The sequence below is a fragment of the Ailuropoda melanoleuca genome, chromosome 13 (genome assembly GCF_002007445.2).
Source record: "Ailuropoda melanoleuca isolate Jingjing chromosome 13, ASM200744v2, whole genome shotgun sequence".
NCBI lineage: Eukaryota > Metazoa > Chordata > Mammalia > Carnivora > Ursidae > Ailuropoda > Ailuropoda melanoleuca.
Genome location: NC_048230.1, coordinates 64,402,763 through 64,546,941, shown reverse-complemented (window position 1 = coordinate 64,546,941; position 144,179 = coordinate 64,402,763).

The window sequence follows — 144,179 nt, the reverse complement described above, 5'->3', positions numbered from 1 at the left end:
CCCAACTCCAAACACTCATAGACCACCTCCATAAATTTGCCACTTCTACATACTACCAGTACCATTAATTAATTAATTTTTCTAGAAATAAACTCAAATTTAAAAATTTTTATTTGTTCATAAAAGAAAATAATGAAAGATAAGTTTTAAAAACACATTAAATAGGGGCGCCTGGGTGGCACAGCGGTTAAGCGTCTGCCTTCGGCTCAGGGCGTGATCCCGGCGTTATGGGATCGAGCCCCACATCAGGCTCCTCTGCTATGAGCCTGCTTCTTCCTCTCCCACTCCCCCTGCTTGTGTTCCCTCTCTCGCTGGCTGTCTCTATCTCTGTCGCATAAATAAATAAAATATTTTTAAAAAACCACATTAAATAAACATGTAACTATTAATTGCTATTTGCCTGCCCATATGCTTTCTAAACTTCTATATTAACAGAAGCATGTTTTGGGTTTTTTTTTCCTCCAGAATAGCTATGGGCCCTGAAAGAAAACTACATTTAACAATCTCATTTGCAGTTAGGTTGGCCATAAATATGGTTCTGGTAACAAGATTATAAAGTTACTCAAAGGGGGCTCTGGGGAAACTCTTTAAAGTGGGGTGAGGCAGCTAGCATCTACCTTTGCCTGTCTTCTTTTTCCTTCCCTGAACATGGGCACAGGGTCACAGATGAAGTGGCCACCTTGGGTCAATGAGTCATCAAGCACAGAGGTTGAACGCTACACTCCAACGATGGCTCAGCAGAAATCCAGACAGAGTGGGGTCTCTGGTTACTGCGCAAGAAAGAATGAACTCCCACGTTATGGAAGCAACTTCTAAATCCGGTTTACTCTTACTAGAAGCTAATGCAGTTCTGATACAATTATTACTATTGGTCTACTTAAAACCCTTTCCTGCGCCCCCAGTGGTATGGTCGCCATACTTTAATGGACACCCTAATGCAATGCAATGCGTGGAAATTCTCTTCCCTGAGCACAAAGTTCATTTTCATGGTTGACTATGTCCCATGTGAATGTACATATAATCCACGTGAACGCATTATGTGTGAGCGGCACTTGTATGCTGTTACTGAAAAAGACTGAAATGGTTATGGAATGAATTCAAATTTGCTCAAATATAAATACTTACAACATTAGAGGGTCAGCCCATAACTAGCCGTAATGTTACTTTTCTGCGTGGGAACGTAGTCATACAGGCGTCCTTGCCTGTTGCTCTGTATCATAGTTACAGAGACTGCCTCTCTCTGAGCTTTAAGGAAGGTGATGTCTTTGGTTACTTAACCCCTTTCTTACTTTTAGAACAGGGAGTTTAGAACAAAGAAGACAAAAGAATAGTGATTTTTATGGTGAAAATTCCAAGCACACTATCTTTTTTCTTTGCCGTTCCAAACAGTGGACATCTAAGCATGTGAAGTCTTTGCTTAATGATAGGTAATGAAAATTCTTTGAAAGACACTGTAAATAATGATAACATAACATACATAACAACAGCAGCTACTATTGACTGAACTTGTTCGATATATTAAGTGTATACTCATTTAGTTTTCAAGCAACCCTAGGAGATCACTGTTGTTGTTATTAATATTATTATCTCTATTTTACATTTAAGGAAATCGAGTCTTAGAGAAATAAAATCCCTTGCCCAAGATCACACAGTGAGTAGCAGGAAGAAGAAGTAATATTATTCCCTGTGTGAAGCTAAAGCCAGAGCTTTTAACCAGGGCCATCACTGATGAATTTGACTGTAAAAATGTCCTGACATCTTTGTATGTTGGCTAATTTCTACGAATTATTTATACTTAAATTATTATAAAATATTGATGTTTATTCATATTTTATATTAATTCAATAAAACGCTTAATAAGCCCTTAATAACATGAACCAATTAACTTACTGACCCTGGGCAAGTTATTTATTTATATTTGTTTATATTTAATTAACACATATGGCCTTAACTATGTGCCAGGCACTGTACTAAGGACTCTACAAGTATTACCCATTTAATTCAGATTTCAATTCAATGTATTAAGTACTCTGCTTATACAAGAGGAAACTGAGGCATAGAGAGTTAAATAACATCCCCCAAATCGTGCAGCTAGTAACAGACTCAATGCCAATGCCCTCACCTGCAAAATGAGAAGATCACAGTGGTCAGTCTCCCCTGGCGTTCTACAAAGTATGAATTTTGAATTTCTGGTTTTATTAATGATTGATTGGTTGGTTGATCATAGGACTAATACACTGCTACAGAGTATAACTGGCTTTACCAGTCCTTTGTACCATGAATATTTTTTCCAGTTCAGAAAAAGGCAGCCCTTTTTCCCTCTATGTATTTCTAAAAGTTCAGCTTGTAATCCTTGAGGCTATAGCTGGCAAATAAGTTAAAAGAATCACTTCCCAAGGACAGACTTGTGACAAAGTGGTCTCTTCCCGGATACTGGAGAATACCCTCCTTGGCGTGTCTCTGTGACAAGCCAGCAAACATCTTTTGGCCCACAGGACACAAGACACAATAATACAAGTCAGATGGCCTAACACTTTGCCTACCATAACCTGAGCTAGAACCTGGCCCTTGGTCAGTTTTGGGACTTCAAGTGTCAATGTTTTAAGCACCTATCTTCAGGAAGATTGGCAGCTTCTCTGCATGTGGGCACTTATGAGTCATTTGCTGGCAGAGATGGTTTAGGACCCTCCCCTTGTATAGATATATCCCCCATCTGAACTCCCCAAATGGTAAGATGCTGTCCTATGGGGCAAACAATTGTGTTAGTCATTATTGATGTCTGCTTAGAGATCCCTGTAACTCTAACTGATGAACTCCCTGGCAGGCTCACGATGTTCCATTGTGTGAATTCACTCTGCCCGGGTTATTTAAGCAACACGTTATTGTGACAGGCGGTGCTGGCTCTTTACCTACTTCCTCCTACTTGACTGGTACTCTTCTATCTACTGGAGTTCTGGCTTCTAATGACTCACACTCACTGCCTCTTCTGGAGAATTTTCCTTGGCTAATGGGGCTGCCTTGTCCAGATGCCTAGGAAATTATACTCCTTTCCCTGGGGGTGCTCCATTGTCAATAACTGATGTCGTTTGTAGGACAGTCTAACTTCCTTTGCATGGGGGTGAGGATGGGAATAGGGGAAGAGCAGTGTGTATAATTCATCCTCCAGAATACTCTGTAGGATTAGAGTAAGGTGAGACTTCTGAATTCTCTCTTGTTTATCCCATTCCCTCACTGCCTTATAGGTTTCTCTGGAATGCAGTCTCTCAATAAATCACTTAACTCAAGGTTCTGAATCTATCAAAACAAGAGGACTAAGCCAAAGTTCATAGTGTTCTTGTCTTGAACTGCCGAGTTCCACCCCCTCTTGGATTAAATGTGGCCCATCTAAAATGGCAGAGCCCTTTGACTGCCTCCTGACTAAACACTTTAATTCTTTTCTTTTCCCTAATATCCCTTTCAAACAAGAGAAACTCCTTTCATTGAACATAAGTAGCCAGCACTGCCATTCCTGCAGAAGGAAGAACAGAAGTGCAATTCCAGAAGAGGAAATATTCTGCATTCACTGGAGAACCAGTGACCAATGGAGATGGTATGTATTTTAACCAGGAACGTGAACCAGAGAATAATCCACCCTATTTCACAGCAAGAGTCAATTCCAGAACGAGGAAATCAAGTAGGCTTTAATTGGAAGCTACTTGCTACATTTGAGAAGGAAGGTCAGATAGGGAGAAAATTGATTTCTGTGGTGGATAACACATTGTCCTAGATACCCCTGAACATGACATACATCATTCCTAAACACCCAAGGAATACATGGTACAAAAGGAAGTGACATAAGTGCATTCATTTAAAAACCAACCAAGAGGTTTCCTGCCTCTAATCATCTTGGGATCTAAAGATTTGGAACATTTAACTAAACTTTTCGAACTGAATGCTTTGCTGCTGTTTAGACATGAAAATTGTTTCCTATCATTTGTCAGCTTCACCATACATTTTATTTTATGAAAGAAGCAAAGTGATTATTAGCAGTTAGTCTGTTCTAAGTGGAAACAGAAGATGAGATAAAAAGAGATTCATGGAAGGTATTTGTCCCGTGTGTCTAAATGAAAGTAAGTTTCACCCTCAAAAAAGTCAAGGAAAGAATTTAATGTGCTGATGTTTTTAATATAATGAAATATGATTTGCTTATATGTGATCTTAAAATTGAGCTAATAAAAACTCTGTGGGCAAGGCTATCTCCTCAAGAAAGTAGCAAAATAAAAAGCAAATCATATTACAAATAAATTTAATTCTAATCACTTTCAAAAAATATTTACTAAGGGCTCACTCAAGGCCAAAAGGACATTGAAACAAACAAACAAACAAACAAACAAAAACAAAACAGGAAAACAGATGCAAAGAGTAGTGAACATGTTGCTAAGGGCACAGATCACTCTCTGTTGGAGAATATGAAGATGTCATGGAGGAAGCAACAGAGGATGCAGCCCATTCGGAATAGGTAGGATGGAGACAGGTATAAATAGATGTTAAAAGGAAGATACACCAGTGACAAGAAATAGCAGGGCCATATGTTCATAGGAAGGAAAGTGTAGATCAGGATCAAAGAAGAGGAAAAACATTTTATCTGGCACTTAGGGTACCATAGAGGAGTATAGAGAGAGAATCCTGAAAGGTATGTTAGAAGTATGCAAAAAATTATGGGATGTAGTGATTTGGTGAATGCCAGGATCTGTGAGTCCATGTCTGTTGCATTAGGATGAAGAGACCTTAAAGGTGGAACAGCAGGCAGTCATATAGCAATGATGTCCAGGGAACAAAGAAGGCATTAACACACAAGAAGACAGTGGAAGTTAAGAAACTGGAGTTCAAATAGAAAAAATCAGTGCTGCTGAGCATTACAGAAAGAATAAGGAAGGTGAAAGGCAAAGCAAAGTAATTGGATTTGGCAAATAGGAAGTCATTTGGTCAACCAAAAGCCTGTTCTTATTCTTTATTGTCATAGTTTGGGTTCCTCCAAAAGCTAACCTCAGCACCAGGGCATGAGTTTGGGAGGTGATCCCTCTGTAGGGACCCACAGAATGATCTAGAACTGCCCATGCAAGATGTAAACTTGAGGTATTTATCCAGTAACTTCAGCCCCTAATTGGTTGGGTGTTGTCCCTAGGAGCAATTAAATTCTCTCTACTATGAATTTCCCTGCTTAGGGAGAGTAAACTCCTATGGTCTTTTTCAGGTAGAGAAGCAGAGAAATTCAAGCACTTGAATTATGCAAGGAATCATCCATGGGAGTCTAAGGCAAACTTACAAATAGGGAAAAGGTTATAGGATTATAAATAGCAAGTGTCTATGAGGGCTAAGTACTTGTGGCTTCCATCTTCAAAGTCACCTCATAGTCCAAGATGGCTGCTAGAACTCAGCAATCACATCTACTTTGTGGGCATCAGGACACAAAAAAGAGCCAATTTTTAGAAAAGTCCACTTCATTTACTCACCCTTCTTATAAGTATTGCTTAACATCTCATCTGCCAGATCTTGGTCATATGACCAAATCCTGGTATAAGGGAGGCTGGGAAATGTAACATTTTAGTTGGACACATTATTGTTCCACATAAAAATATGATTTGGTTGTTAAGGAAGGAAGGGTGAATAGACGTTGGGTGGCAAGCCAGCAGTCCCTGTCATATCACTGAAAAGCATATTCAAGTAAGAGTTTTAATTTCCTTTTTATTTGTCAGTCTTGTGTCCCACCCACTAGATTTCTATTTCCTTGAAGATGGACTGGGCTAGGTTTACTTTGTTATTATTCACTATGACTCAGGCATTAGACTACTTTATCCCTTTTGGCTTTTCAAGTAAGGAACCAGTATCATTATTCCAATTAAAGGGAAGAGTGAGGATACCCAATAGCCAGTCATAATGAAAAGTTAGGAATTCTCAAGCCTCAATTTGGGGCTTCATCAAAGCAGCAGGTGGACCTAGAGATAGAAATCGTGGGTTATTTGACATATTTAATTTTTCAAAATAGTAGACAAATGCACTGCCCAGAACCTTTTAGAATAGAATCTCTTAATTTCCCATTATACACACCTCCACATACAAACCTACACCACTCCCCTTTGGCCTTAATCAGGTCGGAAGGTATTTGAAAAAATACCTTCCATGAATCTCTCTTCAATAGCAATGGACTTGAACTCAGTAAACAGGAGTTTGAGACTCCATTTTCTTGATTACCAGCAAGGAAGCATTGACAAGCCATTTACCATTTCCAAGCCTTAGTTCTCTCATTTTTAAAATGAGCGTAATCACACAGCAAGGGTTATTTGAAGGGAAGGAATACTTGAGAAGCTCCTGAATAGCTACTGTCATAGCAGACGATCAGAATATGAGGTTTAACCTGAATCTCTTCCCTTGTGTCCAAGACTAGAGAGGATTCTGACTTGATCTTTGGCTCTTTGGGCACTGGGGGATCACCATTGCCACCAATCATACTATGAGGACCCTGTGAGGATTCCTGTGGGCCTTTCATTAAGACCCTTGGGCATCTGGCCTTGACCTTCCCCAGAATGCAAAGGACGCCTCTAAATGACAGACCCCAGAGGGAGCATTTCTAAACGCTTCTTCCAAGCACAGGGAATCAATTCCTTCTCCTTGCATATTCTGAGAATTAGCAGAGAGCACATACATATTTCAGAGTTACTTCTTAATACAATTATAGTTCATTTAGCCAGCAATTACAGTAATAGAAAGATTGGCAACCACCACAAATCAGTTTTAAAGGAATTGATGGCCTGAACTGCTAAAAATTTATTTTGTCCAGCTCTCATGGTAGATATGGTAGGCCCACAATCCTACATGGGGAGTGCAGAGCGGATGAGACTGGGCTCTCCCAGTGAGGTAGGCTGACTAATCACAGTGGCCATTTTAGGTACTGACAAATAAGTCTTCCTGAAAGCCTTCACCTCCTATGGTTATTAACTGCACCAGTCAAGAGGTCTGAACACTTTGGTTTTAGGAAACTACCATGAAGAAACACATGTGCACAGAGCACTATAGTAAAATGGTGATTTTATTAAGGGGGTTGTGCCGTAGTGTGTAAGTAAGCCCCCTACCATTGTTGATCCCAAAATAAAGTTTCACCAGACTTCATGTAAGCCTTTGAAGCCAACTACTTCCAGCTATGTCTCCTTTTAAACTAAAATCCATGCCTCATTCATCTCTTAAGTACTTACTCCCAGATATCTAAATCCACATGGCATCTGGCTAGAAGATCTCAATACATTTTTGTTTCTTACAAATACACTTACAAAGAAAATGATTCTTTTAAACCAATAAAGCCTAAAAAACTAAAGACAAAAACCTAAAAATGAAAAGACAAAGTAGTGTCAGAAAAATGCAAGACTGAGCAGCATTTATAAGTAGACATGTCTGGGTAAAAGAGAAAGAAAGAAAGAGAGGAAGACAGAAAAAGAGAAGGAGGGAAGGAGGAGGGAAGAGGAGGGAGGAAGGGAGAAAGAGAGGGAGGGAGGGAAGGAGGGAGGAGGGAAGGAAAGAAAAAAAAGAAAAGAAATGAAAAGAAAAGAAAAGAAAAAGAAAAAAAGAAAAAGAAAAAAGTCCTTCCCTGTACTGAAAAAAATCAGTGCCTGCAGGTGAAAATACAGTCATAACAGACAAATTGATGAACTATAAAGAGAAAAAAGAATAATTTTTCCAGTCATTGAGGCAGAAAAATATACTCATATTTCACCAACTACCTCACTGCTCATCACACTTCACTGTTGCAACATCGGTCTTTCTGTCACCCCCCTACACAGTTCTTCCATAATATGGTCAGAGTGGGCTTTCTATATATGAATTTGACCATGTAGCCCCCTTTTATTTGAAGCTCTTCCCTGGTTCTCTCCATCCAGTGTGTCCCAAATCCCTGAGCAAGACATGGCCTAAACCTCTTGAAAATCTTCTGCAGTTACACAGGCAAGACATGGTGGTAGGACAAGTGGTGGCAATGAGGAAAAGGAAAGTGGTTGTATGATGAACATATTTTAAATGTAGAGTGAACAGTTTCCTGGTGGCCTGTATATGAGTCAGTCCTGAAGGCACCATCCACTGTGGGAGACAAGAGGGGCAGAGCAAAGAAGAGCAGAGATAATGGAAGTGAAGGCAATTCTGTTTTGTTCTAAGAATTCTACCAAAAATAAAAGGAACAGAGGCTGATGTCACTTCATGGACTATGGAACTGGAAAAACCAAAGACCCAGTGAGATAACAGAAAGAGGAGAGACCAAGACTGATGCTATGCCAGAGAAGGCGCTCCTATGTACAACCTCAGGTATCCAATGGATCAGGAAACAAGGGCTCATCCTGAGAAGGCATTTGGAAAGGAGTAGAGCTGACATACTTCAGTGTCTTAAAAATGTCTAGTACCTTTATCTTTAAGCATCAAGAAAAAAATTATAATTTCCAAGATTCTCAATATATTGGTAAAGGAATCCTCATAAGCTGGCCCACGTTCACCGTTGATACAAGAAGATGAACCTGGAAGCTGCAACTAATCAAAGCTGACGACCAGAACAGCTAAGTCAAGGCCTGGACCCCCTCATCAACCCAGCTTTCTGGACCCTGCTCCTCTCCCTTAGTCCCAGTATCCCTCACCAACATCATGCTCAAATTGCCGAGTCCAGCTGAGCCCTAGGCCATCTGGGTCTCCCCTACCCCACCTTCTTTGCAAACCTCCTCCAGCCCAAGCCTGGAGCTTCAAGGCAACTGCACTGCCAGTTACTTACCAGTTTCCCCTCTTTCACACACAAGCTCAATGGAGTCAATGCAGAGAACCGAATCCACCTTATTAGTCACCTCCTATCTTTGGCCCATGCATCTTACTGTCTCAGGTGGGAATCCCCTTCTCTTGTTCTTAGCTCTTTAGAGCTACATTCCCTGGGAAATCCTAGGTCAACTCAAACGTGAGGGAGACATTTAGATTGCTATAAAACTAAACTTCATTTTTCTTAAAGATTTTATTTATTTACTTGAGAGAGAGAGCAAGTGAGAGAGAGAACATGAGCAGGGGGAGAAGCAGAGGGAGAGGGAGAAGCAGACGCCCTGATGAGCAGGAACCCGATGTGGGGCTCAATCCCAGGACCCTGGGATCATGACCTGACCAGAAGGCAGACACTTAACAGACTAAGCCACCCAGGTGCCCTTCATCTTTAGGAGTAAAATTTAATTCCCAGTTGTCTGATCTGGTATTGTACAAACCTTATTACAACAAAGCTCCTTCAGGTCTGTGGGCCAGGAAACTCTACCTACATACATAGGTAATACATACATATTATACATAATATATGTATATAGTTTAATTATATGATTATTCCCATTAAATGAGACAATTTAGTCATGTTTGAAATAATGCAACATGAAAGAAATGAGAAACCATGGTTGTCATAGCATGGTACAACTGAAAAACAATAAGTTCCCAGATATTTTTAGTTTTTTAAAACAACACTATTTGCTGAGATTTCTTGACATTTGCCTTATGCAAGCCCTGAACTAACTTTATTATCTCCAGGAAATTTTATTTTTTTCTCACATCAATCCTTCAGGTTTGATAATATGATGTACATTTCACAGATGAGGATGCTAAGATTTCTCAAAAGTTGTGAGGATTCAGGCTGGAATCAAACATAGATTGAAGGGCAGATCCAGGGATCGTGAATAGTTTACTGTGATTATTATCTTCCAGTGAGTGTATTTAAAATATCTTCTTGGGGGTGCCTGCTGGCTCTGTTGGAAGAGTGTGTGACTTTTGATCTTGGGGTCATATATTCGAGCCCCATTTTGGGAGAAAAATTATTAAAAAAAATAAACTTCTAAAAATCAATCAATCAACCCATCAATCAATAAAACATTCTCTTGGGCCTGGACATATAATATTTGCATTGTATTTCCAAATTGAAGGTATTTAAATTTGGAACTCTACACAAAGGAGCCATTCAGAGTTGATCTGAATCTTTGATAAACTGTCTCTGAATGTGGTCTGAAAAATAAAGAATCTGAAAACCCCCTTCTTTCCAAAGACAGGAAGTGGTTCTAACAGGTTCTCCTTTTACAGAAGTATTTGTCTCCACAATCAGAGCTCTGTGATGGAAGCACACAATGGACCCAATGCCAATGGTCCTTCTAGGAGAAGAAAATGAGGACTAGGTTGCTCGTTTTACTGAAGAAGACAAAATCTTCAAATCCTCCTGCCTCCCCTCCGTAAGAAAACTACTTTGACAAAGAGATAAATGATGTATTGATAAGGAACCAGATTTCTGCTGCATAAGATTGACTTTGCATTGAAGTGTTGGTCCAGATAATTTTAGTGAACTTTTTTCATGACCTATTTATCCAAAGTTGAGATTTTGGGACCGTGTTTTGGTAGAGAAGCTTGTCTTAAAGATGGGTCACATGCTCAGAGACTCTGTCCTCCCTACTGCTAACACACTAGCCACTGCTATGTATTACCAGGGTAAGGACTTTTTAAATCCTTCTGCTGAGACCTTGCTGAGTGAAATGCTTGTTACTGAAATCCCTGGTAGGAGAACTCGATGGCCAAGCACCAAACCACAAACCGCTGTATCGCACTCTTTGAATGTGTTGAAAAGAGAATGCTCTTTGAAATATACTGAAAGGAGAAAGAAAACGGATATTTGGCACCACTGTCATCACAGAGCTTACCAGAAAGACATTTTAGCTTAGAGATGGGAGCTGTACCAACGTTCATTCATTCAGCAAACATTTTGAAGGCAATTTTACCAGCTGCTAATTCCTTATGTATCCTGGGTTTTCTGGAGCTTTTTCTGGGAAAAATTTCTGACTAATACCTATAATCATTGTTCCATGACCTCTCATTCACGCCTCAACTCCCATTCATCTGGCTTTTGCCATCACAGTGAAAAATAAGCTTTATGATTTGTGGTTGTTTACCCGGACAATCTCATTGCTTTTTGATAAATATTACCCTGATTTTGAGCTGAAAGATAGGCATCTTGAATAAAATGACTACATTTCCCATCCTTCATTGTAGTTAGGGAAAACCATGTGACTAATTTCTAGCCAGTGAGAGGTAAGCCGTGGTTTTGTGGTTGTTGTTGCTGTTGTTGCCCCGGAAGAACGTCTGGGAAGGTTGTATAGTCAGCTGACGCCTCTGAGAGTGTTTCATTGTGCCCTTTCACGCTTAGCCCACCTCCTGGTCTTTAGCAGACACTGTTGCTGGAAATTCAGCAACCGTCTTTGATACCAAGTTAACAGGAAGACTACGGTAACAATGGAGAAAGATAGGATTCTGGGTCCCTGATATGTAAGTCTGGAACAGGCAAACTACTTCAAAGTGAAAAAAGGCACATTAGTTGTTACCTGGATCTGGGGTAGTAAGTTTGAGTGAAAAAGGGCATGAGGAAACTTTTGAGGTTTATAAAAAAAGAAACACTGTATCTTAAGTGTGGTGATAGTTATTGGGGTGCATACATTTAACAAAATTCATTTAACTATATACTTAGAGATGGATGCATTTTATTTTACGTAAATTATACCCAAATATAGCTTGTTAATGAGAAACCTCACAGGAAATACTGTGCTTAATTTTTTAATATTAGAACTTTTCGTTTTAATTTGGGGCAAGAAAAGAATGGCCATGACCATCAGTATTTACTGGAATACCGGAGATCCTTTCAGTGGTAGAAAAGAAAAAAGCAATTAAAATGCAAGGCTCTTAAAGAAGAAACAAAATAATATTAATCATAGGTTTGATTGAAGTTGTACTATTAGGTACATTGACTGTTGTATTTTCTATAATTTGCAGTACTCTTATGATAATAATAAAAACCAAGGATGATACGTGAGATTGTAAGGATAGTCAATAGCAAGAAATAGATTGTTATCTAGTGCTTTCAGAGATGGCAGTTAAGAAACTATATGGACATTTTGACATCTGGCAAAAAAGTTCTTTGATAAAATATAGCACCTACTTCTGAAAAAGAAAAAAAAATCAATCAAACACAACGTATTTTAATAAAGTAGAAATATATAAAAACCCTTAACTTGTTCAAAGACATCATTTGAAAGTCAAAAGCACTCATCACATAATTTTAAATTTGTCATCCATTGTTATTAAAGGTAAATAAATTGTTATACAACAGTTGTCTTGAGATCCTAAACAGTGCAATGGAATAAGAATAACAATTAAAAAATATAAATATTTGTAGTGAAGGCATGATTCTAATTCTTTTAGGAAATTAGTACATTTTTTTTACATATATCCAAAGAAATCAGTCTTCGAGCTCTTCAAACTAAAAATACTGGAAACCATCTGCTATTATGTGATTACAAGGAAGTCAACTGTTTTCTGATATCCAAGCATTAACCAGTGAGAAATTTCAAATAGGAAAAAAAGTCCCATTTACAAGAAACCAACAGCACACAGGTGTGACATACAAAGAGAGCAAATAAGTTACAAAACACCTGAAAATAATGGAAATCATAACTGTTCAAGATTAAAGAGAAATATTTACTTTAACTGTTCATTGTCCCAATGTTTGTTGTGTATTAGGTGCTCAACAAATATCTAATGAATGAATGAATGTAAAAGAAACATCCGAATATACGTAGAGATTTAATTGGTCTTTCATTAGTAGACCCAATATTAAGTGACATGTATTATCTTCAAAACTATGTATAAATTCAATGCAATGAGATTCCACTGAATCTGTGAGCCATATGCAACTGAATATATGACAATGAGACATTTAAAGTCTGTTGATAATATATTAAGATTTTGATTCACACTTGGAAAAAAATGCCTTTTAGTGTGACATCAACTGACAGTAATGTTGCTTTGGATCTCTATTTTTGATATTCATAATGTGTTTATCATACTAATGATGTAATTAATTCCAATGAAAAAAATATACTTTTATTAGTTATTTTTTAATTAATGTATTAAATAGAATTCTGATGTAGGAAAAGAAATCCTAAAAAATAACTGAGATGCGTGGCTTCATTTTCTTTTTCATTATTTATTTTTTTTCTTTTTCATTATTTTCATAGGAAAGCCAATAGTGTTTCAACCTCAACTATAATATTGGTCATTGGCAGAGGAAAACCTTACTTTAGATTAATGATTTTCGATTCCAATTTTGCTAGTAGTAGTTTTTGTTAGTGTTTGTTACTAAATAATGGATTTTCTCTTTAATCAAGTATCTTTTGACATCTCCTAATAGGATATTTTTCTTCTATTTTCAGAAGGCAAAATGTCATTGTTTTCTGTTTTCTGTCAGTGCTTAAAGCAGAATTATATCAGCTTTATTAAATTAATTGAAAAGTCCATCTTGTATGGTTAAAATAATTTATATCATTTAGAAATTATCTGTTCCTTTCAAGTTTAAAATTCTTTATTAAAAACACAGTAGTGATTATACTAAAATCAGGTACAACTGAATTAAGGCAATGGAAACATTAAAAAGAAAATGCTGCCTATTTTATAAAAATAACAAATGTAATTCACAGTGATATGATAGTTATGAAATTTTATGTCCCAAATGATGTAGTATCAAACTATATAAAGCAAAACCTAAAAGCAATAAAATGAGATGATGGGAAATAAAATTACACTAACAAACTTAAATATAATATTCCATATATAAGAAATACCAAGTAGATGGAAATAATTTCACATACAAGAATATATCTAACATCACTATTTATGACAGTGATAAATTTAAAATGTATAATAGAAGAGTCCTAAAATCATTATGATAAATCAATAATACAGGATACTATGTGGTCTTTAAAAATCACATCCTAAATAACACTTAGAAATATGACAATATTACTGCAATATTGTTTCTAATTACAGTCTCTGAGAGATTCTAAAGCTACAGAAAATTATGAATGAAATGAACAGTACAAAGCCACCCAGAAATGATGAATATAACCATTTCTCACATAGGTCTCATTTTTACATGAATGGAGTACCACACACACATCACACACGCACATCACACACACCACATGCATCACACACGTCACACACATGAACACGCATCACAAGCATCTCACATACATCACACGCACACATGTCACACACATGTGCACACATCACACACATGCACACACACACACACACACACACAGAGTCTCTGTACCAGCTCCATTTTCTTCTTTCCTTCCATTCGGGTAAGAAGTCACCATTAAAATTTTAGTGTAGATCTTTTTAATCCATTTTATATATTCCAAATGCAAACACAACTCCAATGACACATAGTGTTTGAGGTTTTTATTCACATTAATGGTAGCACACTATAATAGTATCAACTATTAATTTTTTGTTTTTTATAATCACATTTCTGAAATCTAGTCACATGGGAATATAGTTCTAACTGTAGCTGTAAATTCATACAGAGATGGAATATTAATATTTTGTGCTTTTGCCTTGCACCACACTAAAATCACAGTATTTTGCTTTTATTCCTTTCTGTTAAAAGTCATCCTTGAACATATCTTTCTGTGCATGTGTTCCAGAATTCTCTAAGATATATACTTAGCAACAAAACTGCTAGTCTCTAAGGGATATCTGTTTTCCGTTTTCTACATACTGCCAAATTGTCTTTCAGAATGGTTGTACCAGCTCTCACAACAGAGTAAGAAAGGTCCCTTTCCTCACAGCCTAGTTAAATCCAAATGTGTCACACTCTCTGATTTTTCCCCCCACCTGAAAGGGAGTAAAATGTACTTCAGTGTTGCACTAATTTTCTTTTTACTAATTTCTAATAAATTTGTACACTTTCTAATATATTTTTGGTCCTAAAGCTCACAACTCAACACCCCAACCCCCATAATTGCAGGGACAACTCTCCCATTTTCTTATTAATTTAAAATTATCTTAGAAGTTCTTGGTATAGGGGCTCCTGGGTGGCTTAGCTGTTAAGCGTCTGCCTTCGGCTCAGGGCGTGATCCTGGCGTTCTGGGATCGAGCCCCACATCAGGCTCCTTTGCTGGGAGCCTGCTTCTTCCTCTCCCACTCCCCCTGCTTGTGTTCCCTCTCTCGCTGGCTGTCTCTCTCTGTCAAATAAATAAATAAAATCTTTAAAAAAAAAAAGTTCTTGGTATAGCATGGATCATTGTTTTTCTTTTATGTAACTAGGCAAATATTTTCTCCCACATAGTGGGGCTTTTGTTTTCTTTACTTTGTTTCTAGTTTTGTTTTTCAATCCATAAGTTTCTCACTTTGATGTAGTCAGATGTTTCGATGTAGTCAGGTCTACTCTTTTGTAGCTTATGCTTTCACTTGTAATGTTTAAGAGTTCCTTCCCTACCTTGATATTGTAAAGGCCTTCCCATCTAAAAGATTTAATTTAATTTTTTTTTTTTTTTTGCTTTTCACATGTGTTAGTTTCTGTGGAATAATATATTTTTTATTAACTATTTAAGTCATTTTATAATTAACCCAACCTATTGTACTGAATATTTCATTATTTTTCCAACTTGGTAATGATACCTTACTCATTTAAACATTGGGATATGATCATTTTATTTATTATAGTTTCATAATGTCTTGACAGCTGACCAAACCAATTTCCCCTCTGTTTTTCTTTTCTTTACTATTTTTAAGTCCAGAATTATCTTGATTTTATGAACATTATCTCATATAAATTTTAGAATTAGTATGTCACATTTCTTGTAATTTGAATTGGCATTGTACAGAACCTAGTGATTAAGACACAACTTATATTTGTTATGATTCCTTTTCTAAAGTATTCCATGATAATCTTACAAAGGTTATTTTCAAAGATGTATTTCTTCCTACATGTATAATTGATTTATTGTAATTAGAATGAGATTTTAAAAATGTATTTCCTTATTGTTTATTGCTGATATATAGAAATTTTTTTTATTTTTGAAATACGTATTTCCAGGTACCTTTCTGGACTACCTTAATACTTTTAAGAAAATATACATACCCCTGGGTTTTCAATGTAGATAATTATGTTCTGCAAATAATGAAAATATTTTTAAATTTTTTTCTTTTTGATCCTTTTATTTTTTGCTTATCTTATTACATGGGCTAGGAATTATATTAACATGTGGAGAAGAACTGGTGACAGTAGTCATTTATGTCTTTTTTCTGGTTTTATGGAAATGCTCTAAATGTCTATAATTACATGTACTAAAATCTGAAGTATTTAAGGTTAATATACTTTACCAGGTTAAGAAAATTTCTACTTCATTTTGTTAAACTACACAAACTCAGAAATGGAAACTGACTTTTTCTTTTGTTTCATTAGATCTATTCAAATAAATACATTTCTGATTTCCCTTAATCTACTAAAATATTGGGATAGTCTTTAATGCTGACCCATTATTACATATCTGAGATGTCCAAGTCTGGGATAAGCTCTATTTATGATTTTAAATGATAGCTATAATTTTAAACAAAATGGTGAATTTTGAATTGCAGAGACTTCTGTTGGGTGTTTTGTATGACTATTTATAAGCCTTATTGACCTATAATTTTGCCTTTCTGAACTGCCTATGCCTGAGTCTGATCAATGCCTTACTATTCTCTCAGAAAGAGTTTGAGCTTTTCTTGTTTTTCCATTTTCTGAAACAGTTTGTAAAAGAGAGGGATTATATTTTCCTTCAGTTGTAGAAAATTTGGGGGTCTAGTAGCTTCTAAATTTTATGATATAAATTTCAAATTTTATTATTAATTTAATGTCTTTATTGTTAAATTTTCAATAATGATTTTCTTTTTTCCTGATTCAATTTTGGAAATTTATTTTTTTGTATTTCCAATTTTATCTGTTTTCTCATTTGTTGCCATAAAGCTATTGTTATTATTTTAACCTCTCTTGACCTATAGTTATTTATTACTCTCCATTCCTTTTAATAGTTAATTTATGATTTCCTCCTATTTTTCTTGATTTGTGTTATTCTTCATGTCTTTTCTACAAAACTGTGGTTTTATTAATCATATCTAATATATGTGTATATTTAACATTTTGGTTCATATCTACTTTTCTATTTATTATTTCCTTCCTCAGCTTTATTTTCTATTTTGTTTAAAAAATCTTTTCTAGTACTTTTTTTAGTTGAATGCTTAATTCCTTAATTTTGAACATTCTTGTTTCTAAAAGAATTTCACTAAAGATCTATATTTCCCTTTAAAGATCAGTTTAGGGCCACCTGGGTGGCTCAGTCAGTTAAGGGTCTGCCTTTGGCTCGGGTCATGATTCCAGCCAGGATCACAGGATCAAGCCCCGCATCCAGCTCCCTGCTCAGTGCACTGAGTCTCCTTTCCCTCTCCCTCTGCCCTGCCCACCCCCCGCTTGTGTGCACGAGCTCTCTCTCTCTCTCTCTCTCTCAAATAAATAAATAAATAAAATCTTTTAAAAAATGTCAGTTTAGCTGCATCCCACAATTTTTGGTATGTAATAATTTCACTTTCACTAATTCCTAAATATTTCCCTAATTATGGCATTTCCTTTTATTTTTTTAAATTGGGGATGCCAATGCAAAGCCACTACAAAGTTAATGATATTTTGATCTTTCAATTCTCTCCATCAATTAATTCATGTCTATTTGCTTAGCCTACAAGTTCCCCAATGGCAGAAATTATCTTCTTTTTTTTTTAAAGATTTTATTTATTTATGCGACAGAGATAGAGACAGCCAGCAAGAGAGGGAACACAAGCAGGGAGAGTGGGAGAGGAAGAAGCAGGCTCATAGCGGAGGAGTCTGATATGGGGCTCGATCCCATAACACTGGGATCAAACCCTGAGCCAAAGGCAGATGCTTAACCGCCGTGCCACCCAGGTGCCGCAGAAATTATCTTCTTTTAATCCCCTACCTCAGGCCCTGGCAGAGTCCTGGGCAAACACCATAAAAACAGATAAATATGTGTCAATTCCTCAGAACCACTAATACATTGGTTCATTCATAAATATGCCCTCATTCATTTAATAGATATTTCTTGAATGTCTAAGAACGAGGTAATGGGAATGTTTTAAGGCATTTGGGTTGGTTTTACTGTCCTCTGAATATTGTTGTCATCTAGCACTCAAGGACATGAGTTCATCTGTTTAACAGGGGAACTGAGAGATCACTACACAAATGACATTTTTTCTATAATTACTTTTACTTAACCCTTCATTTTGTTATTTTGGCTACCTGTTGGCAGAATCAGAGTCCATTTATAAATTAATGATGCAATGTTGTGTTGGGGAGATTAAAAGAGAGGAGCAGCAGATCCTTTCAGACTTCCCTTTTGTTTAGGTATACATATTAAGACTATTTCATTTCGGTTGGGGTCTACTTTTTGCTCTTCTGCCATTAGGATGACCTAGAATGCTTTTCAAAACACTGCTGTCGGGACACAAACACAGATTAAAAGAGACAAAAATACAAGTCAGGTGTGGGCCTGGGCATCGATGTTTTGTCAAAGATTCCCAGAGATTCCCAAATCATTCTCAGTGTGCTCAGGGCTATAACAACCAGAACATATGTACTGTTTAACGTATTGTTTGTCTCCTTCTGCTCTTATTGTCTCCTCTTACTGTTAGGTTTTGTTGACCATTCTCAGGTGATTTCTGAGGGATTAAAACAGGGTAGAATTTGAAAGTTGGGTAACTGAATATACAGGCATTTGGTAAAGGGTTCTCATTTTGCTTTAAAGTAAGCATGTTTGTTATACACTGGCTTTGCACATGCTGGCTGTCTTTACACCTCTAAAGAGCTGGCCAATCTCAGGCCCTCCTCCATTATCAGAACAAAGCAGTGTCCTGGAACCTGAAAGCCTCCATAGTAGATAGCAGGTAAAATTACTATGGTGGATGTCTCTGGATGTCTCTGGAAGCTTCCAGAGACCTCATACACCAAAACTAGCTCTTCAATGCCTCCCTTGAGCACCTGGAATCCTGGAACTGTGGTCAGTCAGTGAAGATCAATACAAGAAGGACACTTTTTCATATTTCTGCTGTTTTCAGGACTGGAAAGAACCAAACTTAGAACCTTGGGTATTCATGAGTACCCTAACATGGGGCCAAATGGTGAGGCAAGAGCAGGGCTCTATTATCTTTGCTTTTTGGCCATCAAACCTTAGTAAATGAGCTTCTATGATACAGAAAATAAAATGCAATGACGTAATAGCTTCTTGTCATACTAGTTCAGCTCTAACTACTTTTATCAGTTGAAACAGCAGTAATAATAGTGTGCTGAATGTCCAGATTTTACAAAAAAAAAAAAAAAAAGTAGAAGCAGCTGGCACAGTCTGTAAGTCAGGGCCCTGTGCCTAAGTCACTATAGCAATCAATATACTTGTACTATTAGGGGTCCTCTTCCTTCAATGATGTTACTTCCTGCTGTATATCCTTTCTAATACACTGCCATATCTTTAAGTAATCTTACTTTCTCCTGACAATAGGCATTTCCATAACTCAAACCAACTGTCACAGAGAGGGTGCATTTTATTGAGAAAATTAATAAATTTTTGAAGAATCAAATTAGTGTTAACAAATGCAGAGCTTCACCCTGAAGGAATCATCTGGAAGGTGTTTCATTTCTCCCAAATGATAAATACAGTCTCTCTCTGGACTCACTTTTTGGAAAAATATATAAATGATATCTTTTGAGAATCAAATGAGGTCGATTAAAAATATTAGAACTGTACCTAAATAATTTGTTCTAGCTGTGATTAAAACCCTCAGTTGAATATTCTGTTCTTTTTCAAAAATAAAAACAGCATTTTCCTATAGAGATGTGGCAATTTGAGGAAATTCTCCCATGTAGCTAATGTAAACACATTCTGTGTCATTGTTGAGTCTAGAAGACTGGATTCCCCAAATTATCCCTCTTGTAGAAATTTATTTGTTAAGTAAACTGCAGTCCACGCCACTTCCTCAGCCTTGCCCAAAGAAACATATTGCCTGAACAATCAGAGAATTACAAACTTGAAAGGAAAATTAAAGTTCATCTAACTGAACCAACCGCCAACAGAAGCCACCCTTTCTTCTAAAAAGCATTCTTGCTTCCAAAGGACTGTTTTGCAAGTAGCAGTTTGGAGACATATATAAATCTGGTCTCATTTTAACTATGTTTGTTGGCATTATTTCTGCACCCAGAGTTCTTATTTTCTTTTTTTGTCTCTATATTTCAAGCAGGCTTTGATCTTTTATCAATGAACGTATTCCCAAGGGCAAGCAGGAAACATGCTCAAAGAAAAATATTACCAAAGATACATATCATTAGTGCACAAATGGATAATTTTCCCGTCTGTAACCATTATAATCCAGGGTTCTCAAACTTCATAAACTGAAGAACTTTAATTTTATCCACTGTCAAATCAAGCCTATCTGGCTGGAAAAATTTGAGGCTAAATTTTTAACCTTCTGCAACCCTCCCTGCCGTAATGAGTGGTGGTAACAGAAATTGGGTAACTAGGGGTGAGTTGAGGAGACAGAGCCTGATGAATTTAGAGACATTAGTTCTGAGAATGGGAAGTTGACTGATATCTAGCTGGGGACTTCCAGGTCTATTCTAAAATGCAGCTTTAATTGACCATTGCTGCTTTAGTTCACTCTGCATTGAGGACCACTCAACCCTTCTTCCTGTGAGATGAGTTTTCATAGAAAATGTCTGAGGTCATATCCTAACATATTATAATGTCCAATAAAAGTCTGAAGACTCCTCTCCTAGTTCATTTGGAGAACTTATATCTTAAACTTTGGATTTTAATAACAGGAGATAAACACATCAAATCTGACAAAAATATTCATTCCCAAAAGAAATTGCAAAGGATTCATGATCTTTATCTTCACTAGTTATTGAAATTCATATTTGTTTTGTCATTTGGGTATGGAGTTATTTGAACTAAGAATAATTTATTAATTTAAAGGATGCCAATTATCAGTTTTTAGAACATACCTACTCTATAATTTATTAACTTTGATGATTGATACATCTCCCCCAAACCTGCCTTAATAATGATTATTTAAGCCCAAACTCTGGCATTGTTAAAGGAAGGAGTAAAACATAATTTTTTAGTAATTATGCTTTCTTTAAAAAGACTATGCTCTTTCAAAAATATTTATTTTTTTAATTTAGTCGATGAAAAACCATATACAAGAGGTTCATCTCGATATTGTAAGAAGTTAGTATGTTTTTGTGTGTGGGTATGTGTACATCCTCAGTAACTATGGAAACAAACAAAATAGGTCCTAAAATTGGGGAAATCTTTGTTTTCCCAGCAGAGAAGGGAGGAGGAACTCACCCTAAATAAGGAAGCCACAAATGAAACAGTAAAGATATTTTGAAGAAGACCAAGACTGAGTCAGAAAGCTCAGAAAGCTAACTAAAACATTATAAATCATACACAATCATACATATAAATCATGTAATTAGAAAAGTGTATACAATCATGACTTTAATTTTCTAGGCTTTTAAGGAAACCAATTTTCCTCTTTGTTTTGTCCTCTAGGAAGCTCAGAACCAAACTGACAGCCCACCTACTGCAATTGCCAATACTTTATGATATACAGACTCAAGTGTGACTCCTACTCTAACCTTGCAATCCCTAACCCATACCTTCTATCTGTCCTAACTCATTGAGTTAATTATTGTGTTTTATTGTCTCCTTTTTAATAACCAACACAACAAATTTATTAAGAAAAAGTAAAGATTAAAAGTAAGTAAATAATGTCATAGGCCTTTATGTGCATCTAGCTAAATATAATCCATAGGACTTTCAATTTCAGTAGAAAAATGCACTTGCCTTCTCTGCACATACGTATATCCCCATAATATTACCTGCGGTTCCTTTCTAGTTTGAAGGGCTACCCGATCCATGTACTACTTTGATCTTAGGAAGGTATTTCATCTCCGAGGGTATCAATAGCCCCCGGCTCCCCTCTGAGGCCTACAACAAGCTGAGACAGGCAGAGCCTCAAGGTGGTTTGCCCAGAATAGACCCTGAGTGAAGGATGTGTATTTGGAAGTAGCTTCTTTGGAAGATGATCTCAAGAAGCACAGTGAGAGGGTGGGAAGGAAGAGAAGTCAGTCAACACATGGTTATAAATGAGTTGACTCCTACTAGGAGTAACTAAGACTCAACCTCGTAAAGTGATGTTTACAATATACCTGAGAGAGATCCTACCACAAGGCCAAGGTAGCTGGGCTGCTTTCCCATGAACTCTCACCTCTCATTGATTGAGGGCTGTTACAAAGGGTATAGACTCCCCAGCACTGGCACACTGCCCTGGGTGTGGGTTGAACCCACTCATGCATGCTCGCTGCAAGCTTGCAGGCATTTGCAGGGGAAGACTTTGGCAGGAGGAATGAGTACCCAGGGGACATGGGTGAGGCACCAATAAGGACTGCTAGAGAGAGCAAGACAAAGGACTACGGGCAAAGGTATCTTCAAGGGAATCCCTCTCATAATCCTCCCTTACATAATTTGGTAACTGGCACATAAGAACGTATTTCAAAGTCAAATGTAAATGCATCTTGGACCTGCCTCTGTGATATTTTACTGCTACCTCTTTTTAATACTGTGACTTTTGGAGAGCCAGCTACTATCAACAGTCTTGGCAACTATGGGTTCAAAGGAGAGCATCAGGAATGAACCTTGTGCTCAGCCCTCCTGCAGTTGTGTCTTTCAGGACCTGTTATGGGACACAGTCCGCCAAATTCCACCTCCTTCCCATGCATTGTAATGCTTGCAGTGATTGCCCAGACTTCTCCTGAGATAAACCCATGGCTAACTTTTCCTAAGTCCTTCTGTCCTGATCCTTTTACATCTCCAACAGTCAGCTTCTGTCAAACTTGTGGGAAATAAAGGATTTTACAGAGGCTGAGAAAAGATCAGAGGCACAAACCTAGTTAAAAATTCCAAAATCGATATTTAAAAAAAGGGATAAAACCCCCCAGGAAGCCCCCAGGTTGTCTAAGAAGTCCTCAGTTCAAAGCTAATAATTCAGGGATGAATCCGAGGATCTGAGTGTCAATAGGATCTTGGTTTGATAGGAAAAGAACGATCTTTTTAGGGTGCCATGGGACTATTTGACTTTATGACCGTTGTACAAGGTGAAAGTAAACCAAAGTGCTGGGGCCGATGGAAGAGCGGGCAGAGGAAAATCAGGCACCCTGTCTCCCTCCAACACCCACCTTTTAATTTTTCTGGAGGATAAAAAGCAAATGAGAGAATAAAGGTGTCAGCAGTTTATCCAAAGATTCCATTTTAATACATAGCTTATCTGGTAAAGTCAAAACGACCAACTGAATCAAGTAGTTTTATATCTGCATATCTTGACTGCCTATTTTGAGGATATTTCCATGTGGTCCTCAGGGTTCTGCAGAAAGAGTAAGCTTGGGGTGTGGTTTTTACGAAATCTTCTGAAACCTGGATTGCGTGTCTCTCCTAAACAAATGTCCTAGTAACTTCACCTGTAGAGTCTGCCTGTGTTTGTCTTGGGCCAGGCAAGGCAATCAGACTGTTACAGGACACTCGTGGTGGACACGCCTCTGTTGAGACAGCTCTGAATCCCAGAACCTCAGTCTCTCCACCATGCTAGCCCAGCTTGTAGAATGGATCCCGGACTCCATTTTCCAACCAAACTCTCCTGTTCTTCTGTAGGTCCAAAACCCCACCCTGAACATTTGCTTTTTTGTCTTTGCCTTCTAGGTCTTTTTCTCTGACTCCAAACCCCAAATCTGTGTCCAAATAGGAAACTTGCCCAGATATCAACATCAATATCTGGCTGACTTGGAGTTTTTCTGATATCAGAGCATTCCTGGAGACAATTCTCAGCACACTGGGGTGTCCTTGCTCACAGTCCTCCCCAGGTGTTGAATCTGGGCAAAGCAGGCTCTCACTCTCTAATTTGTCCAGACGGGACTAGCCAGCTTCCCCTTGTGGAGTAATCCTTGCAAACCAGTAGCCCAGAATTCTTGACTGGCTGTGTCCTTCAGGTTTCAGCAGACTTGATGCATCACCCCAGCTTGTTTATGCCAGAGCTCCTTATGATGGGGAGATGGGAGTCACTGGAAGGGCCCAGGCTATGGGTGGCAAGAACTTGGCACTCGTGACACTACTCCTTGTCTCCACACGGGGCTCCAAGCAGACTTTTCTAATCAATTGGTATGCATTTTAGTGTTGAGGCCAGATAAAGCCACAGGATTTTCTTACTTTATTATTTTATATAGCTAGTGCCAATAGATCACAGTTAAATGAAACCCACATTCCATTCCTCATGCAAGCCTTGCTGCTAAGGCAAGTACCTAGAAGAGGGGGACACAGTGAGATGACTCTGGGCTGAGTTTATGGGGAGGGACAAAGTCCCTGGGGACAGGAGAGAGGGAGAAAAAGTTAGTTGAACCACACTGAGGGCTCATGAGGAAGAGGATCTTTATAGTGGTGATGGCCCACTGGCACTTAAATTCTTGGTTTTGGCTGCACTCAATTCTTTAGCAGTCCTGGATCAGCAGACCAGGGTCAAAGAAAGCAGCTTGATGAATTGATCCAAATCTGGGAAGTCTTAGGATATCAATGTAAGGGGCTGGAAGGGCACATGTGGGTAGGAATCTCATCCCTTCCTACTGAGTATGGGATAACCAGACTGGCGCTGGTACTTCTCCTCTTGGTCATGATGGTGAGCAGAGCTTATTAAGAGTTCTATTCTTTTCAGAGAAGCCCTTTTATCAAGCAAAGAAGTGTCTCTCCTTTATTACATAGAGGAGAAACATTCTGGTGTATAACTAAAATTCAGACAAAATTGTTTTAATGCCACACTAACAAAGACCAAGTGGATCTTATGGTAATCGGCAAATCCACCACATTTGCAAAATTTTTCATATGAAGTCTACCTGATTACCCCAAGATCTTCTGCTCCTAAAGCTTTAGAAGGGTCAGTAATGTCCCAACACCAGAAGACTCTGTATTCTTCAGATCTTGAGGCAATATTGATCTTTTGGGGCATTTAGCAACAATCACAGTCCCAACATCTGCGTGGACTTAGAATAAAGTCAATGTCTTTCTTGGAGAAGAGAGACACACTCCACTCCTCATATTCATAACTTTACCCATGGGGTTGGGAAACACTCATCTTAATTTTGCCCCTTTCTCTACCCTTTATTATCACTCCTCCACCCAATAGGAAGAAGACCCTTTAAAATGTTCAGAGCTCACAATACTCTTTGGGTCATGTTTTCCAGCAGATGGTAATACAGTGCCTTAAAGATCCAAAGGCAGGGAAAATCTTCATCTTTGTACTTTCTACTTAGTGAATAGGCCTCAGAGGCTCTATGCTACCAGGCCCAGCTCTCTGCTTTGCCTGTGATTGGGTAAGACTGGCACAGACACGGAGGCTTAGCCATTTAGGATTCAGCAGGGGGAAGGAGGAGGTCCCATTTATGCCTCCTAGCCTAAGGAAAGTTTGTAAATTCATCTTTTTACAAAGAAACTCTGCATTGTAAGAGAGGGGAAGTTTTGAGCATTTGTCTAGCTTTAAAAAAACTGTAATCTGGTTCCCATTTTGCTTTTGATCCTTTGCCCCACTGCTGAGCTCCTTGCTGTAACCCTCCTTGTTGATGTACATGCTCGTTACCAGAATGGGGAGTTGTGGCTGAGCTGACCGAACCACGTCAGACACTCTTGGGTTCACCCAGCTCTAATTACAAAAAAAAAGAAAAAAAAAAGAGGCTCTGTCAATCTCAACCTTTGCCAAAAACAACAACAAAAACCCTAGCCATCATACACCATGGCAAATTCAGTATAGCAAGTTCAATCTTATGCGCTAAGCCCAATAAAAGTTATGGGCTATTTGGAGAGCTATGTTGAAAAAGAGTCTGATACCATACCAGAGATCAATGTGAAAGAATATAATTAATGAAAGACATGCTATGAATACAGGAAAAGGAGGTATTATCACCAGGGCTAAATATTTGTCATTTCAAGCCTAGAATACAAGCTTCCATGGGATGCAGCAAAAATATGGCCAGAAGCTAGATGTATCAGAAATAACATTTATTTCCCTTATTGCTCACAATAGGAGGTGATCACATGTCATTTTTTGCCTGAGACAGATGGGTTTACACTTGTAGTCCTCAGGTGACGGCACCTTCTCTAACTCTCAAGTTAAAGAAGAATCTGTCCCAGTTTGGACAGTACATGATATGGTCACCCTATGAGATTAGTTCTACTGTATTGTAAGTGTAAGCCCTAACATCTTAAGACTAGTAGGTAAGACTCCTCCTAACCTAGACGAATCTTGCTTATTATTCTCCTTTGTCTCAAAAAAAGCTATCTAAACTTGTCAAAAGTTGACCAAAAAATTCAAATATATGGATGCTAAACTTGGTATATACATATACAGAATAAAACCAGATTTTTTTCTAGATATTTTCACAGTACAGTTCAATATTTTATTGCACTGCAAGGTTCAAGAATGCAAGGCATTATGATTTTGGCACAGGATCCAGCATGAGAACACAAATAGCTGCTTTTACAGATGTGTGACTCAGGACATAACACTAAACTCCTAGCTTGTGTATGCAAGTGTCAAAATATCTGCAAAAACTTATGAAAACAACACCCAACTCAGAGTGTGCACATGCACACACACAAACTCACATTGTTTTAGCCAAACTATTGGTTTAACATTTATACCTGAAGCAATAAAACAGATGCATATAGAATCTATTTCTGAAACAAGTTCAGCAATGTCTCCTCCCAACTCCACTTTGAGGGCCCAGAATAAATGCCTTTTTCATGTTGCAGCTGAAGCCCCAGCCAATTCTGCAAATGGTCTTGGAAAATTGCCTTCAGAATTGACTGTCCCAGGGGAAGGTTTACTGGTAGAGGAAGCAGAGACACAGGAGGAGTTTTCTAGACCCAGAAAGAGACAGAGGCAGAGGTGAAAGGGTAACTTGGTACAGGTGGCTTCAATTTCTCTTTGACCAGTAGTCCTGTTCACTATTAACAGCAACGGTTTCCACTTGTGTGAACAATTGTGCATTAATTTGTTTTAACTGGCAAAATACACACAGTCCAGGGTCTATATCCCAGGCATTACACTGTAGGGAAGTTATTCCCATCAAGGAACAAAGATTTTCTATTTTGGAATCTGAACTCTATTGAATCTGACTCAACAAATATCTGAGGGCCTATTACGTAACACCTCCCACTCTTTGTATTTTATCGTGACCGCAAGAAGACTAAAATTCACCAAATCAAAATGTATAAAATAAGACAAAGTAGGTACCATGATCGGATTTAGTAACTAACAAATGACTCAGATGTGAGATCTTATTCAACTGACATAATCAGGAAAGAACAGAAGAAAACTCCATTTCATATTGACCCAAACAGATGGGTAGTTTTTAGTGGGAAGAGAGAGAGATTAGATTCTTGGAGAAATTCATCCAGCATAAGACAAGACACAGAAACAGAGGCTAAGAGGTTTGTATTGAGAGAGCAAGATTACTTCTCTGGATTAAGAAGATGATTTGGGGATATATATATATATAAGGTACCAGAAAATTATAACATTTTGATAAATTTGAGTCTAATCTACTTTTTAAATAAGTTGTCCAAAAGTCATGTAATATTTTTCTTATCAAAGTATAATATAAATAATTCTCTTTGTTGTAACAAGAATTTAAACAACTTGGCATTAAAATAGCAAATAACTCTTTGAAGAAAGAGAAGGCAAACACTGGAAAATGATGAGAAAGTGTGGTGCTAATTCAAGGTTATGGTCTAGAGCCAAAATTTCCTACCAGGAAAAATCACATCTACTGTGGTTTTACTGAATAAATAAAGAATGAAAAAGCATGGCCTAGGTATTTAAATAAAAGAAGTATACTGAAGCGGCTGGCTGGCTCAGTTGATAGAGCACACAACTCTTGATCTCGGGTCATGGGTTCCAGCCCCATGTTGGGCATAGAACTTACTTAAAATAAATAAAATTAAATTAAATTAAATTAAATTAAATAAATAAATAATGTGGGGATATTTTGGAAAAAAAGAAATTATACACATATATACATATGTAAAACAAAGCAAGGTAAAAGAAAGTAAGAAGAAACACCTAAAACTGAACACTAATGAATTAAAATGAAAACAAAGCAAACAAACCAAATATATATATATATATTCCCTACCTAAGAAAGAGAGGGAAAGAGAAGAAAACGGTGCAAATATATGAAATAAAATTGACAAGCTGTATAATGCCAGATATTTGATTAAATAAATTATAAGAATCTCATGAATCCCTAGATGCAAACAAATTTTAGTGTCAAAGAGTATTTTTCATGATTTTTCATATTGATTACCAGAATATGCTTAAGAAAATTTTAAGAGCCTAATCAGACCAATAACCCCGGGAAAATGATGGAAGGAGTGGGGATGGACTGGGAGGGTTAAAAATTCACCGAGGATCATTGTTTTCCATTGAGTAATTAGAAATTTCAGGGAAATAAAATACTTTTGATATAGAATTAGCCATACTCCATGAAATATGCAAAGAATCCTAATTAAATTTAATCATTTGGAGGAAATCGAATAATGATAAAAGATATAGAACAATCAAATAGGCATATAAAAAGCATTACACCCAATAGTTCAAGAATATACTTTCCCTTCACATACACTTGAACCATTTATAAAATCTGCCTGTGGGCTAGGTCACAGATGAAAGTTCTGTCCTACCTACATTGTTTTCCAATCGGCCTGCCCAGGGGTCATATCATCACCTCCAATAACCTATTAGCCTAGACTGAATTATCTATTACTGAATTCTTATAATTCCAAAATAAGAAGTTGGAAGCGTTGGAAGAGATCTGGAATATTATAAATATCTTATGTCCATCTAACTGACGGTTTCCTCTTGAACAAAACCAATCATAAGGTATTCTCATGTTATTGAACAGCATTAATTATTAAATAATTTTAATGATAATTCGAAATCTATCTCCACATATTCTCCTACCTTTAGCCTTAAAGCTGCCCCTGGGAAGAGCCAAGACATGGCTATCCTTCCTCCCGCATTCAGAGCTTGAGAAATGTTTAGTCAATATACACTGCCTGGATTTTCCCTCTTTCAAGCTAAAGGACTGCATTTCTTTGTGCAAGATTGTTATAGAATAGTGTCCTGTATTATAATTGGGCAGAATACTCCAATTCGGATTTGGAAGAAAACAAAGTTCCCCTTGCTTTTTCCTTCAGTCTCTTGCATTCTGGGAAGAGTTTGACAAGGAAGGACTGTCACTTTGGGGAAGTACCTTCTGCCCAAGTATACACTCTGGTTTGGACATCAGTGCAGGCAGTGAACTTTGGGTAAGCTCACAGGCTGTCTATGTGTATATTCATTCCTGAGGCTAGATGGAAGTATATCAGGAGAATAATTCTACTTAAGAAAAGAAAACTCTTAAACACTGGACATTTTATTTACTACGTGACCTTGGGCAAATCACCTGTTTCACATCTGTGTCAGCAGGTTTCTTTTGGTTATGTTACAGAAAACCCAACTCAAAATGGATTAAACTGGAAAGGGAATGCGTTGGCTGATTACAGCAAATATTTTATAATTAGTGACTTGCACATGGCCATAGCTATGAACTCAAGCAATATGGCAGCATTCTGGTCTCTCTCCCCTCCCTCTTTTGTCTCAGCTTTCCTTTCTATTGGCATATTATTGATGGTAAGATGGTTGTCATCACCTCCCCACTCACATTTGTTCTCTCAAATACCCCAAGGGAAAATGAAGTTCTTGTTTATTATCAGTTCCAACAGAGGTTCCAGGAAATCGTCTCATTAATACCCAATAAAGAGACTTATGACTAATTCTACAAACAACACAAAGGAACAAGATGGGGGGGGCACGGGTACTGTTGCCTCAAATATGTTATTGGAGAACATCCCTGAGATCCTGAATACCTCGATATCTAGACCATTATAGACACAGACCAGGGCTCCAGGACTCTCCTATCCAGGGTCTCAGCTTTCTCATCTGTAAATTAAAGGGGTTAAATGAGGTGATGTTAAGACCCAGCCTCCATGAGTCTGTGACACTGATTTTCTCAGAAGTCTTCGCTTTCAGTGGTTTTGTGTTTCTGGTTCATGCACACTCCCAAAGCCAAGACCCTATAAAATAAGCTGAAGCCCAAAGAATGGAGCCTGTCCCCAGTCACCTTGGAGGCCCACAGGAAAAGCCAAAACTTTATTCTATTTATTTTTTTTTTAATTTTCAGTTGGATAAACTCTTAACCTTTAGCAGTAGGGTATTGATTTTCCTGGCCTGGCTGCTGAACTCTGGTAACACAAGACTCCTGGTCCCTGGGGAACTGCCTTGCACGGCAAGCCTAAAATGTGGCTTGGGGCTGCACAAACCCAAGTGGGGCCTTCCATTTTCAGCAAAGACCAGGAAATTTCTGATGGTCTCCTACATTCCTTTGCTCAATACCAACCCCTCTTTCACCCACCAAAGATCAGGCAAATGACACATATAAATTGCTTGGGTCTGGCTGCCAACATTCCAAATGCCTCAGAGGAAATGTGACCACTCTGGGTGCCTAACTTAACTTTGAAAGGTCATGGGCAAATGTGGGCTATAAACATCCTGGTATTAAAACTGGTCTGCAACCCTTGTCCAGAACACCTAGTACTTAGACAGCTTTACTAAATCTGCATTGGTTTAGCTTTCCTGGATTTACAATTTAAGCCAGATGCTTGGGATATACGAGGGTATGGGCAGGGTGGCAGGATGTTACATGTAGGGTTCACATACATACTAGGTTGTCAAGGACGGTCGGTCATGATTTTATGCCCATTCTTCCTGATGCAGATGTTAATGGAATCATCTTTTATTCTTGAAAGTGCCATGGTTAGGGAGATAAATCATATGGTCATCCTAGATATAAAGGGCTTGCTCAATGTAGCACAGCTAATCTATTTCATACTGAAAATTCAGATCACCCAATTTCGGTACAGCGTTCCTTTCCCAAGCACTACCCTTGTCCCTCAAACCACATCTTACCAGCTTGAAGGCCCAACCTTCTATCTACAAATGCCTAAGATACAACCTTACGCCTTCCTGTCTCTAACTGAGAAGGTGAGGGCTTTCTCAAGGTTATGTCATTAGCACCTGAAAATCATTAGTTCTACTGAAATGAAAACATCCAAATTTTAGCACATGCTAATGATTTCCCTACTGTAATGGAACCTGATTTTTATCTTTCACCAGGAAATGTGATTGCTTGTTGGCAAAGGAAGGAAACCTGATGCTTTTGTTGAGGGCAAGGGGAAAAAAAAAATCCAGACCTTGGTTTTAGCATATAACTTCGGAAGAATGTAATCAGAATCCTGCATACATACAGGCATGCACACACATACACATACCCTCCCACACACACACCTGTTTTATCTCGGCAGCTGTGTACATAGGAGTTGCCAGAGGTGAATAATCCATTAATCTCCCTTAAGAAAATTAGCCAGTAAATTCAAACTAATCAGCTAGATTTGGGTTGAATCGAGAGAGCTGATTGTTGGATCATAGAGGCAAATTTAGAAAGAGGTATAGTAACGAAGCCACGGTGGATAGGTTGGAGACTCTTCAGTTCTACAAAGTTGCTACATACAGCTTTTTTGAGGGATGCCACTGACCTCTAGGAACAGGCTAAATGACCAATTTTTACTGTCCTTTGTATTCTGGGACCAATTCCAACACTGGGGAGAGGGGGTCCCCCACCAATAAGCAATTCTCCAGACACCAGCTGGGTGTTCTACAATTCAACTCAATTCTGTTACTATTTACCTAGAGATAGCATCAGAGTCCACATGTTAAGGGTTACCTCCCACAGGACTGCCCCCTTCTCCCTGTACTTCAGACCCCATTCACAATCCCAGGTTAATCACCTGTGCTTCTGACCAACTGGCTGTAAATCAGAGGTTCCCAAGACCTCCTCCTCAAGTCTGATAAATTTGCTAGAGTGGCTCACAGAACTCAGAGAAACATTTTACTTACCAGATCACTGGTTTATTATAAAAGGATATAACTTAGGAACTGCCAGATGCAAAAGATGTATAGCTAAGTATGGGGAAGGGGTGCCGAGGTTCCATGCCCTCTCCAGGAGCACTAATTTTCCCATGTCTCCCCATGTTTACCAGCCCCGAAGGTCTCCAAACCTTGGCCTCTTGGGTTTTTATGGATGCCTCATTACATAGACATGATTAATTAAATCACTGGCCATTGGGGTCCGATTCACCTGCCAGCCTCTCCCCTCCCTGGAGGTTGGGAGAGGAGGGGCAGGCTGGACTGAAAGTTCCAACCCTCTAATCACCTGGTTGGTTCCCAGCCCCAACCTTCAGCTCCCTAAGGGCTTTTCAAAAGTCACCGTATTAACATAACAGAGGCACCTTTATCACTCTTTTTTTTTTTTTTAAATAATACAGGCATAGTGAAGAGGAGGGCCATATGCACCCCAATGTTCATAGCAGCATTGTCCACAATAGCCAAATTGTGGAAGGAGCCGAGATGCCCTTTAACAGATGACTGGATTAAGAAGATGTGGTCCATATATACAATGGAATATTACTCAGCCATCAGAAAGAACGATTATACAACATTTGCAGCAACATGGACGGGACTGGAGGAGATTATGCTAAGTGAACCTTTATCACTCTTATCAAAGGAAATTCTGTGGGTTTTAGGAGCTCTGTACCAGAAAAGGATTGAAGACCAAATATATGTATTTCTTACTATAACTCACAGTATCACAACCTCAAAGACATTTGGTTTGCAGAGTACTATCAAATTCGTTGTCTTTGTTGTACATGCTGGTGGCTTTGAGGAACGGCACAGAGTGGAATGACTTCCCAACCAATCCCAGAGAGGACAGAAGGAGGAAAATCAAGCTCTGTCCTAAGGAAAAGAGATTTGGGTACCTAATATATGTCAGTCACTCATTCCTATTAAACAGATAGGAAAACTGAGTCAAAGAAGAAAAATGACAGCCCAAGATCTCCAGAGTAGTTATGATCAGATCCAGAAGGTTGCAGCCCTGTCCTACTACAGCCCACTCTCACTGAGAGCATTCTTCTTAGACTCTGTGCTACATCCAACCTACTAGCTCCCAGGCAGGTCCTAATGTATAAGAACATAGAATGAAATGGTACTGAATTCATTCAAGAGTCAGCACATCTGTGTATTAACTGCATGGCTTTGGGTAAGTCCTTTCAGCTTTCTGAGTCTCAGTTTCTTCATTTGTCAAATAGATAGAAATTATTCCTCCCTCATAGAGCCATTGTCAAGTTTGGATGAATCAGGACAACAACAAACACTCCTCGTACTTACTATGTGCCAAGCACTGTTCTGTGTACTTTACGTATAATAACTCATGGGACTTTCACAATATATCTACTACCAGATTTTTTTTCTTTTTCTTTTCTCTCTCTCTCTTTTAAAGCCAGTGACTGCTTTTGAGAGTTTTGAAAAGAAGATGAAATTCAGCCTTGCCTTTAGACATTCCAGGCTCCCAGCTCTGAGCTGTAGGAAGTGTGCCTGGGAAGAGGACCTGGTGGTCATCAACCCTCTCTCCACTACACCCTCAGGGCTGAGGAACATCTAGCCCTGTCATCTAACCCATCAACCACCCCACCCAGGGGCTGAGTGACACCCAGCCCTGTGCTCTAATTCAGCTTGCTGGAGCCCCTCCCTACCACCAACAATTTATAAAGAAGAAGATGAAGACATGGGGAATTTAAGTCAAGCAGCTATTTAATGACCCAAAGGGGAATCAAGCCTAGACAGTCTGATTTTGGAATCTATATTCCTCTTTTGCCTTTTCTACCTAGCACACTGGCATTCAGAAGATATCCAATAAATGCTCCTTCATCCACTGATATTCTTTTTTCATTCAGTATATTGAAACCCAGACCAGAACATATGTAATCTTGGACACTTAGCATCTACTCCTTTTTTGGAACTCGAGGTGAAGCAACTCTGTCCATGGGCCATGTTCCCTTCCCATCACCTGTGTTAGCAGGTATGGCTGTCAGTCTTTCTCTTGGAATCCTGGCATAGAATTTAGTAAAGCTACAGTGAACCAAAGAAAATGAAAAATCATCAAAATCTCATAGAGTCCTTTTGATGTAGGTTTCAGGCACTAAAAGATAGAAACGTGATAAGGCCTATCACAGGCTTGCAAACAGTAGGGGCTAAAATTATATTTGTTTAGATAAAATAAGACATACATAACTAATTCCATGGGGATCTTGGCTCTGGGATTATCTCCTTTCTGTCTCTATTCATTTAAAAAAATCTCCTCTTTTTTCTAGATACTCTCAGATTAGGGGATGGGGAAATACCTCTTATGGGGGGGAGGGTGTATCTGCTGCTAGTGGGCCCATCTCAAATATCACTGTGTAAGTTTTGCAGTTGGCCCAGCACTCATTAATAATCAACCCCAAGCAAAGAGGCAATAGCAAGAGCTCTTTTTTGGGAGGTGAGGTGGGGGCTGGGGGGATGGGGAGGGAGGTCTCTTTCCTCTGGTTTCCATCATGCCACATGAGATGGTTCCTAGTCCCTCCTAGCAGACACATCAACCTACAAGCTCAGCCAAAATCCTGGCCAAACAAAATCCACTTGAAACCTCCTCATACCAGCTATCCTGACTATAAGCAGAGTCCATCATAAGTATTCCCACTGCACAGAGATAGATGTACTGTATGTGTTACCTTGTAAGATCCTCACCACGATCCTGTAACTCAGATTGGGTCATTACCTCCCTTTTACAAGGGAAAACACTGAATCACAGGGTGACAGTAAATTGTTACAGGTGACACAGTGTAAATTGTGTGGCTGCGATGTGAGTTTAGGTCAAACCCAACCCACGCAGCTATCGCTAAATGAGGTATCTGCCATTTATCCCACTGCCATTTCTATGCATCCTATTTAAATGTAAATGTCTTTGCTACAAGACAAACCAGGGGTCAAAATGTGTCACATTTGCATCCTCTGTGACATAGTGGATGCAGAAGAACTTCAATGTCATAGGATCTTGTTTTGTGGGAAGGGAGATGGGGGTGGGAAAAAGAGCAGCAAAGAAACATGGAATCACCCTTGAATTTCTAACTTGACCGGAGCCAACCCTACTAAAGCTGGTGCCCACTGTTGAGGAATCAGACAGATGGAAGAGTATGCTGCCAATCACGAAGGTGAAGATTCCAGGATCCAAGGTTTTGGGTCTGTGTTTACTAGTGAGGGTAACTATTAGCCACATAGATTTTTGCATATTTTATTGTTGTGATACATCCAGTAAATGCAGAATACACATTTATATGAAGTGCAAATGGAACATCTAACAAAATGGAGCAGATGCTGGACCATAAAGAGTCAGTAAATTCCAAAGTACAGAAGTCACATCAAGTATGTTCTCTGACTATAGGAATTACACTAGAAATCAACCAAACAAAGAAGATAGCCAATAAAAATCCCAAAATGCTTGGACAAGAGGCATTTTTAAAAATTTAAAAATTTAGGTGTAACTTATGCACAATATAATTTATCCTTTTTGGCCTACATTTGCAAGTTTTGACAAATGCATACATGCAAGCATGGAAAGGTACCATAATCAAGATGTGGGACAGTTCCATCACTCCCAAAGCACACCCACCCATATCTTTTTGTAGACAACCTCTCCCTACAACCCTAACACTCATAACCACTGACCTGATTTCTATCTTGACAGTTTTGCACTTCAGATTTGGCTTAAGTCTGACATTTTGCCTTTGAGGTCCATCCATATTGTTGAGTATATCCATAGTAAGTTCCTTTTTGTTGGTAAATAGTATTCCCTTGTATGGATGTGGCAAAGTTTGTTTATCCATTCACTAACAAAAGAATGTTTCCAGTATTTATTTCCAGTATCTGGTAGTTGTGAATAAAATCAGTATGAACATTCCTATATAGAATTACTGGATCTTACCGTAGTGTATGTTTAACTTAATAAGAAGCTGCCAAATTCCCCAATGTTGCCTCTATTTTGCATTCCCACGAACCTTGTATGACAGCTCCCTTTGTTCTACATCTTCACCTATACGTGTTGTTACCAACTTTTCCTAAGGCCTTTCTAATAAGTATGTAGTTGTATCTGGTTGTGGTTTTAATTTGCATTTTAATTATTAACAGCCTTTTCGTGTCTTTTATTTTCACTATTACATCGTCTTTGGTGTAATGTTTATTAAAATATTTTGCCCTGGGGCGCCTGTGTGGCACAGCGGTTAAGCGTCTGCCTTCGGCTCAGGGTGTTATCAGGGGGTTGTGGGATCGAGCCCCACATCAGGATTCTCCACTATGAGTCTGCTTCTTCCTCTCCCACTCCCCCTGCTTGTGTTCCCTCTCTCGCTGGCTGTCTCTATCTCTGTCGAATAAACAAATAAAAATCTTTAAAAAAAATAAAATAAAATATTTTGCCTGTTTTTAAATTGAGTGTTTTTCCTTATTCCCGAGTTTTTTTTTCTAAGATTTTATTTATTTATTTGACAGAGAGAGACAGCCAGCTAGAGAGGGAACACAAGCAGGGGGAGTGGGAGAGGAAGAAGCAGGCTCCCAGCGGAGGAGCCTGGAATGCCAGGATCACGCCCTGAGCCGAAGGCAGACGCTTAATGACTGAGCCACCCAGGCGCTCCACCTTATTCCTGAGTTTTGAGAATCCTTTGTATAGTATGAATATCCTTTATTAAACATGTATTTTCCAATTTTTTTCCCAGATAAGTGGCTTATCTCACTTTGTTAACCAAAATGAGCAAAAACCTTTCATTTTGATGAAGTCCTTTTCATAAATTTTAAAAAAAATTGTTTTGTGATTGTCATGCCCCACTAAGAAATCACTGCCTACTACAAGGTTACAAAGAATTTTTTTAGTTTTCTTCATAATCTTACAAAATTATACTCCAAATTTCTCCTTTCCATTCTTTACACAATTGTTGTCACACATTTTACTTCTACAAATGATATGAAGACACAATACACTGCTAGCCCTTTCTACTTGAGACAGCCGATTATCCCTTTTTGTGTAAATCCAAATTTCGATTAGTATATTTCTTCTTCCTAAAGAACTTCTTAGCATTTCTTTTAGTGCAGTTTTGCTGATAATGGAGTCTTCCAATTTTTGTTTCTCTGAAAAAGTCTTTATTTTCCTTTATTATTGAATTTGGGGTGGGGGATGAACTGAGTGTATGAGTCTAGGTTGACAGTGGTTGTGTTTGGTTTTGTTTGGTTTTTCCTTCAGTCCTTTATGGATGTCATTTGATTTTCTTTTTGCTTGCATAACTTCTGATGATAATTCTTATATCTGTTCCTCCATATATAACAGATCCTTTGGTTTCGATTTTCTCTTTATCTTTGAATTTCAAAATTTTGAATGTTATGGTTTAAGGGTGTGTGAGTGTGTGTGGGGGGGTGCGCATGAGTACGCATACTACATATGTATGGGTTTCCTAACTTATTCTGCTTGGTATTCTCTAAAGACCTTGGATTTCTGGATTAGTGTCTTTTCCTTCTGTGATTTCAATTTCATCAATTACATATACGTTAGACAATAAGATATTATCCCATACTTATTGGATAATCTATTCTTTTTTGTTTATTTGTTTTGGCTTATTTCTCTTTGTGCTTTCATTTGAATAAACTGTTCAACAGCCATCGATGATGTCCATTTTCCCTTACATCGAGTTTCATTTATATAACTTCTACTGACCTATCTTTCAGTTCACTGTCTCTTTCCTTGACTGTGTCAAGTGCACTAATAAACTCATTAAAGCCATTCTTCATCTCTGCTCCCATGTTTTTTATTTCTAGCACGAAACCATCTTTCACTCTATTGAAATTCCTCACTATTCATGTAAGTTGTCCATTTTTTGCATTAGAGCCTTTGCTATAGTAATACTATTTATTTTATATTTCCAGTTATTCCAACATTTGGGTGATGTGTGAGTCTAGTTCTCTTGATTGTCAGTTAGATGAATACTGCAAGTCAAGCACCATAAGAATTTCATAGACGCAGGGACTGAGGCTTAAGGATATTAGATGAATAGTTCAGAATCTCAGAGATGAGGATGACACAATGAAGGACAACATTTCTTCTTCTTCAAAAAAAAAGATTTTTTTCTTTTAGAGAGAGAGAGAGAGAGAGCTAGCCATGAGAGGGGCAAGGGGAGACAGAGAAAAAGAATCTCAGGCAGACTCACCCCCACTGCAGAGCCCAATCTCACGACCCTGAGATCATGACCTTAGTGAAATCAAGAGTCAGACACTCAACCAACTGAGTCACCCAGGCACCCCAAAGGCAAATGTATCTCCGATGCCATCCTCTATCCACCATAATACGGACACAACAAAAAGTTGCTGAATAGATGATTAAATGACCTGAAACTACTGAACACGGAAAATCTGTCCAAAGTCTTATAATAGCGATTATCTCAGACAGTGATGCAAACCTTGGGACAGAGCTGTATGGGAAGCCATGAGGAGCTTATGCCCATGTTCTGATGTTGTTGAACTATTAGAAAACCAGGCAAGGAAGTGGACATTTAGTAGGTGGGTGCCACCGTGGCCAGTGTATGTCTATATCTTGATCACATCCCAAGCTTGCTCACCCAGAGCAAACAAAGGACAGAGTAACATTTTACATAAGTCATGTAGACCCCTAACTCACCCTGACTCTTCATTAAGAAAATGCCATTTGTTTTTTCACTGAATGATCCTTTGTAGCTTACAAAATAAGCCCTGTGATTTGTCTCTTTCCTTATTAAAACAAACAAAAACTGCAGCCCTGCACTATCCCACAGCCAGGGAAATGCTGGCTGCAGGCCAACACTCTGGCCCTGCAAATCCAGGCAGTGAAATGAGCTGGGATGGGGCCTGTGGGATTTTCCCAGCTCCAGGGGCACAGCTGTCCACAGATTCCTCATGGATCAAGGAATTTGGGGAGGGGCTGAGCACAATACAATCAATGCTCTTACAAATACCTTCTTCCCATTAAAGCCAGTAGACAGTGTAGAACATGGCAAAGCCTTTCACATAAGGTCCCAGGGCCTAGATCAGGCATTGAATCAGACACACCACCTGCCAGACAGGTAGAGTAGAGAAGAAACGTTAACCTCACGGGTGTCTGTGGTCCACATTAACTTCCCTGACCAGAGCATGTCCGCCTCTCCAGAACAGCCTTTGCGGTCGCATCTTTGTGGCCCGAATTCCATCAATGATCAGTCACTGGCCCCAGACTTGCTTCTTCAGTTTAGAAGACACTCTTCAAAGGGGGCTTCTCATACCAGAGTTCTCAAGCAAGTCTACATAAAAGCCTCCCAACCTTTGACCTAATAAATATTATTCCTGAGGAAATACTTCAAAAGAACAATATGCAAAGATGTTACTTAGAGCGTCCTACATTTATAACATTGGGGCCATGGCCTATCTATTTAATGGACTGTCATGCAGCTATTAATATAATTATGCCCCATATTTAAAGTTCCAGAAAAAAAAAGAAACTAGGAGTGAAAATATCAAAGTTTTAATATATGAGAATTTCACAGAGAAATAAAGGTCATAAGAATTCATATTGAAATGATACATTAAGAGTCTGGTGTAAAAGGAAAGGAATGTCCAAACCTAGGTACATTATTATGAAATCTCAAGCATTAAGAATAAAGAGGAGTTCCAAACTTTCACCAAGGTGTAGTTTCCTATAAAGGAGTAAGAATTAAGCTGACCTGAAACTTCTCATCGCCAATACTGGATGCTTAGGGCTATTTTATACTGTAGACATTAAGGCACAGGGTCTAGAGCCTATGAGTTTTTTTTAAGTTCTGTGAAATGTTTTATGGAAGGGAACTTTATTGTAGAGATAGACATTATATATCTACAACTATATATAATATGCATGAAGAAATGTATCATATATTCTAACATGTGATATTATATGTAATATACAATATGAATGATGTAATATATATAGATATTATATCCATATGTACTCTGTGTATGTTTAGAGACAGAGACTAAAATATATAAAAATAAAAATGAGAGATTAAATAAACACACATAAAATACAATATTATATCATTATATGATGGTACTTTGTATCAGGTTTCATACAATGAGAGTGGGACTTCCAACATCCAGAGTACCCAGGATCTACGAAAATTCTAAGTCTTACAGCTCTAACTCTAGAGTCTCTAACTCTAGTCCTAATAACCTAACAATTATGAGGGAAGTATCCCCCCCCCAGTAGATTTGTATCTCCAGCCAAACGATCAATTAATTGCAAGGATCTCATAAAATGATTTTTAGATGTGACAGGACTCAAAAATTTTAAGTTAATTTTAAGTTGCTGTTGGGATTTGAGTAGTGAAAATTAATTACACCTTTCACCTCTCCCCAAGTTAGTAGCTAATTAAGAAAGAGACACAAGAAGCTGAATGACATGTTTTAGAATTGTCTTTATTGCTGATAGTACTAAACTGGATCTACGTATGGCCATTGGGTCCCTTAATAAACTTTAGACGGATTTGAAATCTGGAGTTTAGGATCAATCCCCTGAGGGTTTTGGTGAGCAGATAGTCTTATTTGAGTCATGGCTCTGTCTCCCTTTTTGTAGAAAGGACTGCCATATATATTTTCAAAGCTGGGCTTGGACCCTGAGCCAGATGTGCTTATAGGTCCAGAATGCCAAACCAGTGTGGGCCAACTTGAAAGAGAAATCCTAGGACAGCTAAGCTCTAGGTATTGATGAGTTCTTTCTCTCTGCATCATTCACCACAAAGTCATAACTTCTTCACAAGCAACAAGAAAGTGAATGGGAAAGAGAGAAGCCAGGAGTATTTCCTCCATTCATATTCTGTGTCTCCTACTGCAGAGGTGATCCAAATGTAGTCCTCAAACTAGGAGCATCAGCATCACCTGCGAACTTGGCAAAAATGCATCTCAGGACCCACCCCAGACCTACCAATTCAAAGACTGGAGGTATGACCCAGCAATCTGTGTTTCCACAAGCCCTCCTGAGTGAGTCTGATGAGCAATCATATCTGAGAATCACTAGCTTGAAGCATGTAAGGGAAATTTGGGGTATGTATGTGTGTATGTATTATGCAGCCTTAAAAAAGGAAATCTTGCCTTTTGCAACAACATGGATAAACCTGGAGAACAGTATGTAAATTGAAATAAGTCAGACACACAAAGATAAATACTGCAATGATCTCACTTACATAAAGAATCTCAAAAAGCCGAATTCATAAAAGCAGTTAGTAGAACATTTGTTGCCAGGGTGGGGAAGTAGGGGAAATGGGGAAATGTTGGCTAAGGGGTGTATAGTTGCAATAATGTAGAATGAATAAGTCTAGAGATTTAATGTGTAACATGATGACTATAGTTAAAAGTCATTGAATACTGGAAATTTGCTCTGAGTAAATTTTGGCTGTTCTCATCACACAAAAAAGGTAACTATGTGAGAAGATATATCCATTAGCTTGACTATAGTAATCATTTAACTATGAATATGTGTATCAAATCATGTTATACAACTTAAATATATACAATTTTTATTTAAAAAAGAAAGAGAGAAAGATGGGGAAAGGCTGATTCTTGATGAGGTCTTCTGAGCAGCCACATCTTAAAGAGGCTTTGTCCATCCCATCTCTTCTCACTTTTTCCCGAGAAAGAATAAATTAACGCCATCTAACACAATGGTTTTCAGCCTTGACTGCTTGCTGGAATCACCAACGAAGCTTTGCAAATACTGATGTCTCAGTTCTACACCCATTGATTTGGATTTAATTTGTCTGGGATGTGTTGTGAGTAAAAGGATTTTTAAAAGCTCTTCATGACTTCTATAATGTATAGCCAAGATGGAAAAACCACTGGTTCATTAATTCTGAAAATCTGGTTTCCAGATAAGCAGCAGGGGCATCACCTGCAAACTTATTAAGAATGCAAGTTCACAGTTCCAACCTACATCTATCAAATCAAAAGCTCTGAGGGGACCCAGCCAGTGGTGTCTCAACAAGCCCTCTAGTTCATACTGATGCGTGCTCTGATTTAGAGAGATGGTTAATTGATAGTTACATTTAGAACCTCTGATACAGAGAGATGATTTGATAGCTTTAGTCACTAACAGGTTTTCTGCCAGTATCAGAAACTCATTACTATGAAAAGAGAAGTGGGTAAAACATCTTCAGCTCTTGCCATGCACTGGAGCTAGGAAAAGGTGAAGGGGCTGGTGGTGAGTTTCCTGCTACCCTGCCAAGATGAGGGAGTACAACTTAAACAAGTCTATTCTAATCCGGGGCCAACTTTTAAAGAAATCTCCCTTTCAGAGCAAAGTAAGCATCACTTTGGTAATGGTAATGAGAAAGCAGAGCTTAGAAGATAGCCAGTGGTGACACTGGACAACCTGGAGGAGGGCTATCCTCTGGCATATAAGATATAGAGGGATAAGGTGGTGCCTGCAGTGGGGACCAATTAGACCAGAGAGAGTTTACAAAACCCTCTTGCCTTCAGCTGGGAAAGACAAAAGATCAGTGTGGATGTGAACTCGGGCTTTGGTGTCGTTGTGCCATTACTTACTGTATCCTTTTCACCCTCCACCTGACAGACAGAGCATTACTTGCTAGGTAATAAGTAGCACATTAAAGGAAAATTATCGAAAAATGGGGAACACTCCCAAATTCATTCTACAAAGCCGGTATTATCCTGATACCAAGACTAGATAAGGATACCATAAGAAAAGAAAACTATAGACCAATATCTCTGATGATATAGATGCAAAAATTCTTACCAAGATATTAGTGATCAAATTCAAGAACACATGAAAAGGATTAAATACCATGATCAAGTGTGATTTATCCTTGGGATGCAAGGATGGTTCGACATGCACATGTCAATACATGTAATTTATCACATCAATAAAATGAAAGATAAAAACCACATGATCATTTCAATTGATGCAGAAAATGCATTTGATTAAACACAACATCCTTTCATGATAAAAAACCCTCAATAGATTGGGTATGGAAGGAACATACCTCAACATAATTAAGACCATATATGACAAACCTACAGCTAACATTTTACTCTATAAAGAAAAGTTGAAAGTGTTTCCTCTGAGATTAAGAACAAGACAAGGGTACCCACTTTTACCACTCCTATATAAAACAGTACTGGAAGTCCTAGCTAGAGCAATTAGGCAAGACAAAGAAGTAAATCTAACCAAATTGGGAAGAAGGAAGTAAAACTGTCACTAATCTGCTGACAATATGATCCTATATATAGAAAATTCCAAAGAGTCAATTAAAAAAAAAACTGTCAGAATTAATCAGTGATCTCAATAAGGTGGCAGTTTACAAAATCAACTTACAGAAATCAGTGGCATTCCTTTAAATTAATGATAAAGCATGAGAAAAAGAAATAAAGTAAACTATCCCAATCACAATAGCATCAAAAAAATAAAATACTTAGGAATAAACCGAACCAAGGAAGTGAAAGAGCTATACAATGAAAACTACGAGATTTTGCTTTGTAAAAACATTCAGGGTTCATGGATCCGAAGAATAAATACTGTTAAAATGACCATACTACTCAAAGCCATATACTGATTCAATGCAATCCCCATCAAAATACCAAAAACAATCCTCACAGAAAAGAAGAAACAATCTTAAAATTTGTGAGGGTCCACAAAAGCCCCCAAAGAGCCAAAACAATCCTGAGAAAAAAAGAACAAAGATGGAAGTATCACATGTCCCGATTTCAAAGTATACCACAAATCAATAGTAATGAAACAGTATGGTGCTGGCACAAAAACAGACGCATGGACCAGTGGAACAGAATAGAGCACCAAGAATTAAATCCCAGCATATAAGGTGAACTAATATTTGACAAGGGAGCCAAGAATACCCAATGAGGGAAAGATAGTCTTTTCCTGTGGTGCTGGGAAACTGGAGAAACACTTGCAGAAAAATGAAATTGGACCCCCATCTCATGCCACTCACAAAAAGTTAATTCAAAATGGGTAAAAAACTTAAACGGAAGATCTGTACCATAAAACTCCTAGAAAAAAACACAGAGGAGAAGCTCAATGATAGTGGTCTTGGCAATGATTTTTTTGGACATGATGCCAAAAGCACAAAAAACAAAAGTAAAAATCAATAAATAGGACCACATCAAACTTGAAAGCTGCCATACACCAAAAGAAACAATTAACAAAACGAAATGGCAGAATGCAAGAAAAATTTTGCAAACCATAGATCGGATAAGGGGTTAATATCCAAAACATATAAAGAACTAACACAACTTAATAACAACAGCAGCAAATCTGATTTATAAATTGGCAGAAGAACTAAATGGACATTCCTCCAAAAAGGACATGAAAATGGCCAAGAGGCACATGAAAAGATGCTCAACATCACTCATCATCAGGGAAATGCAAATCGAAACCACAATGAGCTACCACCTCCCACCTGTTAGAATGGCCATCATCAGAGAAGAGATGACAAGTGTTCGTCAGGAAACAGGGAAAAGGGAGCCTGCACACACTGTCAGTGGGAAAGCAAATTAGGCCAGTCACAGTGGAAAACAATATGGAAATTCCTCAAAGAGTTAAAAATAGATCTATCATACAATCCAACAATTCCACCTCCGGGTATATATCCAGGGGAAAAGGAAAACAGATTTCGATGAGATACATGCACACCCATTTTTATCACAGCATTATCCACAATAGCAAAGATATGAATACACCCAAATGCCCATCAACAGAGGAATGGATAAAAAAAAATGTGATCCATATACATACAATGGAATATTATTCAGTCATGAGAAAAAAAATGATATCCTGCCACTTGTGACATTATGATAAACCTGGAGCTCACTGTGCTAAGCAAGATAAGTCAGACCAAGAAAGACAAGTACTTTACGATATCACCTAAATATGGAATCTAAAAAAGTCAAACTTATAAAAAAAAAAAAAACCAAACAGGGTAAAATGGCAATTACCAGGGGATGGGGGATGGGCGATCAGACTGATGATGTTTAGGGGTACAAACTTATAAGGAGTATTAAATAAGCTAAGGGATCTAACGCACAGTATAATGAATGTAGACAATAATATTGTACTATATTGATGTAATGTGATAACTATTGCTTCAATGGCAGTCATATTACAATATATAAATGTATCCGAGTATCATGCTGTACTTAAATTTATAAAATGTAACATGTCAAATTCATTAAATTAAAAAAAGGAAAGGAGAGGCAGAATGTCATGGTAGAAGGATAATGTAGTGTCAAGCTGACCTGGGGTCAAATCCCAGGTCTGTCACTATTATCAATGCGGCCAATTTACGGAAGTCATCAAATTCAATTTGGTCACTTTAAGTGGAGGGTAATAAAATCTACCATCTTGATTTGTGTCGGGATTAGAAATAGTGCTTGGCATAAGGACTGGCAACTATCAGTCCCTTCATAAGCAGTAACTTCTATAATATAATTATTGCAATTATTTAGTGTTTTCTGTTCTGAGCACCCAATTTCACCGTGGGGCAGGGGGAGGGGACTCAAACCTCCCTCAAGCAATGCTGTGACACCAGCTGGGGGCCATATAATTCAACTTCAATTCTAATACTATCTACTCAGAGATAATGTCAGATTCCACAGGTTGAGGGCTAAATCCTACAGGACTGCCCCCCACTTCAGAAGCCTGTCACTAGTCCCAGGCTGTAACCTGTGCTTCTCACCTACCTATTACAAACTGGAGGTTCCAATGACCCCCTCCTTGGGTTTGATCAATTTGCTATGGTGGCTCACAGAACTCAGAGAAACATTTTACTCACTAGACTACTGGTTTATTAGAAGAGATATAACTGAGGAACAGCCAGATGGAAGTAACTGCACAGGGTCAGGTATATGGGAAGTAGTGTGGAGCTTCCATGCCCTCTCTCTCCAGGTGTGCCACTCTCCCCAATCTCCAGGTATTCGCCAACTTCGAAGCTCTCCAGACTCTCTCTCTTTGAGTTTCAGTGGATGCTTCCTTAGATAGGCATGAATGATTAAATCGTTGGCCATTGGCAATAGATCTCAATCTCCAGCCCCCCCTCAGTTCCCTAGAGGTTGGGAGTGGGGCTGAAAGTTCTAACCCTCTAATCACATAGTTGGTTTCCTAGGGAACCAGCCCCCATTCCCAGGGGCTTTCCAAAAGTCACCTCATTTGCATAATAAAATACACCTTTATTGCCCTCATCACGTAGGAAATTCCAAGAGTTTTCACTCCATGCCTGAAAGAGGCTGAAGACCAAATATGTATTTCTTATTATAAATCACAATACCACATTTAGCCACTTAGTTAACAAATAATTATTAGGTGCCTAACTATGTGCCAGGTTCTGGCAAAATCTCTAAAAATAAAATGGTGAAGGAAAGAAGACACAGCTATTTTCCTTGGACAGGGGTATGCTGTAGATGCCCCAAATATTAATCAAATAATCATCACACAGATAAATACAAGCGTATCCATAATAAGTGTTATACATGGCAGGGCTACAAACTATGAGTGCGGATGACAAGCAGTGTGGCCGAATCTGGGAGGAGGCAATCAGATACCACAGATTTCCTGAGAAGGTGCCATTTGAACTGATGTCTGAAGGATAAATGGAAGTTGGATAGGCATGGGGAAAGCAAATCAAAATTTTTCCAAACAGTGGTACAGCTTGTGCAAAGTCCTGTGGCACATAGGGACATCAAGGAACCAAAAACGATCAGTGGGTATTGAGTTCAGAAATCAAAGGAGGATGCAGTCCAAGATTAATTTGGAGAGAAAGGTAAGGGACCGAAATACAAAAGTTCAGTTTTTCTCTGTTGTTGTTATTGGTGGGGGTGGGGGTGGGGGTGTGTATGTGTATTTGCAGTGTGCTTGCTGGCTAAAAACATTCCATTGCCAATATCTGCTCCTGCCTTGAATTTTGTCAAGATTCACGTTCAGCCGCATACACTATGAAGACATGCTGCGGGGCATGAGGCTACCCTAGTGACACCCTGATATTGTCCTGTCTACAGCGCTGTGGGAAGCTCAAGTCTATCTGTGGAGCAAAGGTGTTGCCCCAGCGCGTGGGGTCCATGCCATGAAGTCATGCTCCTTTCTCATTTTCTGTCTCTTGACGAGTTTTGACAGTACACGTGGAGGTTGGATTAACATATCACTTTGTTAGCCGTTCTCTAGCTACGGCTGTGTCCTGGAAAATTCTGAATCTGGTACCAAGATGAATTAAACCTTGATTGTTTTCCATACAAAGTTCTGAAGGTATTTACACATTTGGCCCCTGGTCCTTCCAGTATCCACAGTGACTGGTACTGGTTGGTATGTTTCTTCCCTAGATCATTTTTATTGCCAGTGTCCGCTGTTGCTGGAAGACTTTCCAGGATCTTGCATGCATATGGCTTTTGATGGAAAAATGTCTCCCTTGGCACCTCCTCGTAGGAACCACATATATCAAAACCCAGCTCCCAGACCACCCTTCCAGCCAAACATTCATAAATGTCCAGGAGGGAAAGAAGTTATGCAGGAAGACTATATCTCTTAATAAAATCTTGAAAGAGTTTCCATTTCATTTCTCATAAATCCTCCGTAAGTGAGTGTCGTACAATACTTTCTTAAGAGGCAAAATTGCCTCCAAATCTTTTCCTGGATCACAACTACAGAATCATTTGTACCCATCCAACACATCATGATCCATTGTCGGCTTGACGGTAGAAGACACGATTTTTTATTTCATTTATTATATTATTATTCAAGTTCATTTTTAACAAATAGGCTTTCACTGAACACAACTTCTTCTTAATATAAAAGTCTAATAAAGTTTAGCATACATCTCACAACTTCCCCAGATAGGAGAACTTGTTTTAGGAGCCTCAGCTCTACGTTTTTATACTCTAGAAAGAGGTAGGAATTTGGGGGAGTTGGCATAGCATTGTGGGTAAGAGAGTAAACTCTGGAATTAAACAGACCCACGCAGGGTCAGATCCCAACATCTCTCTGTGACTTAGAGCAAGGAATTTAACTCTCTTGGCATGCTTTGTTCTCTCATCGATAGGATGGGAATAATAAGAGATCACTGCAAAAATTAAAAAGGATCGTGATCTAAAAGCCTAACGGAGTGCCTGGCACATCATATACACTCACTGAATTGTATTTTATTATGTCCTTATACCATCTAATCTAATAGCAGCTTCAGGCCCTCCTACTTAATTATAGTAAGAGTTGCTATTTTTTGAGCACCTACTATATGCTATGAACTGCCAAGCACTGTGAATTATCTTGTTAAATGGTATCAACAACTCTGTAAGATAGGTGTTATTATGACTGCCATTTCACAGGTGGGGAAACTGAGAGGCAGAGATATTAAGTCCCTTAGGCAGGTCACATGGCTGGCGAGCAGGAGAACTGCAGGATCTTTTAATGCCAGCTCTGTGCTATAGGGAAAGGCAGAGCAGTGAGGCTGCCCAAAGCTCCTCTGTTAAGAATGGAGCCCGAAGGACCTCCTTACGATGCTCTGCGATCCACCCACCCCCACCCAAGGGCATGCAGCACATCTCAGACATGGGAACTTGGTTTTGGTCACTACACCAGAGCTGCCTGTGGAGAGTCATCTCATGATCCAGTGACACATTGGAAAGTGCCTGAAATTTTGACTTGGTCAAATCTGCACTCCGATGGGCTAAAGAGGTACATGAACTAGGCTCAACTGTTTCAGGTGTTCTGACCACCAGTTTCTTGATGGAGAAAGAAATGGTAACCAGCTCTCGGGGACTTTTAGGGGAGGCTATACTGTATTGCAGTTGAAGCCATCAGCTTCTGGAATCTGACTGCCTGAGGCTCACCCTAGACCACACGTTAGCAGGTAGCTGTGTGACTCTTAAGAAGTTAATCGATCTTTCTCAGCCTCCGTTCCCTTGGCAGGTCAGTGACTCTCACTGATTCTAGAGAATCAATGGCATTGTTGCAATAACTTCAACAGAATAAATAGGATTGAAATGAGGGTCGGGAACCTATTTTGCTTCTTTTCCTTATGTGAGGAATTCTTCACTATGCCCCAGTTGCATGTTATCAGTCTCAAAGAATTTAATTTCACCAGCCAAAGCACATCGTTAGTTACATTAGTTAGTTATTAGCGGTCCTAAATGACAAATATGAGGTCATCCAAGGCTCCTGCATCACATTTGGCAGCCTCGGTTATGTGGTGGGAGTGCCAGGGGGTGGTGATGGAGAAGAACTGGCTTTTGGGTCCATGAAATCTGGCACAGCCCCACAAGTGAAGCAATTTGGGATTTAGTCTATGATACTTCTCAGAGAAACAAGAGCCTTACATTTATTCTCTCTGCAAACTTTCTCTGTAAAGGGACAGATAACACATGTTTTAGGCTTTGTGGACCGAGAGTGAATGTCTTCAATTCTTGGAATAGCTGTTCTTACCAAAGGGCCACCACCCAGCCTAACAAAAGGAGGCAGGAGGCTGGATTGAGTGGGTGGATGTAGTTTGCCAACCCCCATCTCCGAGTGCTAGGTGGGAGCATGCATTCTGGAGACAGACCACCCAGGTATGTGGTCTACATTTGTTAGTTTATAGCCAGGTGACCCTGGACAAGTTATTTCAACTCTTGGTGCCTTTGTTTCTCCATCTGCAGAAAGGGAATAAAGGCTTCCTGGGGATGCTAGGGGTTTAATGACTAGACACATGTGTAGCACTTAGAACAGTGTTTTCCATGCAGTAAGTGCTAAATATTTCCTGTTATTGTTACTATCATCCTCCAGTTTTTCCTGTTTCTCCTAGTTTTGCAAACGCATCTAGCATCAGTCATTCCTCATTTTGGAGCATTCTGTTTCTCCGTAGTCCTGTAAGTGGGTCTATCTATATGTGCCTCCGTTATTCTCTTGCATTCAAACCACCTGGGAAGCTTGCTACAAATGCAGATTCCTGGGCCTTGCCCCAGACTTGCTGAACCATGCCTTCTGGAGGTGGGTCCTGGGAATGAGCATTTAATATGCTTCACTGGTAGTTGTTCTCCTAAAGTAAAGTTTAGGGTTCACTGCCCTCAGAGTTTCCCACATCTTCCTTCTGATCAAGATGCCAGGCTGGAAGATGAATGGAAAGGAGGAATACCAACCACTGAGTTAACCTTAACTCTAATGCATTGGAAGACTTGCCTGAGGCTCAAAACCCTGTGGTTGAATACATACTTCCCAATTTCCTCCATGCCCAGGAGGGAAAGTAACTCATGTTAGGGAAAACCAAGCACCTTCCCTCTGTCCAGACTGTGGTTGGACCTGCATGCTAACTCCATGTAGAAAACGAACTTAGTTGAACCTTGTGGATTTGGAAGTCAGCATAAGAAAGACAACCCTAGAGTGGCCCAGGCCTTCTTCCAGAACAGTAGGTTTGGGAGACATACAAGCCCCTCTGGACTTCCAGAACCTTCACAGTGAAAAGCAAGTATACCCCAGGAAGCATCTGCTCAGGGAAATTTCCCTGAGGGTTTTACTTTTCTTAAGTGCAACAGTTGTCATTTGTTTTTCAATTTAGTCCATAAAGTAAACACATGGGGGTAGATGACTAGTTTCTGTTTTTCTAAGGTAAAACTTCAAAAGGCAGCAATTTGTATAAAATAAAATTTAAAAGCACTCTTCTATCCTCGGTCTCTCTCACCAAAAATAACCCTAATTATTATTTTCTTCTGTGTCCTTCTAGAAATGTCTTAAGCGTATGCACAGAAACTTGCTGGATGTGTTTGCTAGAAATACATTTTGCTTGCACTAATAGAGCCATACAATATTTACGCTAGGCTACTAGCTCTTTTGACTTAAATTATATTTTGGGCCAAATGTTCACTTTTAATTCCAAATATCCACTTCTATCACTTTAATCCTTTCCAATATGCCCATTTCCTTCTCCTTCCGTTCTGTTAGGGTAATTCCCTATATTGCTTAGAAATTAGACTAATGGAGGTCTTATTATCATCCAAGAAAGGATGAATGCCTATAGATAGAGATATATTTCTTAAAACACAATAAAATGCATAGGCGAAGCTCTCTGCCCACTCTCTAAATCAGTCTGATGTTTCCCTGGGCTTTATCAGCAAACACCATACTGTTTCCCACTGCTGTTTCCCTCTTGTTCTAGGGACAACTTCTAGAATAGGTGATGTGGCTATCGACCAAGAAGAGACAATGTGCTGGCTTAGAGATACACCCAGGCACCTTGTCACCTGGGGGCTTCCCAGCTCACGTTTGGCTGTTCATAATGAGATTTGAAAATCTAGGCAGGGTAGCAAAATATTGATTTGCTCACAAAATACACTCCGTCCTAAATGCCACCATTCATTCAGGGAGTCAGTAAGGTGATCATCTCCAGCGGAGAACAGGAGAACTTCAGAGGGCTGAGGACAAGCAAATGGAATCTGAATTTACTAAAAAAAAAAAAAAAAAAAAAAAAAAAAAAAAAAAAAAAAAAAAAAAAAAAAAAAAAAAAAAAAAANAATCAGACACTCACCCATGGACCAGACACCTACTATAGCTTATCAGAAAAAACTTGACAGGGGGCAAGCTAGAGGAAACCTTGTGAGCACTTAGTATACGAGGAACCAGCATGAAGTCACTGAGACGACGCCATCCTTTGATACCCCAATAACCACATTCCCTGTTTTGGTGCTGCTGCCAGATGGCAGACCAGGAAAATGCCACAAACATAGGGGATCAGGAGTTCAGCGACGGGTTTTACAAAAACCTTTATAAGTACAGGATGGCATTTCATTTAGCTTTGCTTGTTCTCAGAACGTCTGACTGGCCATAGGTCATTAGTGGTGCACCTCAAGATTTTCTGAGATGCTTCTGGGGCCACGTGGATGACACAGCCTCAAGGAGAAGGCTACTGAGGATTCCACTCCTAGGTGGGAACCTAACAGCGTCTGAGGTCGGCTGGAGCAACGCACTGCTGATTACAAAACGTGTGCTGGAACTGATATAAACCAGCAAAAATAAGCACGGGTCATTGTCAATGATGGAAAGACATGGAGACTTGGGGGGAAAGGAAAGAACAGCAGAGAGCCCTTCTGCTTCAGGAGGTGGCATGGCAGAAACAATTTCCCTCAGTGTCTTTGATCTCCTCGTGTCCTTAACTCGGCGTGCGCATCATAGCGAAGAAAGGAAAACCTCCAGGTACTGTAGAAGTGACACCATGCAGGCTCTTTAGGAATAGCAGCTGCTCAAAAGAGGGGACAGATTTTTTAAAAAAGGATTCTCATGGATTTTCAAAATGCCTTCACAAAGAGTAGTCCACACAACTGGACCCCAGAGAGTCAAGTGGGACTTTAGTATCTCCTAAAAATTTGACCTCTTGCCTCTCTTGAAATAATGTCTCTGAGTGAATGAGAAGGTGAGTGATGGAGTCATTCATTCAATCCACTCCACATACTATCTGCCTTGGACCCAGCCCTGTGACTTGTGCCGGGCAGATAAAAATGTGTGAGACATCTCTTAACTCAAAGAATCTCACCTCCAAGATGCCGTTTCCCAAGGAATGGTGCACAGATACCTTAAATCAGAGTTGTCCGAATGCTTGTGTTAAAAATACAGATTTCTGGGGGCGCCTGGGTGGCACAGCGGTTGAGCGTCTGCCTTCGGCTCAGGGCGTGATCCCGGCGTTACGGGATCGAGCCCCACATCAGGCTCCTCCACTATGAGCCTGCTTCTTCCTCTCCCACTCCCCCTGCTTGTGTTCCCTCTCTCGCTGGCTGTCTCTATCTCTGTCGCATAAATAAATGAAATCTTTAAAAAAAATACAGATTTCTGGAACCTACCCTTGATTTGCTAAATCTATATTTTAACAAGTCCCTTGGTCACAGTTACGAACAGGACGGTTAGCAACCACTGCTCTACAGATGTGTGAGAAGAATCTGGCTCTAAGTAGGAGAGTGAGTGCCCATAGACGGAGCTGGAGGAGGAATGTGTGTGCGCTCTAAGGCCACGAGGACATGCGGTGAGAGTCCAGTCACGAGCATCTGTGAATACACGCGGTGAGAGGGGATGCCTGGCCGTGAGCACAGTTACGCATTGTGCCCAATTACCTAATCAGATGAGAACAAAGGACCATACCCTGAGTTTCTGAAACTGATAAAGGCTCCCGCTCCATCCAGAGCTAGTTTGAGGATGAGAGGTATGAAGTAACCCGTCTCTACAGTTTCACCTGTGATCCACAGGGTAGAAAAGAAGGGAGCGTTTTTGAGACTATGGGTGTGCTATAGCAGCAACAGCAGTTTTGGAGGCACGTGGATCTTGTGTTTGGACGTAATGCTTACCACCTGCGTGCTCCTGGAGCCTTCATGTCCCCTTTGGTAGAACGGGGGTAGTAGCGCCAATACTTGGGGGCACTGTAGTTCCGGCGTTGCAGTGTGTGATGCGGCCCTGACGGCTGGATTCAGAAGACCCAAAGGAGGGCAAAGCCGCTCAGCTGGAGGGGTGAGATCCAGCAGGGGAGGATGGCTCTGAGGGTCCTGGGCACAAACTCAGGAATTCGCAGTGAAGGTGGCTGCATCTTTCTTCGTTCCTCTGATGAAAGCCTGGCTTTTCCCTGTCCCTTACAAGAGTGATGCATCAAATGATGGACTTCCTTAAGGGGTGCTCTGCTCCCTGTTAAGGTTCGAGAAGAAACTGGACAGCACAGACGTATGCCTCCTCCGCCAGCAGAACTTGGACTTTGGGCACCTGTCATCTCCCCACACGAGGATCCTGGTGTTGAGACCCTGGGATTCTGTAGTCTCCCAGTGTCTTATTTATCAGCTGAGGCATGACAACATGCAGAGTCTAGTTCTTGCCCACTGGCACCACTAAGAATAGCTCTTAGGAGTCGATCAGAGATTGCCAGGAGAAGGTCATACGGGCAAATGCGAGTTTACATCCAGCTCCCCTCCCCAGTGAATGTGCCACATCAGGTTGGAAGAGATGTGGTCCTCACCACAGGACCTTTCCCAAATGCACCCCAGAACAGGATGGGGGCAGCGCTCAGCTCTCCTTACCATGTTCCAACGGCTTCCTACCTACCAGGTTGCCATATGTTCAGGATCATTCTATTGCCAGATGTATGTCAAAGTTTTCCTTTTTAAAATGTAATTTTCCCCAGAATTTATTGGCATCCTACAACGCTGCTTCTTGGCTGCAGAAGCGGCTTTTCTGCCATTAGGGCCCAAAATAGAAACCACACGCAACCTTGACGGTAATCATGACCAAGGAGAGAGAACACACATCTATTTATAAGGCACCTGAAGGTGAGTTCTTCTTTGTGCTACTGCTTTGAAGATAAGGTCAACAAAGCTGGGAATATCAGCTTTATTGATGGTGTAACTTTATTAAAAATGGACACAATCACAAATATATAATAAATACCAAAACATTATATACTCTGGGTAAAGGTTATTACTTTGAGTTTTAAAGAATTCATGGTATTCATAAATGAAAGCTTTGTTGAGAAGCCTCTTATTTCGTTCTTTGTCTTTTCCTTCATTTTCTACTGTTAATGTCACCTGCAGGGTGAACCCTTAGCATCTCATGACTTTCTGTATGTGACAGTATCCAGACATGAGTTCATAGGGGTGAGTGTGCTGCACAGATAGATGGAAGAAGGACTCTAAAGAATTTTATCCAACGAAAGCACCAACATGTGTTTTTGGCATCCAGAAAGCACTTCTTGAAACAGAATTCACATTCATGTTTAAAATTTCATACTTATTTTCACTTGAAGAGTTCAGACAAATAATCGACATTTTTGTTTTACTTTTCATATCCGGGAAATTGGGATGGCAGCCTTAAGGGACCCATCAGGTAACAGTCAACCCAGCTCGGAGGACAAAGGTGTCCATATATCCCAGGATACTAATGTTCACGTCCACCTCACTGCTTCTCGAAGCTGACTCTTCTTTCTTTTCTGCTATCAGCCTGAGGTTGCCGCATTCCTGGATTGTTGCTACCTGGCTTATTTGTTCAAGTGGTTTTGGAAGGAAAAACATGCTGCCTATTCAAAAAATATACACTGTTGGGGCACCCTGGGGTAGCCACTGGAAAATGCACTATCCTGAGACACTATTAATACCAAACTTGAGGGCATTTAAGGAAGAACACATATATAGGGACATTTTGGACTTTAAGATAATGTCAGCCTTGTTCACACTTATGCTGTCTCTGCTGAGGATCTTGCCGGAGACTAATTCGGGGGCTCTATAGCAGGGTCTGCCTGCCAGCTGGTGTGGAGATGGAGTTTTCCCTCCTGAGTAATCAATTATCGTTTCCCAAGACGAGCCTGTGGAATGCTGCCAGCACAGTGGGTTGCAGAATCTTGGAGCTGGAACTCCTTCCCAGACGCAGAGGTCACCATGTACGTGTGGTGGTGATGAAACAGAGAGTCGGGGAGAAGAAACAGAGGCTACTGGCAGTAGGTCTCATGCAGGGAAAAGTTCTAGAACAGGGAACAATGATATACACATAAGTTGTTGTCAGCCCGAGATGCTGAAGATCACAGATGGATTTCTAGGGACCAGTGGAAAGAATAGATATTATGTATAATCCGCTCCAAAATTCCCTAACTAACAGACGACAGCTTTGGTGGAGAAACTCGCGGGGGGAAAACACTACATCACTGCAGAAAAATGCACAGGTAGCACCCCCAATCTTCCTTCAAGGGACTGACGGTAACCTTCTCGAGTAACATTCTAAGAAACTATAACGTGTTAACAAGTAATTATAAGCCAAGGTACTACACAATCCTGACAATCACTTGTTTTCTTTTTTGAGCACTTACCATGGGTCAAGTACTTTGCTAACACTTTGTGCATACAATTTCCATTACAGTTGATCCTCGAACAACACGGGGGTGAGAAGCACCAACCCCCGCCAGTGCAGTCGAAAATCCACATATTAACTTCTGACTCCCCCAAAACTTAACTAGTAATGGCCTGCTATTGCCCACGAGCCTTCCCAATGACACAGTCAGTTAACACATATATTGTGTGTTCTATGTATTATCTACTGTATTCTTACAGTAAAGCAAGCTGGAGAGAAGAAAATGTTATTTAAGAAATCATAAGGAAAATCCATGTAAAGGACTATACTGTGTTTATTGAAAAAAAAATCCACATGTAAGGGTGTCCACACAGTTCAAACCTATGTTGCTCAAGGGTCAACTGTAATTACTTTTGCAAAAGCTGCAATTACTAAAAAATATTTAAAAACCAGGTAGACACTATAAAGATCCCTACTTGATAGATGAAGAAACCGATATTCAGTGCCGCGCCAGAACGAGGTGGAGCTACTGAGGCACTTGCCTTGGGTGTGAAATTAAAGGGGACCCCCCCAAAAAAAACCCTAAGTTGTCAGGATTTTTAAAAATCAGAAGTAATGCAAAAAAAATTCACAATGAGCAAAACCTCACCATTTTTAAAAAGACAGGATCAGTATTGATTTTCCAGGCTCCAGTCTGGTGTGAGGCAATGCTGGTTCAGGGCACTGGTTAGAAGACTTTCCAAAGCTCACAAGTCAGTAAGTGGTGAATTTGGCCTAAGAGATTTGACTTTCCAGCTTGAACTTTTTAACCACTGTTTTCCAAGAGGGAAGGTCAAGTGTCTAGCCCTGCTGATGTGGGTCCTGGGCAGGAGCTGTCAGGGGAAGCTTCTCTTGCCCAGATCTGCAAGTGGGTTAAGACAGAGCAGATGTGCAAAGCTAAGAGAAAAGTGGCCACAGCCGAGTCCCACCCACTGAAGAGGAAAATCCAGCTGGCCTGGGGAAAGCCAGTTGTGAAACATCAAGACTGAAAGGCAATTGTGGGGAACAGAACAGCAGCTGAGGACGCAAATGGGAGTCAGGACTGGACACATCCCAGAGTTAAGCAAGGGCTTCTAGAAACCCCAAGAAAAATGATGTGCAGAGGAGCAAGCAGCTCCATGAAAGGGCCCAAGGATGGAGTAGATGGGCGTCTTAGACCAGAGAGCTTTGGCTCAAAATCACTCCAGATCAGCAGTCATAAAACCAGGCTTTTCAACTTAACAGCCACACCACACTTTCCTGCCTCCAGAGGAAGGGTGACTGCCTTATTCACTTACATGATTCTGCCCACACCCCTGCCCCCACAAATATGTGACCCCGGAAATGGGACAGGGTGGACTTTGGCCTATAAACACAGAAAGATTCCTTTCTGCTAAGCCTCTGAGAGCTTGGTCAGGGCATTTCACTAATTGAGGCTCCTGACCTACACGCCTTAAGCATCCATTGGTGTTCAACCAATAGCACTTGTCTTAAGAGGGGCCAACCTTATTGCTCTGAGTACAAGGGAAAGACCCAGCAAGGGGTTGCAGGTGGGGAGGGAGGGCTGGGGATGGATTTCCAATGGAGGAAATATGGGATTTCACTTACAAACTAATGGAATGCAAAAGCTGTTGGAATTCCATACCAGAGAACACCCCAAGGAGCCCCTCCCGAGCGTCCTCACATTACTGCCTGTTGTGGTAATATCCAGGTTAACACAAGAGATGTTTCCCCAGATACCCAGGTAATCTAAAAAACATGTCATTCTGATTTCAAGAGGGAATCACCTAATAGGCCTGGAGACGTGAGGCTCTAATTTTCTGCTTTTCTCACCAGTCTACTGACCTTCACAAAACAAGTGACTTCAGTGAGGAATATCTCCTTTTACTTTGCATCACCAGACTTCATAGCCCTCAACGCTACACGAAGCACAGAGGCCCCTCTCTCTCTCTCTCTCTCTCTGGCTCTGCCTCCCACATGAAAAAGCTTAGGCATGGAGCCAGCTCACTTGCTTGGCTATTGGCACCTTGAAATGGAAGTAAATCCCCAATCTTCTGATTTATTATTTCCTGTTCTTCAAAGAGAGGGGCAGGCAGCTATGCTTGAAGTATTTAGGCAGTTAGTCACCGTACAAATCCATCTCTTGTCTCACCCCCAATTCAGGGGAATAATATTTTTTTTTTCCCGGAGTTACATAAGGCATGATAGAAAGCATTTCTGAACCCTCTCTGCCTCAGGACCGATTTCTTGCGGTAAATCTCTAGAAAATCCTTCACAGTTTCTAAAATAAGTGCCCGGGCTCACAGCATGAGTGAGCTCTGGTTTTCTCGTGTGATAACCTTGCCACCACTTCCTCTCCTTCCATCATCCTCTGTCTTCAGTTCTAATGCAGGTCCATCCAAACCACAGGTGCAGCTGCACGTGTGTGTGTGTGTGTTTGTGTAGAGGTACGCTTATGTCCCAGGGATTTTCGACATTAAAGCTCAATGTTAAGTCAAAAACAAAAATGTCATGGGAATAAATGTGACAATTCCATAATTGGCCAAAGGACTGAGATGGTTACCAAGCAGAATCTCCCAAACACAAGCCCTGGCTGAACAAGGCAGGTGGTGAAGACATTAATCTCTTGGGGGTTTATCTATATCTGTGTTGGTGTATAAGTACATGTTGTCACTAAATGACCAGGAGAAGCAGGTAGGTAGGAACCAAGACCAGTTGGCACATCTGTAACTTAGCCCTGTTATGGCTGTGGGATGGAGGGTGATCATTCGATAAGGCTAAAGTGGTCTTTGTTCTTGGGGTAAATGCGTAATAGCTCTTGACTTCCACCAGATGTTCTGGGGCAGGAACCATGGCCCATCAGGCTGCAACAGTAGGAATGGCTAAACCTGGGCCCAAGCATTCTCCTTGCTACCTTTTCTCTTCTCCATTTGGGCCCTTAAACAATTCTGTGCTCCTGCTCAGCTCTGAATTCATTTATTTCCCATCAGCTCTTCTCTTGACTTGGCCTTCATCTCTGGATCTCAGAACCCAAAGCCACAATTCCAGGCTGGTGGCTCACAACTTAATTCTCTGCCCTTCATCTCAATATGACCAACTTTCAATTGCCATTTTGGCTGTCTGATCTGGCCTTAACTAAGATCTGCTTCTTGCTTCCAAGAATGCCAATTTCTGTCACAAAAGATCCAGTTGTCCCTCATCTATGGCTGTTCAGCCTGCAAGTACCCATATGGCTTAACAAGCACTAGGACAAGTTAAAGCAGACCCCCTGCCATACACATGCACACACACACACTGACTCTTGATCATAAATGGAACCCATCTGGACAGGGACTGGCTGGGGCACATGGCCTATTAATCCAGAGGTGCAGTCCCCAGGCTTGTGAGCCAACGTCTTCTAACCCTGGAAGTGGGATATCCAATTGTAGGCATATGGTTCATTTTTGACTCTAAGTCTGGGACAAATCAAATTCCAAAGCTATTGAGACCATGGGTTACCATTTGAACTTGATTCCAGGTCAAGTCCCTCTTGAACCTCTCTCTTCCTGCTCTGACCTTGACATCAGCCTCCTGAGAGATGGTGGTCACCTACTGCCTGGCCTCTAATCCTGATGGACAGTTTGAGATTCCAGGTACACTCCACTGTACTTATTATACCTCTGCCAGTAGCCTGGCTGCCTTTCTGGATGCCCCAGACCCTGTGTGTTAATTTGACTTCCCACTTCTGTTCTTGGATGTTACCAGTGTAGTCCTAAACCTGCTGAGGGCCGGTCATTATCAAGAAGTGACTTCTCTACAGCGGGTGGAGGGAGAGTCACATGTTCTCAGTCATGAAAGGACGAGAGAGAAAAACAAAGAAGATGTATTGGCACATGACCTGAGTGACCTGCCCTGAAACATCCTCCACACAACACATTTCCAGGAAAACGTTGTTGTTGTTGTTTTCAGTTGTTGGCCTTTAAACCAATGCCTCAGAGTGGCTCCTTCCACAGGTTTTAACTACTAAAGTACGCAATACCACTCCAGAATTTTTTTAAAAGAAAGAAAAAATATTTATCAAAGCAAAATATTAGTTCCCTTTGATCTTGTGTTATGTCTGAGGAATCAGTATGGGGTAAGGGACTCTGTTGAAACAGAGTGAAACATGCTCAAAATTTCACCAACAGAAGATGGAATTTTGCCAGGAGCTACTAATGATTGAGATGGCTTAGCATTTGTTATCTGATGGAGAGAGTTCCAGAGAAGATTTCCACTAAGCTGTGGGAACACTCCCTTTCTGCTCAGGCTACTTGCTAGGCTGTGGGATGAGGTGGCAAAGGACATAAAATGCAGGGAGGGGCTTGTCCCCATGGAGGCTGATGCCTTTCCCCGAAGTGTGAAGTCCAGTGGTTTCTCCAAGACAAGCAAACATGGGAGCCTGGATCAGGGTGCTCATCAGGGTGCAGACTAATCTGTAAAACCAGTGTTCCAAGAGGGGCAGAAGCTGAAATCATTTATTTATAATTAGAGATGCAACGGGCTGTGCAACTTGAAATTTCATGATTCAATGTTCTTAGTGAAAATGTTCAATAATAATTCAGAAAACAATCACAAGCTTGGGCAAGAAACATTTGAATTTATATCAGGTATCCTCTTCTCAAGCAAGACCAATGAAGGTCTTTTGGTAAGTCACCACTTTGAAGACTAAAATTTAACATAACCTTCAAACTCTCCCTTCAGGGCCCCCTCTGTCATTAGAGTTGGTCCTATTCAGGGCAAGAGACCCCGAGGCTAGGGTGGGGCTCAGGGAGGCAGGTCTGGCTTCTCTGGACTTCCTATCAGGACCACCTTTGAAGAATGTGCCCCCTGTGATTACAGAGTCTGGAAACGAATATAACAAGGAGAATTAGAGACCAACTCAATGTTTAGAAAGCATCTGGGGACTTTTGATCTAAAATTTTCATTGAAAACAAGAAATATGAACGCATGCTTACAATATGATGTTAAAAGGGGAAAAAAAGTCAGAATATCTATCTCCTGATTTCAAATAGAGAGGCAAGTAGATAGGACCAGGAGAGAATTTGCAAAGATGAAGACAGTTAATTTAGGGCTAAGACATTTAAGACATTATGAGGAAATGTTTTATCTACTGTCATTATGCATTGCTGTTTTACTGATTTTACATTTTTAAAAGTGGATCAAAAAACCATCCGTTGTATAGAACTGAGCTATCTTCAGTAGATTGGTTGAGAGGGAGCTGGGTGTGATCTTCAGCCATTCCCATCCCCCAAAATTTGTTAAGAAGAGTAAGTAAGTTAACAATACACAGCAATTGCCATTGCTTGGCACTGAGTGGGCCACCTTGTTGTTTTTATTGTCATTATTATTGGTAGAGCCCAAGGGGACATACCCATTAAGCTTCTCAACAGGATTTGGTGTCCCCAGGGGAAGTCAGCTTCACAGCTAGGATCTCCTCCTTTCATTAGGAAACTCCCATCCTAGTTAGCATAAGCCTACCCCAGTGAATTTTGACAAACTTGATCGGTCCTGTTGCTGCATGTGTGACAGGATATAGGAAATACATACTAAGTGCATTACTGAATGGCACTGTGAATGTACTAAAAAAGGAGAAAATATGCAGGAGATGCCCACCTTTGCCATTACATTTGTTAAAAATATCTGAAGGCGTTTTCTGTGTTCACTGACATCTGTGGTGTCTGCTATTCTGGAGGTCCATTGGACCAAAGCTAAGGGACATTTGCAGGCTTCATTTGACGTCTCTTCCAGGAGATTTTCCCATGTCAAAAGAGTCCTCAGTGGAAGGTCCAGCTTCATTGGTAAATATCCCCCATGCACCTTGCGCCTGCACTCTAGAAAGTAGCTATTAAAATAAGTATTTTGTTCTCCCTCACCCTCTCCAGAGGCCAAGTGTTCCAAGCTAGCAACCAGGAGGCGTCAGAGTGCAGTCTGTGTGAGAATAGAGTTTCCCGGTGCTGGGAACTGCCCCGGCAGGGGCTGGAGTCCATGCAAGATCCGCAAAGAAGCACAAGCCCAGGATCTCCCCAAGCCTTCCCATCACTAAGGTACACCTAGGATGCTGTGAATGCATTCAATCAGCGCCCTGATTCTGATGTCCTATGGGGGAATCTGCAGTGTGGGCTTCAAAACGGAAGCCTCATCAGCCTTCCACCAACACACCGTTACTGATCATGACGCATCGGATGGGCCCTAAGACCAACTGTGGCTGTGTTTATTTCATATTTCAACCCTCTGAACTCAAGTGTGCAGAGAACCCAGGCAGCTGACGGACGGACGTACGCACTTCTATCGCCCACACATGACCATCCTTATGTTCAGAATGTGTGTCAGTGGCCTGAGGGAAAATCCCCAGGACAAGAGTTGATCCCTCTTTTAAGAAATGTTTCTTCGCCAATATAACCGATATGCTTGAAAGCTTAGAAGACAATATTGTGTGAGAAAAACCTGAGCAACAGAGTCTGAGCCAGAGAGTGATTCACAAGACTCAGACTCAAGTATAAAATGTTTTAAGAACACCTTAAACAATTTATTGGGCAACTATTTCCCTTTTTATTTGCGCACAGGCATGACTATGGCAAAGATCTATACCTAAATAACTCTAAAAAGGGTATTTACACTAAATAAGAATTATTCTTTAAAAATAAAAATTGCCTAGTTTAAAAACAAGAAAAACTGTTTTTAAATAAAGGCTATTCTATTATTCACCTATAGAATATAGTCTGTTCTCAGGTTTAAGATCTCCATAGGTCAATGGTATGAAAACAAAACAAAACAATGTGTACATTACCCGTGGTTAAATATCCAGAAGACATCCAATTAGCCAATACAGTGGTCTTCCTATAAACAGCCCTACGACAGCCCTACATGTGATTCCATGGTCTGATGAGTTTTCTACCTGATTTGAGAGGAGTAACCTCCTCTGAAATGAATTTTGGAGCAACACAATTGGAATAAACCACTCACAAAAATTCACTCAAAGTGCACTTACTCAAAAAAAAAAAAAGGAAATAAGAAAATAGCATATTTATTGAACACATGCTAGACATTGTGCTAGGCATTTTGTATGTATTAGCTCATTCAATCCTCACAAGGAATTTGTGAGGCAGATATCAATCTCTGTAAATTACAGATGAAAAAATTGACTGGAAGAGTTTTCTACTTGCTCCAAGTTGCACAACTGTTAAAATACAAATATGGGGTTTGAACTCCAAACACTATGTTCTTTATTATATATTCTTAATACAAAGTATTGAATTATCCCTCAATCAATCTACGCCAAGAATCATCCCACACACAAACACACAAACTAAATTGCGAAACCCACAAACTAAGAGCAAGTAATGAAATGTTTATATAAGTCAAAAGAAATATTGAGCCAAGTAATCACTTATTTCATCAGCAAATGCATTAAAACATAAAATGATTGATGATGATGTAAAAGAAAGTGATCAGTGGACCTCAGGATCTTGACATTGTGTGATACATGAGCCCCGCTTGTTATGGAAAGTCCTGAAATTGTTTAACCTGTGTGAGTGAGGGGTGGAAGGTCATGCTTTTCAGGTTGGTGACAAATTTTTCTATTTAAGAGAAAAAACACCTCCATATATGTTGTACTCTCCTCCCTGACATAAGGTCAAAGTTCATGAGGAAGGAAACACTTTCATAGTGTGCTCATTTAACCTTGTTCTGATCATAAGTTCTCAGAACTTAAAATAAGCTTTAGGTACAATGGCTCCCATTTTAAACACCAGGTACAATGACTCCATCATGAGAAGCTGATCTCAATCTCAATGTTAGACCCACCAGGTAAGAGAAAGAGTTTGAACAGAGAAATCACTCTAATAAGTCATTCTATTTTAAGAAAAATATTAAAAATACTCAGCTTTGATGGCCTTCAACGAGGAAACATGAAACTAGAAAAAGTGAAATTATTAATATACAGCATAGGTAAGGATATGGCTAACCTTATATGTACCTGTGTTATATGAAGGGATATAAATCATATTCTTTATAAATATTGATATTAGGATTGAAATCCAGACTTCTTAGTCCTGCATCATCTCTGCCACAACAGACTGCGTCTCTGCAATACTGGAGAACCTTCTTTTGCAGAGGGACGAAGCCAATAGTTTACTATGTATTAAGTAAAAAAGCATAACAAACTCAGGCTTTGTTCAGACTGGTATAAACCAAAAGAAAAGGCAAATCTAAAAAGGAGGAAAAGTGGTATGGACCTAGGTGGATGCACATCACTGATGTTAGCTGGGAAACAGCTCAGGAGACCCAGAGACAGATCTATGACGCCAGGATCTTCTTTGCTGGTATCAGGTAGAAACAAACTTGTGTAGATAGATTGTCTAAGAAGGAGGTTGTAAAGAACCAGGCAGAGGGTCAGGGGATGGTTAAGTGGGCTTGGTGTCAAGAAATTCAGAAGGGAAATGGAATGCTGACCAGGGAACACATTCAGAAGTCCAACTGCAGGGTTTGGCCGGAAAAAAAAAAAAAAGGAAAACTTTAGAAAAAGACTGAGATAAGCCCACACATCTGCTTCCAGGCCAGTGGCAGATAGACTCACTCTAAACCTCTAGGTGCCCCTGTAAAGGTAAGCACCCTGTTGACCTGAGGTTGTAGTAAAAGGCTTCAGCTGTCCCAAGTAAGAAATAGGTTGTTAGACTATCCTGAATTAAGTTATCCTAAATATATATGTACCTTCTGGAATGCACCCCTCTGCCTTTTTGTCCTTGGCTGATCTCTGGTGTATTGGAGGAAGACCATACGATGCAAAAACAGAATGGGGGATTGCCAATGCTCTGTGTCTGAAGAAAGAAGGGAGACTTCCTCTTCCTTCAGATTCCTGCCACAGATATGCTAGTGTCTGGAATGTTGTTCTCTCTTTGGGTTATTGTCAATTTCCAAAGATCTCATCTATCTCTTACATAGCTGTTACTCTGCCCACCTCTCTTCCTATCAGATCCATCTTAACTTGAGATAATGTCTGAGAAGGACGACACCTTTTGCCAACATATATGATTCTCAGCTTCCACAAAAACAATTTATCACATGAGAAGAAACGGACAGGTAGGTTTTTAAAATAGAAGAGGAAACAGTTAGAAAGCATGAGAATCTAGAATGAGAGAGGGGAGAGAGAGAGAGAGAGAGACAGAGGGACAGGAAGAAGGGGAGGGAGAGGGGGAGAGAGAGGCCTATGTTATTTGGGGCATGTGAAGCTGCAGGAACAGTGGAAAAACAGTACAGCCTCTGTCCTTTCCAGAATGGCTGTTTGGTGCCAGGCACTGTGCCATCTGCTTTCTATGTAGCATCACATGAACAACCCTCTCAAGTAGTTGTGGTTTTCTTTATTTCAAAGATGAGGGACTTGATCTGAGAAGGGAACACTGGTTACTCAGTGAATGAGAAACAGATAAAGTTCTCACCAAGTTCTGTTTTCACTGTTCCAAAACCCTTTCCTTCTCCTCTGTTGGTCTCTTTCCAAAACATCCCCAAAGACTCACCCTGCCTCGTAGAATCACATATGATATCTCTGAAAGAAATGTATGATCTCTACAGCCCAACCCTCCCACTTTACAGATGGGAGGCCAAGGAAATCTTATGAGCCTCATGCACACTGAGCAAGGCCCGACGCTGGGCAAGAAACCAAGCCTAACCCCTTCACTTCCACTCTAGAGTGTTCTTACTGGGTCTCAAGGGAAGTGTCAAGACCACAACTGAGGGAAACTTACAGCCCATCCCATGGGTTTTTCATGGCATCCCCCTGCTATGGCATGCACGGATTAGACTGTGCACTTTGAGAACACTGCATCCAAACATTTTTTTAAGTTCTTTTGTTTTGCCACCTTTTTTTTTTAACACTGTACTCATTTGTAGAAACTATTATTTTCTATTTTGTTTTACTTCTGTCCTTATAATATTGGATAAATATTGAATTTACACAAACAGTGACAACAATATCCAAAGAAACCATTTGGCTCACTTCTGCTTCTGTTGTCTCCTTGCTTTAAAGTTTGTGTTTGCTCTAACCCACAAGTATTCTTGAACTCAAAAAAACCATTTTTTTTCAGCTTGAGAAGTTTGCTCATAAGTGCTCTGAATATGTTTACTGGGAAAAAAAATTTTAAGAAAAAATCATTGTTCAGATGTCATTCATGTCAATCATTTTTCTGCAACAGCAGGAGAGTAGAAATAATTGCAATAGTGTGCCCTGTACTTGAAGGATGTAAGGCGGGGGGAAAAAAATAGATTATTTCAACAAGAGTCTGGAAGTGCCCAGCATTTCCAAAGACCATCTTCTGCTCATCCATTTCTCCAGAAACACTAGTGACTATTCCTCCAACAATGTTTCCAATTACACAACACCCACATTCCTAGTAATCATTCCCTCCCATCATCACCATAAGCATACCCACACAATCCCACTCATTGCTCATTTCACCAACTCTCCTCATGCCAGACACCCATCCTTGCAGAAGGATCAGGCTGAATCAACAGTGCTTGAAGCAGCTGCAAAGCCAATTCTGTACAAGATCTGAACTGCATCAAGGCCAGTGGGTCACATGGGGTAACTCACCATGACCACATGAAATGTGAAATGTATTCCCGGTAACTTTCTCCCCACATAGGCTTCACCCATACAAACTACAAGGTCCTTGAGAAGAAATTACCAAGGAGTACAAAGAAAATAGCTAAGGGACTGATGGCTTTTATTGAGCCTTTGCCCCAGCTTGAGAAAGCTGACTTCCAGCCATCTAGAAGAATAAGCTCAAAACTTGTGCTGGAGGACCCTGTCACCTACCATAGCACTCACAGCTGTAAAAACTGTCTGACTACTAAGTCATTTTCTTGGTCGGCATTTTGCCCACCTACAAAAGAAGGGCTCACACCCTTTCCCTCTTTTCTCCATCTCCTTCATGTACCCAAGAACTTCCTGAAGATCAAAATCCTCGTCCTTATTTAGTTACTCTCTCCATACAAGAGAAGTGCTTTGTGGTGTTTGGGTAGGAATTGGGGAGAATTGATATTAGACTTCGCATTGGGGCTCATTTTTACATTTCATGACACTGGCTGCACGGGGATTTCAATAATCAGAACCTGTTACTTCTCTAACAGGACCAAGTACCAGCCAGTGATTTTTCACAGACATTTATAAAAATAATTTTCACAACACCCCATTGTAGAAATGAAGAAATTGCCTTGGAGATCTTACTAAGGCTTATATAAAGTCTTTAATCATCTACTTGTATGACGTTTACTATAAACATGAAGGTGCTCCACCCGGATCCCTCTTCAAGGAAAGACGAGCTGTCCAGCTGCACAGACTGCAGTCAACAGAGAGCTTCCTGCTGTCAGCTTCTTCAGCATCTGCTCTGCTGCAGGAAGCTGCCCTGTCCTGCAAGCCCCTTTCCCACGGCAGCGTGAATCCAGGGGACTGGGCAAGGTCAGAAAATAAAGACTTGGCCATTTTGGTCCAACAGCTTACACATTGATGGATAATATTCACTCCAGAACTCTCTGCTAGGTTTGCCAAGGCCTTGGCCAAGTCTACATGGCAGTTTGATTTCTACCTCTGCCCAATCCTGCTTTCCGTCTCTTCTTTCACAGGTGTTACTCTCTACTAAACATCTTGCATCCCAACTTCTATCTCTAGGTCCGCTTCTAGGTGACCCAATGGCTGACATCCACACAACTATTCAACCTCTTTCTCTTTATCCAGATCCAGCCTAGACTTTAGTACTGAGCAGGCCTGACAAGGAATATACAAACAGTGCGTAGGCGAATCCTTATCACATCCAGCTGCCGCCTGTGCTACCCCAGTGCCACTGCCCCAGACCCTTGGGGGCAGGCTTCTATCCCAGAAAGTGAAAGCCAGCTTTTCTGCCAGGTTTTCAGGGACTCTGCTCTACTGCATCCATGGCTTCTAAATTCAGGTTGTCTCAGACTGGATTTGTCAATATCAACTCTAAGATGGTGCTAATGATGGTCATTATCTTTTATTGGGTCTCAAACAAATGCCTGTTGAAAACTGTCCAGTGAACTTAGCAGTTCAAGGTGGTCATGTACAAGACAATACACTTTTGCAATTAAGCAGAGCAACATCCTGTCTGTGTTGCCTGATAGAACACTGTGTGAGTGAAACCAAACACATCACATGCACCACCATTGGTTTTATCCCTTGCTTTGAGGTTTGTCAAATGGCTACTAATAGCCAGACTCAATCCTTTACTGAGGATTCCACATCTCCCCTTTACCTTCTAGAGGAACTGGTCTTTTAATGGCAGATGTTCTTTGAATACGCCCTATGTGCATACTCTTAGAATACCAACTCCAGGCCTTGTTCCCTGTACTGTGACAGGAAGACATTGAATCTATAATGGAAAGTTTCCAGAAATGGCTGTGGTTGCCTAGTGACCAAGAAGGACTGGCCCAAAAGATGAAAATTGTCAAAAACTGGTCCAGATTACAACTCTGAAGGCAACATTTATGTTTGCTACATCTTTGCTGCATCTTTGCTGATAAGTTGGAGTCAGGTCCCCTTGTCTTCTCATCCAACTGGTAATCACTCGGCAATAAATGCCTCCCGAAGTTGTTCTCTGTAGCTCACTTTTTCTTCCCCCCACAGATAGAATATAGCTGAGGCCCATTCCCTGAGCATGATTTCCTATTTTCAAGTTTACTAATAACTACTGTCCAATGATTTATTCATTCATTGTTTCATTTCTTTAACAAATATTACTTCATAATCAACTTAGGTCCTCTGGTGGGGTTCTCTTAACTAAGCTCCCCTCCATAGGATTCCCACGCCACCCCTCCCATGAAAATTCTCCATCAGACTCAATAGATGTTTCACTTTCAATGTTCTTCCCTGTAGCATCTCTATTTCCCTAAGGACTACATTCACTTAGTTGCTCAGGCCAGACACGGGGTACTCATCCTTGATTGCTCCTTCTCTTCCATTATCCACATCTATCCATCCATTTATCCATATGAAGATCTTTCAGTTATAATGTTTAGATCTCTCTTAAGTCCATATCCTTTTCTCCAGCCCTGCAGGGACCACCCAGGGGCAAGCCACAATATCTCTCACTACTGCAATAAAATACATTCTGAAATGTTTGCTTCCTCTCCTGTCCTGCTCAACTCCTTTCTCCACCAAGTGAGCAGACAGAGGGAACAACTTAGAAGCTATAGCAATTTATATAACTTTGCTGCTTCATTCAGTTTGATAGCATCTAGTAGCACTTAAAGCAAAATCCAAAATCAGTGCAATGGTCTGTACAGTCGTGAGTAACCCAGTACTTGCCTCCCTCTCCTGTCCCTCCCTGCCCCCTTCACTTGCTCCTGTGCAGCCATAATGACCTTCTTCTAGTTTCTCAAACCAGCCAAGCACTTGCCAGCTTCCATGCCTCTGTGTTTGGTCTTCTGTCTACCTGCAATGTCCTTCCCCTGGATGCTTCTCATGTTTCAGATTTCTACCTACATGTCATTGCTTCAGAGAGCTTTCTCCAACCGTTACCTTATCCAGAACAGGCCACTGACCTCCACACCTGGCTATACTTTATTATAGTACCCATTACTTTCTTTCATAGAATTTCTTCCAATTCTTGATTAACAAATGTATTTTTGTTTCTTTAATCAAAGTCTGTTTCCTCCACCGGACCGTGAGTTCCAGGGTGCAAGCAGCACCTTTCTTATTCAATGCACATTCTTAGCACCTAGCACAGGGTCTCACCCATCACTTTTCGAATGAATGAACCTTCTTTCTCCTCAGACCCCGTTCTCCAGGTTTCCATCATACGTCATGGTGCTGCCCTCACATTTAATTCTCTCCCCCAGTCACTGCAATCCCATCTTCATAACGCTGATGTCACCAGTCCCTTTTCTCCATCCCCTACGCTATGGCCTTAATTCAGACACTTGTCATTCCACACTTGGACAATTACAATACTTTCCTAGCAGGTCTCCCTGGCTCTCCTTTCTCCCTCTCTATCGTCTATACCCTGTCAGAGTGACCTTTCCAATATGCAAATCACACCCAGGCTAAAAACCTTCAAACGGCTCCCTGTGGCCTATAGGATAAAGTTCAAACTTCTTAGCATGACATGCAAGCACTCTGTGATCTCACCCTGCCTTCTCCCATTCATCTCTCAGACCTCTCTGTCCACAGTTGCCAAACATTCTTTCCTTCCTTCCCACCTTCCAGCCGGTCCTACCTCCTACATGCCTCCTAATTCATTCATTTCCCTGCCTCTCCACAGTTACCAGGCTCACTTCCAGTGGCCTGGACGACCACATCCTTCTCTCCAATCGCACATCGCCCAACCAATCCATTTCCTAAATAGTAAAAGAGCTTTCACACACCCAATTTAATCATGGAAACATCTGCCAATTCTCCTCCTTGCTTAAAATCCACAGATAGAGGTTAACAGGTCCTGCAAGAAACAACTCCTGGGTATTCTTCCCACACTACCCTTCCTGCTCTCTCTGTACTCAGAGCCACTGTCATGGTCCTTCCTGCCACAGGGCCCTTGCTCCTCCTTTCCTCACCTGCCTGAAATACTTAGGGACACTTTCTCCCCATGGCTACTCCCCCTTCACCAATTTTCTTCCTAGACAATGCCAAGATTCCCTGAGTGTCCTCGTAAAGCTCACTGCAGTTTTCTTCAAAGCTCTTATCCACCCACGGAGGCTTGGGATATGGGAGAGAAACAGATTCTCCAAAAGGATACAATGAGTTCCAGACCATAAGTTTGGGGAAAGAGTAGGAAGATGAGGGTCACTGGATTCAAGACTCTAGAGGCTGTTCTTTTGGCTCTGGGTGCTTCGGGTTCCATGGAAGATGCTAAAGAGGTCTTTCAATCATTGTTATATATATTTTCCATAATTTCTAGGGGTTTGATATAGCAGAGGAAGGCCGCAGCATGTGCTCAATTCAAAGTGGAAGGGATTAAAATCATGGCATTTTTGTCCATTTGTTTAGATTTTTTTTTAAGTTTTCAGAATATCTTTCTTCATCTTTTTTTTTTTTTTGAGGGGAGAGGCCTATTAATCACAGGGATTTTTCATCAACTCCCCTAACCTATTCATTCAATAATCATTCATTCAGTCATTCAATAATGATGTATTCACTGAGCAAGCACTCACTGGACGCCATATTCTTTTCTAGCAGCAAGGAGGAGAATGGTCTCCACTTTGGCAGGTGCACGTGGATGAAGGAAAAACCACATTTGCATCCTAGGTTTCCAAGAGACTGGAAAGCAGGTAAAGATCAAGTTGTTCAAGGTCAGAGCAACAGGTAACAAGAGCCCTCTGAAGGGGAGGGTGAGGTAGGTACAGAAAGGCAGGGTCAAGAATCCCAGGTGCAGGACCATTCAGCTGGAGAGAGTCTCATGCTCCTTTAGCCAAGTCAGTGGTCAGAAAAGTATCTCTCTGAGGGCTTGGCAGGTTCCTCTAAACAAATGCATGAGATCAAGCCCCACCAGGCAGTGTCATTTGGCTCCAGATGAATACTGTATTCCTAGCAGAATTAAAGTTAGTGGCCAAGAATCCTGGGGACTGCAGCTATTGCTGAGAGGGAAAGCAGGCAAGGATTGGTCAGGAGTTTGGATCCCTGCAAAATTCAAAGAAGACAAAAGACTAGAGTCCCAGACAAGGACACTGGACAGAGTCCCAACGCTATGGATTTAGCCAGCAGGACAGGGATGTGTAACAGGAATGCGTAAGAAACATCCCCAAACTGGATCCATTATCATCTCTTGGTTCTAAGTACCAAATACAAGCAAACTCAGACTGGGTTGGACACCCAGCTCTAAGCAAATCTGGCTCCAACTGTGGCAAGGCGAGGTGGCAGATGAAAGAGCTGGGAAAACGAGGCTAACGTGGTGCCTGTCCCTCTGCCCCCTCGCCAGCCTGTCTTCCCGCAGGAGCCCCAGGGAGGACAATCATCTCTGTGAATCAGGGCCTACGGCCTCCATTTGTTAAGACCTTCCTTCTGTCCTTTTTAAATATCACTGTTAATACCCCCTTGTGGCACTGTCTTGGTCCTTTACCCTTTCATCCAGATATTATTAAAAACTAGTGTCAAAAATGGAATTCTCCAAAGGCCTTGTAAAAGTCAGCTGTGAGGCCAGCCGTACAGGAGCACAGCCCCATGATAGGGGTGAGCCACTGCCTAAGCTGTGATTTCTGCAGCTCACACTTTTCCTTTCCGACCCTATGACGGAAAACCTAGAAGTACCGCCCCTCCCATTCCCTCTACTGCACCCTTCCTGGGCTTGAAACCATTCTTAGAATTCCACTATTTCCCCCCAACCTTCTATAAGCTTCAAACTCACTCTTTCCATCTTTTAAACATAGTAACCTCCCAAAGTTCCTCCCCCACCAACCTCACCCCCCCCCAAACACACAAATACTCTTTTATACATTTTTGGAACATCAGGTGTGCATCCTGCCCTAGGACTCCAACGAGTGGCCCCTTTAAGATTCACTGAGATATTCTGGTACGCAGATCAGAACATTTTGAAGGAGCAGTTTTAATTCAGCAGTTTTGATGTGGAAGCAAAATCTATAAAATGGTATTATACAGCTAGGTAACGTGTTGTAACGCCATGAATTTAATCCACAGTAGCCAGGTACAAAAGATAATTACATTTATTTTACCCCCAATTAAATTAAACCTAGCTTCAATATGTTTAAAGGAAAAATCAATCTCTGTTATATTTAGTGACCCTCCCACCTCCCCAAGGTCATGAAGTAATGGTAATAATAGTAATTTTTATTGCAATTAATGAAATACGGTAAACACATGACACTCGCTACGTTTCAGGCACTATCCTAAGTGCTTTGTCTCACTTATCACAACAACCTGATGAAGGTAAGTACCAGAATGTTTATCCATTTTACAGATATTGAGGCACAAAAAACTTTCAGCCCAAGCCCACAAAGTAAACGGCAAAGGTGGCGTGAGACGCTTGTTCTAGAATCTGCTCTTACCAGCCATGGAGAACAAAAACCCTAGCCCTTAAAGATTATCTGGGAAAAGGAAGAAGGGCTTTACCCTTAATCCAAGGTGTCACCCATCATCAGTCTTACTCTCCTGTTCCATGGGGTAGCTTCTGACCTCTAGCCCCTCATGGGGTCCTCCCCCTGACCACAGGCTCAGCCAGAGTCTTGGTTAAAGGCTGTGGGTCTTGGTGTCCAGCTTCCCCTGTCTCCCACTGAAACTCCCAATCCAGGGCACCGTGGATAATTAGGGCGTGGGTCTTCAGCTCTCATGAAAATTCCCAGTGACCAACTTTTCCTTAATTCGCAAACTGACGCTAAGGCTACTCCCATCCTTGACTCAAAGCACCAGCCTCTAGAGTCTCACCCTCTGTGTCAATCCAGAACAAACTCCCTGCAGGAGCCTGAAACACAAAGACTATTTACTTCCTTCCTGCTAGAGTGGATTTGGGAGTGGGGGATGAGATCCCTCCTTCCTGAAGAAAATACCTGATTCACTCAACCACGGTGAACGTATTTTTTCCTTGTCTCTAAGACGGGGGAATGTGGGACAGTCCTCCTGGAGCCATACCACACCCCTCAGCCCCTCGCTGAACCCGACTCTCTTCCTTCCATTCTACCCCATCCCATCACTACTAAGCCTCCTGCACCCCACAAATTAAAGAATTGCAAAAAAAAAAAAAACTGCATTTGCATTTTGAAAATGGTAGATAAAGGGAAAGAATCAAGCATTATTTATTCTACTTTTTCTATATAAACTGCTCCTCCCGGTAACCAAATAGCTGAGGATGGGCTGTATCCCTATGGAGAAGTATTGCAAATAAATGCAGGTAGAGTGACAAAATATCACCGCTTTGTAAGCCCTAATGAATTAGAAGATCCAAACCATGACCGTGAATGGCTGCCAACATCATTCCTTCCTTCCCAACAAAACAAAAATGAAAACAACCAACAAGCCTGAATCTGATCAAGTGTCCAGGTCTGTGCTCTTCAGTACGGACGTCACTAGCCACAGGTGGCTAATCCTAATCGAGATGAGTTCTAAGCGTAAAATACACACACTAAATCTGTAAGATTTAGTACAAAAACCAAAATGTAAACTATCTCAATAATTATATTGAGTATACGTTGAAATGATAACATTTGGGGTATACTGGGTTAAATAAATATATTATTTAAAAAACGGGGCGGCACCTGGGTGGCTCAGTTGGTTAAGCATCTGTTTCAGCTCAGGTCATGATCTCAGAGTCCTGGAATCGAGCCCCACTTCGGGTTCCTTGCTTCTCCTTCTCCCTCTGCCCCTGCCCCCCATGCTCTCTCTCTATCTCAAATACATAAATAAAATCTTTAAAAAAGACTAAAACACAACAAAAAAATTCATCTGTAAACATTATCCCATGCCTTCCTTCTGTCTGAGCCTAGAGTCTATTTGGTTTTGGAAGCAAGAGCAACACTCAAAGTAAGAAATAAAGGCCAGAATTGGGGTAAAACTTGGCAACAGGTAAAATTCAGCATTGTAGTCAGGTTTGCTTTTTTCAAATGGTAATAATGTATCAAGTTCTATCCAAATTGCCCTGCTTCAAAATGGGAATATACAAACACCATGTGCTCAGGGTAGTATGACTAATAGGAGGAGGTGGAGACAAGGGGAGAAATCTTCAAGAAAGGCCCCATGGCAATAAGAAAAGGCCAATAGGGATGGTTTGGACTGTTCAGGTTGCATTGCCAAACAGGCCTTCTGTTAGCTCCCACTGCCTTTGGCCTTGAATTCCTTGTTGGAGTTTCCTCTTCCCATCTCCCAGCCGAGTTCTTGGGCTCTGCCTCATCCCCACCTCTGCGATGGAGAATGCTGATTGGGTATTTGTTCCAAGACAATTGCAAAACTCAGAAACGCCAGTGCAAATTATTACTTGGCATGAACGTCACACAAGCAGCTAAGCTCAGTGCTGGGCTACAGATCTCTGTCCCATTCTTAGCAGGGGGGGCATGGCACCGAGGGTGTGCTGCCGAATCTCCCAACCTGGCTCTGGATTCCTGTTCCATCACTTACCAGATTTTCCACATCAAGCTCTCCTAGATGTGTGCAGAGGGTGAGTAAATATAATATCTAGAGTACGCTCCACAGTCCCTGGCTCAGAGGTGATGTTGCTGTAATGCTCACAGAGCTTGAGTTCCCAGGACATTCATGGGCAGCAGCCCCTTCCAAGACCCTGGAAGGGGCCTTAGGAAGGAAGTGTCATTAATAATTTTATTCTCCTTCTTCAAGGGCTTAAAAAATTTACTTAAGCTCAGGTCCCACAAAACATGGACCTATCCCAACTCTGGCCCATTTTAGCTCTCAGCATATGTGTCCATCTATCCTGTCCTCACATATTCCTTTCCATCTTCTCCTAGTATCCTTCCTTGCTCTTCTACATGGTCAAATAGTACCTGCTCCTCCCATTTTCCATCTTTCCTAGCACCTGCTTATGTATGTGGCAGGCAGAATAATGGCCTCTCAGAGACGTCCATGGTCTAATCCCTGGAAACTGGGAATATGTCACCATGCATAGCAAAGGGGCTTTGTACACATGCGTGAGGTCTTAGACCTTGAGAGGGACCTTGAGGTGTAAGACTATCCTGGATTAACCAAGAGGACCCAATCTCATCACATGAGTCCTTTAAGAAGAAAATTTTCCTGGCTGAGGTCAAAAAGAGATATACCCTTGTTGGTTTTGAAGATGGAGGACAAGGGCACAAGCCAAGAAAGGAGGGCAAGCCATTAGAAGCTGGAGACTGGGTTCCCTTCTGAAGCCTCAGAAGGACCACAGCCCTGCTAATATATAAATGTTAGACCTGACCTCCTGAGCTATAAAATAATAAATTTATGTTTTTTAAAGTAGACAACTTCATGAATCAGTTATGGTGGTGATAGAAGACAAATACAATGCAAATATCTGTTTTCTGTTTCCTCCTGGTGCCTTGTCCCTTGTTTATCGATCTGTGCCTTCTAATAATTCTCTTTTCTCTTTGAGTCGCACAAGGTGGGAGCTGGGCTTACTCCCTTGCACCCACCCTCTTGACATGATTTGTAAGAGTCCTCCTCTGAGATGGGTTTGCCCGAATTCCAGTTTCATCGGTGGCACCCTTTAAAAATCTATTACCAAGAGGCAGCCCTGGTTTAGGGGACAACGCTGTACCATCAGTGAGAAGCTCAAAGGTTCAGTCTCCAACTTTCCATCTTCTACTCATGTGACCCTTGGTGACTTCACTAACCAGTCTGAGCCATGTTCTCCCTCCCAGAACAGGAGAACCTTGGGGCATTCCTTTCCATTGCCTTGATTGTGAGTCCTGTGAAGATACCTATCCTGCTAGTGAAAACAGACATTTTACAAGACTCTGAATTTAAAATCTGTTTTATCTTCTTTACGTCTTGCTTTATACCACAGTCTTAAGTGTGTTTGCCAGGCTGGAGTTGATGCTAACGGTGAGCAACGGGGATCGCTGCTTGTTTAGTGCAGCTATTTCCCTAGAAGCTCTGAAAAAGCTCTAATTCGAGTTTGACACCTCACCATCATGGTGACCTGAGGTTAGATAATGATACCCGTGTCACCAAGTTGTTTCAAAACGAAGTGGGATAAGTCATGGAAATTGTGGGGCCCGTACGTGGGAGGCTTCCGCTGATGGAATTCCAACTCGAGGAGTAAGCATGTCACTCTTTTGTCAGGAGCTTGAGTGTATTTGAATACTTACAGAATCACCTCTTGGCCTTTGCATTTGCAAACTGAATTATCCGAATCCTCTTAGTGGATCCTCTAAATGAGAGTCTATATGCAAAAGTGCTTTGGGAAGGTAACAAATGCTAGCTGTTACTGTAAATTCAATTTTCTAATTATCTACTCATCCTTGTAAATTTTTTCTTCCCAGAAGAGAAGTGCCCTGTTAGTGGAGTGTAGTATGAAATGATACGACCTGTTGGGAAGGAATCTAAATTTTCATTTTTGTCAACTGGGTTCTTCCCCCTGTGATATCTGAAGTCTGCGCCTGGAATGCTGCACGGAAAGCTTTAGGGAAAGGTGGAATGGAACTGGCTTTCCTTTCTGCCTCCCTAGACAATAAGGAGACAAACAGCAGTGAGTTGTGAGTGTTTCTTTCTTGTCTTTGAAGAGTCGGTCACTGTTGAAGAGTCTGTGCTGGGCAGCTGTGGGTTTTGACATCAGGCTGACTGAGATCAGACCACAGGACTACCTCTTGAATGATAACGGGAACACTGACTAACCACTCTAGAGGTAAACTTTCTTTAATATAACATAGGAATTATAATCAAACGATGGTGTAAGAGCAAAATGAAGTCATTTCTGTAAAGCAGGGTAGTATGGGGCCTTCACAGGGGTGCTCCATGGACATTATCTTCTTTATTCTTGATTTGACCTCTGTAATCAGATTACTCAAATGAACAAAGTATTTGCTAAGCACAGTGGAGACAGGGGTGAAGGGAGCACAGATTACACAATTCCTCCAGCCAGCACTACAATGAGTGCAATATCTGGGGGGAAACGAATGAGTAAAGCAACAATTATGATCTGCTTTCATAAATACTTGATTACTTGGATCAGAAAAATATTAAGCACCAAGAGAACACATAGGCAAGACACCTCGATCCCACGCGAGGTCTCCAAATGGATTCCTAAACGTTGTGTCTGAGTTGCCCAGAGAAGAGACACAGGGTTCAGGGAGGTTTGGATTCCAGGCACAGGGATCATATATGGGTGTCCAGGGACCAGACACAAGAAGGCAAGGTGCTTTCAGAAAACCCGAGATCTTCCTGTAAAACGGAGGATGGAAGGAATAAGTTAGGTGTGGATGGGTAGGTGATTTGGGGAAGGTAGTAAAAGGGAGGCTGCAGAGCTAGGGAGATCATGCATAATTATGAATTGTCATTAGAATGAGGCTTTTGGATTTATCTACATGGGAGGTACTGCACAATTGTATATATGAAACGACACAATTAGATGTTCTCTTTAGAAGGTCACGTTGGCTGCCCTGGAGGGTCGAGACTAGAGGCAGGGAGAGCAGGGAGGAGGCCATGGCATGAATCCATGAATCCAGGTGCAAAGTGGTGCTGGTTAAATTAAGGCAATGACAATAGCATTGGTAAGAAGCAAGTAGATTTGTGTGATAATAAAGCCAAATCAACAGGATTTGACAACTGGATGTCACCTATGTGGGAAGAAGTTGTCAGTGGCGATACTTGGGTTTCTCAGTTGGGCAACCGGGTGAAAGGTGATGATTTTTGCTGTGACACTTTAAGGACGAACAATAGAAAATGTCTGGTATATGAGCTTAGAAGAGGAGATTAGTAGAGCCGAGAACTGTAAAGAGAGAGAATTGGCTATGTCTCTGAAATATACCAACATTCAAGGCACTTTATGATAAAGGAACATCCAAATGAGGCTGTGAAGGAGTGGACGGAAGAATATGAGAAAAATCTGGGTGTGGGGGCTTTGGGAGCTTTTTAGTCACTAGTTCTATTTGCAAGCAACGGAATCCAACTCTAGTTGAAAAAAACAAAACAAAACAAAATAACTTATTGAAAAACCCCTGGATAACTTAGGGAATTACTGGGAAATCCTGAAACGTAGGCTGAGAAGCACAGAATGGGATTCAGATGCTGGGGAAGCCCCAAATCTGTATCGTACGAAAGCCCAGAACTCAAATTGCTGTAAAGAGGGTCGACATTAACAAATACTTTTGAAAGATCAAGAAAAGGAAGATCTGCTTTGGCACAAGACTCCTGCTGCTGCATTTGGTGGAGGCCAAAGCCACATTTCAAATGGTTGAACCCTGGGAGCGTCAGGCATAGACAACAGGTTCCCTATGCTTTACTTAAGTGTTGTGATGTTTGTGAGCACTTCTCCCCACTTCTATTCCTTTCGTGATTTGATTTGAGGTTTCATTTGTTGTATGCCCTGGGAGATGCTTTCCCAGGGAGAGGGAAGGGAACCAGCAGAGAGACCAGGGAATCTGATTCCTCTACAACAAACTATCATCAGGAAGAGCATCTATATACCAATTTCTCTCTGATGCTAGCATCATGATCCTTTTAGAAAATTAAGAATCACTTGGAGAAAAGACAAGTCGGTATTTCCCGCAAAACAGACACCACTCCCTGAAGAATAGCTTTTTCAATTTTGTTGTGCATTTGCTTCTCTTAAGGACTCGTGTTATAAACACACCTCTCTGTGCCCCAGTGCTGAAGATCTGATTTAGTAGCTGGTGGTGGTACCCCAGCACCTGTATTTTAACATCCCTTCCAGGTGGTAGGGATGCACAGGGAAGCGTGAGTGCCCCTCCCCTGTTGTGTGCAATGCAGATGTAGCAGGCTCTTTGACAAGGTGTGCCCAGAGAAATAAACATCTGTGAGGAAGCACCCTTTACTTCTGCCAGGCAGAACCAGGGTTACCTTTGCTCAGTAGCCTGACGTTCTGCTCTTGGCTATAAAGATGACCAACTTCCTTCACAGTTCTTCAGATGTATAAACGTTTCCCCACCTATGGCAAAGTTGGAGCAGGTCCATGGGATGTTACAGAGATGTGTAAACTTCCCCGGTTGTCTACAAAGTCCTGCAGGTGTGCTCAGCTTTCTCCAGGCATGGGCAAGGCCCCAGCTGGCCTCGCCCTTTCTCATCATAGGTTCACACACTTGGATTCGCACACCCATGAGCAAGGGTTCCCATTTGCCCTTGCTCTGTGGCCTACACACGCATTTCTCTGCCTGGTGTGTGTCCTCTCCTCCTGAAAACAGCTATCATTCTCACCAATGTTCTCCAGAAAGTTAAAGGGAACCAACCCTGCCTTGCCCTGTCTCCACTCCAAATTCATCACTGAATTTCCCTGAGGATACTGTTTCCAGATTGGTGTGTGCAAAAGCAAAAAGGGAGGCTCTGAAATAAAGAAAAATCCTTCCCTAACTGCACTGTCCTGCACCTGTTTGGGTTGGTCTCAACCTATAGCCAGTGAAAAATTAAAAGTCCTGACTGGGTCTGCGATGCCTCTATTTACTGGCTTGTAGAAAAAGCAGGACTGCTCATACTGCCACTAAATTAGGAGGGATTAGCCACTGATGGGGAAATTTTTCTTTAAAGAAGATCACAGGCCACTAATCTGGCAAGAGATTGGCAGCACTCTCTCCACCCCTCTGGCCTAGAGGGCCAGAGCTTCATTAAGAACCACATGGTTTGCCAGTGGCTGAAACAGATTGCCTTCTAAGTGGAGCAGGGGACAATCTAGGATTAGGGGAAAGAACAACTAAAATTAATACATGAGAATCAGAATGAATGGGTAAATCCTCAGTAGATTGGGATCTAATGTTAGAGCACAACTCCCCTGCCCCTAGGAGGGCACTTGGCTCCTTCGGTGAAATAGGCAAAGCTGAGCTCTCTCCAAGGAGAGAGAGAGGTTGTAGAGACGGGAGGACAGAAGAGGAATGCACTTGCCATCCTCAGCAGTGAACTACACAGTGTCACGGGACAAGGACAGAGCAGCCTCTTGTGAGCTTAAGAATCCACAGGAACAGTGACCCAGTTTAAATCACGGATGCCATTTGGTTTTTGTAGGCAGTGCCTTTTGCTTTCATCCCTGGATTTCAAAGCCACTCACAGCCATTAATTAGTTGTAAGCAATTCAGACCTGTCAACTTTTCACACCTAATCAAGGGCTGATGTATGTCACCCCAAGGGATCCGATCAATAATTCCTCTGCACTCTCCACCGCCCTTTACCCTTCTCCCAGGTCAGTCTTTATTGCAAGCCCGGCCCCTTTTTTTCTCTCACAGTATCTGATCCCTTTGCTCTGTGTCCACCCTTCTTGTTGTCTTCCCTCTCCCAAAGTTTCCCTTCTTTTCATTTCCCTAGATGAGTTAACCAGGGAATTTGCAAACCTAGGGATTTGAGGCCAGGGTACAGAAGTCAGTGAGCCCCGGGCTCTCACAACAAAAAGCCCAAATGAAGACGAGTTCATGATCAAGATTTTCTATTTCTCAAGGGAGGTGCCAGCCTGTGATGTAATGTGTGAATTCGACTCACCGGTCAGATGAACCATGGCCAGCCTGCAGGCCTCCATCATGGAGATGTCCATCCCTCTCTCTGGCAGGTCCCTGATTAGGAAGGGAGGTAACAAATACAGCTCTGTGTCTTTAAACTGGCTCAAGCCCTTCCCAGCCCCTCCATACAGGCAAAACTCCCTTCTATAGGGGTAAATCACTTAGAGCAGGCATGATAAATCTACCACACATTTGTTTTTTATTTTATTTTATTTATTTATTTTGTAATGATTTTTTTATTATATTATGTTAGTCACCATACAGTACATCCCCGGATTCCGATGTAAAGTTCGATGCTCGATGCTCCATTAGTTGCGCATAACACCCATGCAATACGTGCCCTCCTTACCACCCATCACCAGTCTATCCCATTCCCCCACCCCCCTCCCCTCTGAAGTCCTCAGTTTGTTTCTCATAGTCCATAGTCTCTCATGTTTCATTCCCCCTTCTGATTACCCCCCCTTTCTTTATCCCTTTCTTCCCCTACCGATCATCCTAGTTCTTATGTTCCATAGATGAGAGAAATCATATGATAATTCTGCTTGACTTATTTCACTTAGCATTATCTCCTCCAGTGCTGTCCATGTTGCAGCAAATGTTGAGAATTCATTCTTTCTGATAGCTGAGTAATATTCCATTGTATATATGGACCACAGCTTCTTAATCCAGTCATCTGTTGAAGGGCATCTCGCTTCCTTCCACGATTTGGCTATTGTGGACAATGCTGCTATGAACATTTGGGGTGCATATGGCCCTTCTCTTCACTACGTCTGTATCTTTGGGGTAAACACCCAGTAGTGCAATGGCTGGGTCATAGCTACCACACATGTTTTGTCACCACGCCCATGCAGGCATCACTAATGGAGTGTTGTACTTTCCCCCTGAAACAACCTCAGACCCAGAATTCCTCTCCAAAGGAAACGTGAACCTTCTTTGCCACCTCTTACCTGGACCCTCATATGTGGCTGCTCACCCAGCTCACAGCTCAGTCCCTTTCTTGATTTTAAGTTTAAACTGGATTATTTTTCATATCTTTTTACTGTAGTGTGTGCTATCTTTTAATGTCATGGGTAATACAAAATTCTAGCAGTCTGGTGTGCCTGGGTAGTTCAGTCAGTTAAGCATCTGCCTTCAGCTAAGCTCATGATCCCAGGATCCTAGGATTGAGCTCTGCATCGGGCTCCCTGCTCCATGAGGAGCCTGCTTCTCCTTCTCCCTCTGGCTGCACCTCCCCCTGCTTGTGTGCTCTCTCTCTCTGTCAAATAAATAAATAAAATCTTTTTTTAAAAAAATTCTAGCAGCTTTATAAGTCATGAAGCATAATCATGAAATGAATATCCATTAACTTACTAACCTAAAATAAGAACTGAATATGAGCAGTCATTTCTAGCAAAGGTTTCCCCCCTATTCCATACACTGCCTCCATCTCTGAATTAATGGTTATCCTGAATTTTGTATTTATCATACTCTTGCTGTTCAGCGCATTTTATATTTACTGTATGTATACAGGTTTCCCTGCTCTCCATAACTAGAACATTCCTACGAAAACTTGTAAACTGAAATGGCACACAGCGAAGAAGCAGTTGCCGTAATTTAAATGGAAAATTTTCTGAGCGTCCCAGACCCCACAATACCCTCTCTTAGGCTTTTCTGATACCTTTTGGCCACATCTTGCTGCTGAAGGCACAAAATAAATCGAGATAAAGCACAGATGCTCACAGACAAGCTCAGAGCTGGGCGGTGGAGGCTGAGAAGCTGCGTGCGGTTCCGGGGGAAGGCGCTGGGCGGCGCCACCCGGGCTGCTCTGCTGGGCCCCGGAGGAGAGGGTGCGGCTGCCTCTAGAGAGGCTCACTGCCAAACCAACGCCAAACCCATTCCCACTTGTCCCGCTTTTTCATAAAGGCAAAAATCCTGCCTCGATTTCTGGGCGGTAGCCGAAACAGTTACCGTATTAAAGTAGGTCTGTCGTAAAGTGGCGTAACGCAAACTTTGAAAAGCGGGGAGGTACCTGTAAACAATTTTATCGCCAGAGTGTATGGTCTTAAGCAATATTTACTTTAGGTTTGCTCTGTTTCTGAACTTTTAGGAATAATACACATGGTTTTGGGTATAGCAATGGTTCATATATTTTCACAGATGTGAACTATTCCATTATGTAAATGCAACTCAATTTTTTTTCCGGGTACTATTAATGCCATTAGGCCTTTGCTATCAGACCTGCTGTGATATTGCGATTTATAATAAGAAATGGATCTGTGATTCCTGGCTCACAGCTCCCAAAACCCTAGGAATTTCCTGAGTAGAGCAATAAAGTTGTCCCTTGTTATGTTAATGAGGTGACTTTCGAACCTCACCTAAGGTCGAGAGCTGGTTGCCAGGATAACAGACCACGCAATTAGAGGCCTGGAACTTTCCCTCCTCACCTCAACTTCAGACTGGAGAGGGGCTGTGGGTTGAACCAATAGCTAATGGCCAACAATTTAATCCACAGTGTGTATGTAATGAAGTCTCCATAAAAACCCGGAAGAATGAGGTTTGGAGAGCTTCTGGGTGGTTGAGCACATGGAGGGGGGCTGGGAGAGGGGTGTCCTAGGGAGGACATGGAAGCTTCGCCACCTTCCCTGTACCTTGCCGGGTCTAGCTCTGCCATCTGGCTGTCCTGAGTTGTATCCTTTTATAATAAACTGGGAATCTAGTGAGTAAAATGTTACTCTGGGTTCTATGAGCTGCTCTTGCAAATTAATCAAACCCAAGGAGGGGATCGTTGGAACCGCTCAATTTATAGCGGGTTGGTCAGAAGCACAGGCGGCAACATAGGCTTGGAACTGGCACCTGAAGTTAAGAAGGGGGAGAGACTTGTAGGACTGACCCTCAACCTGTAAGATCTGATGCTGTATCCAGGCACACAGGGTCAGAACTGAGTTGTCTTCTAGCTGGTGCCCAGAGATTACTTGGTGGTGTGAGGGAACTTCCCACCCACACACAGCGGAATTGGGTTCAGGAAACCAAAAGCCCTGCTATGAAAATTCTCAAACATTTTTTCATGGTTCAAATGTACAAGATTATTTTTAAGGTACATACTTCAGAATTTACCAGTATTTTTGCTTTTTTCATGCATTTTTATTTTGTACTATTTTTTTTCTCTACTGGTTCAGAATTTATACACTTTATTTCTAGGATTTTAATGGTTACCCTTAGAATTTTAGCATATATTTAGCTATATAAACATTAAAGATAACCAATACGTTAAATCTTGTAATAAAAGGATCTTAAAACTCATAGTTCAGCTATTGCCCTCTCAACTTAAATACTGTTGTTCACTATTTAAAATTTGCCCTCCTAAACCCACAAATTAAACATTATTTTATTATTATTGCATGGAGATAATCATATATATATGTGCATATTTATCATTTCATTTTTTCACTATTACATCTTACTCAGAAGACAGTCTTCTGAAACATTTTTTCCCCTAAAGTGCATTCTTTATCGATTCCCTTATTCATAGTCTAAGTGGTAAACTTCCTCACTTGTCTGTGAATGTGTTTGTGTGTGTGTGTGTGTGTGTGTCTTCTTAAAAACGCCTTTATTTTGTATTCATCAGTAGGCTGAGGGACATGCAAACACATGATCAAATTCTAAAGGCAAAAATCAAGGGAGAGCTTGATATTTAAACAAGAGAATAAGGTACAATAAAAATAATGCAATTTTAAATAAGAAGACTGGGGTTAGGTTTAAGTTCTTCTTTTGGCCTTGGATAAATTATTCAGTAATATTCATTAATTTATGTGTGAAATAAACATATGGTGTCTATCTGCTAATTGCTTGGCTCTGTCCTAGGTGTTAATGATTAAAAACAGAAAGCATGGTTTCTGGCTACAGTGAGCTCAGTCTATGAAGAGATTCAATCACATTAATCAGGTAGATAAAAGATTATTTTGTACATGGAGAAATAGGAAGACCTATTTATAGTACCTTGTGAAAACATCGATGGGGACATCTATCTGGGTTTGGGGTGGAGAGGGTTGGTGAGAGTTGGCTTCCTTATATGAGTAAGGGTGGAAAGTCATTCGTAGAAGAGGAAGAAACAAGAGAAGAAAAAAGGAAAAAAGAGAAAAGGCACGGCAACAAAAATTAGAAAGATGTGTATAGTTAATTAATAACATGAACGTAGGGATGTAAGTTTGAGGCAGGAAGCTGTTAGAGACAAGGTTGGAGGTTTAAGCATAAACCAGGTCACCAAGGGTCAGCGATGCTGTGCCAAAGTGTTTAGACTTTATCTCATGGGTCATGAAGGCTCATTACAGAAGTGAAATGGTAATGACAAGGTCATATTTGTGTTTCAGCTGGCTGACTCCAGCGAGTGGGAAGAGGCCACATGGGGCGTGGGGAGGCAAGACTGGTGTCCCATCTGGCTCCAAAACCATTTTATAGTCCAGGCAAGAGCTGATGAAGGCTTTCAGTGAATCAGTGATATTGACAGACAAGGAGAATACAGATTTAAAAAGTCTAAGAAACACTGTAGACTTGACTGCTAAACCATATAAGTGGCAAGTAAAAGGGAGAAGGGGTGAAGAGTAACCCCCTGATTTCTAGGTCTGGTCTTGGGTAGATGGTGCAGCCACTAACTCACCAACCAAGAGAGTTGAGGAAGAAATGCAGCTTTAAAATAAAGGAGTAGAGTTCAGTTTGGAACGTCTTGGATTGTATCCACCAGAGGATATTAAAGTTGAAATTCTTGAATCTGAAATTCTGGTCTTTAAGACTTTCATTTTCTGGTGTAAGGAACCATATAACATGAGCCAATCCCAGACACGACTGCAGCATATGATTGTAAGAGAATATTGAAGTTGTAAATTCTTGGTAGAATATTCCTCATGACAGACCTTAGGATGGCAGAAGCCAAGGTTTAGGCTCTCTAAACTCATAAAACCAACAGGGCAAGGAGGGAGGTATTTTGTTGGTCAACACAGACATAGTACATTTTCTGTCATCGTCTCTTTTCTTTGAGAATTAAAGTTAGTCCAGCTTAAGATTATTTCCATTATATGCTCTGGGGTCTCAGACGGTGCATACCCTATCAGGTGGTTGTACAGGCAGAAACTTTACCTGCAACTGTTGTAATCAGGCTTCGAGAGGAGTCTTCACCCACCTGCTTGGGAATGCTGTGTGGGCAGTATCAGGGAACTATTTTAAATGTCTGCTTTTATATTCCCTAATTGCCCCTAGTCCCTGGGCACCAGAACAACTCATGCCATTTTCTCTGAGACATAGAATATATTCAATCCGGGGTGCCTGGGTGGCTCAGTCGTTAAGCGTCTGCCCTCGGCTCAGGGCCTGATCCCAGCGTACTGGGATCGAGCCCCACATCAGGCTCCTCCGCTGGGAGCCTGCTTCTTCCTCTCCCACTCCCCCTTCTTGTGTTCCCTCTCTCGCTGGCTGTCTCTGTCAAATAAATACAATAAAATCTTTAAAAAAACAAAGAATATATTCAATCCATCTATGAGTACATCCCCCACACACACACTCATGTGCACATTGGGAGTTACCCCAAACCGTCTTTGTTAGAGTGTCTATATGCTTATTAGACTATCTGAAATCCTTCCTCCACCCGCAATTTCTTCCTATTGAGTTATCCAAGACTTAGAAAAATGCGGCTTTCTGTCTTTCTTCAGGAGCAGGAATCCAAGTGCAGAGCCCTCAGATCTTCACTGTCTTTGAAGCATTACCTGGGAAATGCTCTGGGTAAAATCTCTGTGTGTCTAAAGTCACCCCTGGAAATGTTTTTCTGGCAAAACCAGATATGACTCATCCTTATCTTTTGGAAACCAGAACAATGCAATAGGAATGGGAATTTGATGCCCCAACTGATGTTTTATCAGATCAGCCTCCAAGCAAGGATTTAACCACTTAAATATTGTGCCTTGATAAAAGCTGAGAATCTGTGATTATTGAAGTTTTTTACAGGGTACTTCATAAGCCATTACATAAAACACTAATTATCCAATATTTCTACCAGCGGGTCTCTTGTACTAATTAAATTAACACTGAAAACTGCTAACATCATTGATTAAGAGTCCAAAGCGCTGTATATCAGTAACAATTAGGACAAATTCATTTTGGGCAAAAATTAAATCTGCCCTTCCCTTATCCCAGGAGATTAATTATCATCTTTTCCTAATATCCAAGAGTCTCACCTGGGAGTAAAGGCTTTTTGTGATTTGTCCCCATTTTGGCTCCCAGTGTGGAGCCTAGTTTGAAGATGGCAATCTTCAGTTTCAAATCTGACTTCAGATTTGGCTGAACTTGTTCAAGCCCCAGGCCTGCCACTTAGCAAATGTATAATCCTGAGCAAAATACTACCTACTATTGGGCTCAGTTTCCTTCTCTGTAGTATGTTAACAAAAATAATCCCTGTCCTAGGGTCTATGACAATCACTAAACAAGGAAAATTCCATAAAAGAATTAGTTCTGAACCTGGCACATGAAAAGAGCTGAGTAAATGGTGGTTATTACCGTAATCAGCTATGTTTCTTATTCTTGTGTGCTAATGATCTAAGACAGTTCTAGTATCTCTTCCTAAAACCTTATGTTTGGGAGGGAAAACACAGAGGATTGCCTTAGCTAATCCTAATTTTTATGGAAAGGCAAAAGTGCTGACATTAGTTTGATCCAAGAGAGACTCCAGTGGTAGATCATTATATCTGGCTACTTCACTTTCTGGAAAAACTTTCTGGAGAGCATCGCACAACAAATGACTATAGAGAATCTAGAGTCAAAGATTCCCCAAGCTGCTGTGGAAAAGGAGAAAAACCATGGCGGTCAATTCCAACCCAGCCATTGTGTGGGTAACGCTCATGCTCCTTTAAGACTTTTGCTCACAGGTATGGAGGGTCTGTGGAGGCATTTGGGTGTTATTTTTGAGAATTAGTCTCATAACAACATCAATCAAAGAAAACGAAAGCTAAGTTTAATAGCCCACTCTCTCTGTGCCAGTCCTTATGCGGCGCACACCTGCATCATCATATTCTGTCTCTACAGGAAGGAAGTAATATAATTATTTCCGAGGAAGTATAATCATCCCCATTCTTCAGATGAGAAAACAGACTCAAAGAGTGTAAGGGAGTCTTCCATGGCCATCCAGCTAGCACATGATCAAGATGGGATTTAAATCCATGTCTTCCTGAGTCCAGAGCCCATGCCCTTAACCCTGAGCAGACAGCTCCAGTGGGAAAAACCCCTTCCTTCTATAGGCCTCTCTAGAAAGCACATCCAGGAGCTCCTGAGGACCAGTTCCCTGGACCCCTGATTCTCAGGGTCTTGGAGGAGATTCAGACCCACCTGGGCCAGTATGGGACTTTTCACAAAAACCCAACAGCTCTGCTGCAAAACAATGCAAATGATAACATAAATGATCATGCAAACTCTTCAGCCCACCCCTGGCCTTCATTCCTCTTGGAATTTGCTTATAAGAAGAAAGTCACTACATACCCAGATTTGCAAATTATTGAGTCTCCTTCTGGCACCCCCACTATTCTTTCAGAGACCCTCCCTCCCCACACCTCATTATCAATTTCACCTGAGGCCTCCTTTCCAATTGTCTTTCCCCGGAAGCTCCAAAAGTCTCTTTCTCACCCAGGCTCTCCCAAACCGACCTACCCCTGCAAGCCCCCAGTCCTCCCCTGCCTCCCACTTCTGCCCCCAACTCCTTCCTAGGGCTCACCTTCCTCAGATGCCGTTTCCCTAGCATGCATATTACACACTCTTACTCCAGCTAGCCTCCCTTTCTGGGCTTCTCTGCCCACCCCTTCCACGTGCTCAGGCCCTAGAACTTAAGCACTCCATCTAATGGACCTTCCTACTCAGCCTCAATATTTGCTTTCCAATACATTGGATTTATAGAGTGTTTGCCTGAAATAAAATGAGAAATTTTAGAGCAAACCGAGGCTTCTCAGCTGCTAAGCTCCATCATGTACTTTAAATAAAGAAAGGGAGGGAGTGTGTGTGGAGGGGTGCTTGATGCATCCTCCTACCCACTGAATTACCATTTCATCCCAGGCTGCTCCCCTGCAGACCCAGCTGGTGCCTACCTGGTCCAGCTCGCTTCACCCAGCTAAGTTAACAAAACAGTCACCGCTCATCCACGGAGCTCTCTAATCAACTCTCAGTGAAATAATATTTGCTTTCCATGCCTACTTTGAATCCCACTCACTTTGTTAAAAGATTGCCTCTGGCTGTCTCTGCTGGCCTAATCTAATAGTTTCTAGTTTGTACAAGCAAAGTGTTTTCAACCATCTATATAAATAGCTTAAGCAGGAGAGGACACTCGTGTGGCCCCAGCACCGCGCTATGGGACATGACAGATCCCAAAATGATGCCTCGGCAGAGCTCCTGGGCGAGCCCCCCCCTGAGTGAAAGCAATTACCATACTGTACCAGGCTGAAAGAACAGTCTGTCTTCCTATAGAAAAGCTGATGGGAAAAGACATTCCATCTGCTAGAGACCACCCCAAGTGACCACCTCTTCTGTGCCGCCCTCTGCTCCTATGTCCGAGTGAGCAGAGGGAGCAGAGCAAAGCAGGGAGAGGTAAAAGGAGCTGAATCAAGCTATTATTTTTTTCCTGTAAGATATTTAATGCAGCCAACTTTACTTTTTATTTTTTTAAAAATTTTACTTACTTATTTGAGAAAGAGAGAGTGAGAGAGAGGATGAGCAGGGGGGAGAGGGAGAAGCAGGCTCCCCACTGAGCTGGGAGCCTGATGCAGGACTCCATCCCAGGGCCCTGGGACCATGACCCGAGCAGAAGGCAGACGCTTCATGGACTGAGCCACCCAGGCACCCCCCGACTTTACTTTTTAAAGAAACTGTGGTAAAATATACATCACATAAAATTTACCATCTTAACCATTTTTAGGTATATTATTCAGTAATGTTAAATACATCCATACTGTTGGACAACCAATCCTCAGAATGTCTCATCTTGCAAAACTGAAACTCTATACCCTTTAAATAACAACTCCCTATTTCTATTCCCTCCAACCCCTGGGAACCACCATTCTAATTTCTGTTTCTGGGAATTTGACCACTCTAGGTACCTCATGTAAGTGGAATCAAACAGTATTTGTCTTTTTGTAAATAGCTTATTTCCCTTAGCATCATGTCTTCAAGACCCATCCCTGTTGGAGCATGAGTCAGAATTTCCTTCCTCTTTCCATTCCATGTTTATCCATGCACACACAGACACTTGAGCTGCCTCCACCTTTTGGCTAGTGTGACATTATTCAGTTACTGTGAACACAGGCGTACACAAATCTGTCTTTGGGACCCTTCTTTCAATTCCTTCAGATGTATCATCAGAAGTGGAATTGCTGGATCATATGGTAATTCTGTTTTTAATTTTTTAAGGCACTGCCATATGGCTTTCCATAGTGGCTGCACCAGTCTCCCTTCCTACCAACAGTACACAAGGGTCCTAATTTCTCTACCCGGTACCAACACTTATTAGTTTCTGTTTCTTTCTTTTTTTGTTTGTAGCCATCCTGATAACTGTGATCAAACTATTTCTTCAAAGTCTATTTTCTTTTGGGATGAAATCGGGAAAAATCGCAAGCAGGTCAGATTGAGGATAGTGTTTGTGGTGAAGGGACGTCTCTCCCTTTAGATAGAGTCATCTTCTGAAACAGTCGTTGGCACATTGCAGGCCCAGCAGCCTACCTTAGTAAGTAATGTTTTATCACAACCCAGGCATGCTCATTTGTTTACCTCCTGACCATGGCTACATCCACAGGACCAGGGTGGAGTCAGGAGTCACAACAGAGACCATATGTGGCATTCAAACCCTGAAATATGTAACATCCGGTCCTGTGTAGGAAAGCTTGCCAAGCCGTGTTCTGAAACAGATAGAATCATGTCATGGACGCTTTGACAGAACTCCCATAATTTCCTCCTGCCAGAGGATTAAGACTAAAGTACAGCTCGCCAGGATGAGGTCCTTGACATTCCTATGTGTGTGCACGGGGGTGGGGGGGAGTACCGCCATCCAGCTAAGGGTGGAGAAGGAGAATCAGAGATCCCAGGAACTGCTCATAAGGGGAAACCAGGCTTGGGCTGGAAGGGTAGCACGGGCTTCTTGGGGAGCTGGAGCAACGGAGCTGGAGCTTGGGAGAGGCTGGCAAAGTATCAGGTTTGGATGGTTAGGGAGAAGCAGGGCTGGCCCTTCAGGGTGGGATGGTGACGGCCTAGGTCAACAGGCAGAGGCAGCAGCTCTCTGAACAGGACTGAAGAAACAACAGGATATGTCTGGGACACGATGATGAGACCACAAACAGTACAGCCAGCTGGGGGGCGGGGAGGAGAGGGGAGGGGAGGCAAATGGCATACGTAGCATTAGGCCTTTGCCTTTTGCCCTTGAGAGTAACAGAATGTCCTGGAATATTTCATGACCTATGAATTCGATGTGACCCCATTTTAGCTTTGGTCACCCTCCCCTTCGAGGGTCAAAGACAAAGTGGTTCAAACTTCCATCTAACATTTGGTGGGAAGTCAGTGTCCCTTCCAATCCCTCAGATACCCTGGAGTTGGGGATAGGGAATTTTGACTTTTCCAAGCAGTTTGGACCCTCAATTCTCCTTCCACTGAGTGAGCTTAATTTGCATAGCATCTCATACCCTACATGTTTAATCCATTTTTTTCTTGCACGGCAGCACTCCACTTCAGACTTTGCCAGTCCCCCAATTCTTTTACTCCCCAAAATACCACATGCCCAATAGAAGGCTGCATCATAAAGACAGTACGATAACAATATTTACGATAACAACAACAGTAATGGTACATGCCGAGAGTTGTTATATATTAAATCACTTTCAACAAACTGATGTTTGTCGTGTTTACCTAAATAGCCTCAAGAAATCACTTAAAATTGAGTATTAGACAATTCGGTCACGTTTCTCAAGAGGAACTTAGCATGTCACATGCCTGGCATTTTTCCCAGATCTTCTTTCTCCTCTTACATTTGCCTCTCTCCTTTTCCCAGCCTCAGCGATTCCCAAAAGCTTGTTAATTTCTTATCAAGAGAATCTTAACTCTTTTTGTCTATCACAGTCTCCTTTCAACATCTTGCCTGGGGGCTGCCCTCCCACATCTAAACCAAGACCGGTCAATCTGTCCTTAATGCCCCCATGCCCCTTCAACAGGAGACCCAGGGACCAACTGGGTGATGACAGATGTTTTGCTCCCCTCCTCACATAAAAGAAGCTAAGCTCTAGGAAGATATGTTTTGCAGGGTACGTAACATGCATTAAAGACCAAGAGAAGGGGCCTTGTCTCTGGATCTCTGTGCCGTCCATGAGAAAGCAAGCACATGGCTTCTGCCAAATGGAGAGAAGGGGTCAGAGAGAATGAGAAAAATCCAAGAGGTGTTGACCACTCACTGTGTGTCCCAGACACTGTGCTGTGGTCTGTACAATCATTCTGTCTTCAAGAAAACTCCTTGAGGTCGATACTATCATCTAAAGAGTACAGGTGAAAAAACCAAGGGTCACAGGGGTTAAGCAAGTGTGGGCCCAAAGTCACACATGCCCTTAGCAATCTTCGCTCTTTCTACTTCATCATGCTAGTTCATCCAGGTACATAGGAGAGAAGAGGCTGCTTAAAGGCTAAGCACAGCCTTGATCTGCTGCGGCAGTCACCACGACCCTTACCGCAAACACCAAGATCTCTTATTCTGTGTGTGACTCAGATCTCCCCTCACTCACACCAGCACAGAGGTGAGTCTATCAACCCTTCAGTGAGACCTAATAGCAATAATTTGCAACATCTTTTATTTTTCGAATTTCCCTTTAAAAAAAATCAATAAGTGGTTAGTGATGCCATTAATAGAACGAAAGCAGATTTCTCCCTATTATGAGAATTGATATTTGTAGCATTTATCACACACACCAAAAATAGAAAAGAGACCACTGAGTTAGTGAAACCCCACATACTTGAATTTAAATGCCTGTAACCAAAAGAGAGGGTGATGCAGTAAACTGCTCTAACGCAGGGGTCAGAAAGTTCCAAGTTCAAGTCCTTCTGTACTTCTTCCCATTTCAAAGGACTGTTTTGAAGAGTAGCTGAATTAGGGCATTAAAAGCACAATGTCTGCTCCTGGGAGGTAGGAAATGCTTTACCAGGGCAAGTCCGATGTAGGTCAGTTGTTTCCCTTCTGTGACACTTCACTCCTTGGGCACCCAGGCTGTCTGTCCCTTTCCTTGCATTCCTGTGCTGCACCTGCCTGGAGTGACGCCCCTGTGGCCAGAGGCCAGCCCCAGGCCCCAATCCTCCCCACCCCAACTCACTGCATGACTTCAGGGAATCAGGTCTTTCTACTTTAATATTCCTCCTTTCTCATATTCCTTATTTTATTGCCAGGTACAGCCCAGAAATGATTTCATAAATCCTCAAACATAACTTCTGATCTTCCTAAAACAACTCCTGAGTCAAGATGAGAGGTTTTAATTCCAATCATGAGCAAAGAAGCATCTTTGGGGGCAGGTTTTTGTGGTCTGTCCTATGAAAAGGCTTGGCTTCTGATGAGACTTCATGAATATTGGATCCATGACTAAGGTCAGGTGATTAAGAAGGGCAGGACACTCCCTGGTTAGGGAGCAGCCTCTCAGCAGCATCTGGAGAAGGCTACACAGATGTCAGAGTTGGATCAAACAGCAGGATCGCTCCTGAATGACCAGACCTGGGAGAGATGGCGGTGGGGGATGCTGGGCGAGAAGAGCCAAATGGGTTCAAAAGTCACAAACCTTGAGGAACATGAACCATACTGGGGAAGAGAAGGAGGGAGGACACAATGCCGGCCCGAGGAGAAGGATGGGATGAGACAACTTTTATATTTTCTTTCCCCCTCTGGTTAGAGTGAAACTGACACTCCCCCTCAGGAATTTTGCTTCTCATATCCTGCAAATGTGGGCAAAGAGCCCAGTAAACCTGGGTGTCCAGGGAAGGACTCAGCTTCTGCTCTTCCACAGAAGACTGGACCTCCTTTCCTGGTCTGTTCCCTTGCAAAGAAGGCACTCTTGAGTTAGCATCTAGGCTCCCTCCTGAAATGAAGTCATGAAACACCTACCTTCTTCCCACTCTGAATCTACTGTTTCATATGCGTGGGGGAGGAAAGCAAGAAAATATGGCCCAAGCCCCACAGGGAAGTTTATATCCACATCTGTGATATTGTGCTGTAACAAGAAATACCTATTTGGTCTTCATCCCCTAGCACAGAACTTCTAAAACCCTTGCCCTTTACTGAATAATAGGAAGGAAAGGGACATCTTTTGCTCTAGTATTTGGTTTTAGTCCCTGGTTCCTGACACAAGAGCTTCTAAACCCTTGGAATCCTCAGGGCGGTAAGAGTATTTTTTGTGTGTTCTAAGGAGATGACAGCTGGCTGGAAGGCCCTTAAGCTTTGGGATGATGCCTGTCACTAGAAAGACTAAGGCACAATTAGAATGTTAGGACATGCACCCTCTGACCACCCTCTGACCTTTGGGGAGGGAAGAAGGGCTGAAGATTGAGTTCATCACCGATGGCCAATGATTCAATCCATGATGTCTAGGTAGTAACGGAACCTCCAGAGACACCCTGAACAGTGGGGTTTGGAGAGCTTCCAGGGTGGTGAGCACATGGAGGTGCTGGGATGGTGGTGCTCACAGAGAGGACATGGAGACTCCATGCCCCTCTCCCCGTACCTTGCCCTATGCCTCCCTTGTCTTTGACTGTTCCTGGCTGAGATGATACCCAACACGGCCAGGACCACAGGGCCCCATGAGGACTAAACTGGAGCTACACATAAGGTACCATAAGGTATGTGGGGTTAGAATGGGATGAGAACATAAGGAGTAACCCTCTCAGGCACTGAGAGGAGCAGATGTCTGGAAGGTGCTGAGAGGCTCTGGACACTGATGCTTGCATAACTAACGATGCTGAATTAGAGACAGCTGCAGCTGGGAGGCTCCAGCTGTGGCCCCAAAGGGTGATGGGATTGAGCAGAAGGAGAAGCGTCAGTGAAAGAAGGAAATTCTGCATGGGGTCTCAGGGACTTTCAGAATTTCCTGGTCTAGAAGTCCCTCTATCAGGCCTTGGCATGTGATCAGTCGACTGAGAGCACAGAAGTCCCAAGGCTTCCAGAACTCACAAGGAAATGTCCAAGAAATGGCTCCGGAGAAGCCCTGTGGGATGTCAGGGTTCTTTCCCTGGCAATGGGACGTGGTCTATGCTAAGAGTCAAACCCAGAGGGGCACCTGGGTGGCACAGCGGTTAAGCGTCTGCCTTCGGCTCAGGGCGTGATCCCGGTGTTATGGGATCGCCCCACATCAGGCTCCTCCGCTAGGAACCTGCTTCTTCCTCTCCCACTCCCCCTGCTTGTGTTCCTGCTCTCACTGGCTGTCTCTATCTCTGACAAATAAAGAAATAAAATCTTTAAAAAAAAAAAAAGAGTCAAACCCAGAAATTGGCCAGGGGTGACAAGAATGGGGAGAGGGAACATTCGTCACCTTCTAGTTAACTCATAATCCCAAGGATGTGGGCATAGCAAGGGAGGACACCTCCCTCTAGGGTCTCCTAAAGGCTCTCAGAATCACTGTACTGATCACATTGGGCTACTGTCTCCTTGTCCTAGACTACTTGGGTAGAAAGAGAGGAAGTCATATAGTAAGCTGGAATAAGCAGGATATAATTTCAGACCAGCTCTGAGACCTTAAGCAATACTTCTCCTCTGTGAGCCTCAGGTGATTTTATTTGTTTTGCTTTGTTTTTAATCAGCAAAATGAGACTGTGATAGTGATCTTTGTTTCTCTGAATAAAATGTAGTGTCTGGCAAAAATTAGATGCTTGGTAATTAATAATTGAGTTATTTATTCAACACCCATTTATTAATTGCCTACTATGTACGAGACATTGCTTAGTGCTTGGGAACAAAACAGAAAGAACCCCATCTGTGTGGGACTTATATCCTAGTGTGTGTATGGGTGGGAGAAGGGAAGGCAGGCAACATTCATAAAAAATAATAGATAGATTACCTAATTTGTTAGAAAATGGTGAGTTCTATGAAAAAAAGAAAAAGCAGAGCAGAGAAAGAAAAGGGAGTGACCTTGAGCAAGGCCTTCTACTTTTCTAAGCCTTTGGCTTCATCTGTAAATCAGATACAATGATACCTACCTCACAGGGCCATTGTGCAGAATAAATGAATATGAATCTTCTAGAATTGTACCTAGACCTTGATAGATGCCCAAGAGTAATAGTTGATATCATCACAATGTTGCAGGATTGGTAGATTGGGTCAGACCTTATTGAGAAGGGGACATCTGAACAAAAACTAGAAGGAGATGAGGGAGTGAGCCATGGGGGCTCGGGAAGACTGCCCTGGGCATGGAGGCGATCCATCACCAAGGCTCTAAGACGAGAACAGGAGTACCAAGGAGTTGTGCCATTGACAGTCCTCCTCCTGACCCCGTCAGAGATATGGAAGAAGCTCAGACAGTCATCCCTCTAGAAGACGTGAAGGAAGGAGGAGAAGCACTTGGAGGAGGATGACCCCGGGAGGATGGCATCAGGGAACTTGGCTGTTTTTGCAGCAAAGAGAGAGAGAGAGAAGCAACAAATTTCCCCTTGCTGCTGAGAACTGAACACTGGCATTTGTCACCAAGCTGGTTGGGATGCAGACTTCCTTCATGCTGGTGGACCCCGTCTCTGCTGGGATGTATGTGAGTGTCCGCTGGGGGTGCTTCTCCACGTCCGAGGTCATGCGTGAGCGTGCGTGGATCCTTTGTCAGTGTGCACCTTTGTGTGCAACTGTGTCTATCTGCTTGCTACGTACCATAAATGTTTGTCCCTGTTTGTTCGTGGGGACGCATCTGTGTCTCCGGCCCCTGTGTGCATGTGTTGGGGGGTGTGTGTGTGTGTGTATAAACTGGGAGAGGTGTGTGCATGTGTGTAGTGATTCGTAGCAGGAAAATTCTCCTCGCTGAAGGGATGTGTGTGCAAAGGAAAAGGGAAAAACAGAACCACCATGCTTTATTTCCTATCCATATGTGACCTTCCACAGTGAGGCTCTTCACCTCTGGGGGCCTCGTGCTCTATCCCGCTACCCTCTCAGAAATACAGTACTCACCAAATGCCTAAATCCATGCCAGTCTCAGACTTGCCAGAAATTTATACAGTCACTTAGATGTCATTTATGGGACATTGAGGGTACTGAATTCATTCCTTTATCCATTCATCATAGTGTTAAGTGTCTGTAGGGCTCCCCCGCCACGTTAGATGCTGGGGATGCAAAGACAAGGGGCCATTGAGGGTTATAGGTTTTTGAGACAGGTGAAAGTTTGGGTTTCAGCTGGTACCCTTTATTGGTTGTATGACCTTGAGCGAGTCATTTTATTTTTCTAAGGGTTTTTGCTTATACACAAATCAGATACAATAAGACCTACCTCACGGGGCTAATGGGAAAAATAATGAATGCAAATATTTACAATGGTAGTGAGACCCCAAGAGATGCTCGAGTAATAGTCAGTACCACCACCACAACCATCATCATCATCATTTCTGTTATTTCTGACTGTAGTTTCTTCCCCCTATTGAACTGCCTGTTTCTGACCCTGGATTTTTTAGGACCTGGATCTTAACTCTACTCAGGTCCTTGAGGTCATTGTTCATAAAGCCCTCAGAAGGGTTTCCCTCCCCTCCGCACTCACCAACTAGCCTTATCTTCCTCCCTGTGAATATTGTTACCTGAAATTATACCATTATGGTTTTTTTTTTCCCCTTACTTATTTATTGTTTATTTGCCTGTCTCCTCCAGTCAACGTTAACTCTACAGGACATAATGACCTGATTTTACTCATTTGCTCTGGAATCAGGTACACACCTTATCTTCTGTGTCTAGGAAAGTGCCTGGCACCCAGGAAGGGCTCAGTGAGCATGTGTTGAATGAATAAGTGAATAAATAAATGAATGAATGAACTAACAGGAACTACGCCATTACAAACACTAACTGCTGAAATTAATTCATTAGGGTGGAAAGCTTCTCTGAGCAGACAGTATTGGATCTGGGGAGCTGAGAGTTTTCCAGCTAACGAGCATACTAGGCAGAGGAAAGAGTGTGTCCTTGTGACAGCATCAAAAGAAACAACCCAGGGTGGTCAGCCTGGCTCCCATTTGCCCTGGTGATGCCGCCGAAACTCCACACTTGGCCTGGGAGTGTATAGAAAAGAAGAAACGCCCCAAATTTATGACTCTGTGTAATCCTCTTCAGTCTTCCAGAAGCTTTGGACCAGCCCTCATTTGCATATAAATGGTCATAATTTTTTAATCATAGATAAATGCCATTCTGTTTGCTTGTCCTTGTGCCTCCCTTGATGGGGAAGTAAGAGTGACTTATGGTTCATGTGTAACAGCAATTAAAACATATACACACAGGGGCGCCTGGGTGGCTCAGTTGTTAAGCGTCTGCCTTCGGCTCAGGGCATGATCTTGGCATTATGGGATCGAGCCCCGCATCAGGCTCTTCCGCTGGGAGCCTGCTTCTTCCTCTCCTACTCCCCCTGCTTGTGTTCCCTCTCTCTCTGGCTAGGTCTCTCTGTCAAATAAATAAATAAAATCTTAAAAAAAAAAATAAACATATACACACAACACTTCCTTGCTTCGTGTATTGCCCTCTCTCTCAAGTTCTCTTTCCATCTCTCCTCCTCTCCCCCTGAGTGGTGAGTGGCAGAGAGAATGCTATCTTGGTTGAGAGGTCATGGTTATAAATAAAGGCTCTGGATTTAAATGGTTTGCTTTCAAATCCTAGGTCCGTTATTACTTTCTGTGCAGTTTTGGACAAGTCCCTTCACCTCTCTGTACCAGTCTGGCCATACGTACTATGGGCAGAATATAAAATCATGTAGGTGTGTTGCAAGGATTAAAAGAAGTGATGTACCTAAAGTACTAACCTGGAGCAAGTCCTCAAAAATGGGAATTATTATTACCATTTCATCAGCATCATAGCAACATTGGAGATAGATAGATATATATACATATGCCTCAATTCGAATCAGCCAAAGAAATTGAAGGTCTTCCTCTCTTATCAGAGAGGAAGTAAGATAAATGAAGCCACCACATTGAGCTGTTGATCCATACAGACTGGATTTTGCTGATGCTCATACTGAGAAAGTCCATATTTCACCCCCAGAAAAATCCTTATTTGGAAAACAGACTGATTGCAACTCAAGAAAAGATCTGGTCCCTGAATCTTACCAGCACTTGACTCCAAAAAGAACTGGATGAGCCCTAGAGAAATCAGCCATCAGTGGACAGAGATCGCTTTGATACTTGTTTTAAGGACAATTGTGTTGGTTTCTTTTAGCCCTTTACTCTCGCTCTGAGATAATCTATGGAAAAAAAGGGTGGAGTGTGGGTGGAGGTGAAATGGACACTTACTGGGTCCCTCCTGCAGATGTTTTTTTTGTTTTGTTTTGTTTTGCTTTGCTTTATCTCCTCTCATCCCACACTACCCCATGAGGCAAGAGTTACATTCTAATTTGCAGATGAGGAATTTGAGGTTTAACAAGGTTAAGTAATTTGCTTATAACTGATGAGGAAGAACCTGGATTTGAAGTCAGATTGCCAGAATCATGTCCTTTTGTAGCCTGCTTCCTGTTTTTCATGGAGATAGAAGTTGTGGGATTATTTGTTAGACCCAGTTTATGGACATCTTTTTTGCCAAATTTATCTCCTAAGAATCTAGAAGCATTTGTTTGACTGCATACCAGCCTTCTGCTGATGTGAGGCCCACTGGCACCAAGAAGTCAACATGTCTAAAATGAAGCCCCACTTGCCCATTCCACCCACCCTCCTACCGAGACCCACTCTTTTTTTACATTTCTTACAAATTATCTGTCACTGTGAGTTACCCTAAAATCCTCCCTTCACTCACATCCCAACATTCCATTCCTCAGCAAGTCTTGTCCACTCTCCCCTTGAAGGTGTGTCGAATTTGCCTCTGCTCCAGGCCCACCGTCAAGCCCATCACCTCTCACCTGACGCAGAGAGCTATAGCTTCCTCCCTGGTGTACTTGTCCAGGGTATTTGCCCCTTTAGTCCAACCTTTTTGCTTTGCCAGGGTTACTGTCATAAAAACAAATGCAATCATGCCCCTCCCCTGCTCAAGAATCTTCAGTGGCTCCCCATTGTCTACATGTTAAGGATCAAACACCTTACCAAGGCATCTGCAATATAACTCAACATTATACTTCGATTCTCCTCTCACCTCCCATCTACCATCACAGAAATGTCTAATGATTTCTCTAAAATGCAATGCCTTTCCCATTTAGAATATTCCTTCTCCAATATCTTGCCTTTTGACTCCCAGTTAACCTCGAAGCCCATACAAAATGTTATGCCTATCTCACCCAACTGCCCCAGATAAATCCAGCCCCCGACTCAGCATTTCACACACTACCAGCATTGCTCTCCCACCATGGGAACTCTTACGCACACCTTCCTCCCTCAGTAGAACATGAACTATGAGCTTCTTAGAGATAAACCTCTTTTCTTATTCTTCTTTGTCTCTTTAGCACCTAGCCTGAGAATTTGCAGGCAGCGAGAATCATAATGCAGACATCACTTTGCGTGTTCGCATTAAACATATCATAAACATATTTCCACCAAGCTACGCTGTCTTCCTAATTATCTTTTTAATTGCTGTATATTTCTTCCTGTTGATGTGCCATAATTACTTAAACATTCAATTCAAGTCATTAAATGTAACAAACATTTGCCAAGTACCCAACATGTGTCAGGTACCGTGCTACAGGCTGGAGACCCCAAGAGGAGGGAAATATGGCCTGTGGCCCCAAAGACGTCACATTCTAACACAGACAACATCAGGTGATGGGTGCTGTAAGAGAGCAGAGAAGCACGTCACTGGTGGGTCGGGGGCACCAGGTGAAGGAGGACTTTTGTGGAAAAGAAGCTGCGGAAAATAAAAGACATAGGTGCTATTTTGCCTGAGTTTTAAGATTGAATAGGAACCTAAAAAAAAAAAATACTAAGAAAAAGACAGACACACACACTGGTGTGGTGGTGGGGAGACAAATTAAGTCCTCACAGTTTGCAAAGGGCAGAGCTAGGATTTCAACACCAATGGTCTGATTCTAGGATCCCCTTGTCATCTTTTTCTACTGGTGAATTCCTACTCATCTGACAATGCTTGGCTTTGGCCAGCTCTGTACTCTCTTAGTCTCAACTCTTTTTTTATGAAACCCTTATCCATTTCATGGAGCTGGGATGTGCCTGCAGATTTTCTCCAACCCATATTTTCCTTAAGTCTGATAACTGGGGTTTCACAAAGTATGATTTCTTTTTTCAGTTTTACATAATGAGTTCACTAAGACGATGCATCTCATCTTTTGTTTCTATTTCCTGTAAGAATTGCAATGTTATCAAAGAAACAACTCTAGAGCAAATCCCTGGTAAATATTCGATTCTCAAAAGACATCAGGTGAATAAAGGATCAACCAAAGGCTAAATGACTGAGTTGGCTTTGTGAAAGGAGAGGAGAATTAGTAGAAAGTGAAAGACGTGGGAGATTACATGATTACCTTCTCAGAAGTTAAAACAAACAAAAAGTGCCCGAACGAATATCTTGATACCTTGCCAGTGGCGTTGCTGCTTATGGGATCGGCCGAACAACGTTTATGGAGAGCTTTGAAATCAACCCCACTCTGACTCACCCCATCATCTAAGAAAACTCATTCAAAAAGAAGAAAACAACAGATATTGTATGCACCATTTTCTATATTAGTAAAAGTCTGGAAACAATAAAAAAATGTCCAACAATAGGGAGTGGTTAAATAAATTACAATATGTGAACTGGAAGGAGTATTATGAAGTCATTAAAATGGTAATTAGAAAGATTATGTAGCCACATGGAAAAACATTTACTATATAATATTAAGTGGGAAAAAAAAGCCGAATACAAAATTGAATGGAGGCCATCACTGCAATTATGCAAAACTGTGTGCACATGAATCAAGAAACCAGGGGAAGAGGCATGCATGTGACCAGCTGTTTTAACTGGTATATTTTTCTTTTATAAATGTCCTTCAATTTGAAGGGATGTGGATTTGTGAGCCCACCCTATGCTCTCCAGCCTCTAGGGGGAGCTCGAGTCTTCCCCTACCCGACTCCTCTATCTGCCCTGGGAAGATAGAGAAGTTCTGCGGGGAGAGCCAGAGGCCAGATGAGGTGTGAAGGGTGGGGCTTCTGGTGCCTGATTTAATGGGATTATGAATAGTACTGAATTGGAGCACACTTTCCCCCGGCTTTTTTCTCTTGTTTTTTTCTGTCCACAGTTCTTGGTTCCACTTGTGGAATCATTTGCTCTCTGGGCTTTTTTCTCTTCTGGGCACGTATATCTTTCCTGGCTTCTCTACCTTGGCCACAGCATTGAGAGAGGTCTAGAATGTCCGTCACTCAGGAAGCAAGTGCCATCCATAGCTCCTAAATTTAAAAAAAAGCAGAAATTACCCAATAGATGTATTTGTACAAGCAAGAAAGATGTACATTTGTGGTCCTATAATTTCTTTTTTTTCTATTATGTTCAGTTAGCCACTGTATAGTACATCATTACAATGGAATATTACTCAGCCATCAGAAAGGATGAATACCCACCATTTGCACTGACATGAATGGAACTGGAGGGGATTATGCTAAGTGCAATAAGTCAAGCAGAGGAAGACAATTATCATGTGGTTTCACTCAGATATGGAACAAAAAGAATAGCATGGAGGACCATAGGGGAAGGGAGGGAAAACTGAAGGGAGAGAAAGCGGAGAGGGAGATGAACCATGAGAGACTATGGACTCTGGGAAATAAACTGGGTTTCAGGGATGGGTGGGAGATGGGGTAGCCGGGTGATAGGTATTGAGGAGGGCACATGTGATGAGCATTGGGTGTTATACACAACCATAATTTCTAATTAAAGGGGGAAAAAAATCTGAGTTTCCATCAATAGAATACCAGTTAAATTAGGGTACATCTTTATATTAAATACTAGGAGGCTACTTTAAAAACAAAACATGCCTATGGGTTGATAAAATGTTCCAAAATATAATATTTAATGGGGGGGGGAAGCAAGACACAAGATAGCATGTGTATGTATAAATTATCCAGTTGATCATAAGAAACATCTGTCTGTATATGCTGGAATGAATAAGCATTGAGTATGTAAGAAACTGATCATAATAGTTATCTAGGGGGAATAGATATTGAAGGAAGGACAAAAACTTTTACATTTTACTCCATATTTTATATTATTTATTTGCCATCTGCACATATTAGTTTTTGATCTATCTTTTTAAAGTGGAATTAGGGAAGGATCTAATAATAAGAGGTTGGGATGGAGGATTTTGAATCGACCAATTCTATAACTCTGCTATGTCTCTGTACTAAGGAACTCTCACATCTCCCAAATATATTCTAGTCCAGCTCACTACAGTAAGAAACCAGGTAGAGATTTGGGTCCAAAGCTAGAACACACAAGCATACCACCACTACTACTACTATTATTACTGCCATCATGGATGCTATTATTAATAATGATAATCATAAATGCAATAGCAGTACAAAATGTAAGGACAATAAAAAATGTAATAGTAAAGCAACAATAAATGGTAAAGGAAAAGAACCAAAATAAAAATACAGATTTAAAGTTCAATATTTAAAGAAAACTGCACACGATACTTAACTTTTAAAAAAAAATTAGGATAGGAGAAATTTCACAAACAGTTCCATTTTAACCAAGTCACATTTCGACCAAGACAAAGGAAATGGAAAGTCTATTTAAAATAGGACGGGGTTAGTCCCCACTTGTGGTTTCAAATTGGCTTCCTAATAAACTGTGACTAAATTAGCAGGCTTTGAGTTTCAAAATCTGCTCTTCTCAAATGTCCCTTTATCCTTAGATTGTGAGCCCCGGTTTACTTCTGCTCTCCAGGGGATTTCAGAGTCCATTGATTTTGCAGTTTTAAATTATTGCTTCTGTATGGGGAGGATGGGGAGGGAGGACAGGCTGTGGAAGCCAGAGGCAGAGGGACAAGTGCAGATTCATTTATAGTCAAGGCCAGAGTCTTGATGTGGCCTTGTCCTAAAGCAGTGCCTGGCCTAATCTCTTTTCCGTGTGTAGCTTCATGGAACCACTGTGGCTTGTCAGGCTTTGTAAGGGAGTATTCACTCCACTGAGGAACCAAATCCTATTCCTCCAGGAGAACTCAATTATTAGAAGAGAGTGGGAATGTGAAAAGCTTCTGGTATACCAACGAGGGATGCTTTGTGAAGGCAGTTGGAGCAAAAAAATCGCATCTTCCTGTTAGTTCCTTTCCTGGCACGTGGGGCCCAGCAGTTGGTCGTCAGTGCCGCCCCCACCTCCACCTCATGGTGGAGAAGAACTTGATGTGGAACCACAGATAATCTAGGCTTTCGTTCCCTCATTGCCTACAGAGAGATCCCTTTCCTACCCAGCCTTGGGACAGAGTCTGGAGGGGTGGAACTCAGATTAGATTAGCTGGCTCCCATGTCCTGCTGTGTAAATCATTGCTCATTGGTTACCGTAGATTCATTGACAGATGGTTCAGTGTACAGTGACTGAGGCCTGATCTCCCTCACCCTGGGGATGGCATCTGGATCAAATTGGTCCAAAAAAAGAAAGTTGGTTCTAGCTGGTACACAAGAAGCCTCCATCTTTGAACACCTCTTGTTTGGAATTCAGAGCATCTCTCCACATACAAACGCCATTACAAAGGGATGGTTAGAACCACAGTGTAGCCCAGAAAAGCACTGTGAGTTACCCCATTATATACACGCATAGCTGTGTGTAAACTCCAAGCCTGGGACTGAATAGCCAGTTTCTATGGTCTAATAATCAGCATGATCAAGAACAAAATCTTGAATTTCAATGTTCTTTTCTGCAAAAATGGGGTTGGTAGCACTGACCCTCTGAGGTCAGGGAGGAAATTAAGTAAGCCAATGTGCATGGAAGTGTCTGGGGCAATGGTTCTGGGGTGTGTTTTCCCTCGCTGCCGCGTCTTCCAAGAATCCCTAAGGTACTGGAATGTCAGAAATAATCCTAACTCTAGCTATTTGAGAGCTTCTTAAATCACCCATAAAAAGTCAGTGTTAAGGGGCGCCTGGGTGGCACAGTCGGTTAAAGGTCTGACTCTTGGTTTCGGCTCTGGTTGTGCGCAGCTTATCTAAGATCTGAGTCTCAGTTTACATGTCTGAGGAAGAAGGGTAATCATATTTTCTATAAGGTTTTGTTGAAAAATGAAATTATAGGCTCTATGTCTATGCCTGGCTCTGATGGTTTATTATATTATTATTAGTAGTAGTAGTGTTGTTTTGGAGTTTAAAAACTCGCTTTATGAGCTTTTGCTTTGTATATTTTCAGCATCATGAAGAATGCGACTCTTTGTTTGATCATGCCTTTTTGCCATCTATACCAAAACTATTAGAATAATAAAATTATAAACATTTAAAGTGGACCTTTAAAACCAAGGCAACAGCCAGCATGGAGCAGGGAATGTAGTGGACATGATGAACATTTGCTGACAGGTGGAGTAAATGATTATGTCCAATCACCTGGTCGGTGTTTTGAAGGCTCTCTAGAACTTGGCAAGTCGTCATCGGACCCATGTTTGGACACCTCCAGTCTCCAGAAACTTGAAACTATCTTAATTGCATATAGTAGTTTAGCTGATAGGTGACTTGTGAAACTGCTTTCTGATAGCACACCCATGGCAGCCTTCATGCGTGGATCAGGACATGGAGATGGGCTCACGGTCCTCAACTCCAGCTGGATTATGGACAAATCAGAATTCTCTTCCAAATGCCCATGTTAGAGAAGTCTGTTTTCCACGGAGCCATCAAGCCCCCTTCCTCTCTGTGCTTCATTTTTGTGGCCCCAAGAGCCAGACTTAAAAGGTCTGATTGTTTTCCTGCCTGAGATTGCTTCAGAGATCTACAGGCAAATCTCAGATTTTCAAATCCACCCTTGATAGGAAACACTCCTTTGCAACCACCACACCACAGATTCCAGAGATGTGAGTAAGCAATAGGGGAGTTCCTCAGGATTCGTTCATGAAGAGGGAAGAGCAGAGGCCTCTTGGTCTCCGAGCTATTATTAAAATAAACGTCATTGGCTAAAAGGCAAGAAAAGTTTGGGGACCACCCAGGCAAATGACACTTTCCCAGCCCCACCATATCATCACTAATTGGGTATTCTAACACTTTCTGTAGCGTTTCATAAAAATGTTTCAAGCCCAAGTGATAGAGTGTCCAAACAAGCATATCGCAGATGTTCGCTCTGGCTGGTTCTGGGGAAACACCTCCAACAAAATAGCAACTTTTTTTTTTCTTTTTTGGTTTTTTATTGTTTTTTTTCCCCCTCCAGTCCCAGATTGGTCTCTCTCTCTCTCTCTCTCTCTCTGGGAACACAGGCAGGTTTTGCTAGATCTCAGAATCTTGAAACCACCACTTGAAATAGTCATGGTTCAGGGTTTAAAGGTCAAATCCTGAGAGGTTCACTTGAATTTGTTTTGGATTGAACACCTCCCCTGAGACGTATGAAATTTCAGGGTCATTTTTTTGTGGCTTTGCTTCAGGTTAAGTCAGGATCTGTTATAAAAAAGGACACCAAATCATGAGCTTAAACTTTTCCAGGAACTTGGGGCAGAAAGTTGCCTCAGGACTTCGGGAAGATGGGCACCATGGCTCTCGGTAAGTTCATCTGCCCAGAAAGAACTTACATTTACTTGATTCCTTGAAAACACAAAAGGCCCTTTTATGAAATGAGTGGAGAGGAAAAGGTAAATGCTTCTGTGTCTGGTCTGCGTCAACTTGTTTGTTCCACTTTCGAAGCCTCAGCCTTCTTGCCACCAAAGAGAGATAATCCATGGCAATCACTCCTCCTTCAGCCTCTTCTGAGCTCTATAAGGAGAGAGGCAGCCGATGGTTAGAACCACTCTCTCCAGCTACTCCAAGCACTTCCCGCCTGGCAGCAGTGCATGGCTCGACAGAGATCCTGGGGTGTCTCCCATTCATGCTGTAGCAGATAAATGCAAACTCGTGGTTTCAAGCAACGTAAATGTATTCGCTTACAGTTCTGAAGGTCACAAGTCTGAAATGGGTCTCCCAGGGCCAAAGTCAATATGTTGATAGTGCTGCATGCTTTCCAGAGGCTTGAGCTGATCCATTTCCTTGCTTTTTCCAGCTTCTAGAGGTCCCCTGCCTTCCTTGGTTTGTGACCCCTTCCTCATCTTCAGTGCCAATGACATAGCAGCTTCAAATCTCGCCGTCCCACCTCCTCCTTTCACTTACAAGGACCTTCGTGTGATGACATTGGGCCCAACCCCGATAATCCCGGGGAACCTTCCATCTGAAGATCCTGAGCTTTGCCACATTTACAAAGTCTCCCTTGCCATGTCAGGTGATATATTTACAGCCTTCCAGAATGAAGACATCATCGAGAGGTCATTATTCTTTCTGCCACAGATGCTAAGCTAAAATTAGGAGCTGGAGCTAGGCCTAGGAAATCAAGGAGAGCAGGGAGGGTGAGGGCCCTCGCCATTGGTGGAGAGCTTGCTTTTGGCCAGACCTGCTACTTTGTCATCATAGAATGCAAAGGAAAAGAGGGAGAGGTGTCCCATTCCCGAGATACGGAGACTAGGAGTTTGCATGGCATTTCTGAGACACCCAGATATCCCAAAGGAATCAAAATCCAAGGTCCTTCTGTGGCACCACGCCGCCGGGTTTACCACGAGTATCAGATGGCAGATGTGTTTAGCCAGGTTTTATGATTCAGAGCTGGGGCTGGGCACAAATATGATCTTGCCGTTGGTGACTTCTCAAAGCTAAAGGCTGACATTTTTTTGATGTTATTCCTCAAAGGTGAGACTTACTTCATGAAATCGTTTTTCTCTTTAGTGGGAAGTAAGTGAAAACATTCCTGTATTTTGGGCTGAGCCAAAAGAAAGGCTGTTTTCAAAGAGTAAGTAGTTTTCACCTGTGAATACTATATTACATTTCAGTGCTGGAGAGGAGGTTTTAAAGAATATCCAAAAAAAATGAAAAGGTAAAACATTTCTATATGGAAAATTATTTTTAAATCTTCTAAACGAAAGGTTAGTCAGGGGTGTGAGAAGCTGTATAGGATTAAATAACTGGCATCCTATTCCCCCTGCCTTGTATCTCTGAGCCAAATTGTATTGAATTTTGAAGAAAGAGACTTGGCATTTCTACAAAATTTGGAAAAGAGGAAAAAACATCTCACAGAAATGCTACGAGAATAAATCGTGTTTTGGGATTCCTGGCCAGAGAGAGCGGCCCTCTTCACCCACCTCAAATTAGCCTAAGAGATTTTCTTTGAAACAGAGTGGACCTTTGAAATTCTGAATTATTAGAGTAACTCAAATTACATCTTTAGAATTCTGAAAAAGGCCAACAATAGTTCCCCCCCCTCCAATTTTTCTATCATACAATGTGGTCTTATACATGGTTCTGGGAAGAGGCATGATGGACCACATTTTATAAAGACTCATTTTGCTTTAAAAGCTTCTCATCTTGTTTCAATGCCAAATTTATATTTGAGCATGTGAGAAAGGCTTCTCCCTTCGGGACGTCGTCACCAGTTTCACAAATAAGTCAATAATTCACTGATTTCTATAATAAAGCTGAAAGCTTAATCACCACCCGGCCCATTTGGTATGTTAACCAGAACATTCAGCTTCTCCAAGGGCCAAATACAAATCTCCGAAATAAAGGAGGATACATTTTTTTAGGTGAAGTAAAAATAGTGTAGAATAAACGTAAGAAGGCATCAGAAAGATTAAGCCTGAGGGGGTTATGATCTCAAAATGCCCTCATCATTTATGTGATCCTCGTGGCCATGCTTTGAGATAGGTCATGGTAACCCTCTTAACAAATAAAGAAACTGAGGTTCAGAAAGCTTACGTGACTTTTCCAAGACACCTTATTAGAAGGTCTTTAAGACATCAGTTTTTACCGCCTCCAATAAGGATATATTTACCCTATTCTAGCAAGAGATGTAAGGTTAAAATCCATAAAAGCACATGGAGATTTTGCCAGCCTGCTTCACTTGTTACACTGAAATATTCCCCTTGGATCAGAAGCATTTCCAGGCTGGGCAGGAGGACGGTGATCCTGACTTTGGAGGAAGCACAGGGTTGCCTTTACGAGGGTCTGGTGTTCAGCTCCTGGTTGAACTGCTCTGACGCTCAGATCTCATGTGGCTCTTGCACGCAGAGCCCATGGCTTCGCCAGTATCCCCAGAAGCTCCGTCTCCAGCATCGGAACTGATACATTCCAATTAGTTAAACATAGGTGATGTTCAACTCAGTTGATGTGGAGAACAAATAAAAGATTATTTCAGTCCGGAGCTGGGGTCCATCTTTGTAGGTGCTGGTAAAAATAGGGAGGGTCCATCTGCAGAGGGAAATGTAGAGCCCAGAATCAGACACCAGCAACACGCTGTCCGACATATAGCTAATGACAAATATATGCATCTATATATTACTGTATATATTAGTTATATATACGAGTGTGTTATTAGTGTGTGTATATATATATATTGTTATTTAATTACATACACCGGTTAGCCTATATGAAGGTCAGTTAATTGTATATATTATATATGAAAAGAACATTTATCATAATGTAGAGTATCATATATTATAATATAAATAAGTTGTATATATTATCGTATAAATAAGTATGCCTAATTAAATCAACTCTGTGTAGGCTAGCCGGTGTGATGCCCTCCCACAACACTTGTCCCATGATACTGACACTTGGCTGTTTCATTTAAAATGTTTACTTAGAATGTGAGATGTGACCAATAGTAACTACTTCATTGAGTTGCTGTGAAGATAAAATGACACCATGTATTTCAATGAACTTTGGCTTGCTGATTCCTACTGCTCTTTGTGATTCCGGTCAAGTATCGCATCTTCTAGCAGCTTCTTGTGGTTCCTGCCCACTCCTGGGCTTTGCCAAACTGGGCTCAGCATCCTTTTCAGTGGACTTCCTGCCTCACTAAATACACTACGTCATGCTTTAATTATCTCATCAGACCGAGCTCTTTGAAGGCAGGGATAAGGTGCCGGTAATCCTCAGAAACTCAGCCACCATCCCAGTCCCTAGCATGCGGTCTGTGTTGAGGGAATAAATGCAAAATGCCTCTCACGGAACCTAGAATGTAATATTAATGCTATCTTATTTTATGTTCAGAAAGTACTAAAAATGCAGTGAGCATTAACTACTAAAAAGGAAATGTTTTAGTTACTTCAAGTTATGGAAGGTTTTAAAATGAGTAAAACAGTGGGTGTGAAGAATCTCATGTTTCACTTTTATAATGACTTGTTATTTTTGAAATTCACAGTTTGGATAGTAAAAGAAATGAAAGAGTTTGAGTTCCAGTACTTTCCATGCTCTGCCACGACATCGCCGAATGTAGAATTCATTTGCAGACAGTTCTCCTTTTCCAGTTTTTGTGACCCAAAAAAAGAAAAATGTGAAGATTTTTCTTCCTATTGTTCCTGTTTACTGGTTTGGGGGAAACATTAAACATTATTTTTGGAAATCCAAATAGGTGGTTTGGGCCCGTGAAGTCAATGTCCACTGTGCAATTAGACTGACTCCAGGTGAAGCCTGTGTCTCTGTTCAAATCAGCAATCGAAGCCCTGGAATATTCTCAGCAAAGGGGAGATGTGGGCCATACCCTCATAACAAAACTTGTCTTTTCATTGAAAACTCACTTTCACCTGTCATGATACATCTATTGACTTTTTCTTTCCCCTAAAAGACATCCAAGTCTTCCAAAGGAGTCTGGTGGCCCCAGTGCATATATTCCCACCTGACTTTCCAGAAAATTCCAAAGACTCACTCTTAATAGATATACCCCAGGCAGATCTGGTAACCAACAGGCACAGAATATCGCTAAATTAGTATTTTTTATTTCCAAGTCTAAGGGCCCATAGTCACAGAAAAGTTTCTGCCGTTTGACAAGGAGAAAACATACTTATGCTCACTGTGGAATTCTATAGCCTTGAAGACCTGAAGGCAGTGGTTCTCAAGCTTGGCTTGACATCGACATTGGTGTCATCTTGGGAGATTTGAAAACTGTGGACACCACTCCAGAGATCCCTGTGATTGGTCCAGCAACCTGGGCATCTGGACTTTTAAAAGCTCTCCAGGTGTTTTGAATGTGCAGCTAAGGTTGAGAACTGCTGCTCTTAGGTCTATAGCTGTGGTTCTCATCCCTGGGGGCACACTAGAATCTGGGAAACTTTGAAAACATCCCAATTCTGCACCCTCTTCCCCCTGAATGAGTGGTTCTTAAACTTTGGCATATATCAGAATCACCTGGAGGGCTTCTTAAAGCACAGACTTCTTGTCCCACCCCCAGAGTTGCTGAGTCAGTAGGTCTAGGGCAGGGGTCGGGAGCTTGCATTTTTAACGCATTCCCTTGCGGTGCTACTGCCACGCGTCCTGCAACCCACTTTGAGAACCACTTACGTAGTGGTTGATAGTACCATTTATGTAGCTCAGGGAACTTTGTATTTCTATACTGAAAAATATCTGAAATCCACACCTAAGTGCTGTACCTTCTTCTCCTTTCCAGTTAATCAACCTTGCACCGTAATGGAGATTCTCCATGGCTCCAGCTTGAGTAGTTTCTTACAATCTCTCCCCCGAGGCTTTCCAGGGCAACATGGTAGGGTGGAGAGAGGACGAGACAAATCTGCTTTCAATTCCTGGCTCTGCCCCTTAGTGGCAGGTGACTACAAGCACACTGGGAGCCTTGGGGGGATCAAATCCTCTGGGTTTTCCCAGCATTTTAGCGGTTTCAGCACTGAAATTCCACATCCCAGGATATCCTTCAGTCCAGGGAAAACCAGGATAGTTGCCCCCACCCCCCCAGACAGCCTTCATTTTTTAAACAAGGGTAAGGAAAACCAAGCTGACCTTGAAGAAGCTCTCCATGCATTCGAGTTAGTATATGTAAACCGCCTTGCACAGAGCAATTGCTTCAAAAAAGGTGACCATGAAGTCTTTTAAGATGGATTGTGTGGAGAAGGGAAACACCATGTTTAATCATCAGTACACATGTATAATAAAGATAATGTGAGGGCCAGTGGTTTGGCCAATCCTTTTAGAGCAACATATCTGACCTTAGATGCACATCAAAATCGTCTGCAGAGATTTTAACCACCCCTTCCTCCAATACGCAAATTATACTCCAGGCGATTAAATCACAATCTCTCGTGTTGGAACTCAGACATTAGTATTTCTGAAAGCTCCCCAGGTGATTTCAAAGTGCAGCCAGGATTGAGTACCAATGTTCCATGCAGTGTGGACTTAACATGTTTCTGGGGAAACTGACAGAATCATTATGACCCAGGAACTTGCTAGACATGAAAGTTCTCAGCACTATCCCCCTCCCAACTAATATAATTAGAATCCTTTGGTTGAGGCCCAGGAATGACTATTTTGTCAAGCTCTCCCATGCATGCTAAAGATCACACTTTGAAGACACCAACATGGTATTTCCTTGTTGCTCTAATAATGAGCTGATATTTATTGATTTGCTTTCTAGCAACGCTAGAATTAGCCATTTTTTATGGGATGTTTTTGTTTTAACATACTGTAAGATTCTATTTGTGAGGATTTTAGTTAGGATGTTTGCATCAATATTTAAAATTGAATCTGACCTCTAGTTTTTATTTTGTGCAAATATTCCCAGGTCTTAATATCGGTGATATCCTAACTCAGTAAAATTCGTTGAGAAACCCTTCTTATTTTATGTTTTAGACCAGTTTACATAACACTGAAGTTATCATTTCCCTGGAAATTTTGAATTCACTGGTGAAAAACACATGGCTCTGTCAACCACTCTTGGAAGCAAATCTATTACACCTTTTTAAAAAAAAATAGCTTTTGGTTCATAAAAATTATATTCTGTTGTTTTTTTTTTTTGACCACTTATTTCACCTAGAAAATCATCCACCTTGAAATATTGCTTTCAGAAATACTGGCCTACATAAAAATATCATGTTTTTAATTCTTTCAATTCTTGTATCTATGTTTTTGCTAAACCCTAGAACTGAATGTCCAATACGTGAATGTATGTTCTTTATTATTTAATCTTAAGTACTTGAGTGTATGAATTTTCTTCAGAGAATAGCTATGACTTATATCCAAAAGTTTCAGTAAGTTCTATTATGAATTTCTGCTTATGGGAAGTGCTGTGATAGATCATTTAAAAAGTCCTTTGAGCGACGAAAAATAAGATCTTTATTTTCACAGTACAGGATATATACACATAATATATATGTATTAACTTACAAATGAATATATGGATGTCAGCCTATATAATGTTCAGATTATACATGCTTTTAGTTGTGAATTTTATTAGTGAAAAGACTTTTGCTAAATTCTTAAGCTGCAAAAATATAAAACAATCCTCCTTTTTTCAGCAAAAATAACTTTGATTTTTTTCTGTTGTGGAAATATTTGCTTTCTTTTGTCTAAATTTGTATTTGCCTAGCATGTTAAAATAAAACATTTTATTCTTTACTATTTTAAAAATAATTATTTTAGGGGATTAAAGAGTACACATTATGGTGAAAAAATAAAATAAAAAATAATTATTTTTCTCTCTTTTCAAAATTTATGCATGTTCAATGTAAAGAAGTTTAGAAACACACACAAAAAAACAGAGACAAGAAATTTTTAAGCATCATGATTCCAACCCACTGATACTTGGATAAACTCTATATAATAACCTGGTTCTCTTCTTTTCACTTAACTGTGTATCATGAACAAGTCATTATGTTATATTAAATAAATTTCTTAAATTTACTTTATTGTTATACTACTGGGATATTAAATTTCTTTTTTTTTTAAAGATTTTATTTATTTATTCAACAGAGATAGAGACAGCCATCGAGAGAGGGAACACAAGCAGGGGGAGTGGGAGAGGAAGAAGCAGGCTCATAGCAGAGGAGACTGATGTGGGGCTCGATCCCATAACGCTGGGATCACGCCCTGAGCTAAAGGCAGACGCTTAACTGCTGTGCCACCAAGGCGTCCCCAGGATATTAAATTTCTTATCACAATTTTAGTGACTTCAGAGCATTTCACACAACAGATGTTTATATTTAAACCTCCCATATATCATAGTATTGTTTTAAATTTCTGATATTTTAAATAATGCTACAATGGGGGAACCTGGGTGGCTGTCAATTGAGCACCCGACTCTGGGTTTTGGCTCAGGTTGTGATCTCAGGGTCATGAAATTGAGCCCTGCATGGGGCTCCATGCTCAATGGGAAGTCTGCTTGTGATTCTCTCTCTGTCTCTCTCTTTCCCTCTGCCCCTCCCCCTACTTGCGTGCACACTCTCGCTCTCTCTAAAAATAAATAAATCTTTGAAATAAATAAACAAACAAACAAATAAATAATGCTACAATGAGTATTCTCAGATGCTCATGTCTGTGCACATACACGATGTCTTGGAAGAAAGGTCTAAAATGGGAAAAATACCGAGTTAACAAATATGAAACACTGATAAATTACTCTACCAAAATACCTTAATTTTAGTTGTTTCTTTTAAGTAGCAAATAACTACAGTTTTATATTGACCCAAGTGGAAAATCTTTTTTTAAAAAGGAGTAATTTGCTTTGTATACATTGTTCTAACCAGACTTTTCACTTTTGCTGTTACTGTTTTCTGGTTCAGTGTAGTTTTGTTTTTGTCTATTTTGCATTTTGTTTCCTTTCATTTGTGGTTTCTGTCATTTGCTAACTAAACACTAAATCTTTTTATCCCCTAGTAGTTCAGAAGACATATTATTTCAAGTATTTACACACTCAACTGATCTTCAGCTTTCTGATTTCTAGGTGTAGTAAACTAATAAGTTACTGTCAATTCTCCTTTTAGGACAGAAAAATTAATTCACCTCATTGTCCCCAGGATTTTACCCAACCAATTTCTGGGATGTTCCTAGAAATTATGGAATTTTGGACCAGGTAATTATGCCAAATTTTTGTTTTTTATTGTTTCCTTATCTTTTTGTTTATCTATGATGGTGGGTGTTGGTGAAAAGTCCTTCATTTAACTGGTCTCTGATTGCCAGGATACTGTTTAAAGGAAGGTTATATGAATAGTTTATTTTCTGAAAGTTATGTATTGAAGTGTGTCTTTCAGCCATTGCTGAATATGAACAGCTGCTCAGAGGAACATCTGATTAGGTTCCTTGATCACAATCCTTTCTCCTCAAAACTTTAGAAGGTTCTCTTGTGCTTTCTCATGGGTAATACTTTGGAGAATTTTGAATTCTGTGAAATGCTTTATAGGCCACTTCTTGTTTGTTTTCTGTAATAAATCACGCAGGAATCGTTTTTACCCCTCCAAATATTTATTTATTTGGATCAGGTTTTATTTAGATAACGGACTTTACTTAATAATTGTTCCTCGGACTTTTAACCCTCAGACTCAGTTACTTATTATGGAAGGATCACCAGAAACTTTAGAGTGATTCTCTTGGGGAGTGTTTTAGCAGGAGAGCACGGGACTGAATAGATCATGGGTGAGGTTTAGCAGAGCTGCCGTTCTTAAGAAAATTCTCCAGGCCTCTTATCTTCTCCCTGCAGCCAACCAGGATGCTGCTAAACTGCCTTAGAAAGGGCCAGAGGGCTGCTGCCCCAGTTCCCAAAGTGTAGTCAGGAACCACATGCACCAGAATCATTTTGGGGTGATTATTAAAAAGGTAGCTTCCTAAGCCCAGTCATCAAACCAGATGAATCAGAGTCATCTGGGGGCATGGTCCAGGAATCTTCAGTTTTATAAGTAACCCAAATATATCTTGGATGCATGGAAGTTTGGAATCCCTGATTTAGACTTTTTTTTTTTTTTCCTGGAAGGATATATGGAGATTACATGGAGGAATTAAAGATAAATCCCCTCTAATAGTGTAAGCAGCATAGGCAATGGTTGTATTGTGCTCTGATTACTTATCTGAACAAAATTAGACAGATATTTGGGGGATGGCTAAATGGAAACTATGAGCATTCTGTTTCCTTTAGTGGCTTTTAAAGATATTCTGTGTCTTCTTAATGAACCTCTATGAATGACCTCAGTCCTCAGGAAAATTGGGCTGCTTCAAACCCACCACTTTCCTTACTTATCCTGAAGACTAAGTAACTATTAGAGCAGACATTAAACCCTAACCACCACCAGCTCTACGAGATGACTCAACTCAGGTTATAATTAGGGGAAGAAAGAGCCAGAGGGGGACCAGTGGGGGTTAGGGCAGGGCAGCTAGCTGAAGGGAGGAATGTTCCCGGTCTTCCCCAGAGAGACAGTGGCTCTCCTCAGGGATCATCCCTGGTCAATCTCCACAGTTACTCCCTGACACCCCTCCTAAGCCAACTGGGCCCTTATGTATACAGAAGTGCCTGAAATTTAGAAGAGCAAAAAGAAATGGATTCAGATATTATGACATAGTCTGAGGTCAGATGCTCAAGAACTGTCCTGTGGATAGCATTAGAAGGACAAGTGATAGAGCCAGGGCTTCTCATGTTCGAGGAGATTCGGGAGGGAGGAACTGTTTTCAGAGCTAGAAGTAGTCCTAGGATAAGAAGCCCCCTATACAACAGGAAGCTCTATGGAGCCAGGAAATGGGCAGAGTCTAATTTCTAAGACAGTTCACCTGAAATAGGAACTCATCAAAGATGGAAAGGTTGAGGGTGGGGAGGAGAACGGCAAAGGAGGAAGTCCTGGACTTCTGTCATTTGACCCCTGCTCACTTCTTGGGCCCCAACTTCCCTTCAACTCTCTGCTACAGCCATGCTTCCTTAAAGGGCCTGACCGCACCACGTTCCCTCCAACGCTGGGCTCCTTGCACGTGCCGTTCCCTTAGCCAGAACTGTTTCTCCCTCTATCTCCTTCCCAGGGAACACAAAGTTGGGACACTACTTTCTAGGGAAGCTATGCCTGAACCCAAGCCTGGTCAAGTCCTCCTGTGGCATGACTTCCATTGTGCCCCCTACAGTTTTCCTCCATGGCACTAAACAGAGACCTGACTTTGCTTTTGTGTCTGTGAGGACTTAATTCATAGGTAGCTCCCCAGCAGACTGCGAGCGTGGTGGGGGCAGAACCGGAGCTCTCAGGTCAGACTTCTCATTGTCTCTGCTCTGCTGAGAGCAAATCTACGCAACGTGGGAATGGATTCTGCCATCCTGTTTGGTGCAAGCCAGACTCACTGACGTGGCAGGACACAAAAAAGAGGGTTTTTTTTTAAAAAAAGAGTCATTTTCATGTATGTTTGTGAGACCCCACAAAGATTTTGGCTTGTATCAGGGAAAAAAATTCAGTTCTTACTTTAGCCAAAGAGGTTTCCTTATCCTCCAACACTAGTCTGGTTTTGAAGAACTTAAATTGCCCTTGTAAGGGGCCTGTGCCTTTCAAAAGCAACATCTTCAGGAAGGAGCCAGAGCGTGGTGGACAGTGGTGAAAACACAGAGCCCTCTGCCTGCTGTCAAAGCCAAAGTGCAGGGCCTTCCTTTGTAAACTTGTCTCTATGGACTTGTATCAAGTGCTCCCTGACCCAGAATCACCCAGTTAAACAAACCAGGGATTACCCCTAAACTCACACAAAACCCAACCCGCCAGGCCCTTGATAATCCTTGAGACCATCTCTACCTGTTCATAGTCATTGAGGCTCTGATAAGATGGCAGTGAATGCCTCCTTTTTAACATTCTCAGGATGCAAAGATTAGCTCAGTTTTCCCTTCAAAATGACATTTTCCAAACCATATGAGCAAAGTTTCCTTTGCAGTGGCCCATTGAATTGCAAACGAAACCAACCAGTGGTCCATGTCACTCAGAAGCTATTCTAACCTCAAATAGTTGCCCTAGAAATCATGGCTGGACAAATTTGAAATACCCAAACCTGGATTAAGCCTGTAAGCTTCAATTGACTTCAATTCAAGCCCAGCTCCCTAGTTTTATCATGTATGACATTACATCACTGCATTGCAATGAAACGTATAATCAAAAAGCCAGACTCCACTTTCCTCTGGGATTTTGGAAGAGCAATGCCTTTTTAGGGGTAAAAATATGAGCCGTGACCTTGTTCTTTATGTTGTTGGTCAAGTATCAACCCAAACATTCATCCTTTTAAAGAGAGGATGCCATGCAATGAAGCCAGTGCCTGGCCTGATGATTTACCCCCCACCCCACCGCCCCAATAGCTACTTGTGCAGGGTCACTTTGCAGGAAATGTCTTGGTGAACCAACTTCACTCTTCTCTCATTTGACCTTACTGGAAAGTTCAGGCAGGAAGAGACAGACTTGGAGGGATCACGTTTCAGGGACTCTGAAGCTGAATGAAGAGTCAGAGGCTAGGAATATAAGAACCCGGTTGCACAGGCATGGGACTAGGGATCTAGGAGATGATTCCTAGGGTAGGTAACCTAAGAACAGAGTGTGAAGTTTAGTTTTGAAGATGGACACACAGGGAACTGGGTGCCCAACACAGAACTGCAGTTGGAGGAAACAGAGTAAAACTATAACTGGGGCAGAGCCCTCTGGTCCCAGGAGAGAGGTGAACCACAACGGACCCAGGGAGAGCCACAGCTCTTGTGATTGTGAATGAACCGACGCCTTCCAGACATCCAGCGCAGGGCCAGAGCCGGGATGTGTGCCTGGGCAGGTCTGAGGCCACAGGTTCGAGCATGTAGACCCATGTGCATGGAAGAGAGGACTCTGGGGCAGGGAGCCAGCCTCCCAATGCAAGCTCAGACAACTGCTCCCTCCCTCCAAACTTGCATCCCAAAGCCAGGCCAAAGCCGGTCATCCCAGTAATCTTGCATGATTCGCAAGGAGAAAAGGTGTTTTGAAGATTGACTTGGAAGGGATGATCTTAAAATATGCAAATCATTCCACTCGCAAACAGTTAATAATTTATAATAATCCTTATTTGCGAATAATTTGAATATTATGAACAGCAGCATGCTGGAAAGCATACTGATCCCCTTCTCTGAAAGCTGTACATGTATTCATTTGGGAGTTTTACCTTATTTCACTTCTCAGAACAGGAGCAATGCATTGAAAGGTGATAAAGCAGGCTGCTCTGGCCCACACTTTTCACTTTGATGGTAGTCAGCTTTAGTCTAGATGGATAATTAGAGACATGTCGAATTTCTGCCCAATGCTCTGGGGCTGCTGGGACCGCCAGGACGACACCGACCCAGGTCTCCAGGTGGCTCAGGCAACTCCAGTCCACTGACTGGAGCCAGTAAGTCATGGCTAAGCATCTACCACTGGCATTTGAGACAAGCAGCATCATTTCTTGCACTGAGACAGGGCATGGTGAGAAAGGAACAGAACTAACTTTCCTAAATATCTACCACAAGCCGGGCTCTGTGCTAAGCGTCTTATACCTATTGCCCCACTTAAATCTCATCTCTGTCCAGTAGATATTATAATGATGTCCATGAGCACACATGCAGCCTGAGGCCCAGAGGAGTGAAACGCCTTTCCCATAGATACTAGTAGCTGGGTGCATTCATTTTCTAGGGCTGCTGTAACGAATTATCACAAGCTTAAAACAACACAGATTCACTGCCTTACAGTTCTGTAGGTTGGAAGTCTCATGTGGCTCTCTGTGGGCTCAAATCAAGGTGTCAGCAGGGTGGTGTTGGCTCAAGGGGGAGGATCCATTTGCTTGCCTTTTCTAGCTTCCAGAGGCTACATTGTTTATGGGCTTACGGGCTTCTTTCTTCCATCTTCAACACCCGCAATGCAGCATCTCTGACCCTGCTTCCACCATCACGTCTGCTTCTCTGACTTTGACCTCCTCAGCTTCCCTCTGCCACTTTAAGAGCCCTCATGATTACCTTGGACCCACCGGGATAACCCAGGGCTGCTCAAGATCAGCTCTTTCTAGCAACTTAAAATTCATCTGCGACTTTAATTCCCCTTTGCCGTGAAACCAAAGACGGTCATAGGTTCCAATGAGAATGTGGGCATCTTTGTGGGGTCATTATACTTCCTAACACAGTGGGACAGGTAGGATAGGAACCCAAGCAATTTGGCTCCTGAACCCATGCTTTTAATCAGAAGACAGTACAGGTGGCTTAGCGCATGCGTGTTTTACCCAGCATCAACATCTGTCCACGCAATGTGTGCGAGGTACATCTAAATGCAAAGTTACCCTCTCGACAAAGGTATGTAGCCTGCTGGCTTTCCTCGGTGTATTCATCTTCGTTTGATGGAGTTAATCATACAAACTAACCAATGTTGTTGAGACTAAAAACTCTTAGGCTCCGATGCCCCCTCCCCATTCCTACCCTAATGACTCTCTCTCTCTCTCTCACACACACACACACCTCGAGATCCTCCATTCCAGGAGGTAGATGCCCTAAGTTTATAGCCAGGAGCCAAGAAGGGACCCTAGGGAATGGCAGTGGGCTCCTAAGGCCCAAGACTCCAGAGGGAAGCACTAAAAACAAATTTGGCTTTCTCTAAGACTTGATATTCCTCTTAGCAGTCATGAGGGGCAGGAAAAGGGTGTAACCCCACTCAGCTGCTCTCAGGACTTTCATGAGGCCATGGTAGAGGATTATGACCGTTTCCCTTCTATGAGTTTCTGAGAGCAGATCCACATCCTCCTGCAGATGGAGGGAGGGGGAAGGAGGGGCATGAACAGCTACCAGAGGTTTTCCATAGCCTTGGGCTCCTGCATGTCCTGCTCCCTGCCAACACCTCCACCTCCATGGCCTGTCATGTTCCTTTCTCTCTCTCTCTTCTTTCGAGACCCACAAGGCTTTCAGATCTCAACCCGTGCGCACACCCTTAGTTATATAATCACCAGGTGCCTTTCATTTATGAGTATGTTTGCTTAGTTGTCTTTGGTTTATTCCACAAGAACAGGGCTTGGCAAGCTGTGGCGCACAGACCAATTCTAGCCCTCCACTTGTTTTGTCAATAAAGTTTTATTGCAACACAGCCATGTTCACTCATTAACATGTGCTGTGCCTGCATCTGCATTCCAACAGCAGAGGTGAGTAGCTGTGGCAAAGACCTCATGGCCTGCAAAGCCTGACATATTTACTATACAGTCCTTTGCAGAAAAAATTTGCCAACCCCTGTTCTAGAATATAATAAAGAACTGTGTCTAAGTCTGTAGACTGTCACTGATATCTAACAAATGGCTTGATCCATAGAAGAGTCAAGAATTACTTTTATGATCATAAATGAGTAAAATAGTGGCATGCAAGGCTATTTTTATAAAAAAAAAAACTCCTTTCAGTCTCCCACCTACCACTGCAATGTTTAAATGTTATCTCTATTCAGAAATTAAAAAGAAGAAGAAGAAGAAAAATTAAAGTTTGGACAGGTTGAAAATCCCAAGCAAAGCTATATATATGGCAATAGGAACAGGCATCCGAGTCAGCAGGGCTCTTGACACCAGGTACAGAAGGCAGCATCCACGGCGGCCCAGAGGTGGGCGAGATTGTGGTGTTCTCAATGCCCTCTCATGGCCAAAGGCAGGCTCACTCTGGTAGCTTCTATGTGTTCAAAACTTTTCTGAGAACTATATGTACTTTAAGAGAATCTAGTCATTTTGTCTTCCCTATACGTATATCAGGACCAAATGGACACATCTTTCCTTTTTTTTTTTTTTTATATTCTGAAAAAACCTTTGATTTCAGCTGCTTACAACACCGAAGAGTTTCTTTCTAAAACATTGGGAGAATGAGTCAAGGATGGGCCTGGTCCTGAGCCCACACCCTCAGTGGAAGATGAGGCATGCCTACAGCGGAGCATTGTAGGAAGGCATAATCAGTACACACCGCGTTCCGAAAATAATAGCATAGCTTGTGCAGACCAATCAGAGAAATGAAGAGGTACCCGCCTGTGATTAAGAATGCAGGGTTTGGGGCTAACCTTTGATGAGGTAAGATGAAGAGGGTATAGAGCATATGATTGGAGTCGTTTTTTACTGAATGTGGGAATTATATTTTACTCCGGATCTCAAAACACACCTAGATCAACCATAGGCCTTTCTGGAATGGGGTGGAACACACAACCTCTCTATGCCCCTCCTATCCAACCAGCAGGTGTCAAGAGATAAGTTAATTAATATGAGCGGCCGATAGTCCAGTTTCCTGGAGACAAAACCTGGAAAAAAGTGTGCTCAATATGAGGCCTTTTTTATGGTTACTCGGAATCTCTGACTTAAACAACTTAATCAAATGTCTCAACCCCACAGAAATTCATATTTATAATCCTTACACATACTTGAAGGAGGGATTCATCAATGTGTTTGGCTGAATTAACTTAAACTGTAATATGATGTACTCATTATTTTAGCAATTGTCCTTGCTTGGCACTATTCTAGACACGTTGAGTGTTTTAATGGAAACTAAAGGTTTTGTCTTCCTTATATGTTGTGTTCGAAGTCTGAGTGGATTTCCAGATAAAGATTCATTTGTTCTTTTTGCAAACATTCATTGAGCACCTGATGTAAGTCGGGGCTTATCCCAGCCACCGGATAGACAGAGGTGAAAAAGATATGTTCCCTGTAGGACAAGAGTGTGCAGTCTGCTAGGAGAAAGACACAAAAATAATTGTAATGACACGCTGTAAGCTCTTCTACAGTAATAACAATGACAATGGCACTAATATTAATAATAATGGCTGTAAGTTATTTAGCACGTACTCTAAGATAGACACTTTATAGAAATGAACTCATTAAATACTGTTAACAACCCTAGAAGGTACAAAAACATATCCCCAACTTGCAGATGGAGAAACTGAAGCTTGACTAGGGTAAGCAACTTGAAAAAGACCTCTCAACTAGTCAAGAACAGAGCTTAGACCCATCTGACACCAAAGCTCATTCTCCTCGTTGCCATCCTATATCACCCACATTTTCTGCCCACGGTTAAAGTTTCAGAGATACGGAGGCAGTGCGATGAGAGTGCAGATGATCTGGGAGCTAGAAGGAGAAGAACGGAAAGGCTTTGTAGAAGGGTGGGATTTGAGTCAGGCCTTAAAAACTGAGCTGTTATTTGCTAAGCTGTGAAGTGTGGGTGCTGAGTGGCAATGGGTCAGTTTGGTAAAGGTTTGGAGTCTGGAAATGTTCAACCTTTTTAGAGAATAGAGAGATTAGTACAGCTGGAAGATAGGGTGCATTGAAAGAAATGGGGAGTTGTGAACAAAGAGATATACTGGAACCAGACCATCATTGTTCCCGAGGACCAGTTATATTAAAGCCTTGGGACTATTCCCTAGGGGAGGTCCACTGACCCTTTCTAAACAGTAGAATAACAGTGGTCAATAACATTTAGGGTTTGGAGTCATATTCTCACTTCATCTATTTGCCTAGTGCCTGCTAGAGTGTGTGGCACAAGGTTGGGGCCTAAGAATTGTTGCATAAACTAATAAACACCTAGTCTTAAGATAGCACATGGGTCAGCAATAGGGAAGATACACTGGAGAAGGAAAAGACTAGCTTGCAAAATATCAGCTAGGAGCTAGTTGGAAAAAATAGCAAAGAAAGATGAGCAATAGTAAAGAAGTTGATGTAAGAGAGACATTGGAAGTAGAATCGACAGACCTTAGTGACAGAATGACCTTATGGTCTCAGAGAAAGTAGTTGAGAATAATTTCTAGATCTCCTGTATGTGTCTGAGGCCACAATGGGGAATACAGAAGGAGGAGTAGAGTTGGGAATTTTGAGTCTGAGGTGCCTTTGGAATGTGACCGCACAGACCGGGGCCCTGAGAGGGAGGGAGGGAGAAGACGCATTCAAAATGGCTGCCAAGTGGTCGCTCTCTTTCATGGAGCCTCAGAGAGTCCTGGTGGTAGTGACGGCCACCCCTGATTAAAGGTAGTCCCCTGCCTCAAGGTCACACAGTATGAACAACTGTGACGGGAAGACAGAAAGAAAATCCGCATCAGAGAGCCCGAAGAACAGAGGACCTAAAATCAGCAACCTGACCATTACTAGCACGTAGTTACAACTCGGTAGGAACTTCAGGCAAAGCCAGGGCAGATTTCGTTGCCTCTTCCTGTGGAAAATTTATGAAGCCCAGATTGGAGAAAGTGTTCTGATAGTTTTAAGGCTGGCATTTTAAGTTGGAATGCCATCTTGAAGTAACGCATAACGGCACAATTCAATAACTCTGACCATTGTGGAAAAATGCCATGTGCCAACAGCGATTTTCCATAATTTTGTTCAGAAAATCTGAAAGAAATGCAGAAAATGGATTTGCAGCCCTGGCAGCAGGCAGAGAAACAGTAGCAGAGGGCTGCAGGCCAGTAATTGATGTTTCAAATATCACTGAGTGCTTTGCCTGTAATTTTAGGGGAGAATGATAATAATTAAAAGCACAAACTTACAAGTCATTTCTGAGGAGGGAAAGTGCTGAATGCACTTAAAGTGAAGGGGGTTTGTTGAAATGTTTAACTTTTTCCAGAGAGCTTTCAGATATGCAGTGATTAGTTTTATGTTCACAGAGTGACTTGTTCCCCAAATGTTCCAAAGTGCCACAAATAGAAGATTATTAACCCATGGGATTCTCTGGGAAGCAATGATAAAGCTATATTCATATGACATTCCCAAATGTTCAGACCTCACCTGGTTTTTGTCACAAACAGCACACTCCTTTTAAAGAAAAGGATAAAATTAAGCCTTTCTCCATCCCCTAACTGTGGAATCAGTTGTTACCATGATTCAGGGTAAATGAGATTTGGGACTTTGCTACAAGATAAGTTGTAGCCTGGATCCGCATTTTCCCTTGTTAGCTCTGTAACCTGGGGCACGTTACTCAACTGCTCGGAGCCTCTGCTTCTTCATCTGGAAAATGGGTATAACAATAGTCCCTTCTTTTCAAAGGATAAGTATTGAGGACGACCCAAGACAGTAAAGCAGCACAGTTCCCCGATTATGATCAGTGCTCAATAGCTGTTAGATGCTATGAGCATTATTGTTGCTGCTAAAATGACAAAGGCATGCTATTTTTTTATACCTACTTATTTTTGCTGACAGAATATAATTTCCTCAGCTACAATTTGGCTAAATCTGTTTGACGTTGCAAAAACAACAGGCCAAGAATGAAGTGAGGCTCATCTCCTTTTCCGAAGGGAATGCCCTTCAGTTACCAAATGCAGATGCTCAGTTTCCCATGTCTCTAACCCAGCACATGGTGAGTATCCTATGAATGTGTGTGGGGCGTACATGTCTCTATGGGCAAACGGTGCGATCCTTCCATTGTGATAAATGACAGGGATTTTGGTACCTACTCAGCTTCTGATGGCTAACCTGGGCTTCCGCCAACACCATCTAGCTTTGACATCTAGGTTTTTCTCAGGTGCAAGCTTTCCCTTCCTTCCAACACTAACTAGGGGTTAACTTCTGTAGCCTGGGGGGACAGATGTGGTAACATGGGTTGACCAGGATTCTGTGATTAACGGATGAAGTGAACATACCAACCAAGTGCTCTAATGGTAGTGGCCTGCCATTACTACTGCAGTAAATACAGCGGTGTTATAGTTTTCTTTATTTTGTTCTCACTTCTTTAGGTTTTCACAGATGTAACCCTACCTGGTAGCTCATGATTCTGAATGTGGACTAACAACCAGCAGAAAATGAGAGGCAGGGCTTTTAATTCTTTTTTTTTCTCCCAATCTGAAACAGGAACTTTGATGCCTGCAGAAAGTACCTGACAGCAGGTGGATACCCTGCACAGAGTCAGGGGAGTATACGTTACGCTGGCGACTTCCAGCAGCCTGAGAGGTGTCTCTGTCCTGACCAGCAGGGCTTAGAGGCAGAACAGGAAGTCATTGTGAAAACATCATAGTTTCTCAGCTACTCCTTAAGTAAGGAGGAGTTTGCAATCTAGTCCAGCTGTATTCTTTTTTTTTTTTTAAAGATTTTATTTATTTATTTATTCGACAGAGATAGAGACAGCCAGCGAGAGAGGGAACACAAGGGGGAGTGGGAGAGGAAGAAGCAGGCTCATAGCGGAGGAGCCTGATGTGGGGCTCGATCCCATAACGCCGGGATCACGCCCTGAGCCGAAGGCAGACGCTTAACCGCTGTGCCACCCAGGCGCCCCCAGCTGTATTCTTGTGCAGGAAATAGTTCTATCCAAATGCAAACTAAATTTTCTGAAAGTACCTATAGTTTTTTGCAAATCCAGAAACTCTAAGCACTGAGTTGAGGGTAGGTCTGTATTTTCTCTCTAGAAATGGTCTAGCATGAATAACTGAGGTTGGATATATACCCAATTCAAAGAATTTTAAGACCTGCCAAGCAGCAGTGAGACAAGGTAAGAGATACCAGACAGTCTTGTTGATTTCAATTTGCTGCGAGAAATAGCAAATAGAATTATTTATTTCTAATTGAACTTTCCAAGTTAAATTCTGTTGAATTTTAATCACAATTTAGTGTCAAGATGAAAGTGACTGAGCACCTGTAAGGAGTTAAGAATGCTATAAGTAGTTTTTTTAGAAAGATAAAATATAGAGCAGAGCTGTACAGGAACTCTCAGGAGGGAAGGATTCCCTAGTCAGCCTACCCTGGTGACTTGGGAAGCCCTAGGAATACCTGATTGGACTGGTATCCCTGAGCCTGTAAGAGTCAGAATCATTAAGTTCTTGCTTAAGCCCCTCCTTTAAATGGATGACATAAGGAGAGAGATTCATTCCAATCCCCATGAACTTAGTTTGGGGAAGATTAAATGACTCCAGTTTCTAAAAGATAGATACTGAGGGAATGAAAGGAGTACAGTGCCATTAAATAGAGGTCCCCAAACCTGGTTGGGTACCATAGTCACCTGCTAATATATAAATGGTGTGTATATATATGTGTATGTATATATGTGTATACATATGATGCTATTATGAATTATGTTGTTTCATTTAATTTTCACTTCTGACTGCTTGTTCCTAGTATGTGGGGATATAATTGATTTTGGCATACTGTACTTGTTTCCTACAACCTTGCTAAACTCACTTATTGGTTCTAGCAGTCTTTTGTAGATTCATCGGGTTTTTGACATAGACAGTCATGTTGGTTATAAATAAAACCAATTTTGCTTCTTCTTTTCAAATGTTTTTCTGTTTGGAGTTTTTGTATTCAAGTTCATGAGAGGTTATTGGTCTATAGTTTTCACTTATAGTTTTCTGGTATCAGGGTAATACTGGCTCACAGAAGAAGTTCAGAAATATTCCCTTCTTTTAAATTTTATAGAAGAGTTTGCATAGAACTGCTATTATTTCTTTCTCAAATATTTGAAGATATTTATGAGTAAAACAATGTGCCCTGGAGTTTCCTTGTAAGAAGGCTTTTATCTACAAATTCAATAAATTTACTAGATATAGGGTTATTCAGGGTATCTATTTCCTCAAGAATGAGCTTTGTTATATGTCTTCCAAAGAATCTGTACATTTCACCTAAACTGTCACATTTACTCATATAGAGTTATTTATATTTCTTTATCATCCTTTTAATATCAGTACATTCCTCTGTATCACCGCTGTAGTTTTTTTAATATCGTTAATAGGAGTCATTGACCCTTTTTTCTGACTATTCCAGCTAGAGGTTTATCAATTTTATTGATCTTGCCTAAGAACTAAGGTTTGGCTTTAATGATTTCTATTATTTTCCTAAGTTCTATTTTGTTTATTTCTGCTATAATCTTTATTCCTTTTTTTTCTACTTACCGTAAGTTCAGTTTGCTCTTCTCTTTCCATTTTTTTTTTAAAGATTTTATTTATTTATTTATTTTTTGACAGAGATAGAGACAGCCAGCGAGAGAGGGAACACAAGCAGGGGGAGTGGGAGAGGAAGAAGCAGGCTCACAGCAGAGGAGCCTGATGTGGGGCTCGATCCCAGAACGCCAGGATCACGCCCTGAGCCGAAGGCAGACGCTTAACCGCTGTGCCACCCAGGCGCCCCTCTCTTTCCATTTTCTTAAGTTGAACACTGAGGTAATGATTGCAGATCTTTCTTATTTTCTAATAAAAGCATTTTATCCTATAAATTGCCCCCTCAATGCTGTCTTAGTGGTATTCCAAAAATTTTGTTATGTTGTGTTTTCATTGTCATTGCTTGAAATATAATCTAATTTCTTTTTTGATTTTTGTCATGTTCTTGGATTTTTTTTAGAATTTTCTTGTTTACAACTATTTGGGGACTCTACAATGATCTTTATCATCATATTTTTACTTAATTCCATTTTGGTCTACTTTGTATGATCTAAATATTTTTAAATTATTAAGACTTGTTTTTTGGCCCAGGATAGGTCTGTCCTAGTAAATATTCCGAATGTATTTAAAAACAATGTGTATTACACAGCTATTAAGTAGAGTGTTCTATACACGGTGATTAGGTCAATTTGCTTGACAGTGTTATTCAAATCTCCTATATATGTACTGATTTCCTGTCTATTTTGTGCTGCCAGTTTCTAAGAGAGGAGTACTGACATCCTCAACCATAGTGGATTTGTCTATTTCTCCCTGGTGTCCTTGGCTAGTTTTTTCTCCATGTGTTTTGAAGCTATGGTCAGCACATAGACCTTGAGAATACCAGACAGTCCTTTTGATGAATCAGCCCCTCTACCAATATAAAATATCCTTTTGATGAATCAGCCCCTCTACCAATCCTTTTGATGAATCAGCCCCTCTACCAATATAAAATGAAAACTTGTGCTCCGTTACTATTAACTTTGAAATCAATCTTGTCTAATACTAAGCCGCTCGAAATTTCTTTTGGCTAATGTTAATGTGTTACATCTTTTTCTGTCCTTTTGTGTTTAACTTATTTGTGTCTTTCCATTTGAAGTGTGTTTTCTTATAGGCAGGATAGAGCAGAGTCTTCTTTTTTAATCCAATCTGACAATCTCCACCTTTTAATTGAGGTATTTAAACCATTGACATTTAATCGTATTATTGATAGGGTTAAATTTCTTCCCTTTGTCTTCTTTTTCTGTTTTCTTTGAATTAATTGACTATAATTTTTAATGAATCCACGTTCTCTCATTCTCTCCTTCTTTGGATTCCCATTAAGTATAGCTTTTTGCTTTGTTATTCAGTGGTTACTTTAGGGTGTATGGTATACATTATTAACCTGTCACAGTCTACCTTGAAATGGTATCTTACCACTGCATGTATAGTTCATGAGTCTTATAAGAATATTCTTAAATTTCTCCCCTCTCATTCTTTGGAATATTGTTATCATACATTTTACTATTGTATTTGTAATAAACATAACATTAAATTGTTATTATTTTTGTTCACAGGGTCAATGATCTTTTAAGAGATTTAAGATATAAGAAAAATCTCCTACATATTTACCCATGTGGTTGCTCTTTCCACTGACCTTCATTGTTTGTGTAGATGCATATTTCCATCTGGTGTCATTCTCCTTTGGCCTGAAGGACTTCCTTTAACCTTTCTTGCAGTGAAAATCTGCTGGTGATGAATTATTTTCACATTTGTTCATCTGAAAAAGACGATTTTGCCATTGTTTTTAAAAGATCGCTTTCACTGAGTATAAAATTTTAGATTGACTTTTTTTTCTTTCAGTTTCTAAAGATGCTATTTAGCAGGTGCTATCGTTATCTTCATTTTACAGACAGGTGGATTGAAGCTTAGAAAGTAAATTAAAGTGCTCAAGTTCAGAGAACTAGTAAGTGGTTGAGCCAGGATTCAAATCCAGGCTATCTGAATTTGGATTCCCCAAAATTAGAAGCATAAGAGGAACCTGTAGGAATGTTTAATTAAGTGCCATGCAGTAGATACACCAGGCTTTTTGCGTGTACCTGGTACCATGCTCCTGTGATTTACTTACCTTTTCATAATATGCACCTTACAGCTAACTTCCTTTTTTTGTTATCCTGAGCTATTTCTAACACTGGCTTTGTCATCCATTGGCCAAATAGGTTTTCTTTCTGAAGTTCAAATGAAATCTTCCTTTCAAAGCCCTTGGCATAGTGGCAAATATTATTTTTCCACGTATGAATTACCCTTAATGTTACATCTAGCATGTATTCAATAAGATTTTTGCTCTGAACCTAATCCAAATGAGATTCTTTCTTTTTCTTTGTTCTTCTTGACTTTAAGAAGTTGGTTTTTTTCCTCTCTAGATTCCTGAGGCTTTATACTGGAAATGTGAACTAGGCAGCTTTTCTGGAAGCTAACTGGACTATCTGGTCTCCATTTAAAATGTCGAGGTGGAGTGTTTCTCCTCTGCCAGCCAAGTTTCAAGAATTATCCCTTGTAAAATTCTTCTTTACTTCCTACAGTGTCCACCCAATCAGTTTCTCTAACTGAGGTCCCCATATTTGTATTTTGTCCATCTATCCTCACTAAACAGCTGTACCATTGTTCAAACTACATTTTCCCTTACCCATTCTCCTGAAACCACACAAATGGCATTCTTCTAACAGACTCATTTGAGTCTCCTCTCAGTTGCTCACTCACAATGTTAACATATGAAAACCAGGGTTGTATTATCATTTTCCCCATTCAAGGCACAAGGAATGAAAGTCAAATTCACATATGACTTTGTTTATGTGTTTTCATTGCATCAGTCCCTGGCATTGATCTTAGAAGAAAAAAATAATTATTCTTGATTCTCTGCATATATTTGGCACATGCTGTGGCTTCTTTTAAAACTTAAAGGACAGTGAACAGTGGAGAGGAGATAGAGGACATCTATCCATCCGAGACTTCTTTTTCCAGCAAGAGCATTCAATGTCAAAGAAAGCAAGATCCATGAATTAGGGGTTAAAGATTTCCACAGTGCACAAGACACCTTTGGTAAATGATCTCATTGAACAGCCATCATTGGGAAATCACACCCTGGTTTCACACATCCTTCTCACCATTCACTTGGGCTTTGGGCTGTGTATTGACTATGTCTCCAGAGAGCAAAGACTTAACATGCAAAACTGCAAACAACTCAGCAAAGTTGCTAAAAATAATTGTATTTTGGTAGATGATTCTAAGCAAAAAGGGAGAAAAATGTATCTAACAAAACTAGAATATCCAACAGACAGTGGAGTGGAACTGAACAAAATCTTATACAAAAATACCATTTGGGTCCCATCTGAATTTAGCAATACGGACTGTAACAATACAGTACAAATGTACCTTGTGTAGCATTTGTCATCTAACTCTCGCTCCCAGACACTTTATGGCATTAGATAATGCAGTTACAGAGAGATCTCATAGCAGAGGGACAGGAAATTAAAAGACTTAAAGTCAGGTAGGCACAGCAGCATGTCAAATGAGATCTACACACTAATCCATAAACTGACAAGGCCCACAATTTCCGAAGGGCAGGATGAAAAGAGGATACTTTAGAATGACAAAGTCTAGGTCCAAAGAGCATCAGAGAGAAACGAGAAGAAAGCTGCAGACCCCACAGCTACATGTGGGGAACTTACCCTGTGTCCACCATTGCTCCAATCACTTCCACATGCTCTATTTCATTTTACCTTCACAGACCCATCTGATATCAACATCATACTCTTACCTTAAAAGGGGGGAAAATGACGCTTGAGGAATGAAAGGGAATATCTCAAAATCAGAGGCAGGATTCAAGTCAAATTTTCTTTTTTTTTTAATTTTTTTTAAAGATTTTATTTATTTATTCGACAGAGATAGAGACAGCCAGCGAGAGAGGGTACACAAGCAGGGGGAGTGGGAGAGGAAGAAGCAGGCTCATAGCAGAGGAGCCCGATGTGGGGCTCGATCCCATAACGCCGGGATCACGCCCTGAGCCGAAGGCAGACGCTTAACCGCTGTGCCGCCCCGGCGCCCCTTAAGTCAAATTTTCTAACCTGTGGTTCTTTAACTTTAATGCCTCTGTGTGTGTGTGTGTTGTCATACTCATCATCATCATCATCATAATCACATGGGGAAGCTTATAAAAATTACATTTCCAGCCGTCACCTCCCATATACTTCTGGAGTAGGAGTATGTAGGGGTGTGAGGGACTTGGAGCTGATTAAGGGAAAAGGTACAACCATAAGAGTCAGTAACACAAAACATACTTTACTGGGCAGCACTGGCATAGAGTTGCATGTGAGGCAAAGACCCACAGAACATGACACCATCCAGAGGCTTCAAAGAGCCACCATGTAAAAGGGGAGGAGGGCAAAGGAACCCCTCAGGGGAGAGGGATCTGAGAAGGGGCTTGAGAGTCTAGGTGGTGTCTGTCTCAGCAGCAAGGCAGAGGGACCCTGGGTCAGAGCTTCCCAGAGGCCAGCAGTGACTCGGAGCCTTATAACTATAAGGTCCTACCTTATCAATGAATACCAGCTGTCCGGTGAGGTTTCCAGGGGTTTGCAAAGGAGGCAGATTCTGAATGGTGAAAAATCTGCTTCTTTGGACCATTTAAAAAACAATTTGGAGGGGCACCTGGGTGGCACAGTGGTTAAGCGTCTGCCTTCAGCTCAGGGCGTGATCCCGGCGTTATGGGATCGAGCCCCGCGTCAGGCTCCTCCGCTGGGAGCCTGCTTCTTCCTCTCCCACTCCCCCTGCTTGTGTTCCCTCTCTCGCTGGCTGTCTCTATCTCTGTCGAATAAATAAATAAAATTAAAAAAAAAAACAATTTGGTGTCTAAAACTTTGGATTTGGCGCTGGCAGGCTTCTGAGCTAATGAGTCCGAAGTGATGGCCAATGTAGAGACGCCATCTTTGGCTCATTTATATGAGAGAGTAGGACCCCCATTTGAGATAAGTCTGTTGCAGTACATTACATACCATATTTTGAGAAAGGAAAATGCTTCAAACTCCATGTTTTGGGCTCTCTTTATGGCACCACAGAAAGCTGGAATAATGGATGGGGTTGTCCATCAATCATCTCCCAGAAGAAGATGGTTTGCCCGGGGAGCCTGGGAGAAGGTGGTCAGTGTCGAGTCAGCGTCAGCACAGACAAATGCTGGCTGGGCCCCAGGATCTGGCTTGGGATGGGCAACATGCCCTCATCGTCTTAATGAGGAACCCATTCTCTCCATACAAGCTCAACTTCCGCATTCCTTCCTTATGACCAAAGTGAGAATAAGGTGTTTGGACAATGAACTTCCCAACCCAGTTAGAGTAAATGGAGCTGTTTCATGATTCAGTCCACCATATATATGAAACCATAACTATAAGCTCTTTGATGTCAGGAACCAGGTTAGTTTGAGGTACAGTCATCTACTCAGCATTTAAATCATAATTGTACCTCCAGTTAAGGTAGTTAGTAAAGAACATTGACTAATGAAAAATACAGGAATATTCAATCAGTGGGTTCCATGTATTTAAGTTGGTGCACTGTGAAATCCACCAAGAGCCACAAAACTCCAATCAAGTCCCCATCCTTGATTCCAAACAGGGAATTAGGATTCTGTCCTCACCACGGAACTGAGTCACAAACTGAGGCTGCCACTGGGATGTGGCATTTTAGACTGTGCTCACCACGTTTATAAAAGAGGTTTTTGGGTTGTTTTTTTTTTTTCAGGGTGGTGGGGGAGGGTTGGAGGGAGGGGTTGGGAAAGAGAAATACTGATTGGAAAAAAACAACCTGAGGGGCCCAGTCCTCCCTTCCCCTACAGGTGGGGTGAAGTAGGAAATCCGTCCCCTTCCTTTTAGGATTTTACCTCCACTCCTCTGTCCCCACCTCATTCTTTGTGACTCAGTCAGAACCCCCCCTCTTTTCAAAATCTGTTCCCAAGCACCCACGAATCACCTCATGGGAGGCTAATTTGTGGTCTGTACGTGAAATGGGCCACCCCACCCTCAGATTTCTCAACCCACAGCTCCCTCCAAACTCACTCAGATTTCAACTCACATGAAAGTGTTTCCAGTCTGGCTTCTCTGGTCAGTGTTATGCCTGCAGGTGAGGTTACGGTTCTCCTCATCTCTACCCAACCCTCAAATGAAGAGAGAAGCATAAGAATTCTAAATTGTGGTAGGCAATATTGTGTCACACTAACAAAAAACACAGCTTCTTTCAAGCACGTGATCTGTAAATTTTGCTTTCTTTTCCTGATTTTGCCCTTATGTAAAAAAATGTGGTTCTTCCTTGCCCTCATTACCCCCCACTGCTAGGGGTTACATATCCCTGTATTTAACTATAACATGCACATAGGTGATTTTAAGACAAATGTGGATGCTTGCAGTTCCTTATGTCACCCATGGGGTTTCTTACATAGGCAAGATTGCGAATGTCCTTTCCTCTACTAGGAAGCCCCTTTAACCCTGGGTAATTCCTGGTCTCCCTTTAGACGTCACCTCTTAGCCCCTTGCTTTTCAAAGTGCAGTCCTCGGGCCAGCAGGGCCAGCAGCACCAGCAGCACCTGGAAGTGTGTTAGAAACACATACTCTCAGGCCTCACCCCAACCTCCTGAATCAGAGTCTACATTTTAAATAAGTCCCTGGGCACGTCATGGTCACCTTCGAGTCTGAGAAGTGCAGTCCTAGAGGGCATCTTCCTGGCAGCAATGGAGAGCGGCAACTCATGCCTGCCTTCCATGTCCTTGGGCACGCTTCTTGTTCTATTATACTCACTTTGGGAAACTCTTCTGATCTTTTCCAAATGGCCTGCTTGTAATTAGCTGTGTTAATTGCAACTCATAACCGGATAGTGGAATCAATAACTTGATTTTTGAATGAAATAAAATAGATTAATCCACTCGAGAACAGAATGGACAGTGTCACTCAGGTGAGTTTGTAAAACTTTTGTTTACGTATAATGAATCATCTCTGTGTCTTTACTGTGGGCCATGGTCAGAAAAGCTGGCGCCCTACTGCTCAGAGTGTATACTCCTTGAATTCAGGGACTGTTTGATCCATCTGTTGCATATATAACACCTGATACAGTGATGGTGGAGAGTAGAGGCCCCCCAAATGTGGACTATCGCAGAGAAGGCTATAGATCTTCCAGAATGGCGTGAGCTGTAAGTACAGATAACAGCCTAAGAGAGGTTGACTGAAGGCAGAGCGGAGGAAGGGCCTGGCACAGCCCAGGACAGAGGGAAAGCAGGAACTCGCCAACAGATCTGAGTCCCTCTTTTGAGGGAGGCCTGAGTCCGGTATCTGGGTGTAAGTCACATGAACCAGATCACGTGACTTTAACGGGAGCCCAGACTTGATCTGACCAGGAACAGCCAGGGGTCTGACTAACAAAGCAGAGGTGTGAAGAGAGAGCAAATGGAACACTGTGTGAGCAAGATTTAGCTTTGAGTCTTACCTGGTAAGGTGGAAAAGCAAAGATCAGTGGAAGGCTTTCTGAAGACCGGAATCAGATAGCTACCTGTTTGCTCCACATAGCTACCTGCTATGTGCAGACATTGCTCTGGGAACTGGAGGTGCAGAAGCTGGTGAAGTGGACAAATGGCGCCATTCTCATGGAGTTGCCATTCCAGTGAGGGAGGAAGACATGAAGAAACGCCTCCTGTTGTATCTTTCTATTGTGTTTATATTATACTATCCCAAATTCTGCATTTTCTTGATATGATGCATTCCATAATGATGACTGCAGGAGGAAATGCCACAACAACCAATGGGAAATGAGGCAGCGGCCCACCCACTGTCTCAGCCCCCTCACCAGGGAGAGAGGAAAGATCAAGATGAAGTGAGAGCTGCCCGAAGAGTGTAAGATCCAAGACTGGATTCAGATCTTTTAGGTGATTTAATTTATAAAAAAAAAAAAAGGTTCGCTTCTTTTTGGTTTAAATCTGATAATTTGACATCAAAGACAGGCTGCGCTCTGAAGAGACTTGGAATGGTTGAACTTCCCATCCAGCCAGGACTTCGCCCCTTAACGTCTGCTCTACTTGCGGGATAACTTGGTCAAAGCGCTCCAGCACCTTCAGCTTTCAGATAGAGAAACTGGGATTTATCAGGATTAGCTGACCTGATCAAAATCACATACTGAAGAAAAGCCGAGCGTATTGTTACCAATCCTGCCGAGTTTTCCTGATGTTGGTCAATTACAGACTAACACACGTTCTACTCTATTTCACTGTGGATAAAAATCTCCCTGGCTATGTTTCCCTTAGTAGGTCGAAGAGCACGCCCCCAGCCGAGAAGCCCCGGCCTGATTATACGGCATGGCGATTCCTACTCTGGCGGTGGAACACGCGCATACGTCATAAGAGACAACCAACAGAGACTTAACTCCTGGGAAATGTCATTGTTTACATGTATCCTACCTTGAGGCACACCCCCTGCTCTCAGCTCTGGTCCATTAAAGCCAGGGTGCACATTGTTATTTTGTTTGTTTGCTCTCCCAAAGGGCTGCCAAACCTTTGAAAGCAAAGTGTCCATTCAAGTTGACTGCTTTGAACTCCTTCTTCACCAGGGTTCCATCCAGCAAGATGACTTTTATTATCTTTTTACTCTGCCAACTGCAGGGAGGACTTTCTCTTCTTTGTATTCAAAGTTCTCCAGATGCCAGGACTTTCCCAAATGAGCTTTTCTTTGGCACAACCCCGTTTCTCCTAAACAGAGAGCCACACACTCATTTCAGCACGCTGGTGTTCGGATGTCTCACCTTGCCGGGACAGGGTCCTGGTGGCAAACATCTGTTGACATTCCCCATGTTGCTTTCCAGTCTCTTCGAGAATGGTACCTAATTTCCATTGGCCGTCTGTTTCCTGACCTGTGTTTGTTAACAACGTGAAACGAGACCATCAACTTCCTACAGGGTCTGATTCTTGTTTTTACACTTACTCCTTTTTTTTTTTCCATCTAAGCATTTTAAATACATATGAACAGATGGAACTGTTTTTAAACAGAGTTGCAGAGTTTTTCCTCACAGACACATATCCACACATTCTGGTAAACGAGTGGGGTGACCTGGGTGATTCGTCAAAAGGTTTCCTGACAGCCATTTTCCAACCCATCCAGAGCTGAGATGATTACAGTCTGGTCTGTCCCAGGGGCACATAGTTGTCTTTCTTTCTCTAACAGAGCATCCTCGCTGAAGCCATTGTGCTGGCTTCCCTAACGCCAGACCACAGGAAAGTTTCTTCCAACCGCTCTCCATAAATTCTGTGCGGCCACACTGGGATGGCAGCTCACCATTTCACAGCCACTCATGCTAACCCCCTCTTTCATTCTGGTCTCCAGATATCATCCTCTGTCTTTCTGGGGTTGGAACGCGAAACATCACACATCCCCGAGGCAGCAACAATATCGTGTTTACGTTAGAATACATTTGATAAGCACCCAAGTGCGTTAGCTGAAGCTGCAGGGGATTTGTGTGAGATAGCAGATTGCGGGCAAGTTTTACGTTTCAGCATACTCCCGGGAGAAAGAAGGAAAATGACTTTCTTTCCTGGAAGAAAAGAAGAGACAAAAAAGAGAGAAGAGAGAGAGAGAGAGAGAAAGACAATAAATACTAAGATCAAATGCATGCACAGAAAGACAGGCTGAGGGAACCCCAATAGCGTGGACTTTTCTGGAAAAATTGACACCTCCCCTATCCCCCCACCAAAAAAAAAAAAAAAAAAGCCCACAGTCCAAGGAAACAGTGCTGGTGGTATTGGAAACAATGCCTGTTTTGTGACGGGATGGGGGGGCGGGGGGATGAACTGGCTGTTTTCTGTAGGAGGCGGGACCCCAGCAGTGTCCATGCAGAAAGTTCCTGCTTTTCTGAGCAGAGCGAGCTCCCCAAAATGAGTGTGCAGGGATAAGAAGAGCTGAAAATTCCAGCCCATGGCTTCAAGTTTTCCGAAGCCTGTTTGCTTTGGCCTGCCTCTGCCATTCCTTTCTCTTTTTTCAGAAGTGTGAAATGGGTCGGTTGCTGGTATTTTTGCTGTGGTTTCTGCTAACTCTTCCATCTGTGTAAACCGCGCTCTGCCAGCCGAGCATCTCAGCTGCACTTTCCCTTCGGCTGGCTCGAAGGGACCCGAAGGTCCTATTAAGTGGTATTTTGAATGCTTGCAAATGTGTGATTCTGGCTGTGCGATGGAGGGTGTGAGGCTTCACTGAGCTGCCCTCCCAGGGACCGGCCCTTCCCCTGGGACTAGTTGCTCAACAGGATGAGGACAAAGTGAATCCCAGGCTGGATGTGATGCGCCTCCCCAGGAGCGGGGAAGTGCTGGAGGTGCCCGTAAGGTGCTCGCACACCTAAGCAAAGGAAGGCGGGTATTCCACCTCGTGGTTTCTTTCTCTTACGAAAATATTTTTTCGGAGATGAAAAGAGCCATGGGAGAATCTATATTTCCCGGGTTTCTCACTTTCCTTCTATATTTATCCGCATCCGGGTTGACTTGATACTGTTCTTCCAGAAGCAACAGGTTCGCAGTGTGCCAATATTTTTATTTCTGTTCTTAATAGAACAGCTTAGCCTATTTAATTAACTGTTTTTTCATGAGTCGCTATTACACAGCAAAAAAATATTGTCAAATACGACAATTTGCCTTGGGGTCAGAGACTAAAACTGAGAAGAGCTGATGGCTTTTGCCAAGCCCAACAAGTATCACCGTGAAGGGTAAGCAGCTATTAATGAAAAGAGTAGCCACCGTTAAATAAACCATGAGGTAGAGAACACATGTGCCAAGCGAAGAGCTATTTGTTGGCATGTCTGTCTGAGGCCGAACCCAGCTCTGTGGGGTCTTCCGTGGAGGGCAGCTGAAATTGAAAATGTGAATCAGTGTGAATAACCACTCCGAAGAAATGGTTTGAACTCACGCCCCATTCTCCAGCGTGGCATTAAAAAAGATCTCAGCTACACCACAATTAAAGCCCATGAGCTCTTTGTTGGGTTCCCCAAGCTGGAGACGGCAAGCTCTACCCGGGGCATCTTGGGGAGACTGGTCTTCAGTTGCTAGGTGTTAGCACGAACTTAGTTTTACTAGCCTACTTCAGCATAGATGCTAACGTTTCAAGACCCTGCCTCCCCTTTGTTTCCCTAACCTAGTTAATTTATTAATCTACTCATAATGGGATAAACTGAGACTCTATAAAATGTATTCTGAAGTTATTGGGGTTTTTTTTTTTTACATCTGTGCAATGGAGCACATAATATGTACTTCCCACAATCTGTTAAAAAAATTACCTTTACAGAACGTGCAATGAGTTATTAAGAACAAAAGGAATCCTCAAAAAAATTTTGTGAGTGTTAAAACTTAAAAAAAAAAAATGATGTGAGCCTGCAATGATCTGGGTCCAGGGCAACTCTGTAAGGAAGAAAAAATATGTTTGTATTTCCTAAAGCTATCCCAATACTGTTGTCGGTAATTCCAAAGAGGTGGACAGAAACTCTAAGCACAAGGACTAGCATCTTTTTCATGGGAAAGCTCTCCCCACCCTAGAACGCTTGGGTACCCCCACCTGAGAGTATTTAGACATAGGGACTTCTATAGTGGAAATTTTCCGAGATGGAGTTAGGACAATGGGAATCATCAGGAAGTATTTCCATGAGGCCAAGAGATGCTTTTAACGTGTGTACCACAGCACGCTCACTTTTTCGAAGCAGGGCCGTCAGCATGAGGTAAGACCCATCAAAAAGTAAATTGGCTCATCTGCTTTTGATTCTCTCTGGACAATTGAACTCTGAGCTCCTAGAGGGAGGAGATTACATACCTCCAGTGTCCCTAATAATTAATAGTGCATAGCGAGTATTTAATAAATCAGGGCAAGGAGTTGGGTTCAAATCTTGCTTCTCGTACATTAGCCTCTCTGATCCTTAATCTTTTCTTTTCCATTAAATAGAGACCCATCTTGTAGTGTGCTTATGACAGCTAAATGGCTGTGAAAGTTGAGTGCTTCTGGAAGTGGCTGGAACATAGTAAAGATCTGTAAATAATACCCACTATAATGATGATGATGATGGTGGTGACACAATCTATGGGTTGTTTCCCATTAACCATTCATTCCTCTTTCTTGCCACAAGAATCATAGTTTCAATATCAAACATGGAAATCCTATTCCCCTTCGTCTGAGATTGGCCCAGCATGTGTCCCAGTTCTGGACAATGAAACTAAGGGGGTTGCTGCTGAAGTTACCTTCATCTAGTTCAAGGCGTTGAGACCACTTAAAACTAGACTTCAATCTGTACACGGACTTAAGCTTCTTTTCCTGGTTTACCACTGCTCCTGGACTGTAGCCCCTCCAGATGCCAAACCAGACTGTGGTGAGGTGTTACAGGAGCTCCCCATTGTTGACAGGCCCTGGACTCCAAATTGTGTTCCTACAGTACCATGAGGTTATAAAAAGATCAGCTCAGCTTTCCAGCCTCCCAGCTACCTATTCAGGTAGCTCAGAGAGCTCAAGTGCTTCTCTGAGTTTATTTCTTCTCCGGATTCTTAGCACCATAATTCTTCAACTAAAAAAAAAAATCTCTGTTTAGCTGTTCTAGTTGTTTCTCCTGCATGTTGTACCCCAGCAGAGGCAGAAGTCAATGTTTAATATTCTTGAGGACTCTGTAAAGGCATGCTTACAATGGAGTTTTTAGGTGCAAGGATGTCTGATAAGTGGGATAATATCAAACAGGAAGATGAACAAGAGTTTCTGGGCAGGAAAAGGCATGAGAAGATGGAAGGAACGGAGGAAGGCAAGCAAAGAAAAGGATGAAAGGAAAAAAGGCAAGGACCTCGTGGTGGAGTTATTCTTATCTCTATTTTATATTGAGGACCGACATTAAAAATAACTTGTTCAAAATGTATGCAGATCACAAATACCAGAGTCAATTTTGAACTCGGGACTTCCTGGTTCCAGCCTAGATTTGGTTCTCTTCTCACTATGCCTATCTGACCTAATACTTTTGACCCCTCACAGTCTTCTAATCCTTGAACTCTAGAAACCAATCTGAGCTCTTTGATTCAACTGAAAACCTTGGTTATTGAACTTGACCTTTTAATCTCTCTCTAATCTGCCTTGACAATATGGACCCTCCTTGTCACACCAATAGTAACGAATTTCACCTCTGATCCCCATACCCTCTTCCTGATTGTTCTCTCCCACAGTGGGAATGAATATGAAGAGTTCATTGGATGACAAAATTCAGCCCTAGAGATCATTAAGTAATTAGAATGGTCTCTCTCTCTCTCACCCTCTCTCTCTTTCTCTCTCTACTTAACAAATATTGGCTTAACAAGTGTCGTGTGCTAAGGGCATTGCTAAACACTGGATACACAATGGTGGGCAAAATGGTATAATTCCTATTCATCTGGACCATACAGGTGAGCAGTCACAGGTAGAGGCTGTGTTTCCAAGTTTATTGCCTTGGGGCAAAGGTACAGATCCATAGAAGACCAATGAAGAAGAAAAGGGGCCTAAATCATGGATGAGGCATTCTATCAATGCTCAAGTCAGCCTATAGTTCTCAGATTTTTCTAAAGAGGTGTCCATGCCATATCGCAAAAGTAGTTTTGGCAATGGTTCTGTGATTTCTCATTACGGTTGAGTGACAACATCCCTTAGGGCTGAATTGACCTAGTTTCTGAGACCCCATTCCACCAGAACCTTCCAGCTCTCTATGTCCCTTGGCCACGACCCCAACTGCATTGAGACAAGACAGCTGGGCGGAAGCCCTGCCAGTGAGAGGAATCTGCCCTTCAACACGCCTAGCGGTGGAGAGCCAGAACATTTGACCCAAGAAAGAGATCCATCCAAGTCTTTAAAAATGTATGCACTTTTTTTTTTAATTCTGAAAACAAGTTAGAGCCAAACTGATCAGATGACTAAGCAAGGCCTGCATATTTTCAGATGCCTGGATGGAACCAATTGAAACAGTATCTGCCCCTGGCCTCCCATCCCCCTTATGCCTCCTCATTGGCAGTGTCCAGTCGGTGAGGTTACCCTTGAAGGCAAGCTATTTGGGGTTATATATAATTAGTCTGGTTGAGTCTTAGCACTGAGGTGTTTCCATTTGTTTTGAAGAAGCAGCTCTGTCCTTCGGTCATCTTTCTGTCATTAATTCACAGCAAGGCCAAGCACAATGTAATTACATCTCCATGTAAGCATTCCAACGTGAAAGTGACTTCATCACATTTGATACTCTCTTTGATGTAAAACCATCCAAATTTTAAACTGAAACACGGATTTATCCCTTTACTGCAAACAAAACCTCCATTGCTTGAAGGGAAACTTCAGGGGAAGGAGAATATGAACTTGTGGGAGAATTCGTTCTTGGAATCAGCACCCGATTCTGGGAATAAATCTGCGGGAAGGAGGGGTGATGCACGCAGGGCTTGTGAAGTAGTGAGGCTGGCTTTCTCAATCTTGGAGCTGAAATTCACTCCGACACGACATTGATTCAGTGTAGGTGTTCACTCTGGAATAATGCCAAACAACTTCCTTTCCCCATAACAGCCTTTCGATTAACTGAATACAGAGCTCATGCCCCCTTAGTCTTTTCTTGTGTTTTCTGTTCCCCAGGTTGAACACTTTCCATTCTTTCAACTATTTCTGATATGGCATTTTGGCAGGAAGAAGCAGGGGTGGAAAAAAATTGTGTGAATAAGTACTTGGTGTACACTTCGGTAAATGGCAACTCTCTCTCTGACCTCCCAGCCAACATTCTGACACCAGATCAGAGTGCACACTTGGACTGGCAGGTCAGCAGGCGACATTCCCAGCCTCCTGCCAGGGAGAGGAAGCAAGCAGAACTGGCCAGAATATTCTTGCCCATATTAATTAAGAAATGTTTTCCCTTCATGGATTCTCATATGGAACTGATGTTTTTGTCACTTGTTAGAATTATTAAAAGTTTTATATTTAATCTCTTAATGAATCTTTCCTTAAGTTGCATTTGGAAATATTTTAGTACCTAAAACAACTCTGCAAATGTGCTTTAAAGCCTCATGGTCTTTTTACTTATTTTTATTTCCTGAAATAAAAATAAACAACTACTCTTAACAAATGTCTCTATTTTCTGAAACTGTGGAAACCAGGAAAAAAACAGACATCAACATGGGCTTCAGATCAGGCAGAAGTTAATTTTTTTTTTATTGAATTGGTGGAATAAAGCTCAGAGCCGAAGGCCTGCCATTTTTCAGCCTCTAATAGCTGTAATTATCATGGCACACCTCCACCTGACTTCTCTGACTTGTTTAGCCTGAGACAAACCAGATGAGGACAAGAAATAGACCGATTACACTTGCCCACTATTAGATGGGTTCTGGGATTTAACTTGTAATTAATCTTGTAATCTTAGAACCTACTCCTGTGTTCGTGAAAGGTGAGATTAATATATCTTCTAATATGACTACCAATTAGTTCAACAACAGAAATAGCTATAATGCTCCTGATTGTATGAAAGTGATTTTGATATTTCACTATTAATTCATGGTGGCTCCTATTTTAAGGTAGATTTCTTAAATAATGTTGAAAATTGCCCTCTAAGTTTTCTAAGAAAATTGAAGACATTTTAAAATGTCTTTTTAAATTTTATTGATGTTTTCAAATTATTTAAATGTTAATGATATTTAAATGTTATTTTATATTGGGATTATTACATCTTAATTAATACTTAATGCTTAGTTAATGCTTCATTAAGTATTAATGCTTAAGGAATGCTCAATTAAACATTAACTAATGTCCTAGTGGACTCTGGAAAGTTGGTGGCATAATTATGACAGTGGTATATTTTTTGAAATCCTACCTGAATCCCTGAAGCAATATAACAAAAACATAAGCCCCTAATACATAACCAAACCAGGTGGCCACGTAAACCCATGAAACAGAAAATAAAAATAGATTGGGCACAACACAAGCAGCTACAACTATTGAGTGGTATCAACATCAGTGTGGGAAGAAAAAGAGAGAAGAAAGAGAGAACATTTGGCAAACCGGAGAAGGGAAGAACCCAAAAATAGCCACCAGGGACTCACTGTGAAGTACAGTGAGCTATGGGGTTTGCTAATTCCAACAGGGCATGAGTGCGAGAAGCACAAAGGCAATGTCTGCAAGTAAGGTCTGAAGAATTCTGGGCATTACAAACTCGCAAAACTAGCCAAGCTCCCCTTGAAGACAAATACGCACAGAATTTCTGGCACACAATCCTCATTGAGCAGAGCAGAGACTATTAGGATAAAGAATATGCGAGTGTCAGATAAA